At 46.2% G+C, this 120,000-nt stretch overlaps 1 protein-coding gene across 1 annotated transcript; it reads left to right on the top strand.

Annotated features, from left to right (window-relative positions):
* The first annotated feature begins 24,801 nt into the window (after positions 1 to 24,801).
* On the top strand, positions 24,802 to 116,621 carry Iqgap1 (IQ motif containing GTPase activating protein 1). The gene is made up of 38 exons (XM_032893334.1): positions 24,802 to 24,972; positions 27,675 to 27,774; positions 56,331 to 56,487; positions 59,264 to 59,341; positions 60,898 to 60,974; positions 63,404 to 63,471; positions 65,040 to 65,153; positions 65,649 to 65,827; positions 67,255 to 67,339; positions 70,409 to 70,572; positions 71,514 to 71,598; positions 74,419 to 74,582; positions 74,760 to 74,920; positions 75,564 to 75,688; positions 77,715 to 77,878; positions 82,854 to 82,944; positions 83,096 to 83,263; positions 83,776 to 83,918; positions 87,892 to 88,062; positions 88,793 to 88,876; positions 88,968 to 89,039; positions 89,132 to 89,201; positions 89,564 to 89,772; positions 91,338 to 91,493; positions 92,097 to 92,260; positions 93,503 to 93,727; positions 97,258 to 97,398; positions 97,487 to 97,571; positions 98,540 to 98,772; positions 99,359 to 99,491; positions 100,536 to 100,638; positions 101,248 to 101,383; positions 101,712 to 101,799; positions 102,848 to 103,060; positions 103,659 to 103,825; positions 106,931 to 107,053; positions 111,320 to 111,428; positions 114,285 to 116,621. Exons 1-38 carry the CDS (start codon positions 24,918 to 24,920, stop codon positions 114,396 to 114,398), a joined length of 4,974 nt encoding a protein of 1,657 aa, XP_032749225.1. The 5' UTR covers positions 24,802 to 24,917; the 3' UTR covers positions 114,399 to 116,621.
* The last annotated feature ends 3,379 nt before the right edge of the window (positions 116,622 to 120,000 follow it).

Genomic DNA, 120,000 nt, shown 5'->3' on the forward strand with positions numbered 1-120,000 from the left:
TAAATGTAAGGACAGCCTAGACTATAGAGTAAGACCTCAAAAAGAGAGAGAGAGAGAGAGAGAGAGAGAGAGAGGGGAGGGAGAGGGAGAGAGAGAGAGAGAGAGAGAGAGAGAGAGAGAGAGAGAGAGAGAGAGAGAGAGAGAATAGAGAAACGAGAGCGCCCAGCAGTTAAGAGCACCACTGGCTGCTCTTCTAGACGGCCTGGATTCCTGGGACCCACAGGGTTAACTGTCTGTAACTCCAGTTTCAGAGGCTCTGACACCTCTTCTAGCCTCTGCCTGGTGCTAGGTGTGGAACTGGTAGAGAGACATACATGCAGACAAAACACTCCTACACACAAAATAAAAATAGTGTGTGTGTGTGTGTGTGTGAGAGAGAGAGAGAGAGAGAGAGAGAGAGAGAGAGAGAGAATATGAATATCAATCTAGGTCATGAGAGATAGACAAACTTTTTTTTTTGAAAGGCAGAGGGACAGTGTAAACAGAATTAGCAGATGGATGATGGAGCCATCCATCACTGAGAGGGCTCAGTGGGTGAAGGTGCTTGTCACCAAACATGGTGACTACAATTTAATCCCTGGCACCCACATGGGGAAGGAGAGATCTGACTGCTACAAGTTTTCCTCTGGCCTCCCCGTGTGCTCTGTGACATGGGAAAACCCCACATGTACACACCCATTTGCCCCTACACAAAACAAATAAAAATGTAATTAAAAAAAAAAACAAAAAAGGGAGAGACCCTGACTCACAAGGCCAAATACCACAATGACAAATAGGCAAACAGAACATTCTTCCAAAGACTGACCTTTTCACTCAGACCTCGTAAAACTGAGTTATATGGAGTGGGAGTCAATCCAAAGTTCCTGGGCCCTGAACAGACACCAAAAACTTCCTGCCTTCCAACCTTTCTACTTGTCTGTGCTGCTGGGAAGTGATTGCAAGCCTCAAGTGCTGTGAACTCTCCCGCCACTCTCTGTCAGTTAAATACATGCCCAGAAGGTCTGTGGGTCTACCCATCTATAAACCTCTACACTTGGATCTCCTGTCTGAATAGGCAATGCCTCTTATATGAGCAACTCTCCTGTGAACATCTTTTCTTTCCCCCCTTCAGAAAAGAATGATTACTTTCCCAGGGTGTGAACATTTTTACAGCTCTGGCTATTCCTGCCAATTCTTGTAAGTGGATCTACCACTTTATAATGTTATCAGCAGTAATAACTGACTACCGCTCCCACCACACCCTCCTCCCTGAAAAACAGCTTCGCTCGTTTAGCAGAGAGGACTCCTGCATGCTGCTTTAGTTGTGCTTCTTTGAGTACTTGTGAGGCCGAACCCCCTCCTTCGTGTCGGCTACTTTCTTGTGTTTCCCCTGTCCATGGTCGTGTGCATTCCCAAGGCGGGATAAGGAGTCAGAAATGTGACCATTTGATTTTGAGGAAGTCATCTCTCTTCCTCTCCTCTCCCTTCCTCCCCAGTGCAGCATTTTAAATAAACATCCTGAGCTATACATGCACGTTTTCAGAATTATTAGAAAATACAAGTGAGTAAGCAAACAAGAATAAAGTCACCTGTATCCAACCAGTTATGGAGCTGTGCACCTTGAATTCCAGATATTTGTCAGCAGAGGGCCAGCCTGGTCTACATAGTGAGTTCCAGGCCAGCCGGGGCTACACGGTGTGTTATAGTAAATATTTAATCTCGACCGTGGGCTTGCACACCGCCTTAGATCATTCAGTTCCCAGACTAAAGACACAAAACCTTTATATTTATGAGACGCCTATAAAGCACGAGATCTGGGCAGCTTCCTACCCTCTAAGACACTAGTGCCTACTTCCCTAGCTATAACCCCAAGTTATAACTTGCCAACTGCACCATCTGGGCAGCTCTTAACTCCAATTGGCCAGCCTTCGTGGCCATGTTTTTATGACTCACCTACCCTGTGGCGTCTTCTCCTTGCTTCTCCTTTTCCCTCAGGGTCTCTGCCTCAGACCCCAAGCTGGAGAACCGAAACTCCACCTACCTCCCTTCCGTCCAGCTAGAGGCTGTAGGGATCTTTATTCCACCAGTGGTTTTGAACCAAGGAACAAGGTTACATAGCATCACTTGGTGTGCAATGATTCTCTCATCCCTTAGACGACCGACCGGGGCCAGTATTTAGCATCACAACGCATAGCAATAGACCAAACCTCCACCTAGTGACCCTGCTTAAAACTGAAACCAACCAGCCAGGGCTGGGCAGGTGGTTCAGCGGTTGACAGACCTGCCTGTTTTTGCAGAGGACCTGGGTTCGACTTCCAGCACCCACATGGTGGCTCACAGCCATCAGTAACTCCCGGTCCTGGGATCTGATGCCCTCTTCTGACCTGGGTGAGCACCAAGCATATATATGGTACACATACACACATGCAGGCAAAATGTCCATATACGTAAAACAAAGAAATAAAATCACAACAACAAACAAACAAACCCTAAACCAACCGACTGAAAAACAACAGGTGGAGGTAGGTGGAGGTCTGTGAGCTCCAGGACAGCTATGCTACATGGTAAGACATGGCGTCCACAAAGCAAACAAACAACAACCAAAAACGGCACTATGACCTCAAAACTCGATAATTACATATGAATATGAAAAGAGTATTTTTAATTAATTTTTTGATGTATTTATTTATGGAGACTGCTGAAAGAAAAAAAAACTCCAAATTATCGGAAAAGCCTGTCCCTAGTTATTGCACAACGAGACTCACCAGTGAAAATAGCTCAGTAAGGCAATTTACTTTCAGGGGCGGGGCTAGTGATGCTCAGAGATTACCATCAACAGCCGCTGTTCCAGAGGACCCAGGCTTCCCAGCACCCACGTGGCAGCTCATAACTGTAACTCCAGTCTCAGGGGATCCAACTCCCTTTTCTAGGCTCCTCAGGTAGCAGACGTGCATATGGTGCACAAACACCCATGCAGCCAAACCCTTACACACATGAAATAATGAAAATGATTTTTTTAAGATGCCAGGCATGGTTGCTGTTGTAAATTACGGGTTCAGGTGAGCAACTCAGCGGCAGCCCGGCTCAGTCAGGTGACTCAGCGGTACCCCAACCCCACCCCGCCCCCGCCCCCGCCCCCGCCCCCGCCCCTGCCCCCAGCTCAGCATCAACTTCTTACCCCATCACCCACTGCCACCAGCCAGGTGGGAGGCATAATAGGCCCCAGCTGCCCAAGATATCTTGTTCATTTTCTGTTTCTTTATCTGTCTGTCTCACTCTCATGTCCCTACTCCAAAACAGCCTTTTGCCTCCTACCTCCCCAAACCTCTTGCCCTAGATCTGCCTTAGCGGCGTACCTTGGCATGGGTCCACCAATAGTACCCCCCACCTCACTCCTTTATCCTGACAGTGGCGCGCACATTTAATCCCAGCATATTGGAGGCAGAGGTCAGTGTGTCTTTATGAGTTTGAGGCTAACCGGGTCTACATAAAAGTTTCAGGCCAACCAAGGCTCTATAGTGAGACACCATCTTTAAAAACTTGGGAAAAAAAAAGTACAGAAGGCCCACACTGGGTTAGCAAACGTATTGGCTTGGTGGGTCACCTAGATTTGATCCTAACACCGGTGGTGACTGTCTCACCCCGTTGATCAGTGCTCTACTGCATAATCTGATGTGATTGGCTAATTCATAACCAGCACAAAGGGGAAGAGTGTGATGGAGTCAGGTCTCTGGAATGTCTGGCATCCAGGAGCTGAGCAAACAGGAAAGTTTCACAAAGATGGGGGCCATTTTTAGAGTACTGTCTCTTGGTGATATGAAACTCAGCTTTTCAGAATTTCCTTCTCTTCTGCATATGTTTTCATTCTCCAATCGCAGCCACCACTGGATGACTTTCTGAAGTCTCTGGTAATGGTTACATTATGGTAAGACTAGGGATTCTTTGGTGAGAGTGGTCCTGGAATGGCCTGGATGAGGGCCCTAACACCATGGATTGGTTATGCTACCTTTCTTGTTTCCATGGCTTACGGTGAGCCCGCCATCCTAGGGACAGTCCTTTGACTGGATTGACCTCGCTCAACCTGAATGTCAGGTGTCCTTCCAGGTTAAAGATCCTATTCTCTTGACCAGAGAGAGTTTGCTCTAATAGGCTTTTACTGATCCTGTGACACCCCATGCTGGAGAGGTAACTCTAAAATCATTTAGGAATCACAGCAAAGGGCAGAGCCCCCAGACATCTCTGCCCTCCAGGAAGACCGAGGGCACAGTCTCAGTCACAGTTCTATTGCTGTGAAGAGACACCATCACTGTTGGTAGCCGCCCGTACCAGCTGTTGTCTGTTAGTAGCCACCCGTACCGCGCCCAACGTGGGGCTGATTTCCTGTGAGTGAGTCAACAGGGCACAGCTGTTGTCCACCCCGAAGGATGCAGTGCGCATGAGCCAAGCACGTCACAGCCCGCTCTCAGGGCATGCAAATTGGGCATTGGGCTTGCACCAATCGGGTAGCGACACGAGTCTCCTAAGCATATATAAGCAGTGCCTTTTCCTTCCTTGGGGTCCCCTGTCCCTGTTCAAGAGAGCTGTACAATAAAGGCTTGTTTGCAGAAGAATCCTGTTGCCGCGCGTCGTTCTTGCTGGCGAGACGTTGGGCACGCGACACATCACCATAGCAACTTTTATAAAAGACACTTTTAAACTCTGGTTTGCTTTCCATTTCAGAAGTTTAGTTCATTTTCATCATGGCAGGGAGATTGGTGGCACACAGGCAATAGTGCTGGAGAAGTAGCTGAGAGCTCTACATCCAACTCCACAGCAGCAGGAAAAGAGAGCTACTGGGCAGTAATGGGGGGCAAATATGTGGTCTGGTTGGATTTTTTTTTTCAGGAATTTTAGATCCATAAATTCTACCTCTTGTTCTCATCATCCCGGAGGAGGTAACTGTAGCTGCCATTTTGCAATTGGGACAACTACCAATCTGGTTTCGTCAAGGTGCATGGTGGTGTTGAGTGTGGCAGCTGGAGTGCTTACTCCTCCAGGGTGAGCTGGGAGTAAAGGCAAGCAGTATTTGCGTTACAAGCCCTGGGTAGGGGTCGGGAGAAGACAGAACAGAGGACAGTTTTTAAATGTCCAGTCTAAGTCCACTAGAATTTCTTGATGAGCCCTCAGGAGCATCCATTGATCTGGGTCCTCTTCATCTTCTCTGGCCTCTAAGGCTAATCTTGAGAGTGACGAGCCCAGGATCTGTTTTCAGACACATTGATAGCTGTTTGAGTAGCTGGAGTCCCCGAGGAAGGCTTCTAGAGACGGAGAAAGAGGAAAGTTAACCATCAGTCAATACTTAGGTTAAAGCAAGTCTCTCTCTTGGCTGCAGGTAGATTCTGTACTGTTAAACGGAGCCAAGGTCGGACACCATTTCTCTTACCAAGAAGGAAATTGTTAGTGAGAAATGTTGTTTAAACATTTTATATAGACTTGATGTTTGAGGAGTATGATCCATTGAAGTGTTAAAATGTATAGCAGGGTGGGTGTGGGGCGCGCCTCTAATCCCAGCCGTCAGGAGGCAGAGGCGGGCAGATATCTTCAAGGCGGAAGGTAGGTTGTTCTGCATGGTGAGCTCCAGGCCAGCCAGGGCTGCTGTCTCAAAACAAAACAGTAAATACACACTAATCATTTTAACCTTGGCTGTGTTTTCCTTTCTGGCGTGCTTCCGGGTTTGAATGAGTGAAAACAGCGGCAGGAAGCAAAGGTGCGCAGTAAAACCTCCCTGGACCGACGCTGTTTATACATTCCCGCAGAAGTCAGCCAGAGGTTCATGCTGGAGATACAACGGACAGATGTTCTTAGGCAGAGGGTCCTCTGGCCTCTCCGTGCACTGTCTGTCAACAGCCTTTTTTCTTTCTTTTTTTTTTTTTTTTAAGAAAAAATTTGTAATTTTGAGAGTACAGAAAACAATGACATCTACAAGAGCCTAGAAAGGAATGGCATCAGCCTGTTCTTTCAATCCCGAGCCTGTCTGTCACTGTAACTGGAGAGGAAAACCAAACCAAGGGTACCCAGGACTCCACAGCGCAGAAACAAAAGCAGGCAGCCAGCGTAGAGCCGGGGAGTCTTGAAGAGGGAAGAGTATTTTATCTCCATCTGAGAAAAACAGCCTTGGAGACTCAGGGCAGAAAGAACAGGCTTAGACCCAGCCTCTCACCCAGCGAGCTCTTTGCCTCAGGCCATTGCAGTTACCTAATGGTTAGCTGCACCTGGCCATCTATCCTTTGGTTCTGTGCATCCCAAGCCTCAGCCCTAGGTCATTGCAAATTCACGGGGGCCATTGATAGCCGGCTAGTGCTGGACGCATTGGATAAGTCTCCTCTAGACAGCAGGAAATACATCAAGCAACACCTGTCAGAATTTAAACAAACCAACAAAACTACCATGGAAGTCTGGCATTACCTCCTTAGTTTGGCGTAAAAATGAACTGACCATATCACTTGTCAATAAAGTTTGTTTTTGAATCTCTGTGGGTCTCCCATTCCCATGATCCCATTAGGCATCCAGGAAGGTAAAACCCAAAAGGAGACGAATGTTGGAATATGTGATTGAATGCCTGTGGTGCAGGAAATTCTAGTAATTTCCCTGAGGGCTCCATGGTATCAGAAAGTTCTAGGGGCGCTACCATTTTAGATTTATGCCATGAAATTGCATTAACCAAGATGGCAGTGAGATCATATGGCCGTCACCATGTCGATAAGACACCAGCCAAGATAGTGGCAAAGCCACGTGGTTACTGTTTGTTCATAGGAAGCTTAGCTTAATTATAAAATGATTGTATCCCTCATCAGGGCCCAGGCACCTGTGGGATTCACACATCTCACAGATGAAATGTGGACAGTCAGCCCCCTTCCTATGGAGTAAAGAGAAAGTGTCCCGGGGACCATTTTGTCCCATTGGAGCATGGCACAGGCAGAGATCAGACAGACCTGTGACCTCTGACCTTCCTTATCAGTGGATATTTAGAAACCAACTTGTCAAAAACAGTTAATCCTAACCTGGCAGTAATGGCAAATGCCTTTATTCCCAGCACCCAGGAGGCAGAGGCAGGTGGATCTCTGTGAGTTCGAGGCCAGCTTGGTCTATGGAGTGAGTTCCAGGACACCTGCATACAGAGAAACCCTCTCTCATAAAAACAAACAAACAACAAAAATAGTTAGTTCTGATTTAAAATCTTAACAGCACTGTCTGATGCCTTTACCAGGTAGGAAGGCAGGCTCCAGAAGTCACAGCCTCAAGCAGTGTTGGGACTAAGCACAGCTGGAGCGGAGTGATCTCCATTCCCAAACCCAAGGACTCCCAGTTGAGGGGAAGAAGGGAGAATCCTGCCAGGGAGAGAAGATAAGGAATTAAATTTAGCATTATTTAGTTCCTTGCACGGGATGGTCAGTGAGCCACAAAAGCCTGAGAAAGGAAGAGAAAATAAAAGCAGACTCTGGTTTGGTCTGGTTTGGTCTGGTTTGGTTTGATTTGGTTTAGGGTTTCTCCTCACAGGAAGACAGAGCACCATAGCCCCAAGACAAGACAGATGAAGGAAATGGCCAGTGTTGTTTTCAGAGCACCAAATCTGTTACAGGAATTTTGGTGTCTCTTTGCAGTTGTCAGATGACATGGGAAACTGGGGTCCTCTCTTGAGGTTCTTAATCTCACTGGGCTGGAGAGATGGCTCAGCACTGACTGCTCTTTCAGAGGACCGAGTTCTATTGCCAGTACCCAAATGGCAGCTTATAACAGTTTGTAACTCCAGTTGTAATGGGACATGATCCCCTTTTTAGGTCTCCATGGGCAGGGCATATATGTGGTACACAAACATGAGTGTAGACAAAACACCCATGTACAAAATAAAAATAACACACACACACACACACACAACTCTGTCATTTGCCTGGGGACACTGCAGTGGGGCCATTTGATGTGCCTCCACTCCAAGGAGTGGGATCTGAACACTTTCTCAGATGGATTGGAATCCCAGACAAGCTCCCCAATTAATAGGGGGACCCACAAATTGTTGAAAAAGAATATTCCTCGTGTCTTACAAAAAGACACACCAAGGAAGGTAACTCATTAAGGGGACTTATTCTTACCAATGTAACCACTCAGAACCGGTAAGCAAGCACATCGGATGGGAACTTCACTCAGTTTTTATCTTGACACTGCACTGGTGGGAACTGGACCTCACAATCTAATGTGACTGGCTAGTCATAATGGGTATAAAAGGGCGTTAGGTCTCCAGGAAAAACAGGACAAACGGCTAACTGGGGTGCCTATATTTAACTTATTAAACCCCGGGTTAGCCCCAGTCTCTGAAATCCCAATACCTGTTACTAAGTTATGGCTCCTCTCAGCACTTCTCACTCTGCCTCTTCCCTGAACCTCTCCAGCCACAGCTTCCTCTTCCCTCCCCACAGCATCTCTGATTCCTATATTTTCCCAGCCATTTTAGCTATGTGGTCTTTTTGGTCTCTGGGTTCCCAGATACCCTCTTTGGTCTCTCTCTCTCCTCTTCCTCTCTTGCTGCCTGGCCGCCTCCTCTCATGGTCCAGTTCAGTCTGGATCCTTGAAGATACCTCTGGCTATTTTCTCCCTCCCATCTACAGTAACCTTCTACCCCTCCCATACCTAGAAGCTGTCACGTCCTCATTTTTCTCATTCAGTGGGGAAGAGTGTGATGGAGTCAAGTGACAGGAATGTCTGGCATCCAGGGACCGGGCAAACAGGCAGGTTTCACAAGATGGGAGCCATTTTTAAAATCCTGGCTCTTGGGCTGACCCCCTTGATAGGAAAGAGTGCTTCTCACAGGACAGGGTACCACAGTGCACATCTGGGGGAGCAGAGAACAGTTTGTTGCCAGTTCTCTCCTTCTGCCATGTGATTTATGAGATCAAACTTAAGTTACACAGCTCAGTGACAAGCGCCTTTACTCATAAGCCCCAGCAAAAGCGTTTACAATGCACGGTTACTATTTAAATGCAAGCTGCTGCTTTTGTGGCAAAAATTGCCTTTATTCTGACAAGCAGAATACGGACAGTTTGTTCACTGAACAGAGTTTGTATTGAGTACAGTTTCTTTCTTTTTTAAATTTATTTTATTTTATGTACATCGGTGTTTTGCCTTCATGTATGTCTGTGTGAGGGTATTGGGTCCTGGAGTTGCAGACAGTTGTGAGCTGTCACATGGTGCTGGGATTTGAACCCAGGTCTTCTAGAAGAGCAGTCAGTGTTCTTAACCACTTCCAGCCTGAGTACAATTTCTTAATGTTTTCTCTCTAGAATGATTTCAAGTGTGTGTGTGTGTGTGTGTGTGTGTGTGTGTGTGTGTGTGTGTGTGTTCACGTGGAGGGCATAGATTAATGCATGGTATCATCTTCAATTGCATTTCATGTTATTTTTTAAGGCAGAGTCCCTGCCAGGGAATTCTACTGTAGATTCTGACTTCCGAGTGCTGGAAACCAAATCTAGAACTTTGCATATTCTAAGCAAGAATTCTTTCACCAAGTCACATTCTCAGTCTTCCATTCTGCTGGGGTTGGGGGGTGGTATTTAATTTGTGTACTATATGGAAATTCTCATATTTTTTATATCATTTGTTTGCATAACTTATTTAAACCTTTCTGATGGGTATCAAACTAAGTATTCTGTGTGGTTTTATCCATCAATATTTTGCTTGTTTGAGACAGAATCTCACCCTGTAGCCCAGGCTGGTCTACATCTCATTGTGCAGTCCAGGCTGGCCTCAAACTCCCAGTAGTCCTCCTGCCTCACACTTTCATGTACTAGAACTTCAGGTGTGAACCATGATACCTGGTTCTTCCATTTCAGTGTCACGTGGGGGGAGAGGGCTATCTGCATTGACATAAATCCTTATGCCTTATTCATTTTTGCAGCTTTAATATTCAGAACATACCCTGTGGTTTATCTGTTTTCCTGTTGTGGTCATCCAGGTCACTTCAGGAGAGGTTAGTGTTACAGACACTTTGCTTGAATGTTTTGGTACATCTTGTGCAAACATTTCACTGGGAATGGAGTTCTGAGGGCATAGCCTAAGTGTGTAATTGATCAGATTATTTCCAATTTATCATCTGAAGTGGTTGTATCAGGTTTTTCTCTGCAGCAGATTGTTGTTGTAAAATATAAAAAATAAAAAAGTAAGGTTCTCTTTTATCCCCACTAGGTCCTGCCCCATGGTAGCCCAAGATATCTGCTAGATATCTTAAGTCTCAGTCAGCAAAACCTCTCACCCGCTCTGCTCCATCCTATATTACACTGCCAAAGGCCTCTCTCTGAGCCTGGCAGCAATTTCTCTACCTATCTAGTTCCCAAGGCAGGTTTCCATGCCAGAAACACACATCCCAACTCTATGGCAGCCCAGACCAGCCACCCCACACTCCATTATTCTCAAATCTACCCATGAAAGAACACACAACACAATAACCTTTGGTCCGATTGATAAGATATAATTGCCCAGGGGTTGGGGATTTAGCTCAGTGGTAGAGCGCTTGCCTAAAAAAAAGATATAATTGCCCACCTAAACATACAAAGACCAATACACATCCACCCCATAATAACCTGTAAAGGTACAGTGTGGAATCTTTTTTTTTTTTTTTTTTTTGGTTCTTTTTATTTTTCAGAGCTGGGGACCAAACCCAGGGCCTAGCGCTTCCTAGGCAAGCGCTCTACCACTGAGCTAAATCCCCAACCCCAACAGTGTGGAATCTTAATGTCACCTATCATATTGTCCTGCCATGGCTTCTCTCCCTCTCCCTCCTGTCTCTTCCTCCTTTCCATTCCAGTCTCCTCCTCTTCCTTCAAACTTTTCTCCCACCCATCCTTCCTTCTTGTCCAATGACAGGCCTCCTTCTATCCTGTACTTGCCCGTCACCTGTGACATCATCCCACAGCAGACATCCCCATCACTACTCTCCCAGCAAACCCTCGGTTTTGTGAGACCATCAAATTTGATGTGTACAAAGTGGCATCTTATTATGGGTCTAATACAAATTTCCTAATTAGTGGGAAGATCAAACTTTTACAAGGGTTCATATTATCTCTTTGGAGAATTCTGTGTGCATTAAGGACCCACTATCGGGGCTGGAGAGATGGCTCAGCGGTTAAGAGCACTGACTGCTCTTCCAGAGGTCCTGAGTTCAATTCCCAGCAACCACATGGTGGCTCACAACCACCTGTAAAGAGATCCAATGCCCTCTTCTGGTGTGTCTGAAGACAGCTACAGTGTACTTATATATAATAAATGAATAAATCTTTAAAAAAAAAAAAAAAAGGAGCCACTATCAAGTCCCTGTTAATGTGACAGCTCCTGGATTTGATTCCCAACACGATACTAAATAAATAAATTAATAATAAGCAAACAACAACAAATATTTCCCTCTACTTAAAACATTCCTGACAGATGGGGTGTCCTTTGAGCTCTGTAATTGGTCCTTTCTACATCCTGGGCTCCACTCATCACTATTTATCTGGTTTTACAGTCATTTGAGTATTTGTCTCTAAGGTGGAGAGTATGTTTAGGTTCTTTCTTTCCTCTAATCACATATTACCTCTGCTTGTAAAGTCAAAAATACATTTCATTTGAGGCAGGGTCTATTGTATTCAGGCTGGCCTTGAACTCTTAATGTACTCTGCCTCTGTGGTAAAACCCTCTACAAACAGCTACATCTCCTGATGTACTTTTTTTTTAAAAAGACTTATTTTATGTATGTGAACACACTGTAGCTGTCTTCAGACACACCAGAAGAGGGCATCAGATCCCGTTGCAGATGGCTGTGAGCCACCATGTGGTTGCTGGGAATTGAACTCAGGATCTCTGGAAGAGCAGTCAGTGCTCTTAACCTCTGAGCCATCTCTCCAGCCCCTGATGTACTTTTAAAATAGGCTGGCCTTGAACTCACAATAGCTGAGGCAGGCTTTGAACTTCTGATTCTTCTGCATCTCCCTTACAAGTGATAGGATTATAACCAAGTACCATCAGGCGTGGCTTACTTTAATGTTGAACTTAAGGCTGTTACAAAGGTTCTGCCTCAGCCTGACTGTCCAGCCTCCTGCCTGGATTCTTGGTTTGCAATGAGTCCTAATGTTTGGCAACTTGCTCTGCAGCCAGGACGGCAGATCCACCCACCTATATTAGTTCCTATCAGATTCTTTCTACATAAAAAGTTTCAAATTACATTCGTTTAGTTATTTAGTTGTGTGTGTGTGTGTGTGTGTGTGCTTGCTCCTGCATACGTGTGCACTCCCACATGTGTACCTGAGCATATGCCACAGCATGCATGTGGAAGGAGAGCACAATTCATGGAAGTCAGGTTATCAGCTTGGTGATGAGCATGTTTACCTGGTAAGCCTTCTCCCCAGGCCCTAATGAGTCATCCCCCTTCCCTTTTGTCCCCCTCCCCTTCGGCTTTTTGAGCCAGACTTTCTCTGTGTGTATCCTTGGCTGTTCTACTTCACACTCACAGTGATCCACCTGCCTCTGTCTCCTGAGTGCTGGGATTAAAGGTATGAGCCACCATTTCCCCCCCGCTCCTTATGAGATTTTTAAAGAGGCTATCTAGGGCTCCTGAAGCCAGAAGTTTGCTTTTATTTACTGTGCAGGAGTTTTGTCCTAAATCTGTTATTTATGTCTGGGTAAACTGGACTCAACTGAAGAAGAGGTGAAACAAGTAAACTTCAGCCCTTAAAAAAAATAAATAAATAAATAAATAAATAAATGTGACAACTATCTTGAGGACCATACAAACCAGCTGAGAGAAACAGAGGTACAGTTAAGTTTTTTTTAAGATTTAAAATTTTAGGGCTGGAGAGATGGCCCAGCAGTTAAGAGCACTGACTGCTCTTCCAGAGGTCCTGAGTTCAATTCCCAGCAACCACATGGTGGCTCACAGCCATCTGTAATGGGGTCTGGTGTGTCTGAAGACAGCTACAGTGTACATTTATTCATTAAATAAATAAATATTTTTTAAAAAGATTTAAAATTTTAGTGGGGCATAGCATCACATGCCTTTAATCCCAGCACTCCAGAGGCAGAGGCAAAGGCAGGTGGATTTGTACGAGTACGAGGCCAGCCTGGTCTACATAGTGACTTCCAGGCCTGCCAAGGCTACATAGTCAGACCCTGCCTATCTCAAAGAAATTTAAAATTTTATGTGTCAGTGTTTTGCTTGCATGTATATTTGCTTACCGTGTGCATGCCTGATTCTCTCAGACGTTGAAGAGAGCATCTGATTCCCTGAGACTGGAGTTATGGGTGCTAGGAACAAAATCTGAAGCTTCTGTGAAAGCAACAGTGCTTTTTTTTTTTTTTTTTTTTGTTTTTTTTTCGGAGCTGGGGGCCGAACCCAGGGCCTTGCGCTTCCTAGGCAAGCGCTCTATCACTGAGCTAAATCCCCAACCCCAGCAACAGTGCTTTTAACCACTCAGTGGTCTCTCAACTGTTATCCGAGACGGTCTTTTATAAGCCTCAACACCACATGGAGCTGAGTATGACCTTGGATTCCTACTTCTCCTGCCTTCACCTCCCTGCTGCTGAGATTACAGGTGTATGTTAGTATGCTAGTTGACATCGTCTGAGCTGGGCATCAAACCCAGGGCTTCATAGACACTAGGCAAGCATTCTACCAACTGAGCCACATCTGTAGTCCCCAACACAAGACTTTTTACCAAGAAGGATGTGTCTGGGAAGATTCTGGCTGGTGCATGAGTGAGTGTACAAATGTCCCTACTTATGTGGAATCTCATGAGAGGCCCAGTAAGGCTTTCCTTCTCGCCTCTTATTTTGGAGAAGAGGTTGGAAAGAGTCCTGCGTAACCTAGGTCTTGAACTTGCTATGTAGTTGAGGATGACCTTGAATTTCTGATTCTCCGACCTCCACCTCTCAATCGCTGGGATTTGGGCATGTGCTCCCGTGTTCATCGAGTGCCTACTTTAGTCAGCCAACATCAGTCCAAATGAGAACAAAGAGTATCGAAGGAGGAAAGTGCTCTAACTCCTCTCATGCAGAGCATTTCCCACCACCCAGCAGCCCAAGGTACAAAAAAGAGAGGAGGTAACACTCTTTCCCAGGGACAGAGCATCTTTCCAGAGTCCACTGTGACTTTGGGATGCATCGTGTGACTTCTGCTCCTGGAGAAGACAGGAGTAAGGACAGCCAGGCAGTTAAAGGGTCACAGTCACATGGTCATGCCCACAGGTACCCTCCTGGCTTTGTTGACATCACCTCTCTCTCTCTCTGTGTCTCTCTCTGTCTCTCTGCCTCTGTCTCTGTCTCTCTCTCTCTCTGTCTCTTTCTCTCTCTCTCTCTGTCTCTCTCTCTCTCTCTCGTTTTCCCCCAGCAGTTCTCAGCCTGTGAGTCTTGACCTCTTTTGAGGTTGAATATCAGATGCCTGGCATATCAGATGTTTACAACTCATAACGGGCAAAATTACAGTTATGAAGTAGCAATATGTGGGATGATGTCACAGAATGAGGCAGGCACAGGATAGGAGGAGGCCTGTCATTGGGCAAGAAGGAAGGATGGGTGGGAGAAAAGTCTGAAGGAAGAGAAGGAGACTGGAATGGAAAGGAGGAAGAGACAGGAGGGAAAGGGAGAGAAGCCATGGCAGGACAATATGACAGGTGATGTTAAGATTCCACACTGTACCTTTACAGGTTGTTATGAATGTTCTTGAGGGATGGATGTGTATTGGTCTTTGTATGTTTAGGTGGGCAACTATATCTTATCAATTGGGCCAAAGGTTATTGTGTTGTGTGTTCTTTCATGTGTAGATTTGAGTGTAATAGAGTGTGGGGCAGCTGGTCTGGGCCGCCAGAGTTGGGATGTGTGTTTCTGGCATGGAACCTGCCTTGGGAACTAGATAGGTAGAGAGATTGCTGCCAGGCTCAGAGAGAGGCCTTTGGCAGCGTGATATAGGATGGAGAAGAGTGGATGAGACGCTTTGCTGACTGAGACTTAAGATATCTAGCAGATATCTCGGGGCACCGCAGTGACGGACCTAGTGGGGGATAAAAGACTAACATACTTTTTCTTATTTTTTATATTTTTACAACAACAGCAATAAAAATAATTTTTTTTCTTTTTCTTTCTTTTTTTTTTTTTTTTTTCGGAGCTGGGGACCGAACCCAGGGCCTTGCCACTGAGCTAAATCCCCAACCCCAATAAAAATAATTTTATGGTTGGGAGTCACCATATAGTTCCTTATAGCATGTGGAACTAATTGTATTAAAGGGTTGCAGCTTTAGGAAGGTTGAGAACCACTGCCTAAAAAAACCTTAATCAAGCAACATTTCTAAAAAAACCACTTTATATGATCTAGTAAAAAGTTTCTTCTGAGGTGTGGTGGTATACACCTGCAATCCCAGCACTCAGGAGGCAGTGGCAGGCAAATCTCTGAGCTTGAGGCCAGCCTGGCCTACAAAGTGAGGTGTAGGACGGCCAGAATTGGTCTACAGTCCTCTCAAAAACCCTGTCTTGAAAAACCAACAAACCAACCAAACAAACAAACAAAAACCCAGCAAAGTCAAGCAAAACAAAACAAAAACCTGAAAGAGTACCATCACCAAAAACACAACACAATACCAACTGTTATCTTAGCTATAGTCCCAGATCCCTGTCACAAAATTGGAAAGTTCCTTGAGAGTACTTTGACCATCTGTGGTCATCACCTCTTTGTCTATTTGAGATAGGGGCTCCCTATCTGAACCTGGTGGTCTAGAACTCACTATATAGACAACTGGCCTCAAATTTGTGATGATCCTGGGAATAAGGCCTGCACTGCCACACAGGGCTTGTGACCGCCATATTCTTTGCTGAGGCTTCTAAGATCTGTCAACAGGACTGTGTAAGGCAGCTGCTGTCTGGAAGGACGATGCATGTCAGTGGAGAATAGAGCTCGTTCTTGGAGGCTCTGGGCCTAGTGCAGCTTCAATTCTGGCAATGTTCATAAAAAGGTATATAATCAGAAAAAGAGTTAATCTGTCAGAGCTCAGTTCCTTGAATTGCAGAATTCTGCATGTGCATGTGTGTGTGCGCGCGCGCACACACACACACACACATAGACACACTCAAAATAAAATGTTAAAAAAAATGAGATCATGCATATCAAATACTCGTAAAAGGACCTAAATGTTCGGACATATAGTGCATGTTTGACATGTATGAGATCCGGGGTTTGAAGGCCAGGACTGCCAGCACAATAATGTGTTACAGAAAAAAGATTGCATCTAGAAGGCACACTCTACGAGTTAGCTATTGATACTTATAATTCACTGTCATTCTGGGAGGACTGCTGGGGCAGCCTTGTCTCGGAACCTACTCTGCATTGAACTGTGCTATCTCTGGCCCTAATTACTTCCCTTTTCTCCACACTTTGAGCGTTAGGGTTCCCTAGAGAGCGGAACTGGTAGAACAGATAACACAGCAGGTGCATTAAGTTGTTTCACCCGCACAGTTCGAGGGTAGAGAACCTGAAAACACAGAGGCTGCTCAGTCTACACAGCAGGATGCCTCAGCAGTCTTAACCTGGCGCTCCTGGACAGCCGGGGGTCTTCAGTCTGCGCGGCAAGGCTGAAGGAGCTGCACGGCGGAGGCGGGGGCTTTGACCAGAGCAAAGGAGATCAAACGCTTTTCCTGGACTTCCTTAGAGGCGGGCGTTCTGGGAGGTCCTGTCCACTCTGGAGAAGGCTTTCTTCCTCAGTCACCCTTCCTGGAAATATGCCTATAGACCTTCCCAAAGGAGTATTTCTTAGTTGAATTCAGAGCCAATCAAATTGGCAGTTAAGATTAGCCATCACAGAAAGCCCTTAATCCCAACACTCTGGAGGCAGAGGCAGGTGGACCTCTGAGTTTGAGGTCGAGAGAGAGAGAGAGAGAGAGAGAGAGAGAGAGAGAGAGAGAGAGAGAGAGAGGTGTTTGTTTTAGGGCTACACAGAGAAACCCTGTCTTGAAACCACTCCCTCCCCCAATATTATCCATCACAATTTCTCTCTCTCTCTCTCTCTCTCTCTCTCTCTCTCTCTCTCTCTCTCCTCTCTTTCTGTTTTTAGTTGAGATTCAACAAAGACCAACGCAGGAGCTCGAAGGAAGCCTTTGTGGTGGTGCCCTGTCGCTGGGGTAAGTGTAGCTCTCTTCCTTCCATCTCTAGAATTAGGTTATCCAGGGTGTTCAGTGAACAGGACAAATAAATGAACTCAGATTGTGTGACCAGATGATTATGGGATACCTCAGACCTGTCAGAAGAAGCAGAGCTCAGCTAGCTCATAGTCTTCTTTTTTTTTTTTTCCGGAGCTGGGGACCGAACCCAGGGCCTTGTGCTTGCTAAGCAAGCGCTCTACCACTGAGCTAAATCCCCAACCCCATAGTCTTCATTTTTATAAGCTTTTCTCATTAGTTTACTTGACAACACTACTTAGAAGCCACCTCAGGGAGTATCCAAAATGTCCCTGGGAACTTATATTAGTTTTCTATTGAAATTCAAGTATGTGGCAGCTTCCTCTCCTCCTCCTCCTCTTCCTTTTCTTCCTCCTCCTCTCCCCTCTTTCTCCTCCTCCTTTCCATTCCCATTCTTATTCTTCTTTCGAGACAGAGTCTTGCTACATATTCCCAATTGGTCTCAAACTCCCAGCAATCCTCCTGCCTTTACCTCCCGAGTGCTGGGATTATAGGCATGTACCACTATGCCCAGTTTATCAAGTACCTGGGGACTTACAGGATTCTGAGCACACTAGCATGCTTTCTATCAACTGAGCCACATTCCCATCTCTGATATCACCCATCTTTAAGCAATGATAGGTGTCTTCTCTATCTGCTTTTTTCATGAGGTCCTTAGCTAGTTGGCTTTTGTTTGTTTGTTTTGTGCGGCTTCTCGACCTCTCTTGCTCTCAGAAGCACATACATGTGAAGGTGCTTTCCATTTGAGGTATGTCATTTCTGAAGTGCTCATGGGAACCCAGGGAAAACATGATTGATTGAGGGAAGGGAGCAACATTTCATTTGGGTCTGGGCTGTTAAGTGAGAGTTCCCCAGATGAGAGGCTAAGGTTATTCCAGGAGCCTCTGTCATGGGTGCTTATCTCCAGCCATTAATATTGGCTCACTCCCATCAGCTTATAGACATCTTGAGGTCATGAACCCATGTGAGTTTCTAAAATGTCCAGACAGCTCGTTATTTTGCCTTTTAATGCCTATTTATGGATTGGTTTGGTATGTAATAACTTTCTTTGTGTTTGTGTTTGCTGCAAGATTGTATTTCTAGTATGTCATTGTAGAGAACATAGAGATGTAAACAAACCAGGTCCGCAAGTCCAGTAACCTCACTTCCTGGAGAACTGCAGTTAATATATTGTCCTGGATGCTCCTCTTTTCTTTTTTGAGACTGGGTTGCATCATATAGCTCTGACTTGTCTAGAACTCTCTATGTAGACCAGGCTGCCTGGACCTCTTAACTATTGCCTGTCTCTGCCTCCAGGCATGAAAGACAAGCACACCATCACCCCTCCCTTCTGACCTCCAAGAGAGGGTCTTGAACCCATTATTCTCTCATCTTTGCCTCCTGAGATCAGGGATATACAGATGCGTGCCACTACTCCTGACTGTTCCTCTGTTCACTATTCCTCCTTCCTCCTCCTCCTCCTCCTCCTCCTCCTTCTTCCTCCTCTTCCTCCTCTTCCTCCTCCTCCCTCCTCCTCTTCCTCCCTCCTCCTCTCCTCCTCTTCCTCCTCCTCCTCTTCTTCCCCTTTCCCCCCCTCCCTCCTCCTCCTCTGTCAGAATATGGTCCAAGAATGTCCTGTGAGGAGATTTTTGAGTGCTTGTGAGAAAACTCTAAGAAAAAAGGAGTCTGGTTGATAGGTTATTTCTCTGCTGCCGGTGAAATGAGCCAATTTAAGCCAGATTAGATTATATTAAAGGCAGGTTTGTTGGAAAGCTGCTCTCAGGTGAGTTCACTGGCCCCAAGGACCAAGGCCAGGGAAGTTGCCTTGGGGAAAGGAAGAGCAGGAGGGGAGGGAGAGAGAAAGAGAGAAAGGGGCCCATGACCATGAGGAGAGAGAGAAGTCGAGGAGGAAGAAGAAAAGAAAGGGAGGAGGAGAAGAGGGAAGAGAAAAAGAGAGACCAAAATACCTGGATTATATAGGAATGAGCCTCTGAGGGAAGGGCAGCTCAGCCAAGAGTTGGGGACAGAGTATGCCAGGTAGGGACTGAGGAATGCTGGGAAAACCTGGAGGCCAGGTCTGCTTTGGTATGTAAACTCTATGCCTCAGTCCCTTGTCCCAAGATCCGAAACCAAACACTGGTGACCTCACGAAATTGTTCTCCCAATGTGTTTTTTGTGCCCATCACAGGTGCAGCAGATAGGCGTGGATTTGCTTCAGATTCGTTACACTGGCTAACATTAGTTTTTCATATGCCTCTATGGAAAACCAGGTTTCTGTCAGGCGAGGTTTGCCCTCTGGTCGTATGCTTCACTCATGTGACCCCTCTGAACACTCTGTCTGATGCTCTGAATAAAGTTGGCTATTTCATGAGACTTTAGTCTGTCTCATTTATCGACCCTATTCTCCCAGGTCACGCCACCTTATAGAGTGGTAAACAAGTGTAGCCTGAATCAATACCTATACACTAATGCTGATCAACTTCAGGAATGTACACAGCTAGCGTTAGCGCTCAGAAAGCTCACACAGCTCCATTCTTAGACTGTGTTCTGAAATTCTTTGTTATTGTTGTTGTTGTTGTTGAGAGTCTCAGGTAGACCAGGCTGGCTTCAAAATCAGTATGTATCAAAGGCTAGCCTTGAGCTCCTGGTCCTCCTGCCTCTTTGTCCCAAGAATTGGGATTGTAGGTGTGTGTTACTGCCCTTGGATGTCTTAATATTTTTTAAAGATTTATTTATTTATTATCTATAAGTACACTGTAGCTGTCTACAGGCACACCAGAAGAGGGCATTGGATCCCATTACAGATGGTTGTGAGCCACCATGTGGTTGCTGGGATTTGAACTCAGGACCTCTGGAAGAGCAGTCAGTGCTCTTAACCACTAAGTAATCTCTCCAGCCTGGATGTCTTAATATTTTAAAGAGAATAGTTTCATAATTTGTTTGGGAGTTCAGAATTTATCTCCATGCAAACATCGTTTCAGAAGTCCTGATGTCTCTTGCTCACCCAGCTTCCTACTAAAGACATTCAGATTCTCTTCTGCTTCAGGTGACATGTCTTAAACACCCCACATACATTGAAAACATAGTAAGCTGAAAACTGTGCTAACATATCAGCAGCTTAGTGGATGCCCCAGCTTAACCTCACTGCTCAGAGCACTGATATTATCCCACAGCTGGACATCTACTGACTATCTCTAGTCAAAGGGGAAAAAAAATGCGATTTAAAATTTGAAGTCTGGTTTCTATTGAACATGTATCTTTTACATCATCAAAAAATTGAAAACGAAAAAAAAAAAAATGAAAACGGGCTGGAGAGATGGCTCAGCGGTTAAGAGCACCGACTGCTCTTCCAGAGGTCCTGAGTTCAATTCCCAGCAACCGCATGGTGGCTCACAACCATCTGTAAAGAGATCCGATGCCCTCTTCTGGTGTATCTGAAGACAGCTACAGTGTACTTATATATAATAAATGAATAAATCTTTAAAAAAAAAAATTGAAAACAATGGCGTCACTTGTTACTTTGTGTTGCAACAAGTTTTTACTATGTGACCCAGGCTGACTTCAAATTTGCTATCCTCCTGTCTGAGCCCTCCCAAATGCTATGATTAGTTTATATGTACCACCATGCTGAGTGGTGACTAGATCCATTCTAAGACCCCAAGGCCATCATTTATAATATTCAGGTCTGTATTCTGTATTCATAATTGGCATCTTGTTCAAGGGCAGCCCACCTGTGGGCTCATATGCTAGTAAGGTAAAAAGATGAGCTGAGGGCTGGAGAGATGGCTCAGTGGTTAAGAGCACGGACTGCTCTTCCAGAGGTCCTGAGTTCAATTCCCAGCAACCACGTGGTGGCTCACAACCATCTGTAATGGGATCTGATGCCCTCTTCTGGTGTCTCTGAAGACAGCTACAGTGTAGTCATATACATAAGATGAGCTGAAATAATTACATGTTACTCCTGGTCCTCCTGCCTCTTTCTCCCAAGGAACCATTTCCACAGACTTTGTGTCTGTCTCTCTACCAATCCCAGGCTGGAATCACAAAGGAAGGCAGGCCAGGCAGAGTGTCCCTGAAGAGCTTCACCCTGTGCTCAGTGACCTTAGACCAGGACTGCTCTAATTTTCATAGCAGAGATGGCAGAGCTAGTTCTTCCACTCATGGCGGCTCACATTAACCTAGAGTTGTATACCATCGGACCTGGACTGCCCTCTTCTGAACCTAACAAACTGCACACCTGGAACTGTATACAAAGCCACTTCATCTTTTTTTTTTTCTTTTAAAGATTTATTCATTTATTATATATAAGTACACTGTAGCTGTCTTCAGATACACCAGAAGAGGGCATCGGATCTCTTTACAGATGGTTGTGAGCCACTATGTGGTTGCTGGGAATTGAACTCAGGACCTCTGGAAGAGTAGTCAGTGCTCTTAACCGCTGAGCCATCTCTCCAAAGCCACTTCATCTTAACATAGGAAGACACCTGTCCCCTTGTCCCATGTGCCTTCTTTATTAACCTACAGGTTTGAAGTGTTTGAAGATACAGAAGTAGCCAAGTAATTGAACGTAACCAAAATTGTTTGGTTTTTAAAAATCAACTTGTGATGTTTGGATAGATGGCTCGGAGATGGAGTGGCTGTTCTTCTATAGGGCCAGGGTTTGATTCCCAGGGCCCAAATGGATTACAATTGGCTGTAACTCCAGTCCCAGGGGATTCAATACCTTCTTCCTCTGGCCTCTGAGAGCACCAGGAATGCACATGGTACAGAAACATATGTACAGACAAAGCACCCATACACTGGGGCTGGAGAGATGGCTCAGCAATTGAGAGCAGTTAAGGGGACCTGGGTCTGGGGTTCCCAGTACCCACATGGTGGCTGACAACCAACTGTAACTCCAGTTTGAGGGGATCCCGTACCTTCCACTGACCTCAGGTGTCTGGCACCCACACGGCACACAGGCATCCACGCTGGCAAATCACTCACATACATAAAATAAAATTGGAAAACGTAACCCACAGAAAATAAAATAAAAAATGTTTAAGAAGTGACTTGTTAAAAAACCAAAACAAAAACAAGAACAACAGGGCAGTGGTGGCTTCTGCCCTTATTCCTATCACTCAAGAGGTAGTGGCACGTGGATCTCTGTGAGTTCAAGGCCAGCCTGGTCTACAGAGTGAGTTCCAGGACAGCCAAGCCTATACAGAAAAATCCTGTCTCAAAAACCAAAAAAACAAACAAAAAAAAACCCCAACAAAAACCAAAAACCATAAACCAAAACACAAACAAAAAAACCCCAATAAAAACCAAAAACCAAAAACCAAAACAAAAAGCCCCAAAACAACCTTCTCAAACCCAACGAAAGCAAACCAAACCATGCTGACCTCCTCCAAAGGATGAAACCTGTAAGTTGAATTTAAAGGCCAGAGAAAGGTTCACTGGGTTTTATGACTGAACCTATAGTTTTAACTGCACAGGACCCTAGGGGAGAGGGTTGATTGAGCTCAGGAATTCCAGGCAAGCTTAGTTAGCATACCTAGATTCCATCTTTAAAAATTAATAAAAGTACCCCAGCCCCCACACATATACTCAAACCCACAAAACAGAATAGGAAAAAGCCTGGAAAAAAAAAAGACTTAGTCATAATAAACCTTCACATATTTGTGTGTGTGTTGCTCTAGATGGAACTAGGGCCTCATGCATGCTAGGCAGGTGTTTTGCCTCTGAGTTTTATCCCCTGCCCTCTTATAGGCTTTTCCTACTTATTTAAAGACAGGATCTTGTACTCACCTGCCTACCCCAGGTTTTGACTTTGCAATGAGATCTCCTGCCTCTGCCCCAAGAGTACTAAGGTGACTGTTATGGTCCAGCGCCATTGTGATGTATCTTCTTCCTTTAGTAGTTCATGGCTGAGGGTGTAGCTTAGTGGCAGAGTGATTGACTAGCAGATGTCAGAGCATGGGGTATATCCTAAACACCATATAAAGAAAGTTTTTTAAATGTATTTTTAGGGCTGGAGAGATGGCTCAGTGGTTAAGAACACTGACTCTTCTTCCAGAGGTCCTGAGTTCAATTCCCAGCAACCGCATGGTGGCTCACAACCATCTGTAATGAGATCTGACGCCCTCTTCTGGTGAGTCTGAAGACAGCTACAGTGTACTCACATTAAAATAATAAGTAAATCTTTTTTTAAAATGTATTTTTAAATTTTTATTTATCTTGACACAGGGTCTCTCTACATAGCTCTGGCTGTCCAGGAACTCACTATGTAGGCCAGGATGGCCTTGAACTCACAGAGATCTGTCTGCCATTACTTCCTGAGTGCTGGGATTAGAGTTGTGCCCCAACATGCCCAACTAAGAAGAAAGTTTGTAAGGAAAGAATGAGTAAAGTGAAAATGGCTGGAACAAAGAGCCTGAAATTGGGTTGTAAAGGTGCTCACCTGGTACGTTAAATAAGGCACACAAAGCAAACTGTGAAGGGAGTAATAGGGAAAACATATCTGTGACAAGAACTCTGAGGCTGGGCATGGTGGCACATGCTTTTAGTCCCGGCACTCAGGAGGCAGAGACAGGTGAATCTCCAAGGGTAGTCTTGCCTCTTTAGTGGGTTCCAGGACAGCCAGAACTACATAGTGAAACTTGTCCCCCCCACCCCACCCTCCAACACACACACACACAAAGAACTCTGTGTTTTTAGTGTCTGTGGGAGATGCAAAAGTGCACATTAGATGGTTTGAACCTACTGAGGGGCTTCTAGATTGTCTGGATTGTGAGTAGAAGCCATCAACTGTATATGGTGAGCATAAGAGTCCTGAGAATGGGACTTTAACTTTTATTGTTTTTTTTTTTTTTTTAACTTTTTGGAGGCAGTGTCTCACTCTGTAATCTAGGCTGGCACTTTAAAGATTACAAGGGCAGGGGTTGGGAATTTAGCTCAGTGGTAGAGCGCTTGCCTAGCAAGCGCAAGGCCCTGGGTTCGGTCCCCAGCTCCGAAAAAAAGAAAAGAAAAAAAAAATTTACAAGGGCAAAGGAAATCCTTAATAGGTTCAAGATACCCCGTAAGAACTTGCAAAGAAGAGTACAGATTGTAAAGAGGCGATAAATAGCTCTTCTGATTGAGCATCTTCATTCCCCAATTTAAGAGAATGAGCAGTTCTACGCTTTAGCACTGCGGGGGAGAACAGAGGCCAGATTGACAGAATATGGCAGAGTAGGGATGGGAGTCTTTCCTGACAGTGGGTCCCACTTGCGTCCAATAACACCCTGGGCCACCTGAAACGGCTCCTTTAAAGAGCCGCGGTACAGAGGGGGTTAACTCAGCTGTCAAGGAAAGGCAGGCGCCGAAAAAAGTTTGGATTTCAAAGCTGTAGACATTGGCGGCTTTTCAGTCTGAGCCGTAGATAGGGTGAAGGCTGGGGAGTGTCGGGACAACGGACCAAGCGGGCCTGGGGACTGCTACAGCGCCCCGCCTCTTCGCTTCCGCAAGTGGAGAGCTAAGCTAGCAGGGGCGGGGCCTGTAAAAAGTGACCACGCCCCTTCCGCTCGCTCTGGGGAGCGCAGCTGGGCGTGGACTCAAGGGCGGGGTCTGCGGGGCGGGACCTGCAGGGTGGGGCCGATGGCGCGGGGCGGGGCCTTGAGGACAGCGACAGCCCGCGCACTGGGCAGGAGTTGCTGCTGCTACGGTCGCCCGCGTCTTCAAGGTCTCTGCTCTTCCTCACCGGAGACCGGGACTCGGCCGCCATGTCCGCCGCGGAGGAGGTCGATGGCCTGGGTGTGGTCCGGCCGCACTATGGCTGTGAGTACGGGGTATTTGGGGGTGCGAGGGCGAGGTTTTCCCAGGGGCTCAGCGGAGCGGGTGCGCGGGGTGGCTTGGGACCGCACAGACCCGGAAGAGCAGCCGGCTGTATGGCTGGTAGCAAGGTTGGCGTCCGAGCCCTCTCGAGCTCCGGAGGCGGCGGGTAGAAACCTGGAGGCCTCAGCCTTCGCTAGGCGCTGCGGCAGGGGAGCCCCACCCAGAGCCTCCACCGGTTAGTTCTACTGAGATTGGGGAAGACGGCCTAGGGTGAGGTGGCAGGAGGACTGACTGTGCAGGGCGTGTCCTGGGCACTGGACCCAGGGGTTCTGCTCGGGCGTGGTGGGAAGGTGCTGCCCGGATTGCTGCCTGCGAGGGTGATCCAGGGCGCAGACCCGCTCAGCCTTAGGCTAGCTGCGGGGCGCAGTTCACTCTCTCCTGCTGGGTTCTCTCTTCAGCATTTCAAAAGTAAAATTAAAACATAAACACACCCAAATCGCCCCCGCTCCACTTCCTCATTTTCTGTGGCCATCCCTGCAACATTGGTGAATTAACCAGCTGTACGTGGGATTGAAGTTACAAGAGGATCCCTCTGATTCTCGGGTTTAGATTTTATGTTTTGAGGAAAGTGTTTTCTTAAAGGATACTTTAACACATCCAGGTATGCATTAGGTAGTGTTATAATGTGTGCCACGTTTGTGAAATCAGGGATGAAAAAGATCAAGCAGTGCCTTCAGAAACTGTCAGAGAAAGAGACAGGTGTACAGACGATTGATAATAAAATCAGTGGGGTTGGGAGTTTAGCCCAGTGGTAGAGTGCTTGCCTAGCAAGTGCAAGTCCTCAGCTCCAAGAAAAAAATTGGGTGCAATAAAGATAAACGACGCATGAACTAACTAGGTATAAAGAGTAATGGGGGTGAAGAGAAGGGACTTGAGGCCGTGGGAACACAGGTGCTGACTTTTTTTTTTTTTTCCCCGGAGCTGGGGACCGAACCCAGGGCCTTGTGCTTGCTAGGCAAGCGCTCTACCACTGAGCTTAATCCCCAACCCCCAGGTGCTGACTTCTGAACAGAGGGTTGAAGGATACAGTGTGGGGCAGGGTGTGCAAGAACACGACTTTGAGAGGGCAGACAAACTAAATGTGGTACTGGAGAATATAGGGTTACTGTGTGTGGGAACACATAGTGGCAGGGGGAGGAGAAGGGTAAGGAGCAGCCCAGGCTAGCATGAGAATAGCTTTATAGCCTTCCCAAGGAGTTAGGAATTCCCTCGTCCCTAGGGATGGCTGTGGAGGAGGCTGATGGCTGCAACACTTGGAGACAGGTGGGCGGAAAGGGCCCTTTATTAGCCCTGGGGCTGAGTTCATCCTACCTCAGTTTCCTCTTCTGTAGAGTAGTGGTAATCACAGGATTGTTCTGGGCTAGAGTGGGAGAAAGTGTGTAAATTGCTTAGTCCAGGAGTTGCAGGCTTCCATTGTCAATAGATGGGAAGGCATGATGCCCTCTATCTTAATTCTGACTCACAAGGACAGACGTAGTTGATACTTCTTGAAGCTACAAGAAAAGGTAGTACATATATTTAAAACATTTAGAAATTTGGTTCCTTGAGAATTTTTTAACATAAAAAATGAAATATGATTATATCTATCTCCTATCTCTCCCCTCCAATGATTTATCTGAGATTGTATCTCACCGTATAATTCTAGCTGACCTCAACTTGCTGTTTAAGACAAGTCTGGCCTTGGACTCAGAAGTCTGCCTGCCTCTGCCTTCCAAGTGCTGGGATTACAGGCTTGTGCTATTGCATCTGCATCTTTTTCTTTAAGAAAAAAAATTATGGGGGCTGGAGAGATGGCTCAGTGGTTAAGAGCACTGACTGCTCTTCCAGAGGTCCTGAGTTCAATCCCCAGCAACCACGTGGTGGCTCACAACCATCTGTAATAGGGTCCAATGCCCTTTTCTGGTGAGTCTGAAGAAAGCAACAGTGCACTCATATGAATAAAATAAATAAATACATCTTAAAAAATAATTTATGTGTTTGGGTGATTTGCCAACATGCATAATGTCTGTGCACTATGTGTGTACCTGGTGCCTGCAGAGGCCAGAAGAGAATGTCAGGTCCCCTGAAACTGGAGTTATAGCTCATTGTGGGTACTGGGAATTGAACCTAGATCCTCTGTAAGAACAGCCAGTCCTTTTAACTGCTGAGCCATCTCTCCAGCCCCTAGGCTCTCTAAAGTAAAAAAAAAAAAAACAAAAAACAAAAAAACCCACTAAGTCCAACTAGTGCTGCCCCTATGTGCATGAATGTCTTGACTGTCCATCGGAGCATGGGCAGCTTACCAATGACCTGACTCCCATATGATGCATAAAACATGATTTTATATGCATGAATGCATGCATAGACATGTGCACAACATATATACCTGGTGACCTGGGAGGTCAGAAACGGCATTGGCTCCTCTTGAACTAGAATTACAGATGCTTGTGAGTGGCCATGTAGGTGCTAGAAACCCTGGTCAACAAGTGCTCTTAACTGCTGACACGTCTCTACAGCCCCTTACCATATATATATGATATGTATATCATATATATAGAGAGATATATACAGTATATCTATATCTATCTATCTATGACTGTGGCTCTCATTTATTTCTGAGGAGAGTCACGGTGCTTGGCGTTTACACTCTTTCCTTCTCGTTTTAGCTGTCCTGGATAATGAGAGACTCACGGCAGAGGAGATGGATGAGAGGAGGCGGCAGAACGTGGCCTATGAGTACCTTTGTCATTTGGAAGAAGCAAAGAGGTACAGATGGACTAATTGGAGAGTTGACTGGGAGAAGGAACCGATGTTGTATGCTTTAAAAAAGATTGGCTTTTATTTATGTGTATGCTTTTTGGAACCCGTGTATGGCTGCCCATGGAGTTAGAAGGTGTTAGATCTTCCTGGAGCTGGAGTTACAGTCGGCTGATGTGGGTGCTGGCAGCCCAGCTCTGGTCCTCCGAAAGAGCGGCAAGTGTTCCTAACTGCCGAGCCGTCTAGCCAGCCTCTGCAGATAGCACTTTGTGTGCATTATACTTTAGGTAAGAGTGTTGGAGGCTGGTCGTTGAGAGGATAAGTAGAAGTGTAGAGCGTCTATTCATGGGAACAAGTGGGCCATGGTGGTTTATGATGAAACACTGTCCAACACTTATGCATACTGAAAAGGTTTCCAGCTTTGTAGTTTTCAGCTTTTCTTCTGTTTATAGTGGTTGTTTTGGGTACTGCCAGCTGTCTGTTAGAGATAACGTTTTAAAGTTAGAGTTTGATGTTCTTGATCCTAATGGTTCCTAATTCTTCACAGGCTTCCGTTTGTGTATTGAGCCCATCTCCTCGTGACTCAGAGTGGGTATCAGGTTTAGGGGGCTGATAGGGTGGGCTGAAAGGGGCTGAGGACATATATACCTTAGTGGTGAAGTACTTGTTGAGTGCTCAAGGTCCGGGGAGATACCCAGTGCCAGAAGAAAATGGCAGAACCTTGTCTAGTAAGGTAGTGCCGTAGGTATAGATCTAACCATCGGCAGCACTGAGAGGCCTTTCGGCAAACTCAATGCTGCCACTTTTTTTTTTTTTTTTTTGAGATGGGGTGTCAGCCTTAGGCTGTCCTCAGACTCACTCTGTTGTCTGGCCCTCCCAAGTGCTGAGATCACAGGCATGCGCCACCACGCCCATCCCCTCTGCGTTCTTCTTAGCTGCCGTTTATCTTTTCTAGATATCTCAAGACCTTGTGATCTTAATTTTAGGGTGTCAGTTTGTTATCAGTGGTTCCTTTTGTTGGGTTGCTTATATTTCTTTGCAAGGTTCCAGGGTAGATAAGCACAATTATAGGTCATGTACACTGAGGAATAATAGAAGATAATTGTCACCCAGGTTTAATGAAGATCAGGGATGTTTCAGACCGGCTGTATAAAACCTGAGTGGAGATTTGATTTTTCTGCTAAGAGCACGCCAGGAAAGTTGGCAATAAATACGAGTTCCTGAGCCCAGGAACCCCTTCAGAGCTTCCCTTTCTCGAAAAATGACAAAACCAGCCCCAGTTACAGTCCCCTTGGTGCCCCTCCCTGACGCTATAAGACTGAAGTGGTGGGTCCCTCTGGAGTTTGTGAGTCACCTAGGAATTCCTAGGAGTGGGACCTGGCTCTTAACTCCAGAGCCATCTTTTCTCTTGTGTCTTCTTGAGTCTTAGCTGCTTCTCTGAGTTTGAAGCCTGTTCAGAAAGTCAGAGAAAGTTATTAGTTAGATAAGGATTATCGATGAAGACAGCAGTCTTTCCCGGGCCGATGCTGCGGTTTCCTCCTCTTCCTGCTTCCTCCTCCTTTCTTCTCTTTCTCCTCCTCTTCCTCCTCCTCCTTCTTCCTTCTTCCTCATCTTCTTTCTCCCCTCCCCCTCTCCTCTTCCTTTTTTTTTTTTGTTTGTTTGTTTGTTTGTTTTTTGAGACAGAGTTTCTCTGTGTAGCCCCAACTGTCCTAGAACTCACTCTGTAGACCATGCTGCCCTCGAACCCAGAGATCCACCAGCTTCTGAGTGCTGGGATGAAAGTTCTGCACCACCACTGCCCGGCTGACACTGGTCTTCTAAATGGAAGCTTCTTGTGATGGTTTTGGTAGTGCCGGGGGCTGACGCATAACGAGCGTTTGCTGAGGCACTGAACCGCTTTTCCCACTTACTGGGAAACTGCAGGTAGCAAGAGAAGAAGGTACTGCGAGGAAGGGGACATTTTCTCCTAGGAAGTTTGTAAGGCAATACAAACACATAGTCCTCGGACACTTAACTTGTGACCTCATTGTGGAAGGTCAAGGAATTTGTCAGCTGCAGCTGGTCTCAGAAGCCATTTTGTGCTCCCTGGAGCCATTGGGAATGAGAAGGGAGACACCAGCTTGCAGATTCCCTCTCCTACCTGTAATTCTTCCGCTTGGATTTCCCCTGTGACATCACCATTTTACAGCGGGACACTGACGTCTACATCTTACCTCTCATTCAGTCTCTCAGAGCATGTTGCCGATATCCACTGTGACAGTGTCATACCACTCGGCCAGCTTAAAGTTTTACTTTTCCAGAAGTGCTGGGGATCCGAGCCTTGTGCCTGCTAAGTGCTGGGCATGCACGCTCACCATTGGGCTACACTCCTAGCACAAGGTCAGCGTCTGTGCAGACTAGCCATCTCATTTCAGCGAGGAAGCCAAGGCCTGAGCTTTCGTAGTTTACTTATAGCTTGTCTTCTAGGGGTAAGGATCATGTAACCTAGGCTAGCCTGGAGTTCACAATGTAGCTGAGGATGACAGAAACCATGAGCTCCATGCCAAGGTTGTCTGCCAGCACACCTGGCTTCCCAGCGTTTCCTGGTTAAGGGATGTTCATTGTTTGTGCAGTGGTCCTTAACTGGGTATGTGGTGTGTGCACTAGAGTCTCCTGGGAAAGTTTTCGCCAGTGCAGGTAATCTGGGTTTTACTGTGGAGCACAGTAGTGTCCTACTGCCGAGCTATGCCGAAGCTCCATACCTAAATACTTCAAATGCCTTTGGTGATTTAAATCGACTTCCTTACCCTGTTGAGAAGTAGGGCATTCATACCTTTAACACATTTACATTTTTTGAATGGTTTTTAGCCCATAGCCTCCTCGGGAGTTAATGGTGCTCTTGATATTTTCTTTTTAGGCGCAGTACTTACTGGTAACATTTTATTTGCGGTATTTTAAAGCATGTACTTTCCAACAGGTGTGTTTCCCAGTATATAAAAGTAGCCCGTTTATATAACCCATTGAGAGACCATTAGTCTGAAGGATTTCTCAGTTGGCTGTTTACTTTAGGAAGTAACTTAGGCAGTGCGGACATCTGTGACAGTCTTTATTCATCCGTTTGTTTTAAGCTTTGGACATAATAGTTGTGCATTGCCTGTATTGTGTGTGTCCTGGCACTGGGAAAATGTTGTCTGGTTTATTTTAGGGAGTAAATGGTATCAAATTTGGATTCTGTACTGTTCCCCTGGCCCCATCCCCCAGCATTCAACAGCAACCTCTGATTAGAAAATCGGTTGTGGAAGTATCTAAGTTGTGACTAGAGAGAGCTGGGAAACCTGGCAATGTTATGGCAGGACAAGAGGAGTAGTATTTCTACCAGTCACCTAATGTGATGCCTGCTGGTCAGTCAGCAGTGGCCAGGACTTCTCTGTCCTGTTGCCTCACCTGGGCAGCTGGGCTGTGTCTGTGAGCTCCTGAGGCTCATCTTCCCCTCTAGCAAAAGCCCATGTTTCCTCTTTAGATTGGCCTGGTCCTATTTCCTCCCAAGTTGGAGGAGCCCCAAGGTCTGGGGTTTACATCAACTCGGAGGCCAGGAATAAAGATGAGGGAGATCCAGGGGAGAAAGGCTCCCTCCATACTTCTACTTATAACACCTCTGCTCCTCCAAGGAGGCTCCACCTTAGTACACAGGCACCATTGTGTGTCCCCGGGCTCTCTACTTCTCCTGTACCTTTCACAGAGTCTGTTCTTGGGGACGTGAGTTGAGAGAACGAGATTGAATGCATGGAGACTGGTGTGTGTCTGTGTGTAGAAAGGTCAGAGGATGCTGCAGGTTTGGGTTTGGGTTCATAGTTTCCCCAAAGGTTAAGTGAGGACATTTAAGTGTGGGTTTCGTAAAAGTATGTACTGGGCATAGTTGAGAATATGACTAAGATCGCTGCTTTACTGCTTGACAAGTGGCTTCAGTGTGGATATTAAGCCGATGCCCTAATAAAATATTTTAGAATGCTAAAATAAAGCAGAGCAAAGACTATCAAAGGATACTTTTAGCACTTACACTTACTTCTTTCTTTACGTATTTACTTATGGCTGCTCTGATTGGGCTTGACATTTATTTAGCTGTATGGGAGAGGAATGCCATTTCATCTGTTGAAGGAGGTGACAATGACATGTGAGGTATGTAGGTAGGTACTTGGGTCTTGAGACAAGAGAACGTAACAGAGAAGGATCAGAAGGTGGCTTAGGTAGAAAAAGGAAAGGAGCCAAGAGAGAACGTATTAGGTAGGTCAGAGGAGTGCAGAGAGTTTGCAAGCGAAGGAAAATTCATTTAGGTTAAAGGCCACACAGACAGTTCATTCTTGTACTCTTCAATAATCTACTTAGTCCCCTCTTTCAGGGCCTTTCTGGTGTATCCCTTTGAGTCTTCCCTGGGCTACCTTCTCCCTAAGTACTCATACCCCAGGGTGTGGACACTCCTCCAACTCCCCTTGTAGAAAGGCAAGAACAGGCTGTGGCTGGTTGGAGATTGCCGGAGACCACACAATGTTAACAAGAGCTTAGCATTAACTGGAAGCACTTTACTTCAATTGAGGGGAACTGAAAAGGTATTTTGGAAAGAACAACTTTTGAAAACAGATTCCCTTTTGTGTGTACATCTTTGCTGTTGGCATAGAACATTTTCTAGGTTGGTCTCTTGAGATCCCTTTCCGGAATGGTACTAGAATTCCAGGAACAGCTGGATATTTCCCAGGTCAGACTCTGATTCTGAAAACAGAAGTTAAGATATTTACAAGGTAGAACCCCTAAATGCATAGGCAAGATACCTAGGGAGATTAGCATGCTTTTGGAGTCTTAGATGGAGAAGTATTGCTGAAGGGGGAAGGAAGAAGCAGATGTGTTCCTCGCAGCAACAGCACAGTTTCACATAGCAACAGCGCCGCTCACGCAGCAACAGTGCTACAGATGTGAGCTTTTTCCTAATATGGCTGTCAGGCACTTTTACCAGAATCCATGGTGCATTTTACAAATGTGAAGCTGAGGCAGGGTGATGTGTCACAGGCCTTCAGTCCTAGCACTGGGGACCGATGCAGGAGGAACAGAGAGACAAATCTTTGAGTTTGAGACCAGCCTGGTCTACATAGTGAAATTCAGGCCAGCCAGGGCAACATAAAAAGACTTTGTCTTTTTTTTTTTTTTTTTTTATATGAAGCTGGGGTTGGAAAATGGCTTAATGGTTATAGGAATTAAAGAGCACTTGAGTTCAGATCGACAGAAAAATGCCAGGTGGGTGTGGCCTGTCTGTAATTCCAGCCCCAGAAAGCTGTCAGACAACACTAGTCATCTTAGCAAACTCTGGGTTTGATTGAGAGACCCTGCCTCAGTGAATAAGGTAGAAGAGTAATGGTGGGTGTGATAAACCTTAGATTTCCACATGCACACATGGAGCCATATGTGTATATGTGTATGCATACATAAAGAGAAATGCACACACACACACACACACACACACACACACACACACACACACACGTGAAAACTGGAAAAACATTTGAAGCTGTGTGGGTAGCTCCAGTTGTAATCCCAGCCTCTGGAGTTGGAGCCCTGGGAGGTTAGGAATCAGTGTCACCATCAGCACCATCTCCTCTAGTGTGAGCCACAGGAAACTCAGTCTCAGAACTCACAGAAATAGTGAGCTGGGGTGAGATGTGAGCTGAACACTCAGGGAGGCTGAGACAGGAAGATCGTGAGCTTGAGGCCAGCCTAGACTGCATAGCTGGATTCTGTCCAAAGGAAACAAAACAAAAGGCTTGTGGGGTTGTGCATGCTTACCTAGTCTCAGGATTTGGAGAATGAGGCAGGATTGAGAACTTGAGACCAGCATGGGCTTCAAAGTGAGATCTGCCTCAAAAACAAACAAACCAACAAACAAACAAACAAACAAACCAGACAAAGTGGGACAATTTTAAAGGTCTCTGGTATAGTGGTATAGCAGGCCAGTCGTTACCATCATTGCTAAGAAAAGTCATACAGCTGCCCCCGTGATACTGACAGCCACATAGAGCACACTGAAAAAGTCTAAAGGCTGTTGAGGTAACTGGGTCATGGAGAAGAACGTTGAAATATTTGGGTGAACTGAAAAGAATGGGACTTTGAGTTTGAGCAGGTAGGCATACGCTTTGATTCTCTGGTTTTGCAAGCTGTTTAACCCCAGGCAGTGGGCTACATGACCTTAGAGGGGAAAACTGTGTTACAGAGTTGCTTGCTATGGGGGTCGGGTGGTAGCCCAGGGAGATACAGAAAACACTCAGCAAATGCATTTTTAAAAGATTTACTGTTTTAGTGTCTTTTATGTGAGGGTTTTGCCTGCCCATACTTGCATATCACGCACGTGCTTGGTGCCTTCAGAGATCAGAAGAGTGCACTGAGTGCTAGAGGTGGAGTTAAGGATGGTTGTGAGCCACCATGTGGGTGCTGGGAATTAAACCCATGTCTTCTGCAAGAGCCTCTGAGCCACATCTCCAGCTCCGGTGAATGCGTTCTTTACCCTGGTCTGTGGACTAAGGGAGATGTAAAGATGAGAACTTGATGCAGGCCTTTAGAGTCCCAAGCACCTCTTACCCAATATGTGGCCTAGGATGCTATGCGATGGCCCAACACATTTGTGCACTGTCTTATGTCACAATGGCAGACGTTCGTTAGACACCCCTGTAAGGCTGGCGGCCCTCGTTTCCACTGGAGACTTCAGTAACTTTTGGAGAGGAAACAGTCACAGAGAAGAGCGGGGTGGGGGAGTAAGGGGACTGCCCTTCCACTGGCCACTGTCCTGTTGTGGCTAACATCCCTTTACACTGGACAGCAGTAAGGGAAGGCCGGGATTGTGCTGGGCTTGAGGGGTGCTGTGAAAGTGCATGGCTTTAGGTAGTTGTATCATAAATTCAACATTTTTAAAAGGTTCAGTTTGTTTTTATAGATATGCGCACATGCGTACAGGTGCTTGGGGAGGTCAGATGAGGGAGTTGGATCTCCTGGAGCTGAATTTATAGGCACTCGCAAGCCTCCCACATGGGAGCTGGGAACTGAACTCAGGTCCTCTGTAAGAGCCATTGAGCTTTCTCTCCAGCACCACAAAATTCCAAGATTTCTTATTGTTTTTAACATTCATATAAAATTTTTTTTTAGATTTATGCCAATTTAAAACGTTGCTTTGGCTAAGCAGAGAATACCTTGTTACATTTTTGTCTATAGTTTTTTTATTTTTATATCCAGATTTTCTGTTATCTGCTTATCTTTTATGGCCATGTTGTTAACTTCTGTAAGCTCTCCGGTTGTGTATATGTGTGTGTACGTGAGCGTGTGCACATGTTTTTGTGGGTGAGAGTGCACATATGCTCACATATGTGGAAGCCAGAAGCCAGCTCCAGGTGTCACTTCCTCCAGCAAATAGCCACTTTTTTTTTTCTTTTTGAGACAAGGTCTATTCGTCCTGAGGTTATGTAAAGTAAGGCTAGCCCTGAGATTACAAGCTGCTACCATGCCTGGCTTTCCCCACTAGCTTCTGGGGCTTGACTCAGCTCTTTAGTTTGCACTGCACTCCTTCCTGTCTCTGCCCCCACCCCCTTTGCTGTGATTACAGGTACACTCAGCCTGCTAACGTCCCTGTGGCTTCATAACTTTACTTAAGAAGATTTTCTTTAAATATTAGAGTGTTTCAGAAACCCCCCTCCAGAGGAGAGTGTGTGTGTGTGTGTGTGAGTGTGTGTGTGTGTGTGTGAGTGTGTGTGTGTGTGTGTGTGTGTGTGTGTGTGTGTGTGTGTGTGAGTGCGTGTGTGTGTGAATGTGTGTGTGAATGTGTGTGTGTGTGTGTGTGTGAATGTGTGTGTGTGTGTGTGTGTGTGTGTGAATGTGTGTGTGGTGTGTGTGTGTGTGTGAGTGTGAGATACATATCAACTTGTCTGGACTTGCCTGTCGTGGTGGACCTCTCTGGAGTACTCTTCACTTCGTTTGCTTTGTCCTTTCTTAGGAAACTGCAGCAGCTTCAGTTTGGCTCTTTGTCAAGTACTGTGACTTTTTTTACTTTTTTTACTTTTATAGACTTTTTGTTCCTTTCTGAATGGCATTGTCTTAGCACTTTTGTCTGTAATGTGGACTCTTTTCAGCGGGCCTGCGGTGTGCTGTGTGTGAGAGACAAGCACCTTACTACCAAGCCAGTCCTCAGTCAGACTCATTGATTTATAATAAATTTTAAAAGCTTTCCCCTCCCCCTTTTTATTTCTTTTTTAAAACTTATTTATTTACATTCCAAATGTTGCCCCCTCTTATATTTCTTAAAATTAATTTCCAAGTTAGCACATAAGGTAATGGGGTCACTGTGCGTTGTCATTTTCCTGCATATGCGTCGTTACATTTTGTTCTTCCCTGTGCTGCCCTCTGCCCTCCTCCTGGCTGGTCCCTTCTTGCAATATCTCTTTGTTTATTTTAGCTCTAGGAAATTATCCGCTTTACCTTTAATAATTGCTCCTGATTCATTAGTTCTGTCTTGAGGGGGAGCTGTACAGTCTCTTTATGACTTCTCTTCATTTCATTTGTTTATGTAAAGTCATAACAACCAGGCTGTAGTGTAAGTCATCGCAGCGGTCATCCTCCGTGTGCGCTCTGCATGTCTGCTCGATGCTATCTTGGTTTAGTTCTCACTGGGTCTGTTATCCGACTTCTTAGAGCATTCATTTTGACCTGTAAAGTCTTTTTACTCTTGTTAATAGTTAAGAGGGCCTTCATTAGTTCATGAAGAACATTGGGTAACATAGCAGTTCCCTCAGAGGCGGAGAAAAGGAGGCTCATGGGAGACGTGGGTTTGACATTTTACAGTTCTCCTTACAGACAGCGGTGTGGAGGTGGACGTGACCACACACCAGTGTTAACCGGTCGGCTGAGAGTACAGACTGTTGACCAGTCAAGATTGAGAAAGTCCTTGAGAGCTAAGCAGTCTGTTCATTTGACCTAATTTGGTATATAGTTCTCCTGGGTTTAGAGATCAAAGCAGTAATTGTGCTCATGTGTTTTAAACCCCCAGTGACAAAATGGTGAAAATGTATTTGAAGTCCTGAGTTAGCTTATTCTAGGAATTTCATTTCCTGGTCTTGCTAGGTGACCTGTCTCTGATTCTATATCATTTCTTCTGCTTTACTCTGTACTAATTTGGAGATACCTGTTGGTAGGTAGCAGGGCCAGTTTTGAGTTCTTTTAAACGATGTGATATTTGATGGACCCCTGGTTGCTTCTGATTGGGGCTGCCTAAAATAAACCCGGTGACAAGTATTTGTGTAAATAAAGCGCTGGTAGGCAATATGAGACCTTCAGGAAGTGATTCATATCACGGCTGTTGTTTGTTTAATTTGGGACTCCGTTGCTTAGAGACCATATCTTCGAGGAGGCTGAGTGTGAAATACTAGTTGAATGCCAAGGGCCAGGGGCTACCTGATCAAATTAATCACAGCCCTCCTCCTTCACTTTAATTTTGGAAGGCTCCTTATAGTGGCTTGGCAGTGTTTTTAATAAAAAAATGTAAACATATAAATGAAAGATTTGGTTAATGATTTAGTTTGAAAAGTAAATATTTACTTAAATTTGAATTTTCAGGAAACATAACTTTTTGGATAGACTTGGTTATTTCCAGCAGGCATTATATTATAGAAAACTTAATTCTTTCTGTGTAAGACAGCTAAAGGAAAACATCAAAATCCCCATGACACCCCAGATCCCCTAAACCTGCCAATTGCGATGATAAGAAATGCTCCCATGTGTCCCAAGTCAGTGACTTCCTCTTGCTCGGTCCCTGTCCCTTGTGGTCATCAGTACCATTTCATGAGCACTTTCTCTCTGTGTGTCTGCAGTGTGCCGCACTTTCCACACCGATCTAGTTAGCGCTCTGGATGCCCTGCGAGGGGCTCGTTTACATTTAGCAGACAAGACAGCAAAGCTCAGAGAAGCTAACCACTTGTGTAGTGGATTTCCACTTTACCAGGACTCCGAAGCCCTCGCTGCTTCCATGCTGCCGGTATCTGTACAAACGCCAACAGTCGTAACCATCACTGAATGACGAGGCGTCAGTGGAACATCACTGTGGCGTAGGCATTATTTTTATTCCCAAGAGGGGACAATGAATTCACTTGTTCCAAGGCCCCTTAACTGTCTGCGTAATTCAGGCCTAGGTGTGTGTCACACCAACTATTGCCAGTGTTCCTGACCTCTGCAGACATGGAAGGGGCAGCAGTAAGGTCGAGGGTTAAGACAACCGGCACTCAGCTGTCACTCGGCCTAGGACTGGAGCTGTTTCTGCTCATTGAAGTCTCACCCACCCTCTAATCTCCAATTTGTCTTTTGGTTTTGTTTTACATAGTGAGGACTAAACTGAGAGTCTCGTACGTGCTGGGCAAGTTGCCTGCTGCTAAACCACACCCCAGACCCTAGTGATTAGGAAAAAAGGTTCGAAGCAGGGCCTCCTTAAGTTGTCTAGGCTGGCTTCTGATTTGTCCTCCCACTCTGGTGTCAGGAGAAGGTTGGAGTTCTAGGCATGGCCCGCCACACCCATTTCGTCATATATTTTTGTTTTTAACTGGATGGTTAGGCTATTTCTCATCTTTTTTTTCCTACTTTCTAACCTGGTCTCTGCCTTTGGGTTTAGCTTTGGTCCCACCAGACAGTCCTTTGCTAAATAGTGACCTCATGCAGACAGGAGTGGCAAGTTGGATTGGAAATTGCCTTGCATCGTTTTGGCAAGAGCTGTGTTTGGGGGATTGTGGGTGGAGGAAGGACTTGTCTGAAGGCCTCTATTTCTTCTTTACTGAGAATGCTTTCCTGTTGACTCACTGGAAACCATAACGAAAAGCAGAAGGCACACTGGAGAGGCAGCTGCCAGCCCGGGCTGTGCTGCTGCTGGGGCAGAGGCTGAGGGCCTGAGCAGACACCAGCTGCCAAGACTGGTGAGATTTTTAAGGAGAGAAAGTAGAAGGGGATACTGGTTTTGTTGTGAAAGGTAATTTTTCAAAAAAAGTATCATTATGGCCCAGGTTGAACTTTTTTTTTTAAATTCAAAACCAGAGACTGCATGGCTGTGGTACATAATTCAGAGGGTATGGAGGTATAGAGAAGAAAAAGCCCGCCTGTCTCCTCACTCCTGTTTCTCCTGTCCCTCCGGCATCTTTTCCAGATAGATGACTGTTAGCCTTGTCCCCTTTTTATTCCAGATGTGTCATAAATATTTATTCCAGATTACCCTCTGCACTTTTATTTTGTGTAAGGTGTTTATAGTAACAGCATCTTAAGATATGTTTGAATTTATTAATCTTATATGTTAGCTTGTGGAGGCCTTTCCAGGCCATTTTATGCAGTCCTAATGTATATGAAATTACAGAAAGCCATTTGGGTTTGGAGAAATGGATAAACAGTGAAGGGTGCTAATTGCCCTTCCATGGGACCTGATTTGGTTCCCAGCACCCATACTGGATGACTCCTTTGGCCTCTTAGACACCTTTAATCATCTTGTGCATGTGTGTACACGTGCATAAACACACACATACACACGTTCTCTCTCTGTACTGGTTTCAGGGGTCATATACTCTGTGCCCCACTAAGCCAGGTCCAGCCATCCCTCCTCAATAAGGCAGTTAATGAAGGCAAAATAATAGCAAAAAGAAAAAAAGGGATTTATTCATGTAGCTGTGTTGGGAAGGGAGACAAAGCTAGTTCAGTTGACCTCCTGCAGGGTCAACTGAGGAGGACTAAGTATTTTTCTCTGTAGATGCCCCAGGGTGGCATAGTTTCCTTTCTCTGCAGGAGAGTCCTGGAGACTCTTTCTTGGGGTCCATTCTTTCAGTAGTCTGACAGCCAAAGAGGGAGTACATACATGTCTCTAAGAGTATATCCTGCTAAACAGGTTCGTACATACTCACACATACACATAATTAAAAATTACCCAAAACTAAGTCTTAAAAATATTCCCTTATGGTATTCTTCCCTTCCCCTTTCAGTGATGGAGCTTGGACCCAAGGCCTTGACCACGTTAGGCAAGTAATCTGCTGGACTTTACCTCTAGGCCAGCCCCTGCCTAATAGTGTTCTAAAACATATATACACACGTGTACGTAGCATCATTTAATATTTATAAATATATTACAATACATTAAATATGAATATATGTAATACACATACATGTGTAGCATGTAAATGATGAAACTGGACACGTGTGTATATGTATATACACACATATGTAGAGTTTTAACATTTCATTTACCTCTTTGATTCATTTAGAATTTTGGTGTGAGGACTTGGGTGGATATCTTATTTATTTTGTTTTGTTTGAAGCTGTGTTGTCTAGAACTGACTGTGTAGACCAGGCTGGCCTTGAACTCATAGAGATCCACCTGTCTCTGCCTCCTGAGTGCTGGGACAAAGGTGTGCACCAGCCTTTGATCCTAGCACATCCAGGATGTGTATTTTATTCTGTTTTTGTTCAGACTTTTGGATAATATCTTCAATTTTGTACATCATTAATAACTGTCTTAATACATTGGCAGAGGAATGTACCTTTAGTATCTGAACAGTGTGTGTGCACGCACGAGTGTGTGTGTCACTAAGGAAGGTAATGGTGCACACAGCATTTCTTAAGGTTCACTTTGCCATTGTCTCTCTCGCAGATTGACTGTCTTAGAAGCAGTGTTGTGAGTCTGTGGTCTGGGAAGCACTGTTCTCAGCATAGGTTAGGAATTGGAGCGAGGACTCCACTAAGAACTTGTGCTGTTTATGTCCATTTCTTTTTTGCTGTGTGTGTCATATTCCTGGAAGCTAACAGGGTTTACATGAAGGGCTTGCACTAATTGGCTGAATGTAGTTGCTTGAGCTTCACCATCATCTTTAAGACGCTGTTTTTGTCGTTTGTCTTTTGAGATGGTCTCATGTAGCCCAGGCTCCTTGGTTCTCCTACTCGTACCACTAAGTGCTGGGACTACAGGTATGCGCCATCATGCCCAGCTCCGAGAGGCGCTGGAAAGGACAGAACTGTGAGTTTTAAGAGTTGGGATTGCAAATGTACTAATTATTTCAAAGAAAAAGAAAACATATCACAGATTCTGACAAAACACAGGAATGGCAAAATTGCAGGGCACATCGTCAGATAGCCCTCTTCTGAGGACTTGGGAAGCCCAGAAGTGACGTGAGGCTAGGAGCCACAGTGGCTCCGCATTATGGACTTCTTGGAGAGCTGTGCTGCAGAATGTCTCCTCTTGAACAGGGTCACCACAGTGGTGAGTCACAAAAACAAGTAATGTCTAGATTGCAGCAAGGCATTTGCAAGTGTGTCTTGTGATACTTTTCAGAGAGGTTGGATAAATATGAATTAGATTGCAGTGTAATTAAGATGATTTATAGTTGCCCAAGTAAACCAGATTTAAAGGGGGTAGAGGAGGGGAGTGGCTGCTAGAGGGATGTAGGTTTCTTTCGGGGTAATGAGAGTATCCTGGGACTATATTGTAATAATGGTTGTACAGCATATTGAATATAACAAACCAAACCACTAAACTGCTTGCTTTAAAATGTTTAAGAATGGTGACCTTGCAAAGTCTAGCTCAGAAGAGGAGCGATTGGTTTTGTTTGGTTTTGCTGTATGTGAGAGCCTGTGTAGCTCGCACCAGTCTTCCATGTGTTCTGCAGCCGAGGATGGCCTTGGCCTTCTGTTCTTTCTGTCACTGTCTCTCCAGTGCTTGAGATCTAAGCAGGGCTTCATGTATGTCAGACCAGCAGTCTACCATTGAGCTGTATTCCCGGCCCCTGCTTGTTTGTCTCTTTGTTTTTTTGAGATAGGCTCTCATGTAGCCCAGGCTGGCCTCAGACTCACTGTATACCCAAGGATGACCTTGAACTCTTGATCTTCTTTCCCCTGTCTCCCAAGTTCAAGGATTTCAGGTATATGTGGTCTGCCATCACTCTCAGCTTTAGTCGCTGGATTTTTAACTCAAAGAAAGCTCTTTAGGGCACCTTCTCATAAGTAATGTGTCAATCAAATTTGAATTGCCCGGGAAGTGGTTAATACAGCAAATTCTGTTTTTACAATACACTGAGTTATCACAGTGTAGTTTTTTTTTTTTTTTTTTTGGTTCTTTTTTTCGGAGCTGGGGACCAAACCCAGGGCCTTGCGCTTGCTAGGCAAGCGCTCTACCACTGAGCTAAATCCCCAACCCCTATCACAGTAGTAAGAATAACTTTCTTTATTGTGGTAGAAAAGGTCTAAGTGCAGAATCAAAGAGAAGTAGCATTAGTAGGGAAAGCAAAGGACATCTGAGATACTTGTTAACCATTAAGTCTGGTGACCTGAATTTGACCCTTGGAACCAACGTAAAGGTGGAAGGAGAGAGCCGCCCTGGACTCCCATGTGCAGTGTAGTCTGGAATTCACATGCATACAATAATTATACATTAAAAACAAACCACCAGGTGGACAGGACACACACTGAGGAGTGACACTTGAGGTTGACCTTCATATGCATGTGCAAGCATGTGCATGTGTACGCTTTCTAATAGCACATAAACAAAGTCAGGGCCACTTTGGGAAACCACATTGTAGAAGACTTTCAGGCACAGATTCATAGACCCAAGGAAGCTTCTTACCGTGCTCGACCCTATTTCTGATGTTATTAAAGATTTACTTATCTGTGTATCTCATGTATGTGGATGTTTTGTCTGCATGCCCGTGTCCACAAAAGAGCATCAGATCGCATTATAGACCCTTGTAAGCTGCCATCTGGGTCCTGGGACCTGAATTCAGCCCTTAACAGCTGAGCCATCCCGCTAGCTCCTGTTTCTGGAGTTATTTAAAGTTAAGTTTTATTTTTATTTTTATTAAATGGTTTCAAATGACATGATAATATTCTGCTGCCCATTTTTTTCTGATATGGAAAAAGGACGGGGATGAAAAAAATTTTATTAACTTAAACCAAGTGAAAAGCATTTTGAATGCTTCCATTGTTCAGGACAGTTTGGTCATAGTACCAGAGAGGTGTGCAACACTAAGCCAGCCTTGCCTTTAGGAGGCTTCCGTACAGGGGCTGTAGAGCTGGCTTAGCAGTTCTGGTCCCGCTACCTGTGAAACTCCAGCTCCAGGAGCACCGCAGTCTCTTAGTCTCCTCTGTCCTTGCACCAATGTGTGCAGATCCACATACAGTTAAAACAGCAAGCCTGTTTTAAAAAGAGGCCTCCATATTAATTGGACAGACAAGACATAAGCATTGAAAAGTTACCAACAAGAAAGAATAAAAGGCCTGACTGTCACAAGGCCACATGTGGTGGCTGGTGGGATGATGCCAACTGTTTCTGTGTAAAAGTTTAGATGGCGGGGAGGTCATTTGGTGGTGGAGTTTTGAAAGAAAGGCCAAAATTGTGAAGAAGAGAAGGAAAATATGGTGTCCATATTCTTGGTCCTCCCCTTCCCTTTTGGCCCCCAGTAGCATGTCTGACCACAGTGCTCCTCAGTAACTAGGTGCTCAGAACCGTGGCTCAGTTCAGAGTGTGCAGTGTGCAGTGTGCAGAGGCGTTGTGGTGGTGGGTTAGTGGTGTGGTGTCATGACTGTGCTGTAGTTTTCTGGATCTTCTTAGTTTCTTGTTTCCTATTGTTTGGTCAGGGGTAGTATGTTCCTTAAGCAGGGGAGACTGAGACCTTCTTCAGCAGTTAGAGCACTTTGACTCAGAGACAAAGGAGGGTCTGCCTTTATGTGGTAAGCACTGGTGCTGGTAGGTAGAGATAGAGACACACGGTGTGGGGAGTTGAGAAGTTGGGTGTTACTATTTGTGATCACGGGGAAGGGGACTTTGAGGCTTCCTTGGAATTGGCTGGGATGGGTGAGGCTGATCAGGAAGTCTCAGCAAGCCTTTATGCTTGGCAGGCACCTCCATCTCTAGCTTCCTATACCATGACTTGCATAAAATTCCTTGGAATTTGTCCCGCCCCAGCAGATTTACTGTGCTGTCTTGGGCTCTCTTCCTGTTCTTTCTTTAGAGTCGACATCACAGCATCAAGGTGTTATTCTCTAGGCTCTCTGTTGAGTCGCTTCTCTCACAGCACAGACATCACAGTGCATTTACTAAGTGCTCCCTCAGTCCTGGCCCTCTCCTCTGACGATTGTCTTCTTCCTTTCTGTCCTCTTCAGCCCAGTCGAGAGGGTGCAGCTGGCGGCCCTTTCTCTTCTCATGGATAGTTCTTGCTAAGATAACTTTGATTCTGTGTCCAGTGGAGCTTTCTAGTGACTTGCCTCATCTGCTGCATGACGTCGCTCCCCATGCGGAGCTCTCTTCTTTTAATTGAGTATTTTTATTTTTCAGATTCTGGATTTTGAACTGTGTGAAGAATGTTTCCTTTCTGAGAACATGAACTTGGAGTTCTCTGGACTCACCAAGGGAGTGCTGAGTTTAAGACTTCTCTCTGTAGCTTGTTAGAGCCCTTCACAACCCTCTCTCCTCCCCAGCTTGTTACAAACCTTAGAGGGAAGAGCTGTGTCCTTAATGAGATCCATAGTTAACCACTCCTCCTAATTTGTTGTCATCAAGTCAGATGTGAAAATTAAAATTTTGGTGTGTATTATTGTATAACATAAGGTGTATGCTACCTTATTCCCAGGGCTTTCCAGAATATTGCTCTCCTCAAGAAGTAGGAGCCTGTCTTCTCCTTCCTATAGGGGCTGCTCTTCCTTTTCCTCCACTCTCTTGTCTTTGGGAAGAGTTCTTCGGATTAACTTAGGGTTTCACATGTGGTAGGCACGCGTCCTCCCGCTGAGCCCTGGGTCACACTTCAGAGAGGGTCACAGCTACAATCGCTAATCTAGAGCTTCAGCGACTTCGCCGTTGTCTCGGTTTAATTCAGTTCTGATTGGTTCTGAAAGATGGCTCAGTGGGTAGAGATGCTGTGCTTGCCTGGCCGCTAAGTCCAACGGCGAGTCCAGCCCCTGCCTCCTCTTGCAAGTTGTCCTCTGACCCCTGCATATACTCCGTGGCACACAAATGAACAACAAGTAAATGCAATAAAAATGCCATAAAATTCATTTCTAATGTTTAGTGAATTATTAGTTTCTATCACCCGGTCAGACAGAGAGCCTCATGTTGAAATATGAGAGACACCTTCTCTGATTCAGCTCAGAGATACATCTGTATTAGGTTTAAACACAGAAATTAATCACATTACTTAACCAGAAAACATTTTTCTCTGCTTCTAACTTATTTATATATTTTTTAAAGTTGGTTTAATTTGTATTCAGAAATTCCTTTTAAAATAGATGCTATCCAGATTTCTCATTTTGCTGCTTTAGCCTCAAAACAGGTTTCTGTGGTTTCCCCCTCACTACTGTAGTTTTTTCTCTCATTTCATGCCTTCTCCTCTCAGAGGCCCTTTCTCTTTATTCCTACTGCTCAGAATAATCTTTTAAAATCAAAGTCTTCTCCCTCCCTCCCTCTCCCTCCCCTCCCCCCTCCCCCCCCCTTCTGAGACTGGCTCAGGTAGTTTGGCTTGTAGCTGAGGGTGACCTTGGACTCCCAGTGCTGGGATTACAGGTGTTTGCTACCACACCCGGCTCTAAATCGAATCTTACTTATCCCTTCATTCCTGTTTCAAATACCCAAAGAGGTTTGTACATTTTCTTTGTCTCCTTCTGCCTGTTTTCTCCCATCAAACCCCTTCTCCAGTCCCCTCCATCCCAAAGGCTCTCCCTGGGAAGCTGGCTGCCCACGACCCTCCTGCGAAGCACAATGCTGTCTTAAGCTTGCTGTTACTCTCTCTGGGCTGCACCTGCCACACGCGGTCAATTTTCTCAGGCCGTTTGCAAACCCAGGGGGTGCCTGTGAGGGTGGTTTAATGGAATCCCCAGTGTAGGGCTAGCTGACCGTATTTGGGTGGTTTTTAGCATAGGGTAATCCTGGCATGGAGTTCCACTGGGCAGGATGGGTGTGGTAGCTGAGTTTCTGCTCCTGGAGGAACTGATTCTCAGCGGTTGGAGCAGTCAGTTCCGGCATTGGTCGGTTCCCCTTCTGTATTGCACAGAGCTGGGAAACCACTGAAGTCATGTGCTCTGCAGAACTCGTTCAACTGGTTTCCTCTTCACAGACCCCTAATTCAGATTCCCACCCTGATTCTTTTCTGCATATGCTCTTGGTCCGGGCTTGTTTTAGCCTTACCACAGTAGCATTCTGGGATAGTCACGTCTTTGTTTCACTGGTGGCAGAAAGGGTAGGGCTGAGAATTAAAAAATGTTATCAGTAGGACCAGGTAGACAAGTATTATGTAACCACTGAACTCAGCCTCTAGAAGATTTATTTCTGGGGATTGAGTTGTTTTATATGCCTCTCCTCTTTCCCTTCCCCCCTCCCTCCCTACCTCCTTCCCTTCCTCCTCCTCCTCCCTCCTCCTCCTCCTCCTCTCTCTCTCTCTCTCTCTCTCTCTCTCTCTCTCTCACACACACACACACACACACACACACACACCATGGATATATAGCTACAGTACTTATTACCTCCTAGCCCTTGGTGTGTATGATCTCCCAATCCTCACACCAACTTTAGGAGGCGTTAGATGTTGCTCCTGTCCATGTTACTGACAGGAAACGGAAGTCCAGTGGGGTCAGATAATGTCATTCTTATTTCCTTCCCTCTTTTCTCAGGTAAGGGTAGGACATGTTCCTATCTTAGCTGGTTGCCACCTCCACTTTCCCTAGCCTTGCTTTCTCTGTCGAGTCCTCCATCTTTGTTCTTTTCTTGTAGGCATGTCTACATCTTCCTTACAAGGACTGAACAAACACCACCCTGTCCCTGGATTTCCCACCGTCCTGGACTGATTCCCACTCCTTCCCCAATTCTTTTTGCACTTCCCCCTTTCTGTTTGACATGTCTCTTACCAAGTCACACATAATGGTCTATGGAAGCAACATCTTAGACACTTGCCATGATAGCATCTGTCCAGGGGGCTGGCCAGCAGCCTTCACCTAAAGGCAGTCCCGGTGCAGGCGGCTCAGTCCCACATCACAGGGCTTCAGGCCGGCCAGGCGAACTAACTCACTAACTCTGTCCTCCCTTCCCTTCTCTCCTTCTCTCTTTTCCACCCCCTCCTCCCCCCCCTCCCCCCCTCTCCGCCTCCCTCCCCCTCCCTCCCTCCCTCCCCCCTCTCTCTCCTCCCTCCTCTCTCTCTCTCTCTCTCTCTCTTTGTTCTCTCCCTCTTCTCCTTTCCTCTCTCCCAGCATCTCTCTGTGTAGCCCAGGTTGCCCTTGCACTTGCAGTGATCCTCCTGCCTCTGCCCCTATAGTGCTGGGATTAAGACTACTTTCTGTTGTGGTTTTGGACTTGTCTCCTTTCTATCCTGAAGTCTCCATGGGCCTTTGAGGACCTTCCTCAGAGATGTCCCTGCTGGTGTTTGTCCAAGTGCAGCCCTTTTGGATTAGAAGAGCGTCCTTATCCTGGATCTGGGCCTTTACATCACTCCCTGCAGTATCTGAGGTTCAGTCCTCCTGTGTGAAGGTCTTCTCTGGTTGGTTGGTTGTTCGTTTGTTTTGTTTTTAAACTAGCATCCTGATGGCTGTGGCTGGGAAACTCTTCTCTGCTTAAACTTGGAAACTACCTGCCGCCTCACCATGGCCCTTACCACTCCTTGTTCTGGTCACTGCGTGCTGACTCCTGCTCCAGAGTCCCTTTACAGAGGTACACATCCGTTCTCTTTGCTGTCCCTTTTTACAGCATTTGTAGGTGGTGATAGCATCCAGATTCCTGGAGTGTTTTTCCTCCTTGATTGCCACCACATGATTCTCTTGATTTCTCATCTTGCAGCAGGGTCTCCCCACCCTCAGAAGGTCCCGTCCTAGAAGGTCCCGTCCTAGGCGCTCCTTCCTGTCCTGTTTGCCTTTACAACCTGCCTCCCTGGAGAGTACCTCCTCCCTAGGCTTGTAGATCCCGCATCACCTCAGGCCTCAGGCGTGTGTTTCCAGGCCTTGTGATGTCACTCTCTGGATGGCTGTCCCATTGTCATTTCCGGCCCAACATGTACTTCTCATCCTCTCGTCTGCCCCGGCTCTGTATGGCTTCATCTCCTATTTAGTCATCCATGCCACAAGTCACCAAGTCATTTTTTAAAAAATAAACCTTTCTCTTTCCTTTTATAGAAGTTTCTGTGAGTTGCTATGGATGGCTTATGGCGCCAGATTTTTTTCTTTCTGGAACTGTGTGATAATGTGGGATTTTCCCACAAAGTGAATAGTAAGTTATTATTTTTACTATTTGGCAGTCTGGCAGATGGTGATATTGTTACTTTAATTTGCATTTCATGGATGACTGAAAGTTTTTATGTGGGCACTGGCCATTTCTATTTTTTATTTTATAAGTTGCCTGCTTGTGTTTGTAGCTCATTTTTCTAGGGAAACATCTGTTATTTTAAGTGTTTAAAATCTATATGTATAAATCCAGGAAATAGTTAGCAATTGTTCAACTTTACCCTTCCAGTTTATTTTTGTTGTTGGAATTTTTTTTTCTTTTGTTTTAAGCCCAGGTCTTGGTTATGTAGTTGTGGCTGGCCTGGAATTCACCGTGTCCAGACTGGCCTTTTGGGCTAGAGGAAAAGGAATGGGCCACCATGATTGATTGCTGCCAGATATTTGGGAGGGCGACAGTTGGTAGTGGTTTCTTTGCTTTTGTCCTTTTTAGAGGCAAGGTCTTGGTACATAGCCCAGGCTAGCTGGTCCTGCCTCAGCCTCCTGAGTACAGGATTAGAGCGAGGGTTACATGCGCTCTACTGCCCTGCTTTGTCTGTTTATGCTTTACTTTTTGAGGCTGGCCTCAGCTTTCTCCGTAAGCCCGGGATCTGAGGGCCAGCATCATTTCACTGGGTAGATACTTTAAAATAATTATTTGTATTTGTATTTGTTTAGTGCGCATGTGGGTGGGGACTCGTGTGCCATCTGCTCCTGTGAAGAGACAGCTGGGGGAAGTTGCTTCTCTTCTTCCACCATGTGGGTCTGGGGCATTGAACTCTGGTCATCATGCTTGGGGTCAAGGCACGTGACCCCTGAGCCATCTCATCATTTCCTTCCCTCTGATTTCTGCCTGTGTATTCTTGTTTGTAAACTCTTTTCCTCCTTAAAATTATATAACTTCACACACACACACACACACACACACACACACACACACACACACACACACACACAGTGAAGCCAGCTTGGACTCTGTAGCAAGACCCTGTCTCAACATGCACCCTCATAAAGACTTTCTTAAAAATCATCACGTAATTACACAAGTGTTCGGTTTGTATAATTATATCAGCGGCAGTCACCAAGGTTCATCCTCTCAAGGCTCCTCTCTGAGGGCTTGATCAGAGCAAAGCCTGTTACTAAGGTCGTGAACGGAGCTGCTGCTGCTGGCTTGAGGAAGCCCAGCTCTAGGGCCTGCGCTTGTGTTGCGAATGAGTGAGTGTTCAGAAGGTTGTACCTGTTACTGCCTGTGAAGGCAGAAGTACATTGTGGGCCTCAGGGCTGTCGAGATCTTCAGCAGTTAAGAGCTCTTCCAGAGGACGTGAGTTTGAATCCCAGCATCAGCATGGTGGCTCACCACTGTAAGGAACTCTAGTCCCAGAGGATCTGACACCACCCTCTTCTGGCCTCCACAGACACTGCAGACACACAGTGCACAAACATACGTGCCAAACAACCGCATGCAGAGTAGGAAAAAGACAGGTTTAAAGGGAACAGTGTGGGCTTTGGATCGTGCCAACCCAGGGCCAAGCGTGAGCTGACCAGTGGTGATCTTGGGTAACTTTCATCCAGTCTGTGAAGTGAGGCAACACTACTTACTTTTCTGAGGTTGACGCTAAGATCACATGAGGTAATGAGTATTTAGTTTCATGGCTGCCACATGATATTAGATTTTTTTTTAAGTTTTGTTTATATTGACAACAAACCTTTCAGTCTAATATTCTGTGAAGGAGTTCCAGATCTGATAGAACTTTGAATAATATTTCACATTTAGGCTACTTGCAAGTGGTTTGAGGTAAACCTGCCGAGGAGAAAACGAATATACCCTTTGTGAGAGGAGGAACTCTACTTCTGTAAGAATAGCAATTTTGTCACTAAGCTGTATCTGTGGCTGAGTCCTCATCACATGTAGAGTATTCTTAGGTCATCACTTGGTGTGATAGTCTCTGAACTGAAGAAAAAAACTTTCTGTTCTGTTTTTTATTTTTATTTTTATTTTAGACAAGGTTTCATTTATAGCACTCACTACGTAGACAAGGCTGGCCTTGAACTCACAGAGTTCAGTTTCATTCTACCTCCTGACTACTGGGGTTACAGGTGTGTGCCACCATGCCTGGAAGGAGGGTTCTATTTTAGTTTATAGTTTGAGGGTGCAGCCTGTATGGTGACAAGAGTTTGAGGTCACATTGCAACTCAGTGAGTGGAACGATGACCGCTGGTGCTCAGCTGGCTGTCTCATTTTGGTCAGCCTGGGATGCAGCCTGGGAAGGGGTACTGCTCACATTAGGGTGAGTCTTCTCATCTCAGCTAACTCAGTTGAAAATTCCCTCACGGACCCACTCACAGGCTTGTCTGTCTCCTGTGGTTGTAGATCTTGTTGAGATGATAGTGTTCAATTGAAGAATGTTCAGAGATGAGTGGGAAGGATGTTGAGGGACTCGAGGAGCCGGTCCCACTCCTGATAATGCCAGGTGGCATTTTGAGTGCCTTCTCCGTGCCAGGTGGTATTCCTAGCGCTTATGTACCCTGTTCCATCATCTAGAACACTATAGGCACACATTATTACTATTCTCTTTACGGGAACACTTGAAGGAACTGGAGTCATTGTACTTAACGGAAGTATCAAATAGCGAGTGTGACTCACAGGAGGAAAAGACACAGACATCTTCTAATCATCTGCCAAGCACTGTGCTAGACTCCAGTCGTAATCTTACTGACTTCTTAACAACAATCCTATTTGGAGGTTTTGCTACTGTCCGCTGTTAGCTAATGAAGAGCAGAGTGTCATGGCACAGGCCTCTATAAACACCACCCGCTCGTGCACTGAGGAGGACCACAAGTTTGAGGCCCATCTTGGCCACACAATGAGACTGCAACTCAAAACAAAAACCAAGAGGAGGAGGACTGGCTAGGTGCTGGCTGTCTTGTTAAGTGTGGATCTTTCTAGGTTCACGGGTGGTACTGGTCACATGATGCCCTCATTCTTATGTCATCTTGTCCCAGAAGGCCTGCAGAAATCTGGTGCTGGTGTCACAAAAGCTTTCTGGCTACCAGTGTCCAGAGAGGAAATGCTTTCCCTCCAATGTTTTTGATCTCTCTGTGTGGTGGTGGCACAGCCTCCTGCTTAATGCTTCAGTTGAGCTGTTTTGGGAACATTGTTTAAGGCATCACTGGGGTTGGGGAGAAAATTTTGTATTGGCTGATGAATTATCTTTTATGCTATGATTATTATTTTTTTTTTACCATTTATTTATTCTCCATTTATTTATTTATATTTTGTAGTTCTGTAGTGTAGTGAATGTAGGGCCAGAAGCATGCTATGCAAACACTTAACTGCAGGCCACAGATACTAACGTTTTCATGTATCTTAAATGCATTTATAAGGACAATTAAAATGCTTAAATTAAAAATAATATATGTATTTATTCATGTATTTATTGAGGGGAAGGTCCATGTGCCACAAGTGTGTGTGTGTGTGTGTGTGTGTGTGTGTGTGTGTGTGTGTGTGTGTGTATAGTATAGATCGGAGGGTAGCTTTTGAGAATAGTTCTTCCACCGTGTCCTGGGGATCAAAAGAGGTTGTCAGGTTAGTGACCGAATGCCTTTACCTGCTCTGCCATCTTGCCAGCCCTAACTGTTGTATTTTTTTTTTTTCTTTTTCTTTTTTTTCGGAGCTGGGGACCGAACCCAGGGCCTTGCACTTGCTAGGCAAGCGCTCTACCACTGAGCTAAATCCCCAACCCCTAACTGTTGTATTTTATAAGAGAGTTTGTGTCTGAGTTGAGAATTATTGGTAGCTCTACTGTTGAGCAAAACTGTAAAAAACAGTGTTAAGGACAGCCATGAAGCATTCCCAGCCTTTCCCCCCTGCATGGAATTTCTGACACTTCCCTCTGTTTAGACACCCTGTGGCACCCAGTTCTGTTGGGGTCCTGATGAGTGGCAGCAGCAGCAGTGGTGCCCTGTGAGAAGAGACCCAAACTAAGAGTTATTTAGTTTATCTCTGCCAGTGAGTAGCAGTGACCTTGCATAAATCACTCTGAATTTGTAAATGTGCAAATAAGTCCTTGGAGCAGCCTCTTGGGCAGTCCGAAATACTCATAAATGTTTATGTATGTGAGGGCTGGAGAATGGCTTCGTGTTTGGAGCAGTCGCTACTCTTGAAGCCTGGTTCAGTTGCCAGCACCCACATGGCAGCTAACAACCATCTGTAACACTAATCCCAGAGGGTCTGTCCATGCTTCTGATCTCTGTGGGTCCCCAGCACACACTTGCTGCCTATGCGTACAAGCAGGCAAAGCACTCATACGCATAAAACAAGTGAAAGCGGGGCAGTGGGGCACATGTCTTTAATCCAGTTCTTGGGAGGCAGAGGCAGTTGGATCTCTGTGGGTTTGAGCCCAGCCTGGTTTCAGAGAGTTCCAGGATAACCAGGGCTACACAGATGAACCCTATCTCGAAAGATAAAAGCATCAACAATAACAAAATATTAAAAACTGTTTCCCATTTCAGTGTTTAAAACATCTTTTTAGTTTTGCTGGGGATTTAACCCAGGCCTTGGCACTTTCTGAGTGCATGTGCTATCTTCCCAAAGTCCGCTCTCCTCAGAGTCACTGTGCAGTGATTCTTGCTGCTTAATGGTTAGAAATGTTTATACACTTATAAACATAAGTGCTGATAAAAATGACCAACCCCTTGGTGGGTTCCTTATTTAACTTAAAAGTCTTTAGAAACTACATAACAACATGGAGAACAGTCATACAGTTTTTGAAAAATGTTGAATGATATTCTTTAATGTTTATTCTATGTTGAAAACCAAACAACCCAAAGAACAAAATCAAAGGGATCTGTGCTACAGCACACTCGTAGCTCTCAGACTTGAAGACTCCGAATGGCAGAAGAGATTTCATGTGATCTGGAGAGGACTGATAAGAGGGGGTTGTTATTCTTAGAATTAGAGTCCAGAGGTTGAACATTAAAGTTATGATAGCATAGCAGGGTCTGGTGCTGTATACTTGTGGCTGCAGTGCATCGGAGGCAGAGGCAGGGAGATCCTGTATTTGAGGCCAGTCTGATTCTGTCAGTCAATCAATTAATCAATCAATCAATCTGTTGTTCAATCAACCAGTAAGTCAGTTAGTCATAATATCAAGGAACTGTACTTAAAATTAACATTCAAAATTGGAGTAATACAGTATGCTAGCTGGTTTTATGTCAACTTGACACAACTTATAGTCGTTTAGGAAGAAAGAACCTAAATTGAGAAAATGCCCCCACCAGATTAATCTGTGGGCAAGCCTGTGGTACATTTTCTTGATTGATGATTGATGTGAGAGGGCTCATCTCACTGTGGGTGGGGTCACCCTTGGGCTGGTGATCCTAGGTGCTATAAGAAAACAGGGCGAGCAAGCCATAAGGAGCAAGCTAGTAAGCAGCATTCCTAAACGGCCTCTGCCCCACTTCCCGTTTCCAGGTTCCTGGTCTGAGTTCTTGCTCTGACTTCTGTCAGTGGTGGTAAAATAAACCCTTCTTCCCCAAGTTGCTTTTGGTTATGTTTTATCACAAACTAAGATGCACACAACCCTGCTTTTCCCAAATCTGATTTATTTTATTCTCAGAAACAAACCATTGAGGAATAGCTGATCAAAGGTTCGCTTATGTGTGGTGATTGGAAGCAGTGCCTGAATTTTCCTCTCTCTCTTCTGGCTTCTGCCTCTGCTCATCTAGTCACCAAATCACAGTTGGCTTTTTTAGCTCTGGTTTTTGGTTTTTGGTTTTTAGTATCCTACCTTTCTGCAGGAACCTTGTAAGTGTAGGCATGTTTTATAGCTATTGGACCATGGAGGGCAAAGACAAAAGATTGTAGGAGATCACCTGGGTCAGTCCTGTCTTTTGTTTTCAATTTGGTCAATTTCCTCAGAGAGGAGGAAGATCTACTCACCTAAGGGAACTGTCTCAGACTTGGGTCAGATGAGTCCACTCTGCTGTTATCCACAGTCCGCCCTATCAGTTGACATCGTACCAAGCAAAGAATGTTTTTTTCTTTGCCTATTGTGTGCTGCTTTTGACTTCAGCTGTTGTGGTGGGGGTTGTTCCTGTGAATGAGAACCCAATTTAGAGGGTCCCCTGAGAGCTGGGGTTGCCAGCAGCTGTTTGTCAGAATGATCTTTTTCACCCGCCACTCCCCACCCTGTTTGGTTTCTGAGACAGGGTCTTTCTACATAGCCTTGGCTGTCCTGGAACTCAGTATGTAGACCAGGCTGACCTTGAACTCACAGAGATCAACCTGCCTCTGCTTCCCAAATTGGGATCTGAGGCATGTGCCAACACAACTGGCCACCCATTTTCTTTTTAACAGTAAACTACTAGGAAGAAAGTAATGCGACATGTCCTTTGCTCTGCTCTTTCTGTCCCAGCAGCTGCTGTTCTTCCCAGACCATCTCCTGACGGCTCTTAGGCCCAGTAAGAGACAGCTTGAATTTTGTAGCCCTGGCAGGTTGGTGGCTGGTGTAGTTACCATTGCAATTCTTCTGGAAAACTCTCTTCTTATCGTGACAGTTGAAAGGAAAGTCAGAAGAAAAAGTTGTCATTGTGTTTGGGAGACAAGCAGAAGGTTCTCTGGTCTGTCCAGCTGTCCATCCAGTCTTTACTTAGCCGCCTACTGTATGTCAGACTGTTCGTGGGGCACTAAAAGAGGCTTGGTTTGAAAGTAGAACTAACTGACTGGTCTGTAGTATTTGAGGTGAAAAAAGGAGAAATGTCTTACTTTTTATGTGTATAAGTACTTGCCTACATGTATGTACACCATTTATGTGCCTAGTATCCATGGAGCTCAGAAATGGGTTTTGGATCCCCTGGGACTGGAGTTACACATGGTTGTAAGCTGCCATGTGGGTCTTAGGAATGGAACCCAGACCTTCCGGAAGAGCAGCCAGTGCTCTTACCCGCTGAGCCATCTTTGTCTTTTAGTGTTGAGGAGGTACCGGGCATTGAACTTAGGACCTAGAGCCTACTAGGTAAATGCTGTACCACTGAACTACATCCCTATTCCCCTTTTAATGTAAATGTCAATCAGTACAATCATAATGGGGTCCTATAGTCTTGAGTACTCTGGTGGCTGAGGCAGGAGGATTGCTTGAGCTCAAGAATTGAACACATCAGGACCCCACACTCCAACAAAACGAAAACCTCCAGCCAAAACAACAGAATAAAAACTCTTGTGCCGACACACTTTATAAAGCTTATTTTTACTCACCAACACCTTTTTCACTTAGCTTTTCACACGTTCATGACTTTGGTCCAACAGATCAAGCAGCATCTGATGTTTGGATTTTTTTCCCACTGTGGAGAAGAGTACGAGGATACTGCTAGCCTTCATAACTTGAGGGAATAATTTTAATATGCGTTCTTATTCCAGGTTCATAAGTCAATGAAAGTTCTGAGGTTCTATGTAGAATTTAAATACATGAACATTGGACTGTGCACACGATAGCTTCCTTAGAGACTCAGGAGACTGGGAAAAGTGGGTAAAGGGATGTCAGGATGGCTCAGTGGATGGAAGCGCTGTTTCCAAGTGTGATGATCTGAGGTCAGTGCAGGGAGGTGGTGAGGGCGCACCGTGGAAGGAGAGAACAGACTCCCGCAGGTTATCTCCTGGCATCCACTCTCACGCCATGGCGTGTGCTGCTTACATACACACGCACACACATACTTACAGAGGTGTATACGCACACATGCAGGTGCGCGTGTGCACACACACACACCTTTACTTACATGTGCATTTATTTTTAAATGTTTAAAAACTGTAAAGAGGTTAACAATCATTGCTGTGAACAGTTTTCTGTTGGAGGTTTGTGTTTGGCTTCCACTCCCTGCACTCGTGAGATCAGCGTCCAGTGGGGTTCTTTTCCCCTCGTGTGTAGCCATGTCTTCTTTCCTGTGTCCAAGGGGCCACTTAAAACACTCATCATTCAGGGGGGCTTGTTATGTAGAGAAAGCTTGTGCTTTACTCTTTCCTTAGGTGTTTCCTTCTGCAGTATTTTAGCTGATTGACTGTTAAAAGCAACCTTAGTGCCTGAGCCTAGAAGGCCACCGCCCTGCCACCAGTGACAGCCAGTTGAGACCAGTGACAGCCAGTAAATGGTTGAGACGGTGACTTCGGTTGCAGATGGATTTTTCCAACCTTGCTAAGAGGTCTCAGCTTTAGGTCTCAGCCACAGCCAGGAAGCCTGTCCGTGTGGAATGCATTCGAGAGTGTTCTTACATTTGGCTCAGAACAGAAATTAAAATCCCCAGAGAATTTCTGACCGTCTTTTTCTTGTGTGCAGGTGGATGGAAGCATGCCTAGGGGAGGACCTGCCGCCCACCACAGAGCTGGAGGAGGGCCTTCGGAATGGGGTCTACCTTGCCAAGCTAGGGAACTTCTTCTCCCCCAAAGTGGTGTCCCTGAAGAAAATCTACGATCGAGAGCAGACCAGATACAAAGTGAGCTCTTTGCTTGGTGCTTAGAATATTTCTGCGCACGTGAGAGGGTTAGCACAGGTGCTCTGTGTGGCATCTGTGGAGAAATCCATGCAAGGTGTGTGCTTGTTGCAAACAAAGCACCCACCTTAAGGGGCCCAGGATAATGGAGTGGTACAGAGTGAATACTTCAGGAAATGGTGTCAGCTGAGCAGTTCTGGTAGCATGCTTCTGACAGGGTAGTTTAACTAGAATTTCTCAGCCTTGGTGATTTATTTTTTCATTCTTAGAAAGTAGAGGAAGTAACTGGGGGAATTACCATTGTCACTAGGTACTGTGACTGACCTAGGCACTGAAGTGTAGCTATGGTGACTTTGGGAACATTCCTCCTGCCATGCTGAAGGAATTGAAGATAAGATGGGAAAGAAACTTAATTTCAGAAAGCTTATGTAAATGAATGGACTGCATCCTGCGGCCATCCCTGAAGAGGATGGTCGGGATGTTGAGAACAACCAGATTTCCCATCTTCAGAGCTCTTGATAGTAACTTGCGTCTGAGGTAGTTTGAGAGACAGTGAAGGACGACATAGCCAGAATGTAAAGGGCTGACTCTCAGGACTGAGCCCAAAGCCATATGAGCCAAAGCTACAGACTGTGAAAATAGTTCTTATGTTTGAGGTTTAAATTCAGGTCAAGAAGGTATAGGTCTTTAGCCAAAATCACTGTGCGTTAATTCTCTGAAATGAGAAAAGTCAGAAAGAAAGATTTATTTCTTTTCTCTGTGCGGCCCACAGTTCCCTGGGCACAGTCTGTGGTCATTCTGCTCCAGTCTTCCTTGGCTGTGCTGCCGATCCCAGCAGGGAGCAAAGCTCAGAAGGGCTTACCTCATGGTGGCTGAGAAGTGAGGGGAGCAGGGGAACAAGAGACAGAATGAGGAAAGAGAGGGAGAGAAGGGGAAAGAGGAGAAGACAGACTCTTCAGAGATGTGTCACCAGTGACCTACTCCCACCCCATCAGGCCAATCAACCAGGAACTTAATCAATAGCTCAGTCATTGATGACGTTAGGACCCTCACATTACAGCTACCTCTTTGCACTATTAGCTGGGGACTAAAATCACTCAGGATTCTTAGAGGGCATTGTAGATCCAAACCATGAAATCCTAAACAGAGCAACTCCCCCATCCCCACCCCCACAACAGAGTTTCTCTGTGCAGCGCTGGTTGTCCTGGAATTCCATTTGAAGACAAGGCTGGCCTAGAACTCAGATATCTTCAGGCCCCTGTTTCCTGAATGTTGGGATTTAAGGCAGACACCACCGCCATGCCTGACTAGAAACTTCTTAAAATGAAAGACTTGGGGTTGGGGATTTAGCTCAGCGGTAGAGCGCTTGCCTAGCAAGCGCAAGGCACTGGGTTCGGTCCCCAGCTCTGGAAAAAAAAATTAAATTAAAGAAAACAAAACACGGGGTTGGGGATTTAGCTCAGAGGTAGAGCGCTTGTCTAGCAAGTGCAAGGCCCTGGGTTTGGTTCCCAGCTCCGAAAACAAAACAAAACAAAACAAAAAGAAAACAAAAAAATGAAAGACTTAATATTTTGAATTTTAAGTAAAAAAGCTATGACAAAGAATCTTTAGAGCTATTCCCTGCTCCTCCCTTTCCTGAGACAGGGTCTGCCTTGTGTATCCCTGGCTTAACCCAGAACTTGCTATGTAGATCAAGGAGGCCTGGAGCCTGCAGAGAGCTGTTTGCCTCTGCCTCCTGAGTGCTGGGGTCAAAGGTGTGCAGCCACTGCCCAGCACAGGAGCTGTTCTGAGGATAGCACAGCAGCACACTAATGCGGAGGGGAGGTTTCCTGGTCTCACTTTGTAAGCCTGGCTGGCCTGGAACTTGTGACAATTCTGCTTCTGCCTCCTGAGTGGCACAGGTGTGTGCCATCATATGTACCATTATATTAATTTTTTTTTTCCAAAGCTGGGGACCGAACCCAGGGCCTTGCGCTTGCTAGGCAAGTGCTCTACCACTGAGCTAAATCCCCAACCCCTATTAATTTTTTAAAAATTAATTTGCCCTAGCAATGTCTTTAAAAGACACACACACACACATGCACGCATGCCCGCACGCACGCATCCCTTTGTAGATGGGCATGATGATACACGCCTTTGATCCCAGCACTCAGGTGGCAGAGGCAGGCGGATATCTGAGTTTGAGGCTAGCCTGGTCTACAAAGAGTTCCAGGACAGCCAGGGTTACAAAACAAACAAGGAAAAAAACGTGTATATCCCTTCATCTCTTTGTAAATCGATCTTGCTCCAAACTAATAGATGTAGGATTGTAACTCAGAGGATAGAGCTCTTGACTAGCATGCATGAGTCTCGGGGTTTGATACCCAGCACTGATTTAAAAACAAGCAGATGGGCGTTTGTAGGGGATTACTTCTAGGTATATTATGAAAACCCTGACCGGTAGGTTGTTTCTATCTGCTCAAACCCTACTAAACTACGAGGTTTATGTGTGCACCGTCTCCTCAGACTGCAAGGCTGAGTGACTCCCACTGTCATCAGCAGATGTCCAATCCCGAGAACCGAGTCTCGGATAATGTAATTCCAGAGACCAAGCTGTAAAAGCACACTGCTGAGGGAGGTTCTCCACGCAGTTTCTAAGTGAGAGGAGGGCAGAGGGCAGCTTCTTGGTACTAAGGTGGGAGTGTAATGACCTTAAGGGAGAGGATGGTGTAGCGATTCACAACAAGAGCTTTTACATAGCACTTGCCAAAGCATGCAATGCTCTTGTGTTTTCTTTCAGGCTACCGGCCTACACTTCAGACACACGGATAATGTGATTCAGTGGCTGAATGCCATGGATGAGATTGGATTGCCTAAGGTAACCTACGGGGTGCCCATGTCACTGCTGGTGTTGGCATAACAGCTCTCATTTAACCTGCAAAGTTATTCTACACAGTAATCAATGATCTGTCTGTCCTTCCTCTATCTTTCTCCCATTCACCCTTCCCTCCCTTTACTCCTCTCTCGGCTCATTCTGAGACAGTAGCTCAAGCCGTACTCTATGCTGGCTTGGAACTCAAAATGCTCCTGCCCCAACCTCCAGAGTACTGGGTTTATAGGCACATAACACCATGCTGGCTAAGTTTTGCCTGCTCCTCCTTAATGATAAAGGTTCTTTTCAGTTTGATTCAGGAAAAGAATTTTAGTCTTTTTCTTTCATATTTTTTCTTTTTCCTTGGTAAGGAAATACTTTTCATCACTGTGATGGGATTAGGTGGTGGTTTTGATTCTCTTAGACTTCCCTGTGGAGCCCAGGTTTTTATAATAGAAAAAGAAGAGGGATACAAGTGAGCTCTGGAGTGTCACCACGTGTCACCATCATGTGGTGACCAGTCTCCAGTGTTAACCACGGTGTTGAGCTCTTTATTACACATGGGTCTGTTGAGCTGACTCAAATGTGGATCTGCTTCTGTGTGAGAGGCCAGCTTTCGTCCCCACTTCCTCAGAGCAGCTGCTGAAGTGCTCTTCTCTGTCAAGGGTACGTCCCACAAATGTCAGGAAGTGATTGCACCAAGTTACTATGGTTACCTGGCCTTTCTGTGTACCTATACCTCCTGTTCCTGTTTTCTGTAATGTAAAATGCACGCTCATGTAAACTACTACACTGTACCTGTGACTTCCTGCCTTTCGTATAGTGTTGTCATCTATAAGTGATGACAATTTAGCATCCTTTAAACGGTATTTGAAGCGTGTTTGTGTTTGTGTAGCTAGGGATCTTTTGTTGTGTTGTTTTGTAGTGGCACTAGGGAGGCCTTAGTGGCAGCTAAGCAAGTGCTCTACCCTCAGGCTGTGTCCTCAGCCTTCATTGGTTTGTATTTTGAGACGTTCTCACTGAGTTGCCCAGGCTGCCCTTCAGCTCATCCAGGCAAGCCTTGAACTTAGGGTTCTTCTGACTTAGTCTCAGAAGTTTGGAGATACCCTAACCTATCATCCAGTCCTTCCCCAAACTTTCTTCATTTATCTGAAACGCCTCTTTTATCCATCCACCATCACAACAACTCAGCTTGCTTCTCCTCAGCATGGCCTGGGTCCTGCCTCCTGTGCTGTGCGCTCTCTAAGCTCGGCTTTATCCTTCCCTCCACAGCTAGGGTACATCCTTGTCCCACTTGCCAGGTCCTCGCTTGTCTGGCTTTGAACACGATAGCAATCGTCTGATTTCACCCTGCTTAACGACCTCGTTTTCTTTCCACTTTGGAATATGCTCTGTGCCTTGCAGAGAACTTGAGGCTCTGCTCGCTCTCTTGAACAAGAGCCTCACTGCTGTGTTCCCTGAAGATCTTTTCCTGAGCTCCGGTCTATCTTAGTAAAGGTCTTTATTCTTTTCCAGATTCTTCTAACCAATCCATTCAATCTACTTCTTTGATTTCTTCCTAGATTTTTTATCCAGAAACCACAGATATCTACGACCGGAAGAACATGCCAAGATGTATCTACTGTATCCACGCCCTCAGGTAACCAGGGCTTCTTAGCAGAACAAGTCACTTAAGGATAACTGCTCGGGCCAGTGGGTTTTTTTTTTTTTTTTTTTTTTTGTCTGTGCTGTAAGAATGAAAGAGGTTTTACATCAACTTCAGGAGTTTCCAATGGAATAGAGGCTATTATCCTTACTGAAACACCTGTGTTTTTCTAGGGAACAGAGAGAAGGGATTGTTTATTTCCATAATATATTATTGTTGCAGAAACATGGTATAATCTTTCATTTTTTTATCTGGCGCCTCTCTGAACTCTGCATCTTAATCAGGGTGTGGTGTCCTTTCTCCAGTCAGCCATCTGGGGCCTTCCATTGTTATTTGTTCACTAAGTGATTTCTATACCAACACAAATATGATAGGAGGTAAAGCATAATTTCATGGAAAATGACTTAATTTCAGGTTCCCACTTCTTAGAATCAGCAGGGTACTGAACTAGCAGGAGGCAGTGCTGAGTCTGAAGGGAGGGTGGGGAGAGGAAGAAGGACATTTTGGTAGCTGGGAATGGAAGTATATGCTAGCAGATTCCTTCATGGCTCTAGGACTGAGGACGGTTGGGGAGGAAGTGGGACGTGAAGGTGACATTTGTTTGTTTGGATTCCCCTTGCTATATAGTGCACGTGTGTGTGTGTGTGTGTGTGTGTGTGTGTGTGTGTGTGTGTGTGTGTGTGTGTGTACCTGTAAGAAGCCTCTTATTTCAAGTTAAGTCCAGGACCTCACACATGCTAAGCATACCTTCTGCCACTGAGCTGCCCCATCTCGAGTCTTTTCTGAGACTTGGGCAAGACCTTTGGTATCAAGGTCTCGCCCAAGTGCGAAGAGCGGCTCGTACATCTCTGTGTTAAGAGCATAACAAATTCATATGCTTGTGTCTGAGCCAAAGCCTGATTAATTCTCAGCATTGTGATTGGCGTGGTTTGCTGAGGTCTGTCCGTAGTGATAACCTTGTAAAGGCCATGCCTACAATGGCTGTCGGAACTTGGCAGGCACCGAGACTAAGTTGACAGAATTCCTCTCTGCTCCCTCTGTAGCCTCTGATGTAGCTTGGGTCCCAAGCCCTCAGTTCTTTGAAACAGATGAGGAGTTAGCTGTGCCTTCCTGATGATGGGGTCAGGACAAAGGGAGGAAGCCTGCCATTGTTCTCCATTCCTCTTGCATATGCAGTAGGTGCTTAGAAAGCACACACGGAGCCGAGTGTTCTGGCTTGGGAGTAATGCTTTCTTTCCTCTCATTTGTTGTTTTTCCTGAAAGGTAAGTTGGCAACCTTTGATAGTATGTAGGAAGAGGCTGTTAACTACTCAGGGCCTCAACAACAGCTCTCAGGACAGATTCCCACCTCATGACTTTGTATGTACCAGCAGTAATACAGAGCTCCCCACAACCCCCAACTTTCAGTGCTGGAGTCTTACCCACACTTGGCCCAGGCAGGCAAGCGCTCTCTCTGCCACTGAGCTGTGCTCTCAGCACCTCCTGTTCCCAGAGCTTTACTGGCTCTGATCCACAGGCAGTTGCTGCACCGAGGCGGTGCTCAGTCGAGAACTGATGCTAGGTTGGTGTTAGAAGGATCAGTATTCTAGGTCATCCTGGCCTACATAGTGAGTTCCAGGCCGCCAGGACTGCACAGTGAGACCCCACCACCAACCACCACAAAGCAAATTGAAATAAAACCCCACTGATTTTCATGTTAAATAGGCCCATTATCCCTCACATTAAGAAAAATAAAAAACTATCATGTTGTGAAAATTGAATTTAAGTTAGTGTGAGTTCATTTGTTGCTAAAACCTGGTAAGAATCAACAGATTGTCTAGAATATTTATCCACAGGCACGGTTATTTTGGAAGATACTGGGGTTGTTTTGCGTGTGCACGAGGGTTGGTGAGATTTGTCTTTCCCATCATCGAGTTTAGAGTCTAGAGGCTTTTTATTCTCTGAAGAACAAAGATAAATAAAATAGCATATTTTAACTCTTAGTTAACTGCACCGAGCTTCTGTGTCAGCTATAGCAACTCCACTGAGGCTAGAGCCGCTCGCTGTCTGCATCATTTTCATGAGGCTTGTTTAATGTCTCATCACCTAAACGTACAAGTATGCCTCACTTGTGCGAACATCATGTTACTATAACACGATTTATATTAACACCAGCAGCTCAGCATATATTAACTTTGGGCACAACTGGGACCTGAAATTGTAGTCTAAGGGGAATCTTTCATCCTATTGTGCCTCTCACTGTGACACAAAGCATGCTGGGGTAGCAGTCATGGCTGGGGGCGGTGTGTGTGTGTGTGTGTGTGTGTGTGTGTGTGTGTATGTGTGTGCACTTCTCAGTGCTCCTTTTCCCAGGCTCACCCCTCCACCTGAGCCACAGTTGCTGTGGCAGGAGGCCTCACTCTTTGCACATTGGTGTCTTCTAGTTTGTACCTGTTCAAACTGGGCCTGGCTCCTCAGATTCAAGACCTGTATGGAAAGGTTGACTTCACAGGTAAGGAGTTCCAGAGGCTTGTGGAAAATGTATGACTCATTTGGTAATCGCCTGGGAAGTTCAACAGTGCCTGTCTTAAAGGAGAAGGCTCTAGAAAATACTCCCACAAGGAAGTGGGAGGAACATAAATGAACTACCCTTTTTAGTGTGGGAAGAGCACGGGAAGAGAATTGCAAACTGCTCTTTCGCTTATGTGGGGATGGCGGTGGAGTTCGTGTTCTTATACGTATTTTTGTCTGTGTGTCAGTTGTTTGAGAATAGTGACATTAAGACTTAAGATGGTGGTATGTGGGGCTAACATTAAATGTGTACTGGTTGTTAAAAAAGCTTTATAACTAGCACCTGTTGGGGAAGAATTAAGGGGCAAGACTGGAGAATGAGTTGACTCAGAAACATGTTTAGTTATGTTAAAGTCTAAGCTTTCTTGTTCCATATTTCCTGTATATCATAAGAACAATAAAATACCTTGTAGAGAGAAGCATTGGAGACTGGAAATGGAGAGTCAGACAATAGCAGGTGGCCTGGTGGAAGCCTGTACGCCAGAGTCTGTATTGTGAGACTAGAGCCAGAAGACTTGGTGGGCCCAGGCTTTCTCTGAGAGCTAGTTGTGAGAATTGAAGGTTCTATGGGAATAGCCTCAATCCTTTCCACCACCCATGACCTAGGTGTTTTCCACTTAGATCCGCCTCTTTTTTTTTTTTTTAAGATTTATTTATTTATTTTACATAAGTACACTGTAGCTGTCTTCAGACACACCAGAAGAGGGCATCAGATCTAATTACAGATGGTTGTGAGCCACCATGTGGTTGCTGGGATTTAAACTCAGGATCTCTGGAAGAGCAGTCAGTGCTCTTAACTGCTGGGCCATCTCTCCAGCCCTAGCCCCGCCTCTTAAAGGGCTCTACCTCTCAGAACCCCACAGTGTGGACTGAGCCTGTAACATAGGCCCTTGTGGGATAGGCCACAGTCCAAGCTGTAGCATTTTGTGTGTCTGCTCTGGTCAGGTACTTGAAGAGATGGAGACCAGGAGGAAGATTGGACAGTGGTAACACTGGTCAGGAGTAAGGGTCAGATCTCTCAACTGGTGATTATTTTTTCAGCCTTGGAGTTTGAAATTGGTAGTATTTTATCTATAATATTTTTCCTTCCAGGAAACTCATTCACCAGACTCAGGGAAAAGGTCAAAGCCTTCTTTATCATTTGGCTTTCTGCCGGGAAAGGAAACTGAGTAGCAGCTAGTGGTTTGGATAATAGAAACTGAGATAGGGGATTGTGACTTAGTCACCGAACTCCCCTTAAAGCCTCCGATCATCAGCAGATTAGTGCAGGGAGGGCTGGAAGTACAGTTCTTAAAAACTATGGCCCCTGGGTCTTTTTGCCTTACAGTTATATTTGATGCTATTGGTAATAGAGGGAGCAGATTTATTGACGACATGTCGTCTAGCAAGTACTAAGTGCTTTCCTACAGTATTTCCTTAATCCTTAATTGGAGGCAGAGGCCATTTTATCCCTTTGAGTTATGAAAAGGTACTTACCTTGCTTGACTAGGTCTTCATTCTTCCCTGCAGAAGAAGAAATCAACAATATGAAGATTGAGCTTGAGAAGTACGGGATCCAGATGCCTGCCTTCAGCAAGATAGGGGGCATCCTGGCTAACGAGCTCTCGGTGGATGAGGCTGCATGTAAGGAGGGAGCTCTTCATAGCTCAAGATGACTATGCTGTGCTGGGGTGGCAGGAGCAGCTCTGCTAGCAGCTTTGATCAATGGATAGTTTAGGCTAAAAAAAGTAGATTATCCATTTTTATTAAAGACAATTTTATTAAAGGCCCTGCATTTTGGTCCCTTTTAGGGATCTTTCTCTTATGGTATTTATTACACAGTTCAGGGTGAACATTTTTCTTAGCACATATACTTGGTCGGGGTATATTACGAATATTCAGCGTGGTGAAAATTCCAATGGATTCTAGATGAACCACCTGCTGTGTGCAAAGGAGGAGATGGCCAATGGAGGGACAGCCAGCCCTCCAGCCTTGCTTGTGATTTTTCTCTGGGCAAGGGGTCTACCATCTCTGTCATGGTTGGTCGCAATGTCATTTTGTCTGTAGAGTGTGTACCCGTTACCACCTGTAGTCTCAGTGTGCTGTGTCTTGATTTAGTTTCTTTGGTTTTTTTTTTAGTACACGCTGCTGTCATTGCTATTAATGAAGCTATTGATCACAGAGTTGCAGCTGACACGTTTACGGCTCTGAAGAACCCCAATGCCATGCTTGTCAATCTTGAAGAAGCGCTGGCTCCCACCTACCAGGATGTGCTTTACCAGGCCAAGCAGGACAAGATGACAAATGCTAAAAACAGGGTACAAGCGCAACATCTTTTTAATTGACTGTGTTCTTCCATGTTTGGTAAACCGGCCTGTAAATGCCATTTTATTGAGATGTAACTCATGTGCAGTACAGTTGGTCCATTTTGAGTGCCCAGTTGAGTTTCGATAGATGTGTATGTGTTTAACTGTCCCTGCCAGGAGTTCCTGCTTGCCACACGCCATCAGTCTGCCTCCCACCCGACTCCAGGCAGCTCCCAGTCTCTGTTTTCTCTTTGCGAGACAGGGTTTCTTTGTGTAGCCATGTGGCTGTCCCTGAACTCATTCTATGACCAGGCTGGCCTTGAACTCAGAAATCTACCTGTCTCTGCCTCCTTAGTGTGGAGGTTGAAGGCAAGAGTCCACTTTCCTAGAAGGTAAAATTCCATAAATGGGATCCCCTAGTACATAGTCTTCTGGAATTGAACTTTTTTTTTTGTCCATTTCTCACTTGTATTTTTTTGTCCATTTCTCACTTGTATGTGGTCATTTAAAATCAATTTGAATAGCCTTCTTTTGAAAGATGATATGATATCGATATGGTCCTTCTCCATTTGCTTCTCTGGATGTCATGTATTTTTACTATTCTCATTAAGTATGTGGAAGTTACTGAATGATTCCAGTCAGTAATCATGGGCCAGCCTGAACCACAGATTAGGCCCTGTCTCAAAAACAGAACTACCGTGGCGCATGCACTGGGGAGACAGAGGCAGGTGGGGCTCTGTGAGTCTGAGCCCAGGGTAGTCTACAGAGTGAGTTCCAGGACATCCAGGGGTTCATACTGGGGCTCTGTTTCAAAACAAAAGCAAGATGACTCAGCAGGAAATCCACAGAATCACTGGGACCCTCGATAAAGATGAGGGGAGTAAACCAACTCCACGGGAGTGTTCTCTGACTGCCACACGCACACACTACCCACCCCTCCATCATACATGTGTACAACAGTAATGAACAAAGACTCCACACGTTTACTTAGCCCTTGGAGTCAGTGATGTCTCTTTATTATAGAACAAGGAATTTAAACCCAAAGTAAGTGCTGAGTAGGCTTGCAGGCAGTGGTGAGGCCGTGCCTCTGCCTGTATCTCCAGTGAGAGGCTCCCAGCCTGGTACCCAAGAAGCCCTCTGCTCTCAGGCAGGGATGCCAGCTCAGCCCACTGACCTTAGTAGGCAATGTGGTTCCTCCCAGGGCTTCCTTCCTCGCTCCTGGCTCTGCTCTGCAGGAACCCCTTACTGTTTGTAACAAGGGGACCTGGGTCTTGTGTTTTTAGGTATAGCCATGTAACTTTGTCACTTACAGAAGGTCTGACTCCATACTTAGACTTGTTCTTGGTTTGTCGTGATGGTGGGTGGGAAGCAGCACACACAGACTTCTCCACACTCTTCAGAGACCTGGGCTCATCTCTACTGTTTTCACTCATCCTCAGACGGAAAACTCTGACAGAGAAAGGGACGTTTACGAGGAGCTGCTCACACAAGCTGAAATCCAAGGGAATGTAAACAAAGTCAACAGTAAGTACAGCCTCCAACTTACAAACCTAAGGCAGGAGATGAGACACCCGAGTTTCTTCTTTTTTCTTTGTATCGCTAGGGTTGGAACCCAGGGCAAGCACGCTACCACCGAGTTACACCCCAGCCCAGGGAAGGATCTTTTTCTTTTCTTCCCCCCCCCCCCCAAGACAGGGTTTCTCGATGTAGCCCTGGCTGTTCTGGAACTCACTCTGTAGAATAGGCTGGCCTCAAACCCAGAGATCCACCTGCTTCTGCCTCCCCGAGTACTGGAATTAAAGGTGTATATCACCACCAAAGAAGTATCTTAAGAGAAGCCTCCTTTAAAAATTTTTTGACTATATTTAATTGTAAAGATATAATCATGCATTATCTTTTGTTTATGTTCATGTTATATTCTGAAATGAAGTTCCTTTTATTTTACTTAAAGAAAAAGTTATCACCTCAGCTCAGGTATCCGTTAATTGAATTGCAGACATAAGGGATGGTCTTCTAGGAGCCTATGTGAGATCACAGATCTAAAGCAACTTCTTCGCTAGCCTTTCTGTATCTTACCTTTGAGCGAGTGTGTATGTGTGTGTGTGTGTGTGTATGTGAGTGTCTCTGTATTTGTATGAATGTGTGTGTCTCTGTGTGTGTGCATATATGAGAATGTATGAGTGTGTGTGTGTGTGTGTGTTTGTGTGTTTAATTGTTTTCAGTGCTTGGGAATTGGGAATTGAACCTAGGTCCTCACTCATACCCAGAAAGCACCACCATTGTGCTGTATCCCTGGCCCAGCTCTGTACCTCTGGCTGCTTCGCCTTGCAGTCTCTAGACCAGTAGTTCTCAACCCTTTTAACAGTTTCCACCCTCCAAACATACCTATTTTGTTGCTACTTTGTAACTGTAATTTTGCTACTGTTACAAATGTTATGAATCCTAAAGTAAATATTTGATATATAGGCTATCTGACCTCCCAAGAGGTTTCGACCTTCAGGTTGAGAACAGCTAGTCTAGTTTATCTGAGACCCCCTCTCTCTTGGGTTGCTGTCTGGCCTTCTGAGGGAGCTTGAGATCTGCATCTCTCTTTTAATCAAAGTTAAGTATTGCTATGTCCCAAATATTTCAATTTTTTAGTATTCTATTGATTTCTTTTCGCAACATTAATAATAAAATCACATATCTCTGAATGGAGTGGCAATAACACTGTATTTTTCATTTTCTGAAAAGAAATGGTCTATACATAATAAATATAAAAAGTACAACTCTGGGAGTGCTGGAGAGATGGCTCAGCTGTTAAGAGCACTGACTGCTCTTCCTGAGGTCCTGAATTCAATTCCCAGCAACCACATGGTGGCTCACAACCATCTGTAATGGGATCTGATACCCTCTTCTGGTGTCCGAAGACAGTATCAGTGAACTCACATACAAAATAAATAAATAAATCTTTAAAAAAATTTACAACTCCTAGTAGCTATAATTTCTTAGATCAGAAATTGCCTTATTTTGGCTTGCAATCTAATAATGCCTTATTTTACTTCATGTGCATGATTTTAAACATGAAACATAACTCTTAAAATAAGACAGCCCAGGAAGACTATTGAGGATGAGGGGAAAGAGTAGACATGCAAATGGATGGTGATAGATGGATGAAAATATCACAAGAATCCCATTAACTTACACGGAAATAGAAAACAAAACATCACCTTCCCAAGGGCAAGAAACCAAATTACCCTATGAGCCATGCAACTGAGGGTTCAAGTTCCTGTCTGTGTTGGGAGCTCAGCAGGAGGCTCGCTCAAGCCCACAGGTTGGAGACCAGCTTGGGCACACACTGAGACACCCCATCTCCAGTTGCCCCATCCTCAATGGGAGATGATGTCTCCTATGCTCTTGTGATGAAGAAACATCTGGGGTTTCCCTGGCAACCCTTCTACTGGAGGCAGGACCTTGGAGTGGGTGCTGCTTCCAGGCTTGCTCCCCACGGCTTGCTCAGCCTGCGCTTGTTTGTCTTGTTTTTGTTTTTCGAGGTAGGGTTTTTCTAGGTGGCACTGACTGGCCTGGAGCTCGCTCTGTAGACCAAGCTGCCCTCAAACTTACGAGATCCACCTGCTCAGCCTCTTGAGTGCTGGGATTAAAGGCACATGCCACCATCATCTGACTCAGACTGATTTCTTATAGAGTCTGGGAGCACCAGCCCAGGGGTGGCACCACCCGCAGTGTGTTGGCCCCTCCCACATCAGTGACTAATTAGGAAATGCCCTACAGGCTTGCCTTCCAGCCTGCTTTATGGCCATTTTTCTCAGTGAAGGTTCCCTCCTTTCAGATGACTCTCACTTGTGTCAAGTTGACTTAAAAACTACCCAGCACAGGGAGACAGCCCGCTAGTGCTTTCAAATGCCGATGGAGGAGTGTTTGGAGGAACTAAGGCTGTCAGTGAGGTGTGGGCCATCACAGTAGGGGCAGTTGGGTGAGTTCTGTGGGAATTCCAAAGTGCAAGTGTAAAAGATTTAAAAATTGTCCAAAGCTGTAAATCGTCACAGAAAACCCTTTGTTCTGTGTGTTTTACACAATTCGGAAGCATCTTTGGAAACAACGATATCTTGAGTATTGTAGGCATTGCTGTGTCTGGTTTGGAGCCAAACCATTCACAGCTGGAAGCTTTTAAGTAGGCCTGGAGTGTGGCAGGAGTGTGGAGACTGCAGACGGTTTGGAGATCCTCCCCTTGATGGCATTTGGGTTCTCTGACTCTAAACTCTTGAGCTTCTGAGCCATGGGGCACTAGGACTGACTGGGCTGTTTGCGCAGTCTGGAGCTGAGGTTGTTTGGGGGAAGGAAGATTCTCTAGACTGTTGCGTTATTGTCAGATGGTTTTAAACCTTTGTTCTCGGGGGCTGGAGAGATGGCTCAACGGTTAAGGGCACCCGACTGCTCCTCCAGAGGTCATGAGTTCAATTCCCAGCAACCACATGGTGGCTCACAACCATCTGTAAAGAGATCCGTTGCCCTCTCCTGGTGTATCTGGAGACAGCTACAGTGTACTTATATATAATAAATAAATAAATCTTTAAACCTTTGTTCTCCCCTCAGCATCTTCTGCCCTGGCCAACATCAACCTGGCTTTAGAGCAGGGCTGTGCACTGACCCTGCTCAAGGCTCTGCAGTCAATGGCTCTGGGCCTCCGAGGGTTGCAGACCCAGAACAGCGACTGGTACCTGAAGCAGCTACAGAGTGATCTGCAGCAAAAACGACAGGTGGGTGAAGCTGAGGGCTTCCTGACCCTCTTGGTTCTGTTCTGTGCCCCCAGGTGTCTGTGTCCCTAGCTCCCATGCTGTCCCCCTGGGTGTCTCTCCCTATCTCCCATGCTGTCTCCCTGGGTGTCTCTCCCTATCTCCCATGCTGTCCCCCTGGGTGTCTAGTCCTTACTTCCATGCTGTCCCCACAAATGTCTGGTCCTCACTTCCATCCTATCTCTCCCTTCAGGTGTCTGGCCCTCAATTCCATGCTGTCCCCGAGGCATTTGTGTGGTCATTCCTTAATACATCTATTTTCTTCATACAGTTTAGGCTGGTGGTGCTTTTAATGCACATGATCTAAAGCCCCGTTTCTCTTGGAGACGTGACTCCTCTTTTAAAGTACATAATGCCTCCTCTCCACTGCTCCCTCCCAGTCCTCCTCCAAGGGAAATTTCTGTAGTCAAGCTCAAGTTTTCCCATTCTTACTGCAGGAAATTCTACTTTAAAAACACTCCCCACACCAGTAGTTTCCTTTGGCTGACACTGGAGAATACTTTAGGTACTGCAAGGATGGATCTCGGGATTAGACGCGTAGGCTTTCCTCAGAGGAAAAATAGAAAGTCTGCTCTATTTTTGTCTACTACATAAAGACACGTATACATTTCACAAATTCCTCCCAGCATACATTGGTAGGAATAAACCACATTAATGCCCCTTTGAGTCCATAAATATTTACTTATTAAACATTTCAGGGCTACACACACACTTGTACTGGTATATCAATAGCCATTCTACCCCAGATTTGGCAAGGGCTTTTGGCTCTATTCAGTGTGACTGCATTAAGCCTGGAGCTTACTTAGTTTCTTTGTCCCTTGTGACTGCTGTTAAGAGGACTTCCATTCAGGTCTAGAGGCCTACGCATGAACAATCTTCTCATCAGTATCCTTTGCTTTCCTTAGAGTGGCCAGACTGACCCTCTGCAGAAGGAGGAGGTACAGGCCGGAGTGGATGCTGCCAACAGTGCTGCCCAACAATACCAACGACGTAAGAGTCCCTCACTCCAAGCCACAGAAATGCTCAGGGGCAGGGAGGAAGTTGTGGCTTTATGTTATTAAAGGGTTTGAAGTTACGTCACCTGCCACCTGAGCTGACTAGTCATGATGCAAAGCCACGTGCTTTTGGTGGCAATAGCATTCTTCTGGTTTTAAAAGCAAAACTAGGGCCAGGCACATTCACTATGGCTAGTTATTTGGGTAGTTCTGGAAGTGTCTGGAGAAGGCAACACTTAAAGGACTGTAGGTTTAGGCTGTGGATGAAGAGAGAGCACTCCTGATGGTAGGAGAAAGGAATCGGGGCAGACATTGCTGCTGGGGAAAGAGGCTACTGAGAATTCTGGTACTGTTTTGGCTGAGTTGAGATGCAGCCGGGAAGCTTTGAAGGGCGGCCTTACTAGAAGGTTCCTGAGAAAGGAAGGCCTGTCTAGCTGGTGTAGGGAGCACACATAACAAGTAGTGCATGCAGACAATAAAGGTGAAGAGGGAAGTGGCTGTCTCTTCTAGACCAAAGCTAGCCTTTATTGAAGGGCTAAGAGCAAGCTCATGTCAAGGTAGCCAGGGAAATGGGATGCAGAGGTGTAAGCTGTGAACTGATTGGTCACATGGTCCCCCGACCCCCTCCCCCGTCCCTCCCTCAGTCACAGGATGAGTAACATGCTCTCTCCCCACAGCATGCACTCCTGCTCCTGGCCTGAACTGTTTCCAGGCCAGGCACTAGAAGCACCAGGTTTTACCTCTTTACAACAGAGGAGGAATGCAGGAAAACAAAGGGTGCAGTCTGCTGCAGCAGTAGCCCTTCTCCTGAGCATGCTCAGCTGGAGATCCTGGGCAGTTCAGGGCACAGCACCAAAAAGGGAGGCTGAGGGTCTGGCCTGTGGGTGCCGGAGTCAGCCCTGCATGGAGGGCAAAAGTTCTAGAGAACCAAAGGTGCAGACAGCCCTGAAATGAAGTAACTTTCAAAACCTGGGGGTTTGGCTTCTAAGAATGAGGAAGAGGAAGACAGGAGGAACTGCCTCTAGCAGTGGGGCAGATGTTTTCCTGAACTTGGCCCTGCAATGTGAGCGCTATATTGTTGACATAGTCTAGCACTTGCAAGACATAGGCATTGTTTGCAAACTGAACAGGCTCTCATATGAAGTGTGGCAGAGGTGCCAGCTTATCAGCTCAGGAGACAGACAGGTAGGGGTGACCATTGGCTTATAGGCAAGCAGGTTCTTAATGCCTGTATCCTGGGTGGCAGAATCAGCTTACAGAAAACCCAAGCACTATATGAAGACATCTATTTGAATACATAGAACCCAGCGCCTACTCTCCCTGGCCCATGGGTCACCTTGAGCTCCTAAAGCTAACCACAGACCAGACAGTGCTATCCCAGCATAGTCCGACCTGAAATTAGGTGCCAGGTAAACCTGAGAGCAGATGCCAGGGATAGCCAGCTGGCACAGGGAACCTGGCATGATGGCCTGCTGATGTGTACAGCCTCCTGTGCTGCCTGTGGGCTCCCAAGTTAGAGGAGGATCCTTGCTAATAGTCTGGCCGATAGGCTCAGAGTTGGGCAAGCAAGAATCCTTATGGTAGGTGGTTTGAAATGAGGGTGCTTGGCTCTTTAGCTCTTCAGCTCAGCCACAGGCATGGTGCAGCCTGCCTTGTACCTGCAAGAAGCCCATGTCCACTCCCATGGCCTCTGCAGCTAGTACTCAGCAGGAAAGCCATTCTCTGGCTTTCTGCATTCTGCAAGAGTTCAGCTTTGGGCCTGGCTCCATCCCTGCCCAGCAAGACCTGGTCTGCTTCTACTGGAGTCCATGCCCCTGTTGCTACTGTACCCCAGCCCCACTGCAGGGCTGCCACTGTCATCTTCAATGAGGTAGTGGCTTCCACATCAAGCATCATGACTGATAGGGGTATAGAACAGAACTTTATTTTGTAAAAATTTGGTACCTCCTAGCCAGATTTGGTGGCCCATACCTAGAATTCCAGCAACTCCTGAGGCAGGAGAATTTTTGTGAATAAAGGCAGACTAGGGCTACATATGGGTCTTTGGGGCGGGTGTGTAAATAGAAGTGTGGGTTTCTAGAGAGATGGTTCAGGGGCCAAACATTTCCTGCTTAAGCTTGAGGACCGGAATTATAATCCCCGGGATCTGTAAAAGCCTGTGGTCATGAGAGAGAGCTGCCTGGTAATCCCAGAGCACAGTAGGGTGATGTATAACAGACCAGCCTGACACAAGCCGACTCTGGTTCAGCAAGAGACCCGGCCTCAGTGTATAATGCAGAGAGTGATCAAGGCACCCGATATCAATCAATCTAAGGCCTCCACACATGTCCTGCCACATGCATCCACACACGTGTGAACATGCATAGACACATACATTCCACAATACTTCTAAAGCAGGTTGTGAGGGGTGGTGTGTGCTGGTACTGGCCCAGGGACTGAACACACTTGTTGCTCTGTGGAGGACCAGGTTCTATTCCCAGCACTCCCATGACAGTTTACAGGCTTACAACCTTCTGTAACTCCAGTTTTTGGGGATCTGACACTCCTGGTCTCCATGGACACCAAGCACACACACAGTACACATAACACACATACAACCAAAACATACACATAAAATAAAAATAAATCTTTTTTAAAAAGCAGTCGGGCATGGTGGTACTCGCACTTAATCCCAGCACTAGGGAGATAGAGGCAGGTGGATCTGAGTTCAAGGTTAGCCTGATGTACATAGTGAGACCCTGTCTCAAAAACAAAACAAGGCACTCTTTCTGCTCAGGGCTTTAAGCCCACTGTGTGCTGGCCTGTTTTCCTTCAGGGTTGGCAGCAGTGGCAGCAATCAATGCGGCGATCCAGAAGGGCATCGCCGAGAAGACCGTTTTGGAGCTAATGAATCCTGAAGCCCAGCTGCCCCAGGTGTATCCATTTGCAGCCGATCTTTATCAGAAGGAGTTGGCCACCCTGCAGCAGCAGAGTCCTGAGGTAAGTTAACTAAGCCTGTATTGTTTGGGAGCAGAATGGGGTGGAAGTGAATTTAATACCCACATCTCTGTGTGCTTGGGTAGAAGCTTTTTCCAGAAACTTAGCTTTATGTGGAACTCCTAATTCCCCTGGTGTTGGGGAGTGTCCTTTCTCACTGTTCCTCTCTGTCCTGCACAGCATAGCCTCACCCATCCTGAACTCACTGTTGCCGTGGAGATGCTGTCTTCTGTGGCCCTCATCAACAGGGCGCTGGAGTCAGGAGACATGAACACGGTGTGGAAGCAGCTGAGCAGCTCTGTTACAGGCCTTACCAATATCGAGGAAGAAAACTGTCAAAGGTGGGGGCCCAGAGCCTGTGTCTCTGGTCCACTGCATGGCGGTTACCTCTGTCTTCTTGTGTCTACACCAATTTTCACCCCAGGCTTTATGTCATTATACGGTGACTTCATAATGTCAGTACAGTACAGACGCCGTGACATTTTGGCTTTGTTGGTGCCGGGGTTGGAACCTGGGCCTCACACATATGGAAGAATATTCTACCGCTGCCTTCCTCTCCAGCTTGGCCCTCTTGTCTGTGTGTCTGTCTTTTGGATGAGTCCCCTGCTTTTAGAGTTGGTCTCCTAGAACTTAGAGACTAAGTGGTTTCCTTGTGTGTTTATGGTTTTTTTTTAAGGATTTTATTTATTTATTATGTATGAGTACACTGTAGCTGTCTTCACGCACACCAGAAGAGGGCATCAGATCCCATTACAGATGGTTGTGAGCCACTATATGGTTGCTGGGATTTGAACTCAGGACCTCTAAAAGAGCACTACTCAGTGCTCTTAACCACTGGGCCATTTCTCCAGCCCAGTATGTTTACGTTTTAAGGTCACTCTGCCTTCCCAGAACTTATCAAATAGTTCCCACATTCTAGAACATTTATTCCCTTAATAGTCATTCTGAAGGGTTTTTCCCGTCTTTTTGTCTCGGGCTGGGCAGGTATCTAGATGAGCTGATGAAGCTGAAGGCGCAGGCACATGCAGAGAATAATGAATTTGTCACATGGAATGACATCCAGGCGTGCGTGGACCATGTGAACCTGGTGGTCCACGAGGAACATGAGCGTGAGTAACTAACCATCATGTCCCCTCAGAAAACGTTACTGTTAAAGATAGTGGGATTTGGGGCTGGGACCATGACTCAGTCAGCAAAGTGCCTGCCCCACAGGCAAAAAGATGTGAGTACAGATCACCACCACCCAGGTAAAAGTTGGGTGTGGTCGCACTGGAGAGAAGGGAGGCAGAGACAAGACACTCCCTGGGAGCTCATCAACCAGTCCAATGACTAGGGTAACAAACTGATGTCAACTTCTGACCTGAGTCATGTCCACATATCTGCACATACACCTGCAGCAGGCAGAGACACGCGGTGCTCACAGAAACACACATACACACCACAAGAGCTGGTTCTAAACACTACTCCTACAAGGGCTTTTGAATGAAATATTGAAGTACAAATATTTATCTATTTCACACATATGTTTGTACAGTTATATACAACTCAACTAGCTACAGTTGGGTACTGTTTTCGGTACATTTATGTGTCCACTAAATAAAATTTGGACCTGTAGTGGTGGTGAATGCCTTTAATCCCAGCCCTCGGGAGGCCGTCTCTAGGTGGATTGCTTAGTTCAGGGCCAGCCTGGTCTACAGAGTGAGTTCCAGGACACAGATCTGCACAGAACAAAGACAAATAAAATTTGGGGGAGGTGAATCGAGCATGACCTGTTGTAGCTTTGAGAGATAGTTATAACTCTGGATATATGTACTGGATAGCATATAACAAGTGGTCCTAACAAAAACTGCCTGAACTGTGTCATCTAGTACAGGGGCACAGTCTTCCACAAGTTCACTCGTGGTCAGACATCAGCTGCCAGTTTAAACTAGGCCTCTTCTGAACGAGCTGCATGAGATTTCCTCTGCCTCCTCAGGTTTAATGGTTTGCTCAAAAGGCTATAGACCCCACAATCATGCAAGACTCAGGATTACAGTGAGAATATAAAGGGTATAAACCTGGAGGCAAAAGTCGAGAGCCAGGAACTGTGTCTGGGAGGGTTCTGAGTCAAAGTTGCTGTAGCCTCATATGTCGCCCTGCTGACGATGATCACTGATGGGGACTCACCTGAGCTTTGCGTATCCAGAGTTGACTTAATTACCTACATGGGATTTGCTCAATTGTTGACCTGGTAGTCAGCAGGCCAGGCCGAAGCTACCTGACTTCTTAGGTCCTGCATAGTCAGCCCTGCCTGAAACAGTTCTGAGGCCCACCATAGGACGCCTCCATTGGCACACCTTCAGGTGTGGTGGGAGGTACCATGAATGACAGATGTTTTTCAGGCTGTTCCAGGCCTCCCCTCAAAGACCAGCCAAATACTGTGGCACACAGCAGAGCCCTCCCCAAAGTAGCCCTGCTGCCTGAGTGGGTGTTTCCAATTCTAATTCGTATTTCTTGTAAGGGACACTCAACTGATTTATGGGAAGAGATCGGAGTGGAATGGAGAATCCAGGCTTAGATTCTGTTTCATTCAGTAAAAATGATGAGTGATTTTGGTTGCTTATCTGAAGGTTCCTGTGAAGCCAGTGTCGTTGGTCCTCCTCCCTCTCTCAGCATGTGGTGGCCCAGGCTTGGATGTCAGCAAGCAGGAGGCCTGGGCTGGGTAAAGCCTACCTGAGCTTTGCAGTGTGACTGAAACTAAAACACCCATCACTTGAATGCTTTAAAAATGAAACAGAAGAACCCGAGCTTCCCGTAGGAGTGGATAGGGCGAGGGAGTTTAGATGAAACAAAAATTAAATTATCTTTTGAAGTACAGTGCTGCTTAATTGTAGTTTGATTCGATTATAGTTGATTACTCCCAGGTGAGTTCATGGAATTAGCATGGCTTTTGCTGATCTTGAATTTGTGGGCTCACTTGATTCTTTTCTGCCAGTCTCCCGAGTAGCTGAGACTCTAGGATGTTTTTTTCCTAAATTTTTTTTTTTTTTTTTCTTTTTTTTTTCGGAGCTGGGGACCGAACCAGGGGCCTTGTGCACTAGGGCAAGCTTCCCTAAATTCTTAACTACAACATAGCCTTTGTCTCCGGGTACCTAGGGATTTTGGCCATCGGTTTAATTAATGAAGCCCTGGATGAAGGGGACGCTCAGAAGACTCTGCAGGCCCTGCAGATCCCTGCAGCCAAGCTCGAGGGGGTCCTTCCAGAGGTGGCACAGCATTATCAAGACACGCTGATCAGAGCAAAGAGAGAAAAGGCCCAGGTGAGCACACCCCATCCCCACCCCACCCCTGCTGTTCCGACCCTGCAGTCAGCCTCTGGGAACGTGGGAGGCCTGCCTGGTGCATTACCCTAGTTTCATCCTCTGCCACTAGAGAGACAAAAGCCCCACCTGCTGGGAACTGGGGGCGTTTCGCACATTCCTCTCATAGCTGTCTCTGCAGCGACATTCTTTTTTAAATTAAATGTAATGTTCTTAATTAGCTTCCGAAGTTGCAGGTTTCTTCATGGCATTTTATACTGTTTGGTTGGCTCTCCCTCCCACCTCCGCCTCACCTTGCTGACATTGTCGGGTTAATTGAAATATAAGATCCTGAGCATTCGGGTGTATAAACTTTGAGAGGCAAATGCACCTGTGTGATTAACATTTACATTATATAGCAAGAGTTATCAGCACCCCAACACTCTCACTCATGTCCCCTTCTGTCCATACCCACCCATGCCCCATTTGGTGGTCCCCACTCTTCCAGTCTTAGACCCCACTGTTGGCTTTAGCCCTGTATTTAAGCACATCCATCCATACACCATGTGCATTTCTGTGCGGGGCCTCTTTTGTCCAGTGTGCTAGTGACGTTCACCCACAGACCATTGTTGTGTACAGTCCTGCTGTGTCATTGCTGTCTGTTACTGGGAGTTCCTACATTTTGTCTTCTCTGTTGGTCCATGACTTTTGGTAGATAGATGCATGTAAGTGGTGGTGCTCAGTTGTGGGGTGCTTGCCTAGCGTGCATGAGGCCATGCGTCCGCTGCCCAACACCTCAAACAAAACCAAAAACCAATTATGTATAGATTTAGGACAGCCATTAGTGGGTGAGGGGAAAAACATAGAAGCTAAACTTTAGTGGAGAACATCATAACTCTTGCTTTACAATACTTTTATTAAGATATAATTCACGGGGCTAGAGAGATGGCTCAGTGGTTGAGAACAATGACTGCTCTTCCAGAGCCACCTGTGATGGGATCAGTGCCCTCTTCTGGTGTGTCCGAAGACAGCTACTGTGTGCTCACATACATAAAACCACAACAAAGATATAATTTACATACTGTGTAACTCACTGTTTTAAAATGTGTGTCAGTGATTTCCAATCTCATGATAGAATTTTGAAACTCTCACGGTCACTGTTAGGTATTGTCATCCACAGAAGAAACCTGTACCTGTTAGGGGCCCCTCAGTGCTCAGTCTCCCCCAGCCCTGAGCAGCCATCAGTCTCCTGTTGTACGGATTTTGAATTCTGAACACTTCGTATAGATAGAATCGTGTGATATATTGACCTTTGTGGTGGCTTCATTTAACTTTGTCCAAGTTGTAGCGTGTGAGTGGCATTTGAAGCGTGTCCTTTTGCTGTGGAAGGGAGAAAGGGGTGGCTACAGGGAGCCTTGCGGAACATCACGGTGTGTACACTGCTCTTCACTTTGGGTAGAATTGTCTTTTTTTAGGCATTTGTTAGCTTCCAAGTCCTACAAACCATCTAGGGAATAGTGTTAAAAATAGTTATCATAGAATTCTAAATTTAGCAAGCACAAAATTGTAATTTAAATTTAGTCTGTAGCTAGGTGTGGTAGCACATGCCTGAGCCCCAGCACTGATGAGTAGAAGCCAAGCCAGGGATTCATGACCACTCTCAGCTGCACAGTTAGTTTAAGGCTAGCTTGGGCTCCATGAGACCCTGTCTCAAAAATTGAAAACCATCAAAAACCCACGCAAAATATTTAGTTTGTAGTTAGTTCTCTTGGGCGGTGTCTTTGTGTCTGGTGATCCCAGGGTTAGAGAAGTTTACCAGAGAAGCCGCTTCTCCTGAGCCTTGTTGTGTGTCCTTGGTTGTTGCTGACAAGTATTCGTTCTTTGAAGGAACGCAGCTCCCTGTGGGAGTCCTCACATCTCCCACTTTCCTTTGCTCCCTTTTCTTGTTAATATTCTGACTAGAGCAGCAGAACTGACCTGTCTTCACGTCTAACACCCCCTCCCCCACTGCACGCGCCTCTACACAATCAAATCTATTTTAGTTACTGTACTTTTCCATGTTTAAGAATGTGATTTCTCTTTGTTGATGCCGCTAGGTAATGTTCATATGCTTTAGTGTCTGCCATGATCCCGCTAGTTCTTTAACATAGGTAAAATAGCTGATCTGAGTCATTGTCCACAAGAGGCTCTTCAGTGGTAGCCTCTGTTGTCTGGTAGGTTTGTCTGTGTCTGTTCGGTCCCTGCATGCCTTATTTTCGCTGTGTGTTTTATTTGGCAACCAAACATTCTACTGATAATGTGCTAACTCCAGAGATGAGATCTCTGCTCTCATAAGTCACTTGTTTAGTGTTTGCGGTATTCGTTGCGATGGCGGCTTGCTTTACTTTCCTGAGATTGCAGGTGCACGCAACTGTCCAGTGACCTTTCTGAACTCTGTGAACTGTCTTTGTCATGCATGTGCACGAAAATCTCCCTAATCAGCTCGTGATTTGCTAACAATTGGACAGGTGTCCTTGAATCCCTAGGACCAGTAAAGCCTCCTTGCCCTGCTGAGGGCCCTTTGTGCTTCAGCTCAGTAGGCGGATTACTGATGTATAGCTTTTTCTCCAAACTTGGTCAGACCCTCGCTCTAGCTTAGAGCTTTCGATTTTATTGGATATAATTTGCAGGCCATATAATTCATCATTATAAGCTATGTGTCATCGGCCCCACTGTATTCACGATCGCTTCCAGAAGAGTCTCTGTGTCCCCACCTGTACCAGCCGTGGCCTTCTTGATTCCCATCCAGTAATAGGTCACGTTTTCCCAGCTTTCTCTAAATACCTCTTCTCCAGATTTTCCTTCTAAGGTTTTTTGTTAGTATTCTTGGTTGTTGTTGCTGTTGTTGTTGCTGTTGTTGTTGTTGTCGTTGAGACTTTTATTTAACACCCAAGCATCAGTGATGCTAAACAGCTGGGGAAGGCCCTGGGACGAGGGCAAGCACTAGTAACCTCCCAGGGAACAGCAGCACAGAGCTCCCACTCTCACTCAGTGGGAAATGCCTTTGTGCCAGTTCTAACTCTTTCAAGCCTTCCTTCAGCCCATCAGCTTAGAAAAGCCAACTCTTGCCATTTCTTTGGTGCCATTTCTTTCCTTCCTTGAAGTGGGTACCTTTGGAGCACTTTCTGAGAATGAATTGCCAGTCCCTGGGTAGTAGAATCTGAATGCCCAAGATGAGAATCATTTTAATATTATGTACGTGTCTGGCTTTTAAAACTCTCTTCCCATCGACACACACATGCTTGCGTGTAAGCCGCCAGGAACCAGGGCTAGCATATCCCAAACCAACTTCTATTCATTCTCTTGCCTTTCATACCTTAGCTCCATTGTTTGGTTCTTACGTGTGAGGATTATGTGTGAAAGAAAGGTTAACCATAGTTCTTTGTTTTGGCCTGCATGGGGCAATGGGCGACAGGACTGTGAACAGTCAGAGCTCTTGCAGAGCTCTCTCTCCCTGCAGGGAAAGGCTGTGTTCAGCCTCCCAGCTCTGCTGATAGCTGATTCTACTTGGTATCTGTGTGAGAACCAGCAATGGCTGGATTCCAGTCCATGAAGTGCCCCTGCTTTGGTTGGTTGGTAGGGTTTGTGGGTGGCTTCTCTTGCAGTCTAAGACCATCTGCCCTGTCGCCTCTGACTTCTCAGCTCAGCCTGTGGCTGGCTCATGTGGCTTCACCCTGCAGTTGCTGTTGGTTAGTGTTTACAATACTGTGAGGACTGTGTGCGGCCACTCCCCATCTTTAGTGTATGTAACCTGAACACATAAGGGAAAAATACTCGAGGGGAGACAAAAGACCAGCAAAGGGGGGACAGGGAGGATGGGGGTAAGTAATAAAATGGTACATGCATCAAAACCCCATATTGAAGCCCTTCTATGTTAGCTTAAGGGAAAATAAACCACGGCCAGAATGAAACCAGCCAGTTCTGCTCCGTGACCTCTGTCACCAGGGGTCCGCTTGGACTCCACAGCTTTTCTTGGCTACCTCATCACTGTTTATTAGAATCCTTGTATGAAGGCTGGAGGGGTGGCTCAGCGGTTAAGCGCACCAGCTGCTCTTCCAAAGGTCCTGAGTTCAAATCCCAGCAATTACATGGTGGCTCACAACCATCTGTTACGGGATCTGATGCCCTCTTCTGGTGTTACTGAAACAGCTAGCATGTACTCATACATAAATAAATCTTTAAAAAAAAAAAAAAGAATCCTTGTATATGGTTTTAGTTTACAGCAAGTGATTCACAATGAAAGAAAGACTTGAGCAGGGCGTGGTGGCACACAAGTTTAATCCTAACATTTGGGAGGCAGAGGCAGGTGGATCTCTGAGTTTGAGGACAGCCTGGTCGACAAAGTGAGTTCCAGGACAGTCTGGGCTATGTATCGAAGGCCCTGTCTCAAAAACAAAACAAAACAAAACAAAAAGAACAACAACAAAACAAACACAATAACAATTTTTTAAAAAAGGAAAAACAAAAAGAAAGGTTTAGACTGTGATCTGATGACACCTGCAGTGAAAGTAACCCCAGGCTTTAAACAGGAGAATGAAAAGAACCTGGTTAAATAAGACGTGACAGCCTCGAAAGCCTTAGTTGTAGTGGGGAATTTGAGCTTCCCCTGTGTGTAGGGCCAAGGAGGCTTTCTGGACCGAGTGTATTAATACACACTCTCTGGTCTTTGTCCACTGTACAGGCCCTTGATCCCTTCCTAGTGTACCTGCTCCTGCTCCCTCCCTTGCTGCGGGCTTCCTGAGCGGTTTGGTTCCCCCTCACTCACCCTTTGGTTGCATTGGAGCCATTTCCTGTTTAACCTAGGGCAGGGTTTTTGATGCCTGGTTCTTTTCATTCACTTAATCCACGGCTCGTCTGTGGAGCTTTTCCTTCTGTAGCTGAGTCCCAGGAGGCCCTCACCACACATACCCTGACATTCACCATGACTTTATTATTGTTTGCTTTCAATCATATGTAGGAAACCCAGGACGAGTCAGCTGTGTTATGGTTAGATGAAATTCAAGGTGGAATCTGTCAGTCCAACAAAGACACCCAGGAAGCACAGAGGTGTAAGTGTTCGTGTGGTGGAGGGGAGAGGGACAGGGCGGGCGCCTTAGGTCTGCTGTGCAGGGGAGGTGGCTGGTAGGTATGCTGGGTGAGGTCATATGTGGATGTAGACATGTCCTAAACTGCTACACTAACAATTGTCTTCCAAGACAGTTGCCCTAGGAATCTTCGCCATCAACGAAGCCGTAGAGAGTGGTGATGTTGGCAGAACCCTGAGTGCCCTTCGTTCTCCGGACGTTGGCTTATATGGAGTGATCCCCGAGTGTGGGGAAACATACCAGAGTGACCTTGCTGAAGCCAAGAAGAAAAGACTAGCAGCAGGTGGGTCATGGGGAGGTACATATGTCCATGAGCTAAGCACTGAGCAAACGAGACAGATGTAAGCCAAGATACTTTAGTGTGGGTAAACAGTATTTAGGCTCACTTTGCAGGAAATAGTCCTAAACTGTGAATGCTTGTAGACCAATCCTATGAGAGTGTGGGAAGGATCCGAGATACTTGGCTGTTTGCCCTTCCTAGGATGCCCTGCCTTTTCTGAATAGTTTTCTGACTTCAGGATTTAGACAGAGGAATTGAAAGAAGAGTGTGGTTGGTTTTGTGATGGGACCTCTATGTGATCCCTTTTTATAATATGACATGCATGACATAAACTAGACATTACTTAGCCAAGGCTCAGTGGACGAATGCCATGCCCTTTACTGTTGCATCCAAGGAACAGGTTTTGGGAAATGTTTAGTTTCTCAAAGCTGACTAGAGTAATCCTCTGGTGTTGGCGATATCAGTGTTGGAGTGGGACTCTGGGTCACTGTCTTTGCCCCTCTCTTTTCTGACAGGAGACAATAACGGCAAGTGGGTGAAGCACTGGGTGAAAGGCGGGTACCATTACTACCACAATCTGGAGACGAAAGCAGGAGGATGGGCTGAACCCCCAGACTTTGTGCAGAATTCTGTGCAGCTTTCTCGAGAGGAAATCCAGGTAGGCCTGTTGCAGGTAAAAAATAAAAAAGGTGGAACGACCAGTTCCCGTGTGTACCCAGGTGGTCACTCTCGCTAGTTCCGCCTCTGGCGGGCCACTGGGACTAGCACTAATTTATCTCAGTGGCTCTACGATGCCCCCATGGTGCATCTCTGATCCAGGCAGTCCGAGGGCCATTCCAGTGTGCCACCTTGCCACGCTGCTTTGCTCTCACTCATGGTTCCCCTGGGTTGTTACCATGCCAGGCATACACATCCCAATTCTGTGGTAGGCTCTCTTGAACTCAATTAAGATGCCACATGAAAGAACACACCACACAATAACCTCTGATCCAATTAATAAGATATAATTTGCCCATCTAGATAGCACAAAATCTTGTACACACCCACCCCTTTAAAATATTCATTTGTAGTTTTTTTTTTTTTTCTTTTCTTTTTTTCGGGGCTGGGGATTGAACCCAGGACCTTGCACTTCCTAGACAAGCGCTCTACCACTGAGCCAAATCCCCAACCCCCCTTTAAAATATTCATAATAGGGCTGGAGAGATGGCTCACCAGTTAAGAGCCCTGACTGCTCTTCCAGAGGTCCTGAGTTCAATTCCCAGCAAACACATGGTGACTCACAACCATCTGTAATGGGATCCAATGCCTTCCTCTGGTGTGTCTGAAGGCAGCTACAGTGTACTCATATACATAAAATAAATAAATCTTATAAAAATATTCATAATAACCTGTATCTATGCGCGGGAAAGAATCTTAACATCTGCTGCCGTGTTCTCCCAGCTCCTTTTCTCCTGCTTTTCCCTCTCCTTCTAAAACCTCTGGTCCCGCCTCCCTTCCTTCTTGTCCAATGACAGGCCTTGTTTTATCTTGCCTGCCTTCCCCTGCATAATGGTAACAATCTTCATAGGCCACCTTTCTTCACACAAGAAAGATCTGAGAGAAAGTGCTTCAGGGTTAGTACTGATTCAGAGGAGAAATACTTGTGACCGGCAGTCCTGGACGCAAATGTAGACTGCAATGAGTTATTTTGGAATAATCATGTTCTAGTGGTTTGGGAGGTGGTGAAGTCTGAAATTGAAAACGTAAATTGTACAATTCAGTGAGTTTCACCGTGTGGTTTTTAAAGAAAACTTGGGTGACCCATTGCTCTGCCTCCTGGCCTTTCGGTGTCAGGGAAACATCAGGCCTGGAACAGAGACAGTGAGTGCAGACAGATATGGGGGCTCTAGCACAGTACTGTCATGGAGTTAGGGGACATTTAATTCTGTCCTGGAGGAAGGCAGACTGAGTGACATTTTTAACAGGTGAGTAAAGAGGAAAGAATGTCCAGGATGGAAAGGGGAAAGTCACTGAGGGTGGAAAACCAGGACCTTGTGAGGAAAGATACACTTGCTGCTGACTGCCACAGCCGAAGAGACTGCAGTGAGGGAGGGACCAGTGCTGGGCCGAGGACTGGAGAGTCTCCCTAACCTCCTTAGGCACAGCCAGGCCTAGACAGCGCTTTGCATGTGGGTCCAAGAACTGGCACCCGGGACTGGGGTGATGCTCCTCCCTGACTTAGCACACAGCCCAATCGCGTACCCCTCCGAAGGTAGTGGCTGGCAAGTACGGCACCCCTGAGCCCGACTCCACTTGCACCTGTCATCTTACGGGACACCCACCTGATCCTTCCTTGTGTGACCTCAGGAGGAAGTCTCTCACTGTCAGTTATTGCCTAATGTCTGTTACCATCCCCTCTGGCTCCTACAAGACTTGACCTCTCATAGTTCTGTTATTATTCTTGTCTGAATTTAATGTTCTGGGTGGAGATCGATCCCGTGGGTCTAAGGCAGTGCTTGGAAGGCCACATTTTTAACAGTTCCCAGGCAGTGTTGCTGCTGCTACTCTAAGGACTGCTTGTAAGTATTGACCCACATACAGATCATGTCTTCCTTACCCAAACACAAAGCCGACCATGATGCTGCACATCTTTAGTCTCAGCTGTCTGGAGGCAGAAACAGGTGGAACTCTGTGCATTCAAGGCCAGCCTGGTCTATGTAGTGAATTCTAGAACATCCAGGAAGACAGAGAGAGACCCTGTCTTCTAAAAGAGATAAAAGAAAGCAAAGGCCATAGGGTTTCTCTGGTTTAGCCTAACCTGCATTCACAGCCTGTCTTAAGTGCCTTGACGGTTAGTCTGCCCCAGTTCTCTCCTGTTGCCGTCTATTTGTTAGCTCCCAACAGAAAGCCTGCCATCTTTAGTGAAAATGCCTTCCTTAGTATCTGGCAACAGTCTTTGAATTGTCAGATGCCCATTGGATGTCTCTGTAAAACCTTCTCCAGGCAGATCTCTCCAGACCTCCTGCCTGCTACCTTGTCTCTGCTCCTGCCTGCCTTGGACGGCGGCCCTCTATCACTCCCTCACCCTGTGGGGCTCCTAAACCATTAGCGAGGACACTGTCAGGCACCAAGTCCAGCACCACCATGATCTCGTTCAAGCCTATGGAATCTGTATGCTATGCTGTGACCTGAGATCCATACCTCTAAATCTTAGCGCTTTCCACCTTCCATCTAGATGCCCAGATACCTCAGACACAGCAGGGCAGAACAATAGAAACTGAAATAAGGGGTTAGGGGGCTTGTCACATTTTGGTTTGTCTCTCTTACAGAAGGTAATCATGGACTTTAGCCACTCAGGGAGGTGTGGCCTCACACGTCAGAGCTCCAGGAGCCTTCACTCTTGATGTCCCTCATTCTTAGAACATTCTCAAAGACAGTGCAGAATGCTATCCACCAGAATAGCTTCCAGGCAGGAAGCAGAGAGAAGGAGGAGCATCAGGGTGTGCTCTCAGCTCTCCCTTATGAGCTTTCCCAGAGCACTTAGTACACTCAGATTTTGGTGTGCATGCTAGCCCCCTCCCCCCCAATCTCTAACACTAAGGAAAGAAAGAACGGGCATATTGGTAGGTAATCAGATAAATAGACATTCATAAACATCCTCCCAGCTGCTGCCTCATTCAAGCCCAGACCCTTTTACTGGGATCACAGTAGTAGCACTCTAATTCACCTCATTCATATTTGCCTCAAAATTCTTTCCCAGCAAGCTTGTGTGCATGTATGTCCACATATGCATATATAATCCTATAATCTACACATATAACATACACATAAAACATATATGACCTCTAATTGCAGTGCTTGGGAGTTTGAAGCAGAACGATAAGAGTTAAAAGCTAGCTCAGACTACATACCAAGATCCTGTCTCAAAAACAAAATAAAATAACTGTGTGTGTGTGTGCACACGTGTATGTGTGCGTGTGTGCATGCATGCGGGAGAGAGAGATGTGCTTGTGTGTCGGGGGACGGCACACATGAACACAACTCTCTCTCTAGTTCATTAGCTCTTCTGCCAATAGTGCTGTTTTGTTTTGTAAGATTTATTTATGTATGTATGTGAGTTCTTTATATGCACACCAGAAGAGGGCATCAGATCCCATGGTAGATGGTTGTAAACCACCTTGTGGTTGCTGGGATTGAACTCAAGACCTCTGGAAGAGCAGATAGTGAATGCTCTTATCCACTGAGCCATCTCTCCAGCCTGGTACTGTTTGTTTGTTTTAAATAAATTTGATTATTTTATTCCTCTATTCAAAAGTGTTCCTATTGTCCACCTGTATTAACAATCGACGCTCTCTGGCCTGGCGAGCAGTGTGCGTTGGGGTGTCCTACATACTTCTGGGTTTTCACTAGCACCATGTGCCAGTGCTGATGGATGGGGTCATGAATACAGGAATGAGTTAAAGGCCTGACTTTTAATTACTTCATTATTAATGAACAAATCAGCTTGGCCCTGGGAACCACACCTGAGGTCTTCATGCCCAATACTCAACTGAAGATCGGCCATAGATGAACGGAGAGTGAAGTTAGCTGTGTGCTCTGGTGATGCTTTATGTCCGTTCTCTTGTCCCTAAATGTGACCAAATGCTTTTCAGAGCTCCATCTCTGGAGTAACCGCTGCGTATAACCGAGAGCAGCTTTGGCTGGCCAACGAAGGCTTGATTACCAAGCTGCAAGCCTGCTGCCGTGGGTACCTCGTTCGACAGGAATTCCGATCCCGGATGAACTTTCTGAAGAAACAGATCCCCGCCATCACCTGCATTCAGGTACTTCACACAGTGAGCAGGCCTCTAGAGCAGGAGGAATAAACTGTCACTATAAAACTGAATGTGTGAGTGTGTTTCTTGTGATCTCTTTTCTCATCTTTGGACAGTTACTTCCTGTTTGTGACATTAGATGGTTGTGCTTTGGTAGCAAGAGGCATTAGTGAGCACCCTGTCTGTGGAGAATACTTGCACCGCTGTGGTGTATATGATAGTGATATATTCTAGTCACAATAAATAAAACAATAGTGCTTCAGTAATAGTAACAGAAAAATCGAACTAGGGATTTTGGCTCCATTGCTGCTAGACACCGTGGGTCTCAAGTTTCCTTCTCTGTGGAATGGGTACACTACTGTGTATCTCCCTCACCTGGTAAGAGTGACGATGACAAACAAGTGAATCAATTGACTCACTTTAAGATGTGATAAGTGTGGGCTAGGGATACAACTCAGGGCAGAGCACACACAGAGTGTACACAAGGCCAGACATTAGGTCCCCAGCCCTAGAGCCCCCAAACAAGACCGTGTGTACTGTTGTCACATGGTTGATGTCAGGGAAGTAGAACATGGCTGTGTGATTTCAGGGAGGCATGGTCTGAGCCTGGTAGAGGGCCTTCTTCCTACAGCGTCGTCAGAATATTGTACTTGGGGAATAGCAAGCTGAGGGCTTTGTTTGTTTTAACTTTCACTGGTTCTTTGACAATAATGCCATGTATACTGTGTGGTGCCTTTAGTCACAGTGGAGAGGATACAAACAGAAGAAGGCATATCAAGATCGGCTGGCTTACCTGCACTCCCATAAAGACGAAGTTGTGAAGGTATGGTAGCCCAGCAGGGTTTGCCCATGTGGGGTGCAAGCGTGTTGTGTTGGAAAGGTCTCCTCTAAGTTCCAGGATCCCTCTTCCACAGATTCAGTCCCTTGCCAGGATGCATCAAGCCAGAAAGCGCTATAGAGATCGCCTACAGTATTTCCGAGACCACGTAAGTAGCCTTGGCCCAGCAGACTGCTCAGGTGACTGCTTCTGTGTATGCAGTGGACAGAGGAGTAAAGGAATGTCTTCTTTCTTCCTTAGATAAATGACATTATCAAAATCCAGGCTTTCATTCGGGCAAACAAAGCTCGTGATGACTACAAGACTCTCAGTGAGTAACCATGGCTCAGCGGTGAAGAGTTGAGGCAGTGCGTGGGAGCCCTCAGGTCCTGAGTACTCTCCACGGATCTCTTTGGTTGTCCTGAAGGCAAGGCATGGGGGAAGGGTGCCACTTGTGATTAAGCCCCGTTGCTAACATGTGGCTGGGTGTCTTGCTGCTTGCCGATGTAGCCCCTGTGGTAACACAGTAACAGGACTGAGGAGCTGCACTTGGTGGTTGTCTGAGCACATTCAAACCTAAGAATTAATATCTCGTGTGTCACTAGAGCTTCAAGACAGTACTGACCGTAACTCAGACTTAGGCTGTTTTCTGGTAAGTCGGGGTCTTTGTCTGATCCATAATTTCTCTGTCAGTCAATGCTGAGGATCCGCCTATGATTGTGGTCCGAAAGTTTGTCCACCTCCTGGACCAAAGTGATCAGGACTTTCAGGAGGAGCTTGATCTTATGAAGATGCGGGAGGAGGTCATCACCCTCATCCGTTCTAACCAGCAGTTGGAGAATGACCTCAATCTCATGGATATCAAAATTGGCCTGCTAGTGAAGAACAAGATCACCCTGCAGGTATGGACAGGGCTGCCTCCCTCTCCCTAGTCTAACAGGGATGTGGAGACTGATGCGCTTTTGAGAGAACCCTTTTCTAATTCCACCAACTCTCATTTTCTCTTCTTCATTTTTGCTTCCTTAGAGACTAAGACTCCATTTCTAGATGTTTTGGTTCAATGAATCCCCTCATTTATCCGTCTATTATCTTCACTTTTATTACAAATAACACCCCAGTCGGTGTCCACTATCCTGAGGACGAGTTTGCTTAGGACAAGGTCTCTAACTGCTAAGCTCCACTCCTGTCCCATCCCCATGGCGAGGAGTGCAGACTCACCATTGTGCCCAGCTGACTTTGTTTCCAGAATTACGTTCTGGGTGATTTTTTTCCTTTAGGGTTTTAAACTTTAGATATTTTGGAGTTTAGGCTATTTATTTATTTATTGTTTAATTTATTTGGGACACATGTAGAGGTCACAGACTGAATTGCAACTTGTTTCTTCTAACATATGACACGCCCCGGAGGTCAGACGCAGGTTGCCAGGCGTGGCAGCAGGCGCCATTACCTACCATTAGCTTCCTCATCAGCCCCCTCCCCCATTTGTTTATTATTTTATGTGTATATGTTCACGTGCTTATACACCTATGCACCCAAGAAGGTCTGAAGAGCGTGTCAGATCTCCTGGAACTGGAATCACAGCTAATTGTGGGCCACCATGTGGTTGCTGGGAGTTGAACTCAGGTCCTCTGGAAGGACAGACAGCATCTTAACTGCTGAGCCATCTCTCCAGTCGTCACCAGCCTTTTTTTTAAAACCTTCTGGTTGTTTATTTGTTTATTCATTTTGGGCAGCATGGGAAATTGACCCAAGGCTTCACACATACTCGGCTGAGCTACGTACCCAACCGCCCTCCAGTTGCCTTCCACCCAGCTTTGTGTAAATTTTATTCAGTGACAGTATCTTGATATGTTGTCCATGTTGGACAGCCTTGTACTTGTTTTTCTTGACCTTGAATGACTAGGATTACAGACAAGCGCCATCATGCACAGCTAAAGAATATGTTTATGTGTCTGTTTATTGTGATGCTAGATTGAACCCCAGGTGTTAGACATGCTGGTTGGGTACTCTGCCCCTGAGCTGTATGTCTGTCCCTTGAGATATGTACACCCTCAGTTAGTAGCATCCTTGAAGCCATGGGTTTCACCTCACAGATTGCATAACCTAGGCATGGTGGTGCACACCTTCACCCCTGCACTTGGGAAATGGAAGCAGGAAGATCAGAAGTTGAAGGTCACCCTTAGCCACAGAGCAAGTTGAAGGCCAGCATAGGGTACATGAGATCCCTTTTGTTTTTAAGATTCATGATTTTAAAATCAACTCCTAGAAGTCGTTCCATGGACATTTCCCCTCTGATCCCATGGGAAATCCATGCTTGAGCTCTGCACAGTGAGGCGGCGGTAGGAGATGGAGTTACGGGAAACGGGATGACATCAGCTGTGTGGTGGGATTGGCCAGCGGTGCTTCTTCACAATGCCCATGGTCTCTGCTCCGCCAGCTTTTGATCAGTGTGGGTTTCTGTTTCTAGGATGTGGTTTCCCATAGTAAAAAACTTACCAAAAAGAATAAGGAGCAGTTGTCCGACATGATGATGATAAACAAGCAGAAGGGCGGGCTCAAGGCCCTGAGCAAGGAGAAGAGGGAGAAGCTGGAAGCCTATCAGCACCTCTTCTATCTGCTACAGGCAAGTGGCGGCCCCCGGAGTCTGACCTTGTCTCCACTGAGGGTTATGTGAGGGGCTGTCTTGGTTTCCTTCCGTATGTTACAATCCTTGGAGTTCTACAAAGCATGAACATGGGAGGGATAAGTTCAGGAAGCCTCGGCTCTAGACAAAGAGCTACAGGCAACTAAGGCATGCTGGGAGCAGGAGAAATAGTCCTCCCCGGGGAAGAGCACACCCACTGGCTATCCAGTACCGAATGGTCGGCCTGAAAATGTACACACAAGTAACATTATGCAGACTGAGCAGGTTGTCATTATATATTTATATTCAACAATTAAAGAAAAAGAGGCCATGAGCCAGAGAGCAAGGGTGGGGTATATAAGACGCATTGTAGGGGTTGGGGATTTAGCTCAGTGGTAGAGCGCTTGCCTAGCAAGCACAAGGCCCTGGGCTCTGAAAAAAAGAAAAAAGAAAAAAGAAAAAAAAAAGAGGCATTGTGGGAGGAAACAGAAGGGAAAAATAATAAAATTATATTTCCAAAATTAATATTAAAAAAAGCATGAATGAAAAGACAAATTGGCCTTTATGTTACCTAGAAGTTTCTTATGTGTTGTTTTATTTCAGACCAACCCTACCTATCTGGCCAAGCTGATCTTTCAGATGCCACAGAACAAGTCCACCAAGTTCATGGACTCTGTGATCTTCACGCTGTACAACTATGCATCCAACCAGCGGGAGGAGTACCTGCTGCTCCGACTCTTCCAGACGGCACTGCAGGAGGAGATCAAGTAAGGACGCGGTGAGCGGGCGGGCCGGTCACCAGAGATGGGGCGGACCCAGACCAGCCTTAGCCTTTCCTTGGTCTCAATTTGTGAGAAATACTTTTTTTTTAAAGTATGTACTTTAAAAAAAAAAAAAGCATGAGTGGAAAGAGAAACCAGCCTTTGTATTATCTAGAAGTTTCTCTATAGCAAGTGTAAAGTGTTGTTAACTGTCCAGCATAGCTGCACATTCCTGAAATCCCAGCATTCCAGAGGTTGGACAGGAGGGTGATAGTTAACAGGATTAACGCCCAGACCAGGTCTTCACACCTAAGGCCTTCCAAAGTGTCTTAGTTAGGGTTTCCATGACCCAGACAACTCATAAAGAATAACATTTAATTGGGGCTGGCTTACTGGTTCTGAGGTTTCATCCATTATCCTCACGGCAGGAAGCATGGCAGCATCCAGGCAGGCATGGTGCTGGAGGAATTGAGAGTTCTACATCTTGTCCTGAAGGCAAACAGAAGACCGGCTTGTAGGCAGCTAGGAGGAGGGTCTCACAGCCCATCCCCACAGTGACACACCTCCTCCTCCAAGGCCACACCTCCTAATATGCCACTCCCTAGGCCAAGCATATGCAAGCCACCACACAAAGCATTACTGTGTCCAGTGTGGTCACCCGTCTGTCCCTGTCTAGGTCTCCACTCATCAAGAGGCAACAGAACCAAACTAGACAGAAGCTGAGTCTCACCACTTATTACTGTAACAGTTATTACAGTCAGGAGTGACTCGAGAGAGAGCCAGGAGGGACTGGTAGGATGGCTCAGTGGGTAAAAAGTGCCAGCTACCAAGCCTGATGACCTGAGTTTCATCCTCAGACGGACCACATGGTAGAAAGAACTGACTCATTCTCTGACCCTCACATATATTCTAGGTAAAGAACTGTACATATTAAAGAGCTGAACAGTATGGTGGCTGTAATCCCAGCATCCAGGAGGCTGAGGCGAGAAAATTATAGACTGTCTCAAACGAAACAGAAAGTATTGTCAGGAGGCGGTGACAGAGGCAGGAGGATTAGGAGTTAGGCTAGCTTCAGCTACACAGAGAGGCTTTACCTCAGGGGAAAATGATGTGATGGTCCTGGTCCAACCATGACTCTTACACCTGAGTGAGCAGGTTCTGTGAGTGCCAGGAAGTGCTTCCAGAGGGACATCTATAGGTCGGTAGATTCTGAGATCAGTTTAACTTTTTGTGTTTGGCATCTCACAGGTCAAAGGTGGATCAGATTCAAGAAATCGTCACAGGAAACCCTACAGTTATTAAGATGGTTGTAAGCTTCAACCGTGGTGCCCGGGGCCAGAATGCCCTCCGGCAGATCTTGGCCCCTGTTGTGAAGGAAATTATGGATGACAAGTCTCTCAACATCAAAACCGACCCCGTGGACATTTACAAGTCTTGGGTTAATCAGATGGAGTCTCAGACAGGAGAGGCGAGGTATGGTGATCTTTTGTGTGTTTGCTGTTTTCTGTATCTTTTTCAAAAAGCAGTTACTTTCGATTTACAAAGGAATGGTTTTTCAAACAACTTTTCCTGCCAGGCATGAGGTGGGTGCCTCATGTTCACAGTCTCACTCAGCATTTGGGGTCTAGAGGCAGAAAGCTCGGTCCTAGCTACATAGTGAGTTCTGGGCCAGCATAGACTACAGAGAAAACACACACACACACACACACACACACACACACACACACACACACACACACACACACACACACACACACACACACCCTCTCTCTCATTTCCTTTGAGAACTATGCTGTAAGTTGTTAAGTTGATAATTCGCTTATTTAGCAAATACTTACTGAGTGCCTGCAATATGCTAGCACTGTTAGATACATGTGGGATAAAACATAACAGTGAGTGAGGCATGGATAGCATAGCCCTACAGGTAAGGCTCTTCCTGTGTGATTCTGGAGAACTGAATTTCATCTCCAGAGTCCACATAAACATGGAGAGAACCATCACCTCCAATGATGATGATGATGATAATAACTATAATAGTAATTGAAGCAGATTTATTGAAGCCTTACTCCTTCATAGCTTATTGGGGAACAGAGACAACAAACAGATAAATAAAAATTACAACCATGGAAAGGCTTTAAAAGTTTTGTAAGGTATTCTACCAGAGTACAGGAGGGTGCTAGTGTTGACAGGCAGTTAGGGAAACCATCTGCTGCGGTGGGACTTTTTTGGGGGAATGCCCTGCTGCAGAGGGCCTAGCACTTGAAAAGACCCGGCTGTAACTGGAGCAGTTGGATGGGAAGGGCCGTGTATTTGGGATCAGGAGGAAAGGATGTGGATAGGGTGAACCATGATCTGTGCCTGGGTAGAGCTTAACCAGGAATACATTAGTTATGGGAGATGAGTCGGCCATAGTGAACTCTATCTACCACAGACAGACAGACAGATAGACAGACAGACAGACAACAAAAGCTTGTCAGTCAATCAAATTTGGTAAAGCCAGGAAAACAAAAGTTCAGAGAGCATGCTGCTGCTCTTGCTGTTACTCAGGTTGGGGAGGACCCAGAGACTAGATGTGTGGGACTCCGGTGCACCAGGGCGGGTTAGATGGCAGGAAGCTTGCTGGGATAGCTTTCGCACCAGTGGCCATTCGATGACATGGTGGTGCATGCGTGTAAAGCCAGCATTGTGGAGGATGAGGTAGATATTCAGAATGAGCGAGACCCTATCTCAGCCAAACCAAACCAAACCAAAAAAATGTGTCACTGTAGATGAGTCACGAAGTGTTCTGAAGCGTTAAGACACACCATTGAGTTGAGTGTTCTGTAGTCTAACACTGGGAGTCTGATCTTTTCTGGGCATCGTGGAAACTTTTCTTGTATTTTTTTTTTTTCTTCCTGTGCTGAGAATTGAACACTCAGCTCAGCTCTCAGCTCCACCACCTGCCTCTACTCACTGCCTTTGTCTGGGAAGGCCATTCTTAGATAGCAGCCCCATGAACACTGCTCAAGGTCACTAAGTCAATCGGTCATTTACAAATCTGAATTCTACTAGCCAGTTCAGTAGTTTTTTCTTGTTGGTGTCTGTAAGAAAGTAGTGTTTCCTGATTTTCACAAAATGGAAACTGATGCTTTTTTAATTCCAGTACCTGTGAGGTATGTGAAGCCACCTGACATATAATCATCATAGGTCCCCACTTTTCCCTTCTCCTTAGCCTCCCCACACAGTACTTAATCATACATTACAAATACTGTCCTGGATCTCATTCAGCATGCTAGGACAGTCATGCCCCTGTCTGCTTATCTCAGTTTACCATGGTGACCATACCCAACTCGCCACACGCGGATGAAGTTTATCAAAATCCTTGAAGTAGCAGTCACGGGGCTCAATCAAGATGCCAGCAAGGAACATCTGTTCCTTGGCTTCTTCAATTTCTGGTGGCCTTTGGCCCTGATTGGCTTGCAGCCCTGTGATTGTAGTCTCTGCCTCCCTGGTTGCCTCTGCCCCCCTCTGTATACTAAATCTCCCTGTCTCTCTTACTAGGTCACCTGCTTTATATTCAGGGAGCACTTGGATAATCTACGAAAATCAGTGCTCCTTTTTTTAACCTTGAAAATACCAGAAACCTCCCTGTATTTCTTTTTATCTTTCCTTATATTTCTTTATATTTCCTTCTTGTTACATGTAGGCCCATGTTGTAGCACATCTGCCATTCCTATGCCAATCTGTCTGTCTGTCTCTGTCTGTCTCTGTCTCTCTGTCTGTCTGTCTGTCTCTCTCTCTTCCTTCCTCCCTCCCTGCGTCCCTCCCTCTCTTTCCTTTTGGACAAGTCCTTCTGTATTCCAGTCTGGCCTTAAATACCCTGTGTAACTGAAGATGACTTTGAACTCAGATCCTTCGCCTCCACCTCCCAAGTATGAATTGTAGAGTCTGATTTCTGTGCTGTTGGGGATTTAATCCAGGGCTTGTGTGTGCTAGACAGTCTGTTGCATGGCCTGGCCCCCAGCCTTGTTTGACTAGCCCAGTGCCTCAGCTCCTGTGTCTGTCTGTCTCCCCTGACGTGGAAAGGTGCCACGTCCTTGGCTGTGCTGTCTCTTCAGTGCCTGTGGGTCTTCCTGGTCTGCACTGTTGCCCCTTCGTCATTGTTCATACTCATTGTCTCTGGGTCAAGCTGAAACACTGCTTTCCCACATCTCCCATCTGTGTCTGTCTGTCCATCTTTATTTTTACAGTGAGCCTGGGTGGTCTTTTTGCTTAAAATGTGTGTGTCTGTATGTCTGTATGTCTGAGTGTGTGTGTCTGTGTGTGTGTGTCTGTGTGTGTGTCTCTGTGTCTGTGTGTCTGTGTGTGTGTCTCTGTGTCTGTGTGTCTGTGTGTGTCTCTGTGTCTGTGTGTGTCTGTGTGTGTCTGTATGTCTGTGTGTCTGTGTGTGTGTCTGTGTGTGTGTCTGTGTTAGGGGGGAAGGGAGCATGTGGAGGTCAGAGGATAACTTTGCGAAGCTGGTTTTCTCTGTCCACGTTTCTGTGTGGTCTGGGTGTGAGGGAGCCTTCCTTCCTTTCTCCATTCTGAGTAGAGGCTCCTCCTGTGACCTGCAGCAGTCCTGATCAGCTTACTGCTCAGAAGCGTTGTTCTTCTTCATTGCTGGGGGTTAACCTGGGGTCATGGGTACGCCATGCCAGTGCTACATCACTGAGCTAACCTCTAGCCCACATAGGGTGTTTATGATTACCTGCTCATATGCTGTGCTGCTGTGAGACTCAAGAGAAGATCCGATGGCTTCCATTTGTTTGTGGCTAAGTGCATATCAGGGCGTGTGACACAGGACATGAGGCATCCAGTTCACAGCTGAGAGCCCAGACTCAGATTCTAGCCTAGCTTTACCAGCCTGTGCAGAGGAGCCTAAGTTAGCTAAGCTTTCTGGGTCTATTTGTAAAAGACAAGTTCTTGCCCCTAACTATTCCCGGGGGTTCGTCTAACATTGCTGGGGATCGTCTCTGTTTTCTCAGCAAACTGCCTTATGATGTGACCCCTGAGCAAGCCTTGTCTCATGAAGAAGTGAAGACGAGGTTAGACAACTCCATCAGGAACATGAGGGCTGTGACAGACAAGTTCCTCTCAGCCATTGTCAGCTCTGTGGACAAAATCCCGTAAGTGCCAGCAGTTGTGACCCCAGATAATGCCTGGTTGGTGGTGCCCCCTGCGGCCTGACCTCGCTCTGTTTTGTCCGTCCCCCAGTTATGGGATGCGCTTCATTGCCAAAGTGCTGAAGGACTCTTTGCACGAGAAGTTCCCGGATGCTGCCGAGGACGAGCTGCTGAAGGTAGGAAGCGGAAAATGGCGGGTTCCTCCCTTCAATGTCAGCCCCCAGTGACCACAGACCAGCAGAACAGGCCTGAGTTCTCCACTGTGAGCCTCCAAAGCAGTCATAACTAGGAGGCAGTGGTCCTTCTCAGCAGAGAGACTCTATTTATTCATCTTTAAAGGCCCAAGTGTACCAAGTCTATTTGGCAGTGGGAAGTCCTCTTTTCTCTGGAGCATTGCACCCTCTCCTGGTGGCCAGGTGAATAGCACAGGGCTCTGCTGAGGCTCTGCTAACTCTTCTTGCTCCGCTGTACTCCCTTCTACTTGTGTTTTTACCTTTTAAATCTGAACGCTTTTCTCTTCTCTCTCCTAGTTCTGTGCTTTCCTACAGTGAGGCCTCGATTCTAGACTTTCTGTCCAGGTGAATTAATTTTATTTTTTTCTGGAACTCTAGGGGAGATGCCATGATTGTCCTTTCGTTCTCCTGTGGAAGACGTGTGTTGAGTGAATCTCATTTCAGAGGCATGAACGTGGCCTTTGCAGTCTGTGGCATGTGGATGGTGGGGTTTAGACAGATGGCATTGTGCTAACTAGGTCATCTTAAGGACTTACTTTCACCGTGCTCTATGGCTTCCTAAAAACCCACCTACAAAACCCACAAAGGTGTTTGACATCAGCCTGAGCTGCTGCTATAACATGAACAGAAGGTGTCCTGGCGTGTTGAGTCACACACCTTAAATGCTACTTATATATTCTAAGTCTACTCCTCTACTCGTCTCTGGGACCAGTTTCAGTCCCTTTATCCGCCCTACACACATCCGTTTGAGGTTTAGGTCTTAAAGGAAAGTGTATGTGCATGAATGCATGTTGGTGCGTGTCTCTTGTTGACCTTCCTCACAGGACTGCATTTTCTCATTTTCATTGCTAGCAAAGTCCCACATGGTGTCCTCAGTGGTCTAGTCTTTAACGCCCAGGCTTCTATTTCAGATTATTGGTAACCTGCTTTACTACCGATACATGAACCCGGCCATCGTCGCTCCTGATGCCTTCGACATTATTGACCTGTCAGCAGGAGGCCAGCTCACCACAGACCAGCGTAGAAATCTGGGCTCCATTGCGAAGATGCTGCAGCACGCGGCTTCCAACAAGATGTTTCTGGGTGATAATGCTCACCTAAGCATCATTAATGAATATCTCTCTCAGTCCTACCAGAAATTCAGGTAAGGGACAACGTGGATGACTCCAAAGAGTCTGTGGGCATGTTTTCATCTGAGTGAAAAGGCAAGGTTAACCATTTCCCTCACTTCCCCAACTCCTGAGTTGCAGGATGTATGTGTGTGTGTGAGAGAGAGAGAGAGTGAGTGTGTGTGTGTGTGTGTGTGTGTGTGTGTGTGTGTGTCTCAAGGGCTCCAGAAATGGATGCAGGCATCATAAAGATTTTCATATGCAATAGTATTTAATATATAAGGAGTGTCTTATGCATTAAGCCATGCTCACTCTAATCAAGAGAAGAATTGCAGAGTGCTTTTGACATTTAGAAATTACCACTTACTTTTGAGTGCAGTGCCTGGAGCAGTTCCTGAGAGGTAAAGTGCACAGGTGTGTGAGAGCCATTTTAAGTTGTACTTGAGTGATTGTCGTGGGTGGACTAGAACTGGCAAGAGAACCGGCTGCCCAGGCTGCCAGGCAGGAATTGAGCAGCAAGCATGTGGCCACTTTTCTAGAATCCCATTGGCCTGGCTGGTTTGTCTGTGTGCCCTTCCCTTGGCTGCCCTTCCAATGGCACTGGCTGGTGTTTACTTTCAGACGGTTTTTCCAAGCCGCTTGCGATGTCCCAGAGCTACAGGATAAGTTTAATGTGGATGAGTATTCCGATCTAGTCACCCTCACCAAGCCGGTTATCTACATTTCCATTGGTGAGATCATCAACACCCACACTGTAAGTGCTTTCCCTTAATTACTGAGTTGCATCTCTCTGCCCTTAATGACTGTCCCTGGCACCTCCTTCCTCTCTGATGGATGGCCAGGCATCTCACTTTGCTGTGATCTTAATTCACACCGCAACGCCTTGGTTTTTCCTCTTCCTTTGCTCTGCTGCTCTTTGGCGTTGCTGGGACTCAGATCCAGGGCCTAATGTGCAGTAAGTGCTCTGCCTCTGAGCTACAGCCCAGTCCTACTTTATACTCAGACATCTTCTGCTCTGCAAGGCACTCCTAAGCCACTGCCAGCCTCAGTATCAGCCACACTGACACTGATGTCTGCCAGAACCTGTGATGGACTCCAAAAGTCCGTTGTGAGCTTTGTGGCTTGGTGAAATGCTCTCTTATACCAGCCATTCACCTTACTCCTCTCACAGGACCTAGAACACCAGCTTCTTCCTCTCTGTGGCTGTGGATTTTTCCTTTGGAAGCTTCCTATTTGTGTAGAGTTTTCAAGCACAGTTTCCTTCTCCCTCTGGAGACATGTAGATCAAGAATTACAAGTGTAATGATGTATGTAAAATGTTGATGGAATTTCAGATCCTGTCCCCTCTGAAGACAGTACCAGGGACAGTAGCATGCATGAGGCTTTGTTGAGTGGCAGGAAGATGATGGCAGAGTAGCTCTGGGTGCTTTTTCTGACTAAGAAGATACTGCCTGTTGGCAGAGGTTAAAAACCAGCACTGGAAAAAAAACCAAAACAGCTCACCAAAGCAAGTCCCTGGGACACTGAGCAAATCTCAGTCGTATTGTGCTTGTCAGGTGCCTTCATACATGGGAACATTTGGATCTTTTTTGACCAGGCCAGGGTCTCCTGGGGTTTTACAGTGTGCGGTGTTCTGTGACGTCCAGTGTGCTGCTCTGTCCCTCACAGTTTACTAGGTTGGCTTGTTAGTTCTTTGGCTGTGGCACTTTTGTTGGTTGGTGTCTTTTGGGCAGATACCTGCTTGGCCTTGCCGGTGGGGACAGAGGGCTGAGGGTGATCAATCGCTGGTTCTTTGCAGCTCCTGTTGGACCATCAGGACGCCATTGCTCCAGAGCATAACGACCCCATCCATGAACTGCTGGACGACCTTGGGGAGGTGCCCACCATTGAGTCCCTTATAGGTAATGTCCTAATTAGCTACTGAAAATCTGAGAGGAGGATGTCATTGTCTCTCTGATTCTAGATACATTGTGGGAAACAAAACCAGTGTAGATCCCATCTGAGAGGAGCTGAGTCCAGTGAAAGATACTTTGAAATACAAAGACAAACATTAGCATATATAATTTTGAAAGTGTATGTTTTATAAAGGAAAGGCTATTTTGAGAGAGAATTTTGATGTTACATTGTTGAAATCTTTTTGAGAATGGGGGTCAGAGCTGGAGGGAGGTGTCTCACTTTGTAGTCCTTTCTGGCCTAGAACTCACTAGAAGACCAGGCTGACTACAGACTCCCAGAGATCTACCTGTCTCAGCTTCCCGAGGGCTGGGATTAGAGGTGTGCATCACTGTGACCTAGAAAAATGTTTTCCCCCACATTTATGAAGTTACTGTGTTATGGACCCTTTTCCTTAACCATTCAGTGTCTCTTCTTTTACTTCTCTTGTGCTTGCCACACTCAGTGTGTTGGTTTAGCAAGAGTCATATTGGGCCTGAGTCATATTTATTTGTTTTATTTTCCCTTCAAAGTGTCTTTTTATTGCATTGATTCTTTCCACACTCCCGAAACTGCAGGAGAAAGCTGTGGTAATTCAAATGACCCCAGCAAGGAGGCGCTGGCTAAGACTGAAGTGTCTCTCACACTGACCAACAAGTTTGACGTGCCTGGTGATGAGAACGCAGAGATGGACGCTCGGACCATCTTACTGAAGTGAGTACTGAAAGGGAAAAGGGAGTGGCTTGAAACCCTGTTTACTGGGCCACGCTGGGTCGTCCGTCCACCCTGGCCTCTCTTGCCCACCACAGTCCGCATTGCCCTGCACAGTACTTGGACTTTTTTTGCTAGTATTATACAGTTAGAACCTTGGGAACTCTGCCCTGCGCCCGCTCCACTGTGGTTCCCTGCTCCTTGTGCAGCACTCCGCTGGGTGCTGTAGAGAGGCATCTGTGGTGTGAGGGTGCTTCAGCTGCTGCTTAGATCCGGTGACAAGGAGGTGGAGCATGCCGCCATGTTGAAACACATTCCCGTCTTGTTACAGTACAAAACGTTTAATTGTGGATGTCATCCGGTTCCAGCCAGGAGAGACCTTGTCTGAAATCCTAGAAACCCCAGCCACCAATGAACAGGTACAATTGAAGGTTTCACACTCGTCCTACACAGGAGAAGCTTTTCTGTGGTGATAAATGCATTCCTAGATGGGGTCAGTGGGACAGAGAAGGGCTTAGACCCTAGGGTGAGCAGGGATCTCTCCTCGGGACAGTAGTAGTTAGGGCTCATTTGTCTGGGAAGTTGGTGACTCCTGAATCCAGATGGCATGAAACCCCTTTCCCTTCAAACAGAAGAGAAAGAGGAAGGGAGAAGGAGAGGGAGAACGAACACAGGATGAACGAGAATTTAATCTGGGGCAGAATCAGTCCGTCTGGTAATTTAATGAGTGTCCTACTGTTGTAATTAGATGAAGTACCTTGGTGCAAGATGTGGTTCCAAACTTAAATTCCAATTAGGAAAAGGATGATATATCTACCTGAAATCATAGGGCCATTAGAAATTAACCACAGTATTGATTATAAAAATGCCAGGAGTTGCTGGGTATGGTAGGCATGCCTTTGATCCCACCGAATATCTCTGTGAGTTGGAGGCCAGCCTGGTCTACCTAGCTAGTTTCAGGCCAGCAGGGCCTACGCAGTGAGGAGCTGTGTGTCTGTGTTTTTAAAAAGCAAGGGAGAGGAGGAAAGATGGCTGAGTCTGAGGAAGGGAGCCTGTTGCTATTCCAGTGTTTGTAGCTGCTGGGGAGCAGAGGGCAGCAAGAGCCTGCTCAGCTCAGGCGGCCTCTTGGGAGGAGCTCGCAATGGCGTACTAGACACGGCTCTACATTGATTTATGTGGTTCTATTGAGCCTCATTTAGAATAAAGGGACAGGGTCTTCTGTAGCTCAGCATCTGCTCTCCTGACTATACCTAGAGTCGGGGAAGCTGGGCATCTGGATTCACAGATGCACATTCTAGATGGAATGAGCTATCTCCCCTTCGTGCTGTTCTCTGCCTGGCATTCGGGAGAGGGAGGAAATGTGTGCAGAGTCTGAGAACTGTATCCGAGTGCAAATGCGCTCTCTAAGTCTCGGGCTCCTGTGTGAACTGATGAGCACATATTGTGTTGATCCCCCCCCATCTGCAGGAAGCTGAACATCAGAGGGCCATGCAGAGACGGGCTATCCGCGATGCCAAAACCCCTGACAAGATGAAAAAATCAAAGCCCATGAAGGAGGATAACAACCTCAGCCTCCAGGAGAAGAAAGAGAAGATCCAGACTGGCCTAAAGAAGCTAACGGAACTTGGGACGGTGGACCCAAAGAACAGATACCAGGAGCTCATCAACGACATCGCTAAGGTACAGTGAGCAGTGGCGCTTGGCCTTATTTACAGAGGCTTCGGAGCGCTGAGGTGCGGCTCTGACTCTCACAGCAGGACTTCACTTCTGAGGTGGATATTTTTATGTGGTCCAAGTTAATGGGGTGCCAGCCTTCATTCACTAGAGTTTCTGGTGTCTGAGTTTCTCGTCACTCTTAAAGAATCCTCCAGACCGTTTGTTATGATTGCTGTGGGATATGTAAAGTTGGTAGTTGCTTGATTAACTCGATTTGTTTGACTCACCCCAAGCCATGGCTCAGGGTTCTACTGTGACTGAGGAACTTGGTTCTTTCTTTTTCCCCCTCTCAGGGCAGTGTTTATGAGGTGTCCAGACCAGCTTTGCAAGTAAACCTAAGCACACAAAAATCAGGGCACACGCTTCCCTGTTGCTAGTGGATATAGGCCGATGAGATTAGAGTTTCTTTTAGGTTTTGAGTGCAGGCCGCCGCCTGGTAAGGTCGGCTGGCAGGTTGGAGCTCAGCGCAGACGCACTGTAGTGGTCATGGACCATGGTGTGGTGGTTCAGGAGGCACAGGCCGCCTGTCATCTTTTCCCTGATTGTCTTGGTTGTGCCTCAGGATATCCGGAATCAGCGGCGATACAGGCAGAGGAGGAAGGCTGAGCTGGTAAAGCTGCAGCAGACCTACTCGGCGCTGAACTCGAAGGCCACCTTTTACGGAGAGCAGGTGGATTACTACAAGAGCTACATCAAGACCTGCTTGGATAACTTGGCCAGCAAGGGCAAGTGAGTCTTCGTTTTCAGTCGTTCCAGGGTGGGAACCAGCGGGGTGGAGAGAAGAAACAGCTTCTAGCATGACCAGAGAAGTGTTTTGATTTTTATTAAATTTCCTGTTGCTAATGTGGGGAGGGAAGGGAGGGTGTGTGTGTGGGTGTCAAAGGACAATTCAAGGGTTTTTCCCCTCTGTCTGCCATGGCTCCCAGGAACTGAACTCAGGTCTCCAGGCTCACTAGGGAAGTGTTTTACTGGCTAAGTCATATTGATGACTCGATGTTGAATTTTTCTTTTCTTTCTTTTTTTCTTTTTTGAGATAGGATCTCACTGTCTCCCAATTGGTTGGGAACTCACTCTGTAGTCCGAGGCTGGGCTCGAACTCAGATATCTGCCGGCCCCTGCCTCCCAGGTGCTGGGATTAAAGGTGTTTGTCACTGCTGCCCCGGGCTGCCACTGAAGTACAGCACCCAGGACCCACCTGCTGCATTACTTCTTGATTTTGCTTCTGATGTGTGCATAATGCCTGGCTCCGTTTGTTGTTGTGACGTGGGAGATGGGAGGAGCTTGGAGATGCTCATTGCTAAGCTCTTGTTCTCAAGTGTTAGTTCGGTCTAGGTGTTAGTGAATCGTGGAAGGGGGACGTCTAACTTGACTTCCAAATCTCCCCCTGAGCATGATGGTGCACACCTGAAGTTCCACCATGTAGCAGGCCTGTCTCCAAACTGACCAACCTCGGAAAGATTTTATAGACCTCAGGCTCCCTGATGCCTGTGGGCAGGATCCTGGGCTGAGCCCGCCAGCCTTACAGGGAAGAAATTGCAGACACCCAGCCTTTTCTGCTTAGAAATTTCAAAACTCAGAACGGTTGAAGAACCCATGAGCCCTTCCCACAGAGTCACCAGAGTTTAAATTGAGCTTGCTGCACCCCTCTACTCTAGCTCAAGCATGCTCGTCCTCCCGGGGAGGCGGGGCTGCTGGAGAGGCCGAGAACAGACTCCTGTACCCTTTAGCATGTTCTGTCTGTCTTCTGTGCTCTCTGGCTTTCTGACACATGGTCAGGTTTAATTTGTAGTTTGCTCTGCTCAGGTCTAGAATGGTGATTTCACCAGGCCACCCTAACTTCACTTAGAAACCAAGATCTAGCTGTCCTCCTTGCCCCAGTTGACTTTTTTTAGGTCTTCTAGACAGACACAGTAGGTCTTCACTTTGAATGGCTGAATACTGTTTCATGAGACAGCTAGATAAGATGTTCTGTTAATCAGCGACCCATTGAGGAACGTTTGCTTAATCTTTAAAAACAAAACAAAAAAGCAAAACCGATGGTTGAAGTTGGAGAGATGGCACTGTGGTTAAAAGCACCGGCTGCTTTTCCAGACGACCCGGGTTCGATTCTCAGCACCCACTGGAGGCTCAGAGCTGTCTGTCACTGAAGCCCCAGGGAATCTGATGCCTGGGCAGGCACCACACATGATCTGGTGCACACATACATGCAGACAAAGAGCACTTACACATATAAAATAACAAATCTAAAATTCTTACTAAAAATGTCTATACCAGCTTCTTAAACATGTGCTGCTCTGCCAGTGTAGGCATTTCCTGAAAGTGAATTCTGGAAGTGACGTAGACGGATGGGTCAGAAGTTGGGAGTGCCTGTCATGTGCAGTCTTCAGTTGTCTTTCCTAAGGACTGTCCCCACTCACACTCCTGCCCACTTCCCTGACACCCTGCGGAGGCCTGGGCCCCGGACAGCATTCGCCTGTCTTCTTCCCATGGTTACTTTCCTTCATGTCCGCCTTTAATTTCCCTGATAGCCCATCCACCTCTGTGTCTGTTCCCTTGACTTCCCATCCGCTATCGCCCCTGTGCTTTGCTTCTGCCTGTGTATGCAAAGCATCTTTTTCCTACAAGACTGAGGATTCACAGGGACTTTTCCACTGTTTCGTGGTGACACTTTATTTGTATTTTATATATGTGAGGATAGATACATCTTTTTAAAATTGTCTATTTTTTGAGTTATAGTGACTTAAAACTTACTGTAGTCGTCTTCAGTTTGTTTGTTTGTTTGTTTTTTGCAAGACAGGGTTTCTCTGTGTAGCCTTGGCTGTCCTGGAGCTTATCTTATAGAACAAGCTAGCCTCAAACACAGACATTGACCTGCCTCTGCCTCCCAAACTTCAGGATCAAAAGTGTGTGCTATCGGGGTTGGGGATTTAGCTCAGCGGAAGAGCGCTTGCCTACCGAGCGCAAGGCCCTGGGTTCGGTCCCCAGCTCTGGAAAAAAAGAAAAAAGAAAAAAAAAAAATCTAAACAAAAAGTGTGTGCTATCATGGCCTGGCCTTAAAAATTACTTTTTGGGGGGGGGGGAATCTAAAAAAAAAAAAAAATTACTTTTTTTTTTCACTTCATTTCTTTTCTTTTCTCTTATATTATTTTATTTAAGTGTTGGAGGGAGAAATCGCCAGGTAGCCAAGGCTGGCTGTGAGCACCTGATCCTCGTGACTCTACTTACCAGTATTAATTTTTGTTTTTAATATGCATCTGTGTTTGTGTGCACGAATATGTTATGTATATGCTTGAATCACAGCCCTTGTGCAGTGGTCAGAGAACTACTTTTGGGAAGCAGGGCTCTCCTACCTTGTGGAGGTCTCTGCTCTGTGTACTCCACACTAGCTGGCCAACAGGTCTCCTCGGCAGTCTGCCTGTCCTACCCCCATCTCACTGTGCAAGCGTGAGATGTCCAGCTTTTGACATGGGTTCTGGGGATCAGACTTGGATTGTTCAGCTTGTGTAGCAAGTGCTTTTACCCTCTGAGCCTGCTCCCTGGCCCCTCACATGGGATTGTTAGAGGTTTGGTTCCAAAAATGGAAGCACAGACACACTCTTAAGTCGGTAGCCTTGTTCTCCACTATGATTTAAAATAAAGGAGGAAGCAAACTAATGACGTCACCCAGTTTTGTGGAGGTTGCTAGGGCCAGTCCTCAAACTCGTCTGCTGCTTTAGAATTGGTGTGCCGTGAGTGCTTTGGTGTGTGTTTCTGGCCTCACTCCCATGAGTCCTAAGGCTTGTAGTAGTTAATTACTTAAAGACACTGTCATAATGTGGTTTTTACCTTTCACAGGGTCTCCAAAAAGCCTAGGGAAATGAAAGGCAAAAAAAGCAAAAAGATTTCTCTGAAGTACACAGCAGCGAGACTGCATGAGAAGGGAGTGCTTCTGGAAATTGAGGACCTTCAAGCCAACCAGTGAGTGCTGGTTTTTTTTATGTTATGTAATTTATCTGCGTATGTGGGATAGAGAATGTGGGTGTATACACATGCATGTCCTGGTGTCCGTGTGTCCGTGTGTGTGTGTGTGAGTGTGTGTGTGTGTGTAAACATGGAGACAGGTGGCCAGTATCAAGTGCTCTTTTTTTTCCTTCACATTCCACCTTATCATGTGTGCACACATGTGTGTGTGTGTGCGCGTGTGTGTGTGAGTGTGAACATAGAGCCCAATGGCCAGTGTTGGGTATGCTGTTCCTCTTCACACTCCACATTATTTTGGGGCACAGCCTTTCCTGACCCTGGAGCTCACCTGTTCTCCTAGACTGGCCGTCTAGCAAGCCCCTGGGCTCTGCCTGTTACACGGATGTCGGGATTCTGAACTGAGGTCCTGGTGCTTGGGCAGTGGGCACCTCACCTGCGGGGCCATGTCCTCTCATTTCCGTTCTGACTTTGTTTTAGAAGCTGGTTTTTAGTTTCGAATTCATCACATCGTTATCTCGTTGTTCTTATTTCTCTTTCTAAGTGGCTCTTTTATATATTTTATACATTTATACATAAATATGTTTTTTTTAATGTTCAGGGAGACATTTTACAAAGTTCTTTGACCTGGTAATAAAAGAGATTACAGGGTTTTTTTGGTGGGGAGGAGGGGTTGTTGAGACAGGGTTTCTCTGTGTAGCCCTGGATGTCCTAGAACTCACTACATAGACCAGGCTGGCCTTAAACTCACAGAGATCTGCATGCCTCTGCCTCCAGAGTGCTGAGATTAAAGGTGTGTGCCACCACTGCCTAGCTGAGAATGTCTTTTTAAAAGTTGTATTTATTTTATATGTGTGTACACCGTGATATGTCGATGGAGTCGGGTGTCAGCTTGCAGGAGTTGGTTATCCCTTTCTACCATATGAGTAGAAACCGGTACCTTTATTCCCTAAGAGCTTGCCACCTGAGGATGAATGTCTTTTCCTTGTTTATGGACCACTTGCCCCAGGCACGTTGACACTAGTGTGTGTGCATGCCCCAGGAACCCATTCTCTCGTTTGCTTTATCTGACCACATGCTGTCCTAGTTACTGTTCCATTGCTGACAAAACACAGAGATCATGGCAGCTTATAAGAGAAAACATTAGTCTCTGAGGGTTAGTCCACGATTGCCAGGACAGGGAGTTTGGCAGCGGGCAGTAGGCAGGCACGGAGCCAGAGCAGTAGCCGAAAGCTCACATCTGATCCACAAGTAACCAGCAGAGAGTGAGTAGACTGGGCCTGCCATCGGCTTTTGAAATCTCAAAATCAGCGGAAAACCTCCTCTAACAAGGCCACACCTCCTAATCCTTCCCAAACAGTTTCACTAACCGGGGACCAAACATTCAGGCTTATATGAGAGCCATTCTCTTCTCATTGAAACCACCACACATACCCACAAAAACATTTTGCTGTGTTCCACATGGGGATCGCCTGCATCCTTTCTTGGAAGCACAGTTGGCGTTACCCCTGGGTCAGAACGCTGGGTCAGGCCAGTTCAGGACACTGGCCCAGTGTCCCCTGCCGGCCCCGGCCTACTTTGTTAGAAAGCATGTATTGAGCTGGGGCTGCTGACTCTCCCTTCCTTTGATTCAGAAGGTACTTAGCACTTCTAATTCTGAAATACATGTGTCTAATTAACCTTAGAAAGCAGGGTGAAGCATGAGAGAGGCACCAGCGTGCCAAAGCTAGAGAGAAACTACTAGAGGAGTAAGCTTCCCTCTGTGCTGATATTCAGAGAAGGTCATGTGTCTGCCCACTGTGTACAAGTGATCTACCTCACCTGCTAAACAGAAATGAGGATGTTGTTGTCTTTGATGTCATGTATCCAACTTGTATTGATACACTCTATCATGAGACATTTGCATGGCCAGGCGGCGTGGCGGGTACCTTTAATCCAACACTCCCAGCAGAAGCAGGCAGATCTCTGAGTTTGAGGTCAGCCTGGTCTACAGAGTGAGATCATATGATTACATATTTCCTATAGTGCCTGGCTCTGCCGCTTATGGGCTCAGTTCATCTTCCCTCCGCAGCCTTCTGCAAAGCTAGGACTACACACACAGCAGCATGCTCAGCTTTTGTTTTGTGGTGGTGGTGATGAGGCCTCATTGTGTAGCCCAAGCTGACCTTAAACTCACCATCCTCTCCTGAACCTTGTCTGTGCTAGGATTACAGGTATACACTACCACTCTGGGCCATGATTGCTTTTTAACATAATAGATACCTAAGGTTGAATTTCTGATCCAGGAGTGATTTTTAAAAACTACTACAAAAATACATGTCACAGTGCACGCTGTAACCATTTTCAAGGGTATAATTAGTATATGCACATCATGGGCCAGTTGACTAGAAGGTTCTCATCTCGTAAGATTCACTCCATCTCTCCCTCCCTCCAGCCTCCAGAAGCCACCACACTCTTTATGGGTCTTGCATTTGATTGCATTAGTTACCTCACGTAAGTGACACCGTGCACTTTTTATCTTCCGTGACTGGCTTGGGCATTCACTTAACATAATGTGCTAGAGATCTAACCACATGACAGGATTTCCTTCATTTTTAAGGCTGAATAATATTCTATTGTCTGTATGTGCCACATTTTGTTCAGCCATTCATGCATTGATGGGCAGGCGCTGTTTCCGGCTCTAAGCTATTGTGAGCAATGCTGCACCAAACAGGTGCAGACCTCTCCCTGAGTGCCTACTCTCTTCCTGTGTGTGCCGGAAGTCGGGTGGAGGACCATGTGGTAACTCACATTGGCTGTAGGGGCTCTGCAGTGCTGTCCACCACAGTGGTTGCAAATGGTGCTGATACATTGTTGCCATAGTTCCAGCAGGGCTTGTGGGTGTGGGAAAGGGCACATGCTACTCCTCCCTGCCAGCCATGATTGTATAAAATACCTCCATAAGGGCTGGAGAGATGGGGAGTGGTAGGGCTGGAGTGGTTATGAGCACCCAAGTTCAATTCCTAGCACCCAAGCCAGACAATCATCTGTAACTCCAGCTCCAGGGATCTGATGCCCTTTTCTGGCTTCCACATAAAAACATGTTCACACACGCAGATTCAACACACACACACACACACACACACACACACACACACACACACACACACACACACACGATACATTTCTTTTTCTTCCTTTTTTAAATTAAAATTAAAAGTATCTCTTTAAAGTTTGTTTCTTAGATTTCTGGTTGAGGGCTTGTGTTTGTGGCAGGTTTGGTTTTGGTGTGATTTCGGTATGACTCATCTTCTGTTTTTTCCCTCTGGTCAGTTTTTCAGCTTGGGACTTTCGTGTTTCTGATTTGCTGTAGGTGTTTGGTTGTGTGGTTGTTCTGGCACTTGGCAATCCCCCGTCTCTGACCTGGATTCATCCTCTCTGTCTGTCATTACCTCCCACTGCTGTTCCGTGCCCCTCGGTTTGGTCTCCTCTTTCTCACTTCCTGCTATGGCCGTAGAATCTAGAAGCCTTACCTAGGGCATCCACACTGACTACTGCACAAGGCAGTTATCCTTAGAAAGGAGACGCCCCAAGCAGGTAAAATGAAACCAGCCCATTTCTGAGCACAGATTCTGTGAGCGCCCCTTTATCCCCTTGGAGCTGTCTTGTGCACCCTTGCTGGCTCCCCACTCTGTCTGTAGAGCTCCACGGAGCTCTGGAAATGTGGGTGATGCGCCTTGTTCTCCTGGGGAGCAGCACAACCGTACTTATTACTGGTGCTGTGCAGCTTCCTGCCTAGGGCAGTGTGGACTTTCCCAATCCTCAAGCACCCTCCTCCCTTTGTTCCCTCCCCCCAACCCCAAGACTGGGTTTCTCTGTGTAGCCCTGGGTATCCTGGAGCCCTCTCTGTAGACCAAGCTGGGATCTGTTTTCCTCTGCCACCCGAGTGTTGGGGTTAAAGGTGTACGCCCCCATACCCTACTCACTAACTTTTGACCACTGCTTCAGGGAGGAAGAGCCATCTTGTCTCACCATTTCAGGCTTTTGTGACATTCCCATAGGCCGTCTTAGAACAAATTGCAAGTGCTTCAGGGAGAGGTGACCATTTCTCTCTCCAGGTGTCAAAGCAGACGACACGGCAGGATGTTCTGCCAATGGTGCCACCTCTCCAGGAGAACTTAGGTCCGGGACCTTCTTCCAGGCACCCCTGATGCCTCCCTCTCCCAATCTCAGAGTCTTAGTACCTAAACACTCAAAACTCACACATACGGTGTTGTGTTTCAACAGATTTAAAAATGTTATCTTCGAAATTGGTCCAACAGAAGAAGTTGGAGACTTTGAAGTGAAGGCCAAGTTCATGGGCGTTCAGATGGAGACTTTCATGCTGCATTATCAGGTGGGTGTGCACAGCCCTGGGCCTGAAGCTCGGGTGAGGTAGGAGAAAAAGATAAGAGAAGGCCCTTTGGGGAAATCTGTGTATTCAAAGAGCTCAGCTCCGAGTTGATGGGAGAAGCCAAGGGTTTGGGGAGTGGGTGTGGTCTAAAGTGCTTCAGAGTGCACCGACACACACTAGTGTGCCCTGGACTGAGCTGGTGCCCTGGCGTGAAGGAAGGGCCTGACTGTAAGTGTTAGCAGTGTGAGACTCCACGCTGCGCAGTCCTTGACCTCTGTTTTTCTTCTCATTTGTGTCTGATGTGGATACATGGTTAGGAATACTACTGAGAAACGTGCGAGTGCATTGCCTCTATGTGAGTCTGAGTTGCATCTTAAATTCGAAATGAATTCTAACAATTTTATAACATAACAGTTTCTATTTCTAAGTGTCCTAACTTTTTTTCCTGGTGCTTAGGCCCAACCCTCAGGACTTGTGCTTGCTAGGGAAGCTGTTTCCCACTGAGCTCTATTTCCAACCCCAAATGTCTAATTTTGGGGAGTGGGAGGAATCTCATACAGCCCAAGCTATTCTCACATCCACTGTATAGTTGAGGCTGGCCTTAAACTCTTGATTCTCCTGTTTCTTGCAAATGCTGGGATTATAGATATGTGCTACCATGCCTAACTGCCTAAACATCTAGTTTTGCACATTAAAAAATTGTACCCAGTAGGGATGGTGACACACACCAGTAATCCAGCACTCCAGAAACAGAGGCAAGAAGATTCCGTGTGAGGCCAGCCTGTATAGTGAAGGTGATCTTCAAAATCCAAGACCAGAAACAAGCAGAAAATTGAGAGGATTCATAAGCAGTGCCCAGACCCAACTATGTGTGCACCACATAGTAGGCCTCTTGTGGTTTCTATTGGTTGGTTTCTTTTTCTTAAGATTCATTTATTTTTATGTATGTAAGTACACTGTAGCTGTCTTCAGACACACCAGAAGAGGGCATCAGATCCCATTCCAGATAATTGTGAGCCACCATGTGGTTGCTGGGATTTGAACTCAGGACCTCTGGAAGAGTGGTCAGTGCTCCTAACCACTGAGCCATCCCTCCAGCCTGGCTGGCTTATTTTTTTGCAATGCTGAGAATCAAACTTAGGGTCTCACACATGCTCTGCTGCCCAGCTACTCTTCCGTGTCCCACCATGCCCTGCTTCCACTGCTGTGGTCTAGCAAAGCAGGCTGGTGCCTCTCTGCGAGTAAGCATTCCAGCTCCTGCTCAGGATGCTCTACCCTTGTGTAATTGGCCTCCCTCCCTCTCGTCTCTGCCTTCTACCGCCATCAAACAGTGAGCACTGGCACTGTTGTTGCCTGCCTGCAGCCACAGCGGTGGCCCTTCCCTTTGACTCAGCAGCCCTGAGAGACATCCTCTGTTGACACTGTGAGCTGACTCATTTCCCTGCCACCCCAAAACTGGGAACTCCTAAAACAGTATGTCTTAGTCATCTTTATTTCCTTGTTGGTAACCAGTAGTCTCTCTCTGCATACTAATTAGTAAACGGGAAAGGTTTTCTTCGTCCATTGTAACTAAGCACTGCCACACACAGTCCCTTATCCCACTGGTTTCACTGTGCCTGCAGGCCAGCCAGTCTGCTAAGGCAACGTGTACACCGCTGCTCAGAGTCAGCAAATTGTCTGGCTCGTCGGTGCATGGGCTTAGGGTTAGGCTAGGCAGAGAGGACACACCATGGTCCCCATCCTTGTGACACTGCAATCCCTTCATGCCCTCTCTCGTCATCACTCTCAAAAGTTTAGTGGTAGGAATGACAGTGCTGCCATATGCTGTCAGGACAGCAGAGAGTGTTAGAAAACAGCCTGTCAGACCCCATCACCCCAGAGCCAGCTCTTTCCTCCTGACGGCCGTGCCACCCAACACCCTGAGCCTCAGCAGCTCATCTTTAAAGTTTAGATTGATCATGCTTCATACAGTTTTTGTAATGACCTGGCAATATAGAGGGGAAGGTGCCTGCACAATGCCACGCACAGGCTGGGCATCCATGACTGTGCTCCTCCTGTTTGCTTGCACCTTTCTCGTGCAGAGTTGAAGCTGGAGTCTGGCGGGGCTATGGCTGTCTGTAGAGACTGTGTATTCTGTTCCCAAGAGACCCTGGGTTCAGTCTCCTTAAACAAAAGACTCCAGTAGACTGTAGGGCTGGAGATCGTTCTCTGTTGGTAAACACTTGTTCGGCATGCACAGAACCCTGGTTTGGATCTAGCACTGTAGAAACCAAGCATGGCAGCCATACCTGTCCACCCACCATGGAGACAGCAGTATTCGGCCAGCCTGTGCCAAAGGGCCAAAAGGGGTTTGGGGGTGGTTGGGGGTATCTAGTAGGTACTGAGGCACTACAGGCCTTTCTCATTTTCAGCCATTGGCATATTTCATGAATTGAAATGTCTTTAATACATGTGTATTAAAACCTCTAACCTACCTACAGCTGAAACAATGAGAAAATGCCATTGTAACTTTTGAACTAAGGCTTCAACATATTTTAACTGAACATAACTCTTAATTTTCCTTCATATGTTTAGAATATTTTACTGTAAACTAAATGATAGCCTAAGACCAAGTTAGCTTGAGGGTTCCCTCAGCCAGAACTCCCTGTTGCTTCAGCACCCAGGGTGGCTGTGCGGACCCAGGTGGCCATGCGGTATGAACCTCTGCACTGAGAACGTGTGTCTCACCTCCCCATTTTACATCTGGCACATGAGGCCTGCCTCACCTCTCCTGGACCCTCCCCTCATGGACACCTTTCCTTCCTTCCTTTTCCCGTTCCAGATCTGATGGTTAAATTGTTGTGTTTTGTCTTTAAACAGGACTTGCTGCAGCTACAGTATGAAGGGGTTGCGGTCATGAAGTTATTTGATAGAGCTAAAGTCAATGTCAACCTCCTGATCTTCCTTCTCAACAAAAAGTTCTATGGGAAGTAATGGGTCACTTGCCGCCCAGAGGAATAAAAACAGGCAACACCTCACAACTGTCTTTCTAGGAACCTCCATTACTCCTCGGAAGCAAAGACCTGGTCCAGCGGCGCCTCAGTTCACACTCCTGAAGCCCGCAGTTAAGTCCCCCTCCCCCGACAGGCTCAGTGCCCTCTTCTATGGAGTGAAGCCGGATGGCTTCCCCTCAGCCCTGCTCCCTCATTTTCTCTCATCATGTAGAAAAGAGTGGAACCCCACCCAACCCTTTCTATGAAAGCCTCCTAAGTGGTAATTACTGTTTTGTAAACATTGGTGTTTGTTTTACTTAGCAATAAGAATGGTGGAATCCAAATTCTTGTTTAGAGGTAAAAGCTGTCAGGTTGCTAGCAAGCATCCGATTCGCCATTAAGTACGGCCTGTGAGCAGTCAGAGGATGAAGTCCGTGAAGTCTTCCATCTGCTGCCTTTGTAGGCGGAGCTGATCCAAGTTACTGCTCTCTGTCAAATGAAGCAGCTTCAGGAGAAAAAGAGCAACTACTTTTGAATTCTCCACTCAATGTGGGCAGTACAGTTAGTGCAGAGCCCTTCCTGGTGAAGGCGAACCCCCACGGTCATGGAGACCGTAGAGACTGAGTGGGCAGGGCACTCACCATCCCTCCCACAAAGGGATGGCTTACCCTAGCTCAAAATGTAACTGTTTCTAAACTGTATTCCAGGAGTGCCTTACCAAAGTATAAATTTATTTCTTAAAATGTGAGTGATAGGAATTTTAAAGATTTATATAATGCTCTAGAATACTGAGAAAGGGTTGTTTTTTTCATTGGGTTCATCTGTATATCTGAATTCTTGAAGCTTTTCTGTAGCCTGTACTGAGTTCTATCTACCAAGCTGCTGAGCTAATCCTGCTTGATTTTAGCAACAAGAGACAACCCACATCATGCTTGAAGTTCAATCCATCTCTTCTCTGTTACCTACATCATGCTTTTATCCTGAGAAACCTGGACCCTTAAGCTCTGACTAACAAAGACAGCTCCAGACTTGAATTTGGAAACCTTTGTCCTTGGATTAAAAGTCATAAACTTTAAAAAAAAATCTCTTTATTCCAAAAGATAGGTAAATCATGCTACTGAGCCTCTGATGGCTTTGATGTTTGGTTCGATATTCTTACATAAAACATAAAAATTAAACTAATTTTTATGCAGAGTTTCCATATGGATATCGAAGGCCAATAAGCAGTTTTAATTAGTGACAGTCTGTGGTCTGTCCCTGTTATAAATGTAAGTCTTGGAGAAGTGTCCTTCATGAGACCCACAAGTGCAGGCCGGGCTGGAGGCCTCCGTGAACAGATCTAGGTAGAGGCGGGGCCAAGAAAGGATCTGACCCCACAGTGACATTGTGTTTGGAACAGAGTTTTCTGAGAAAACATTTTCTCCAAGTTAAAGGAAAATGCTAAGGCTGGCGCAGTAGGAGACACTTATAATCTAAGCACTCAGAGGCTGAGGAAGGAGGATCAGAAGATCGCTGGGTTACACAGCCCCGCTCAATCTCCAAAAGACAGAGAAAGAAAGAAAGGAAAAAAGGAAAAAGATCCTGTTAAAACCTCAAAATCAAGGTTAGGGGATGCGACAAGTGTGCCTTTTTTCTTTTTCTTTAAGACAGAGGAGATGGGGGGCTCTGTTGCCTTGGCTGTCCTAGAACTCTGTAGATCACGCTGGTCTAGAACTCACAGAGATCTACCTGCCTCTGTCTCCCGAGTGCTGGGATTAAAGGTGTGAGCCACTATACCTGGCTTTCAAGTATGTTTTCTTTAAGAGGATGCCATTCCAAATGTCCCAGGGGCCAGCTGCAAGACAGTAATGAGCCCAGGTTACAGCGCCTTCAGATGTCTCAGTTACTTGAGAGGATGTTCCTTCCCTGAATACCCAGTAGAACTGTGCCACATGCCCTTTGAGAATCCCCACGGCTGCTGTGGGTCCTGCTTAAGCAGCAGCAGAGGTCACCCAGCTAGCGAGCCTCAGGTTGGCACCCTGAGGTCGGGCTGCACCTACGTTATTTATTAGCTGTAGCCATCTCTGTCTTGGCTCTCGCCTCCTCTGACCTTCTCTCTGACCAGCCGTCATGACATTTACTATGAATTTACTTCCTCCCAAGAATTTGGACTGGCTGTCAGACTGTTGCTACACACAATTGCCTTTGTATCATCGTATGAAATAAAAGGTCATTTGTTCCTGTTTGTGTTTATTTTTCTTGGTTTCACTGTTAGCAGTTCCTGTTAGACGGTGTTAACTAGAGTAAGATTAAGTCACCCCCCTCCTTTGTAGTCTTTTGAAAAGAAGAGCAAACCAAGCCTGCCTTTGGGTCACAGAATATCTCTTGTAATTTTATTTACCACAGGGGTATGGAGCTCAGAGGACAACTTGGGAGTCAGCTCTCTGCTCCCACCATGTAGGTCCCAGGGATGAAACTCACTGATTATGCACTTTGTTAAAAAAGATGTTTGTGTGTGTGTGTGTGTGTGTGTGTTTGTGTGTGTGTGTGTGTGTGTGTGTGACACACACACTCATGCGCCTGCATATCAGAAGAGGGCATTAGATCCCATTACAGATGATTGTGAGCCACCATGTGGTTGCTGGGAATTGAACTCAGGACCTCGGAAGAGCAGTCAGTGCTTTTAACCACTGAGCTGTCTCTCCAGCCCCCAATTATGGACTAGTTCTAACATGCTGTTTAGCCTTTTAAAGTGTATTACGCTTAATGTACCCTCTACATAAGAAATATAGGAGGAGCCGGACATGATGGCCCAGGCCTTTAATCCCAGCACTGGAGGCAGAGGCAGGCAGGTGGTCTGCACGGTGAGTTCCAGGACAGCAGGGCCACACAAACCCTATCTCAAAAAAACAAAAAGAGAAAGACAATGCAGTGAGGGACAGAGTTGCTGTATAACTGTAACTGGCTAAAGCATGAGGTTTAAATTTGCTGTTTATATTACTTAACGAAAAAACACCAGCTATTAGGCATTCATGAAGAGTGTTCCTTGGGGGCTTCCCTCACATGTAAGTCACCAGAAGTGACTAGGCTAAGTTGGATATGGAGAAAGTCAGCAATTGTAAAAAAACAAAACAGGAGCTGGGACTGATGCTGGGGAAATGGCTCAGTACATAAGAAGCACTGTGGCACAAGCATGAGTTCTTTACATAATAGCACAGTAGCACGTGTCTAATTCAATGTTCCTGCGGTGAATGGGATGTGGGGACAGAAGAACCCAAAAGCTGGAGGGCCAGTGAGCTTGGCATACCAGGAAATAAAAGACCATCTCAAGGTGAGATGAAGGACTGGCACCAAAGGTCCTCTGACCTCCACAGGAGTGCCCGTCCACACGTACACCAATGCTCACACGACCTCACACAAGAGTACACGTCTCTAAGTATCTCACTGTGTGTGTTCCATAGCCAGACGTCTGAAATCAGTGGCAATATGATAGAAACAGAACGATCCTAAAGGAAGCTTAAGCAGCTAGCTGGGTGGTTTCCAAGAGTGGCTGCAGTAACCCCTAAGGAAGAATGTCATGGTCAGAATATGACTGGGGACTTAGGGGACACTCATGCTCTGAGCCACAGCTTTCTCATTCTGAAATACACGGTGCCCCTGGACAGGCTGGTTACTGGAATGTAAAATGTGTTAGCCTGGGCTCTATGCTGTTCTGCAAAGAAGTCAAGGGAGTTAGAAAGGAGATGATTAAATAGAGAATTAGGCCGGAAGGCATGCTCTTTAGCTCCTTGTGGTGACCTGACTAAAGGCAGCTAGAGAGAGGGTTTATGTTGGCTCATAGTTCAGGGGAGTGCAGTGCACCATGGCGGAGAAGGCATGGCAGCCTGGAACAGCGTGGTTGGTAGTGCCAACCAGGAAGGAGAGAAGGGAATGTCTGTGTGTTTAACTGACTTTTCCTTTCCCCCCTTTTTATTCTGTTCAGGACCACAGCCCATGGAAAGATCCTGCCAGACCCCAGGGTGGGTCTCCATCAGTTAAATCTCTGGAAACTCAAAATCAAATTCAGAAGGAGGGATGGCTCAGCACCTAAGAGCACTGGCTGCTCTTGCAAAGGACCTGGGTTCCATTCCCAGCACCCACACGACAGCTTACACCCAAATGTAGCTCCAGTTCCAGGGGATCCAATGCCCTCTTCTGGTCCCACAGGCAGCAGACATGCATGTGGTAGACAGACATAGAAGCAGGCAAAACACACACATGAAATAAAGAAAAACAAGACACACTGAGAGCTGTGTCTCCCAGGTGATTTCCAAATCCAGTCAGTGAAGTTGCCATGGAGCCGACTTGTCAAAACGAAGGTCATCCCTCTCCCTCAGCTGACAGCCATCCCAGGAATGGTGGGGATCTCCCACCCCCTCCACCAACTTAACCCTAAATAGATTTTGGAAAAGCCTTTATCTTCTCTCACAGGTTTTCATTTCAAGTTTGACAGGTGGTTTGTTTTTGTTGGTTGGTTTTAGATGGTCTCAAGTAGCACAAGTTAGCATTTAATTCACATTGCCAAGGACAGCTTGAACTCAAATCCTCTGCCCCACCTCTACTAGGCGATGGGATTACAGATGTGGGCCACCATTTGCAGCTCACTTCCAAGTGTTTATAAATTGCAAAGTGTGAGGGCTAGGGTGTAGCTCAGTGAAAAAGGTCTCACCTAGCATGCATATGACCCTGGGTTCAATGCCCACCACAAGTTCATAAGTGCGTTGTGGCTTTTGAGGTAACGATTGCTGTATACTGGTATCATCAGGGTTTTGTTTGCTCGTGTTTTGTTATTGTTTTAATATAAAGTTTCACTGTGAGTGCTGGCTGGTCTGAAACTCAGAGATCTGCCTGCCTTTGCTTCCCCAATAATGACATTTATGTTCTACCATATCATATACTTTGAAAGGCACATAAATGAAACTCTGGGGAAAATTTAAATTCCCTTTGTTCCTCTCTTGAAACTCAAGGGTTTTGTTTTCCTCTTTGCAGTGCTGGGGCTGGAACTCCTGGCCAGCGTTCTACCACCAAGTGACGCCGTGACTCTAAACTCCTGTTTCTACTCTGTTCTCTCACAGCACTCTTTCCCCTAATTATTTGATGATGCTAGAGAGTGAACCCAGAGCCTACAGCATGGTAGGCAAGCACTCTGACTACATCACTAACCCTTTAAAAAAGAATTTATTTATTAGCCAGGTGCGGTGGCATTGGCCTTTAATCCCAACACTTGGAAGACAGAGGCAGGCAGATTTTTCTGAGTTCGAGGCTAGTCCGATCTATAGTGAATTCCAGGACAGCCAGAGATATATAGTGAGACCTTGTTTTCAAAAACACCAAACATATATATATGTGTGTGTGTGTGTGTGTGTATGCTATATATAAACCAAACATTTTTTATTATTTAAACAATTCTTATTTTGAGACAGGATTCCATTAAGTTGCCCACAGTAGTCTTGAATTTGTTCTATAGCCTAGGCAGGCTTTGGACTTAGGGTCTGCTTGCCTCAGTCACTCAAGTAGCTGGAGTTAGGGGTCCGCCCATGATGCCTCACTACAAGCATGTCTTATTTCTAATCTTGTCAGCTCAG

Source organism: Rattus rattus, chromosome 2, assembly GCF_011064425.1.
Source record: "Rattus rattus isolate New Zealand chromosome 2, Rrattus_CSIRO_v1, whole genome shotgun sequence".
Classification (NCBI taxonomy): Eukaryota; Metazoa; Chordata; class Mammalia; order Rodentia; family Muridae; genus Rattus; species Rattus rattus.

Bases quoted from the DNA above. Each gene is read 5' to 3' on its own strand.
- Iqgap1 (XM_032893334.1), top strand. From the start codon at position 24,918: ATGTCCGCCGCGGAGGAGGTCGATGGCCTGGGTGTGGTCCGGCCGCAC. The intron at 65,154-65,648 runs GTAAGGAGGGAG...TTTTTTTTTTAG, and splicing joins CTCGGTGGATGAGGCTGCAT to TACACGCTGCTGTCATTGCT. The intron at 83,264-83,775 runs GTGGGTCATGGG...CTTTTCTGACAG, and splicing joins GAAGAAAAGACTAGCAGCAG to GAGACAATAACGGCAAGTGG.